The 144179-nt window shown below is 48.5% G+C and overlaps 1 protein-coding gene across 1 annotated transcript; it reads right to left on the bottom strand.

Moving 5' to 3' along the window:
• Nucleotides 1-56621: 56621 nt before the first annotated feature.
• On the bottom strand, nt 56622-121890 carry Nuak1 (NUAK family kinase 1). Its single transcript, XM_026396732.2, has 7 exons — nt 120787-121890; nt 92428-92548; nt 75940-76091; nt 74479-74544; nt 63373-63492; nt 60995-61127; nt 56622-58479 (listed from the first exon to the last, which is right to left on the bottom strand). The coding sequence occupies exons 1-7, from the start codon at nt 121042-121044 to the stop codon at nt 57338-57340; spliced, it is 1992 nt and encodes a 663-aa protein (XP_026252517.1). The 5' UTR covers nt 121045-121890; the 3' UTR covers nt 56622-57337.
• Nucleotides 121891-144179: the final 22289 nt, after the last annotated feature.

Raw genomic sequence — 144179 nt, 5'->3', positions numbered from 1 at the left:
GTTTAGATGGAAAGGCACATCACCTTCCTCAAGCCGTGCAGATGATTAGATGAATATACAGAGAAAAGGATCAAGTAGGCATGGTAGAACACCAGCCTTGGGAAATCTAGGGGAAGGCTATTTGAGGAATTCTTTGAATGAGTCTGGAAACTCTTCTATAGATCTAGAACTACCTCAAAATAAAAAAGCATTGGAAAAAGGAAACCCAGGCCCCAGTCTTCACCGTCAGCCACGGGCTATGTGCAGTAGAACTGCTCTCTGACTTCCCCGTGAGACACCACGCCATTCCAGAGAAGGTCCCTCATGGATGTCAACGCAGCAGAATTTGCCTTTTCCAAGAGACAAAACCCTCCCGAACCATCAATTGGGCCTTTTATAGAAAAAAGAGACAGTTGAAAATTGGAAGACACTCTACTCTCTTGTCCAAGAGGACATAGCAAGTCCTCACCCCTTCCCCGACTCCTAAAAAAATGTCCATCCATGGTCACATTCCGTCATTCGACACCCACTCACAAGACTCCTTTGTGTCTGCCAGATTGTCACAGGCTTCTAAAGAATGCCGTGAATTGGCTGTTGCTGAATGTGGTTCATTTGCACAGAATTCCTCACCGGCTTTTCCCATCCACAGAGTCATCATCCCTGCCCTTTCCTCCCATAGGGCCACCTAACAACAGACCCCAGATTGACGGAAGGGGCGGGAAGGGTGAGGGGAGGCCTCCATTCCACCAGGAAGCATTCACTTAGTAAGCATTTACTGTGTGCCCCCACTGGGCCATAACACCAGCAGGGAAGGGGCCAAGCCTAGCTCAGCCCCACAGCCTTGGTGCATTGGGACACAGGTGGGATCCGTTAACTGAAGCTCGGAGAGTGTTACCGAAAGAAAGTTGTGCAGGGTACAGGGGACCATGTGGAGGGACAGCCAGCTTACTCTGCAGGAGTCAAGGAAATCTTGACCTGCAGAATGACCTCCTGTTAGTTAGGTCAAAGGAAGTTGGAGAGGAGGAAGGAAAATGAATGCTTTCCAGTCATCAAAATAAACACCCATATTTCCTTTCAAAAGAATCAAACAAAAAAAATTAGCACCATTCATGGGATTCGTAAAACTGTTATGGAAAACAGTACCAAAGTTCCTCAAAACATCAAAAATAGAACTGCCCTACAATCCAGCGAATCCACTCCTGGGTCTGTATGCAGAACAATGGACAGCAGGCTCTTGATGAGATTTTTTTCATACTTGTGTTCACAGTGGCATTACCCCCAACAACGCAAAGGTAGACGGAATCCAATGTCCACGGACAGGTAACTAGATACATAAAACGTGGTTTGTGCATGCAACGGAATAGCGTTCAGCTTTAAAAAGGAGGGAAATGCTGTCATATGCCACATCGTGGATAAACCTTGAGTAAATCATGCTTCCTGAAGTAAGTCAGCCACAAAAGGGCAAATATTATATATCCCACTTATGTGAGGCACCTAGAACAAACTCATGGGGGCAGAAAGTAGAACGGTGGTTGCCGTGGGCTGGGGGGAGGGAGAAATAGGGAGCATTGTTGAATAGGTAGAGCTTCAGTCATGCGAGATGGGAAGGTCCCAGAGATGTGTTCCATGATAATTGTATAAACTGAACTTAACACGCCTGAACGGCACCCCTAAAAACTGTAGGATAGTAAACTTCCCGTTATGTGTTAACTATGTAAAAAAAGGGGGGGGACTGAATTCCATGAACACTGATTTCCTCCTCACATCTAAATAATCACTGTCAAGCAAAATATTCAGAGTCAATGGACAGTATGACGGTCACACTAGTAGGTGCCCTGTTGTTCTTCTGACTTAGCCACAAATAACAGAAATGTGGTTTCAGCAATAAGGACCTGAGACACATTTATGTAACTGACTCATCCAACCTGTTGGATTCACAGGGTGCTCAGCAGGAGACACCTTCCGAACAGCTTGCTGCTCCCCACTCCAAGGCATGCAGCCCTAGGTTAGGATTGGGCAAACAATAGTCCATAAGACAGATGTGACCAGATGCCTGCTTTTGTAAATATAACTGCACTGGACCACAGCCACACGGGTCCATTTCCACATTGCAGGTGGTGCACATTACAACGGTAGAATTTTAGATCGTGCAACAAAAGACCTAGGGCCCCCGCAGCCTAAAATGTCTACTCTTTGCCCCTTTGCAGAACATCTAGGCTGACTGTGCATAGCCAAAAGCTCCTAGCTTTACTGATTACTGTTACGTCGTAATCGTTCCTTTTTTTCGGGTCATGAAAGTCCAGCCCAGTCTAATATTCAAGTCCCATCCAAGTTGAGGATTCCTCCTCATACCTTGGTCCCTCCTTCCAGTTCAAGCCACAGTCTAGCCAGGGAGCCTCCGGGGCAGAGGGAGCTTGGGGGCATCCTCCCATCCCTCGCTCCCACCTGGCTCAGGTAGTTTCTGGTCCCTCTGGGGCAGAGGTGGAGCAACGACACTGCTAAACACTTTTCGATGCACAAGTAGCTGCTGAGGCTTTAATTCGAGTGCTGAAGACCGAATCCTTAATGCAACAGCACTCAGAGATGGAACATTGAAGAGGCACTTAGGTCACAAGGACTCTGCCACACGAATGGATTCCTGCTGTTATCTCAGAAATGGGTTTACTCTCTTGAGAGCAGATTTTTCAGCCCCTATTATGCTCTCCCTCTCTTTGCTCTTCTGCCTTCTCCCATAGAATGATGTACCAAGAAGGCCCCTTCCGGTGCTAGCACTTTCATATTGGACTTCCGGGTTTTCAGAACTGAGAAAATGCATTGATTTTCTTTGTGAATCACCCAGCCTGTGGTCTTCTGTTACAGCAGCACAAAACAGACGAAGACAGTCTTCACGAAGAATATCTAGTCCAAAATGTCAACGGTGCCAAGTTGGAGAAGCCCTGACCTAGTACTCCCTTATAAATGATGTTGGGGAGAGAAAAGAGGTGTCTAGAAGACTAAGGTCTAGGACCTTCATCAAAATTTTTAAAAAATATCCCATTAGTAACTCCATGATGTGCACTAAGAGCTCCTGGAGAGGAGGACTCAAGGCAGAACCAATCATTAGTTCCACACTCTTCAAGGACCCTGTTTGGGCCGCTTCCACGGTGCTGGCCCATGTGATTTGCCGACTCCTTTTGTGTTCCCAAGATGGTCATGGCACCTCCAGCCATCATCTGTCAACTACAGAACTAGAGGAAGAAAAGGGAGGGACTCCTTCCTACATTTTTAATGTAGTCAACGAGGACAGCCATTCCCCACCCTCCAGGCCTCCCCTCCTGTCTCCACGCCAACGTTGTATCACCTGGTCACACCCAAAACGGATGGTGGCAAGAGAAACAAGAGCACCTTGACTGGCTTTCACTAACCACCACTCAGCCCTGGTCACACCCGACCCTTCCCAGCCTTTCCAGAACAGCACACTCAGCCATTCCCTAAGACAAACTGCTGCCCCAGTAGCAAGCACGTGAGAGTAGGAAACCAAGAGCGTCGGCGCCGTCCTGGTCGGGTTTCCCCAGCCTTCTCTCCCAGCTCAGACACACGACTCTCTCATAGAAGCTGGGGGCAGTGGTTCTCCACCTTAAGCATGGATCATTGTCATCGGGACAACTAGTAAAAGAAAATAACTTAGAGGTGCGCCGTGCTCATCCTGGCCCTGCCCGTCAGATGACCTGATGGACCCAGGAATCCATTTTTTACAAGCTCCACCAGTTCTGCTGGTGCACACCAAAGCCTGAAGACAGAGTCCTGGGACCACACTCAGCCCTCACCTGATGCCCTTGGATGCTGGACGTCAGGCACTTCCAGCACGGGTCCAGCACTGCGTTTCAAACCTGTTAAGTACATGGATCCCAAATCTGTGCGCCATGTATGCTGCAGAGCCAGCAACTCACTCCTGCCTGAGTACTACTGTTACTGCTATTATTACTATTATCATTTCATTTATTTATCACTACATTCACTATTTATTAAACTCTTGCCAAATACTAGGTACTGTGCTAATCATTTTACATTATTAGCTCATTGTGGTACAATAAGATATATATAGAGAGATATGGACACCATTGTATCAAGTTCCTGGCACAGAACTTTAAAAAAAAAAAAAACCTCTTGGAATTTCCCATTTCTGAAGGGATAAGCGTGCTTTTGTATGCTAATGAGGGTGGTTGGCAGTTTGCTTGATAGCTCCAGGATGGATGTTAGTCACCAAAAAAAAAAAAAAACCAATCACGTGATGTGAGTGACCAGAGGGCTGGAACTTCCATCACCCTTTCCCCGGACCTGTGCAGAGTGGAAAGAGGTAGGGGACGGAGGTCAGTCCCGGGCCAGCGATTGACTCCATCGTGCCTCTCTATCGACCCCTCCATAAAAGCCTTCAACAGTGAGGCTGGAGGAGCTTCCTGGTTGTGAACATGCGTCCTGACTCCACGGAGCAGAGGTTTCTGGGCTGGGGACCCTTCCTTGTGCCATATACCAATGCACCTGGCTGCTCATTTGCATCCTTATAAAACGGTGATCGTAAGAACCGTGCTTTCGGAGTTCTGTGAGTCACGCTCATGAATTATCAGACCTGATATCTGATAATATATCAGATATCAGCTGATATCTGAGGTAACGGCAATCTCACTGGGGACCTTGCCCTTTCATGGTGAAATCGGAGGCTGACTCCGAGTGATGGTGTCAGAATTGAAATGAAATGCTGGGCAGTCGGTTGTTTCGGGAGAACTGGTTTTGAAAGGCACCCATGCAATCACGCAGCAGCTCCATCATGGGGCTCATTATCTCCATTTTACAGAGTAAAACTGAGCAACTGAGCCTGAGAGAGGGTGCACATTCCCATGACAACGTAGAACGAAGCCGCAGAGCCCAAATTCACATGCAGGTGTGTTCAACTCCAGCGCAGGGCTCTTGATCCAGGAGGACAGTTCAGAGCACGGTGGGGGTGGGGAGGTGTCTTTCACCTTCTGGGTATGGGAACGAGGCTCCCACAGAGTCTCATCGTGGCCTCCTCAGTGTCTGCCAAACTTAAAACCTGATCGTCAGGCTCACCTGAGGCATTTATTAAAAACAGGGATTCTGCTGCCCCTCCCTTGAAGATTCTGATCTGGTACATTCAGGGTGGGGCCTGGGCGTTCCCCTGTCTAACAAGTGCTCCAGCTGACTGGCAATCAGGTGAGCTTGGCGAACACTGCCCTGGGTGGCAGGTGTCCACCTGCCCTACAGCTCAGTCCTCCTGCTGCCCCGGCTCTCTGAGCACCCAACACATCCCCAGGCAGAGGTGCTGCAGAGCTGGACGTAGGCTCTCCCAGTCTCTTGCTCATTGCTCTGTCCTACGCTTGGAAGAATTTTCATGCATCCTTCAATGTGAAGCCAACCCAGATGTCCAAAACCAAACCCAGCAACAGACTCATCCCTGCCTCTGGCCCTTCCTCCTACCTTCTCTAACTCAGTGAATAACCCACCAGCCTCCCAGACACCCACAGGAATCTCCATTTTCTGCTCTCTCCTCATTTCCTGATCATCATTTCCTAGTGATTCCTACCCTCAAAATACCACAGAGCAGCCTCTCAGCTACTTTCCCACTGTTTAAATTAGAAGACCAGCTTGCTAATAAAGCCTTCTGCCTTCCTTCTTTGTCCCCTCAGCCCATATATGCCAACCCATAGGAGGCAGATCCTATCACATACCTTCTACCTCAGGTGCTTTTCTAGGATCTTGCAACTACCCACCATCTATTTCCCCTTTCCTTGAATGTGGGTGCACTCTGATAGCTATTTCAACTGGTGGGGTATACAGGAGTGGTACTCCCTGACTCCTAAGGTGAGTCCCTAAAGGAAATGCAGATGTTCCTTGCCCAGTGGGACACTCACTCCAGTTACCTATACCTCCATATCAGGTGCCCTGAGACTTCCCTGTTGGAGGAAGCCCATGCTCATCAGTTGCCCTGAGACCACATGAAGAAAGAGAGAGATGCCCAGCTGGCCCTTAACTACGTCAGCCCTTCATATTCCGATTCCAGCTACTCTCTGGGTGCAACCACAGAGAGACCGCAAACCAGAATTGACCAGCTGAACCCCTTCCAAATTCCTGACCCAAAGAAATCATGGGTATGCAAATGAGCCACCTGCCACTTTCCATCTAGCTCACGCTGCTTAGAGAGAAAGCAAAATTGTTTTAAGCTTGGAAGTTGTCAAAGTAATTCTACGTTTTACGCAATAGCCTATGTGAAAAGAAAAACTTATAGTTAAAATAAATTAGACAGAGTTTGTTTATTCAAAGAATGATGCATGAATTGGGCAGCATTCAGAATCAGAAGAGGTTCAGACAGCTCTCTCCACGGTGTGGGCAGTCAGCGTTGATAGCCAGCGGAGCATGGAAATAAAGTCCAGAAATAACTTGGTCACAGTGAAGCATTTGTCTTTGGGGGTCTGATGAGTTGGCTGCCTGGGACTGGCTGAAGCTTTGCTATTTGGGATTGACTGAAATCCAGATATATGGTACCCAAAACATGCCCCTAAACTTGGTTCTGACATGTTGGCCTACTAAATTAGGCTGCAGTTTATTAAATAGGAACAAAGTAAGGAGACACACTCAGGCTAATGGCCTCCTACTTATTCTGCTTTAACATGAGCCAACATGGAAACTGAGAGTATTTTGAAGCTTTTAGTGGGGTCATTGAATGCTTGTGGAATCTCATCATTTAAACAAGAGACTATTTTATCTGGATTTGGGCAAACCTGGGTTAGAAGAGGGGAGGCCACATTTGATGGGTCAGATGAAGCCACTCTCAGAAAGTGCCCAGCACTGAAGGCTGAAGGGGGGCCCTGGGAGGGAAGGGAACACCAGGCAGAGGCTGTAGTGTAAGAAGGTCCCCACCTAGTGAAAGAAAAGTGTGACATGTCCATTGGGCTGAGGGAAGTTGAGATATGAGAATCCCTCCGGCTGCAAAAAACAATTCCAGTGGCTGAAGCAAACTGTGGCTTAACTGAGCACCAGGGCACACACCTGTGATCCCAATGGTTCAGGAGGCTGAGGCAGGAGGTTCGAGAGTTCAAAGCCAGCCTCAGCAAAAGTGAGGCTCTAAACAACTCAGTGAGGCCCTGTCTCTAAATAAAATATGAAGTTGGGCTGGGATGTGGCTTAGTGGTTGAGTGCTCCTGAGTTCAATCCTTGGTATCAAAACCAAACAAACAAAAACTGTGGCTCATTTTTTCTCATGGTATCAGATTATCACCGGTGACAGTCCCAGGTCCCCTTGTCACTTGACTGGTCACCAGCCCAGTCCTCCAACTGCCCAAACTTGAAACTCTGAGTGCCTTCTCCAAAGTCACAGAAAGACAGTCACTTTGCCTTTGGGGTGGGATCCCTGGTCTCCCCTGGGTCCCGGAGTCCTGTGCAGCATGAAGCACTGGTTCCCAGGAGGCTCAGACTCGGTCATTTCACCCTCTGTTGGCTTTCTTCCCTCCTTGTATCATGTCCCCCTCTTTTGCATTCCCTGGGATCCATTTCCAAATAAACGACTTGCATTTTGTGTAGCTAAGCAGTCTGAGCTAGACAGAAACTGGCAGGTGATAATGTTGGGAAGGCTGGCAGGGACCTGAGCATGGAGAGACAGGGCCTTGTCTAAGGGACACGAACAAGTGGGTGCAAAGCCGGAATTAGACCCTGTTCCCAGGAGAGCGGACGATCCCTCTTCTGAGGCTGCGTGGTGCTAAGAAGTCAGAAAGTGAACTCGCTGCTGTGGATTGAGTGCGTCTCTCTCCGTTCAGGAGGTGTCTGGGCCAGACGGCTCCATTCCTGTGGATCACTGCTGTCTCTCGGGAGCGAGGGAGCCCTCAGTCTTGCGAATCAGTTACTGCACACCCATTGAAGTTGCTCTAGAACAAGGCCACCTCTTTCACCAGCCAATGCACTTTCCTCCATCAGTTGAAGCAGGTCAGGGTTCTTCAGCAAGCTTATAGGATGCTAGTACCATACTCTTGGACTTCCCAGCTTTCAGAACCATGAACCTAAATCAACCTCTTTCCTTAACAAACCATCCAGCCTCAGGTGGTGGGCTATAGCAACAGAAACGGACTAAGACAATCACAAACTTAAAGTTACCTCCAAAACAGTCTTACTAATTCTTCCAATAAATGACATCCCCTGAATTCTTGCCTCTCTGGACTTTCTCCCATTGAGCAGCATCAACCTGAGAACAGTTCTCATATCCAGAGTATCCTCAAAAAAAAAAAAAAACATAGGAATTGGAGGTGCTTGTCTAAATGCATCCTTTCCATCAGTTTAAAGTAAGAAAAGAGCACTTGAAGTCAAACAGACGGCCGGCAGCTACTACCTCCATCGGCTTGCTGTGTGGCTCATGGCAATTTGTTTCGTCTCTGTGCCTCCTCTGTAAATACAGGTGGACTAATAATACCACCTTATCAGATCACTTCAGAACAAAATGCATGACATGAGAAAGTGCCTGGGTCACGCCCGATACACGATAAGGGCTGGGGACCAGCCCGTCTCCCTGCCTCTCTTCCCACACACACTCTCTATTTCACAACAAGGCGAAGCACCGGACTCCGTTTGTCTGGCGTCTCTCAGCCCACTTGCTTCACATGATTATTTCTATGAGGCTAATACCTCATTACAATAACACTGCACTCTAATACCAGTGGGCCCATAAACAGAGGCCCCACTAAAATAAAACCATTACAATCATGGCCCAGATTTAATCACCGGCTAGTGGGCTCCCCAGTGGTTTGACCGAGAGCCAGGCAATAGTCAAATAATCAAACTGCAGATGCTGGGATAGCAAATCGGCTTAAATTTAAACAGTGGCAGGAACCCAAACTACAGTGAGGGGAAGCGAGAGATGAGGAGGGGGACAGGGAGACTCTCACAAGGTTGGAATTTCCCCTCCGCGGCCTCCAGAGTTAACGGGCCCATAAAATAACCAGGCTTGTTAATGAATAACGGGCTCGTTCCCGAGAGGCACCTAGGTCATGCTCCACTTTGGGGCCTGCTGGCTCCACTCTCAGAGGTGAAAGGGATCCCCGGGGTGACGTGAAGCCAGGGGAGCCATGGTCCCCGTCCGACGGGTTGCTCAGAGGCACTTGGCTACTTAGAGTCACAGAAATGAGAGCCAATGAAAGGCAGGTTCCGTTGGGGAGTGGACCCCTAGGAGGGATCCTCTCTGGGAAATAAAGAAGAAAAAACAAGGTGCTCACCAAGTAGGCTTGGCCCTCCAGCACCATCTTGTCAACCAAGGATCAGACTCTCAGGGAGGACCCTGCCCCAGCTGACAGGCAGAAGACCCAGGGAGACCATGCCCAGGTTTCTGATCCCCCATACTGCAAATACCAACTGAGTGTCGAACTCACCGTTCGTGGCAATTTATTACCAGACCTTAGATAGTCGGTAAAAAAGGAAAAATGACTACCAAGGTGTCTGGCAGTCAGGTGGGGCAAACAGAAGTGTCATTGGATTTTGCACACTCTAGTTTTCAGAGAATCACTGAATATTAAGGTGCTTTGGAGGTCTTTATCCAAATTCCTCAACTTTTAACTAAAGAAGATGCTTAGGGGGACCTGCTTTGATTGATCAATGAGGGTAGTTTTCTATGGGGTCCATCAATCTCTTTTTTTTTTAATTAGATGACGACTTGAGCTGTGTTTGAAACAGGGTTTTCTCCCAAAATGTTAATCATCCTACTAGATCCTCATTTACATTTTGTTTAATAACCCTTTCTCCGTATAGAGGGAAAATGCGAAGTTCCTCTCCTCCGAGGCCTAAGATGCTCACCAGTTTAGAGTCGGTGAGGCTAAAACATGTGTGTCCTGGGTCTACATTCAGGATCCCTAGATGAGCTCTCCAATCACTCTCTAGAGCAGCATAGAAACATCGACTTGGAGACACCCTGGAAGTCATTTAATCCAAACTGGCTCAGCCCTGCTGCAGTCTGGCTGGGCACAAAATCACGAGCCACTCACAGCCTTGTAAATTCAAACAGCAATTCTTTATTCCCGAACTCACACCGGCCCTCTACAAACATGTTCTGGGGAAATTCACGTTCTGGGCCAAATCCACACTCCACCAGGCTCTAATCAGCAGGATACGCCCTATTCCCGGCAGGGTACACCTTAAACCTGGAACCGCCCTAAACCCAAGGAGCGGGATACTCCCTAAAACCTGATCCGCCCTAAACCCCCGGATCCCCCCTGGTCCTTGAGCAAGGTCACCTTACTCAAACATACATGCAATGTCACTGCAAATGTCCAAGGCAAGTCCATTTCCACGAGTCCTTCCTCTAAGCAACATGGGGTACGCTGGCAAGGAAATTGTCATACCCACTTGGCTAATGGCTCTCAGCAAGCCCCAGCCAAGAAGATTAAAGGAAACAGCATGAGTAGCCTACAGAAAGCATGAGTGTCCTTCTCCATCCTTTTCCTCTTTCTTGATGACTGGAATGTCAAGCGAATGGCTGGAGCTCAAACTGCTATCTAGGCTCATGTGGTACAAGTCATGTTCCTCAGGAACTAGAGTTCCTGAGGATCATGGCATTGCCCAACCAGCCCGATTGCTCCCTTCTAGATTAATTAATATTAGGGAGAATTAAACTGCTATCTTTTAACTAATGATTACTTTGGATATGAATGTTGGGTCCCTCAAAGTTGAGCTGACCCTAGTTAATATATTTCACTCCCATTGAAAGGTAAGAGAACTCAGATTCATGAAGTAAGAATAAATCTACTGTGGACCAAAAGGGGACTGACTCCCCATGTGACTGTGTTTGGAGACAGGATCTTGAAGGAGATAATTAAGGTCAAATGGGTCAGAAGGGCAGGGAGGGGCTGTCCACCAGTGGGGACAGTGAGAAGGCCACTGTCTGCAAGCCAGGAAGCGGACCCCACCAGAGGACAGCTCTGCCAGACGAGAACCTGGGCTTGGACTCCTAGCCTCCAGGACTGGGAGGAAATTTGGTGCTGGCAGCCTCAGCCGGCTACTGCATTTCCACAGGTCCTTCCCCCCCAAAATAAGATTTCTGAGCATTACCCCCTGTATGTCTTCTGTTTTTCAAGATAAAAAAACATCTCCAACTTCTTTTGTGATTCCTCATAAAAATAAAGTGCCCAGAACCTTTGCCAGCTGGGTAGGTCTGTTGAGAGGCGCTCTGCTCCAAAGACTAACTTCCCCATGCCCCAAGAAGAGCCGTCCAATGGTGAGCCCTGCTGGCTCACATGATCCTTACCCACCAATCAGACTAGCCCTGCTGGCTCACAAGATCCTTACCCACCAATCAGACTAGCCCTGCTGGCTCACATGATCCTTACCCACCAATCAGACTAGCCCTGCTGGCTCACAAGATCCTTACCCACCAATCAGACTAGCCCTGCTGGCTCACAAGATCCTTACCCACCAATCAGCTAGCCCTGCTGGCTCACAAGATCCTTACCCACCAATCAGCTAGCCCTGCTGGCTCACAAGATCCTTACCCACCAATCAGACTAGCCCTGCTGGCTCACAAGATCCTTACCCACCAATCAGACTAGCCCTGCTGGCTCACAAGATCCTTACCCACCAATCAGCTAGCCCTGCTGGCTCACAAGATCCTTACCCACCAATCAGACTAGCCCTGCTGGCTCACATGATCCTTACCCACCAATCAGACTAGCCCTGCTGGCTCACAAGATCCTTACCCACCAATCAGCTAGCCCTGCTGGCTCACAAGATCCTTACCCACCAATCAGACTAGCCCTGCTGGCTCACATGATCCTTACCCACCAATCAGACTAGCTCTGTTGGCTCACATGATCCTTACCCACCAATCAGAAAGCACCCCAGCCAACTGTCAAACCGTTCAACCATTAAACTGTCATAACAGTCAAACTACCCCCGGCTCTATAAATATGCAGAGCTGTTCCTCATTAAACGGGCATTTTCTCTGACAGCAAGCCCTGATCGTTCTTTCAAGGTCTCTCCTGAATCCAGCCAAACAGACCTACAGAGGGATCTAGTCGTTGATGAACTTGGTCAGTGGTTCATTGGAACATTGGCATCAACATTGAACTTCCTCTTCCCAAGTGAGACTGGAAGGAAGACAACAGCCAGAATATTCTGGGCCGTTCTTTCCAGGTTGGGCTCTCAGGGTCTCAAGAAAGAGACGGACACACACAAACAGCTCCCTGTGATGACCGCATCGCTGCGCCCCTGGGAATCAGCATATTTAACATCAACAGTACAATAACCCCTCCTTATTCCTTCAGTAAGACTCTGCAGTAGAAAAGGTTGCCTACCAAGGATCAAAGAGCCACTTAAGGTGATGAGCTCATTTTCTCTAAATATCTTCCCTGTAGGAAACACATATTTTGATTGTCCGGGATCACTTCCATTTGGGGAGACACTCACTCCATCTCGACTCCAGGTGCCTTCAGGGAAATGCTAATCCCCTACTCCAGCCGCAGCGTTGGGCCAGGGGCCTGTGACTGACAGTCAGAGCAATATGTCTCTTTAGCCAAGTGATTGGACAAGGTGGTCACATGACCTGAACCAACCAAATCAGTCTTCACTGAGACTTTTCTGTTACAACAATCTGAGAAGATGACTTCCTGTTTAGGAGGATCTTGGGAGTATGTGAAGTCAGAGCTGGTGGCCGCCTTTCTCCAACAGAGTAAACCACTGTAGAAGGAAGGAATGCAACCAATGTACAGAGGGGAAAAGAACAAAGAGATGAAGAAAAAGAGGGATCACTGAAGATGGTTGAAGCCTAGATCCAGCTATGCCTGAAACCCACCTTCGATTTCCCAGTTATCTAAGCCAACAAATTTTACTTTTTCCTTAAACTAATCTGGCTTGGGTATTTTGTTTTGTTTCTGTCATTTGTATTAAAGAGTCCTAGTATAATCCCTATGAGAAATGATCTGGTGGACCATTTTGGTAGCAGTGGTCACTGCTGGGCGGTGTTCTCCTACATTTTCTTAGACTCAAAAGCTGCAGGTCTTCCCTGCTGCCCTCACCTTATGACTGCCCAGGCCTCGGTTGCCAAGCAGCATGAGCTGCCCCACTCCTACAGATCCTGCACAGCACACTGGCCACACCCCCACACTTAAAACACAGAGTCAGGGCCACTTCGTGACCATGCATTCCAAGCACCTGTCCACCCACAGACACCATTAACTGAGGGAGAGTCAGTGGACCCTACTGCACAGGGTCTGCAAGCTTCAGCCGAGAGAATGATGAAGTTTTCCTGAGTCTGGGCTGCGTCTCTTCCGTGACCTTATTTATTTCTTATTATACATGAAGAGATTAAGAGAAATGAAGTCACTTTCTCAAAGCCACACTCTCAGATCCGGGCCTCACGTTCCCTCACCTTGGCCTGCTGACCCTCCCACCCCAAAGCCCTTGAAGCTGAAGCAATCCCTGCAGTGGCCTGAGCAGCCCTGGAATGAGGCAGGAATTTCTTTGACCCAGCACATATACCCATAGGTGTGTACGTAGACTCGAGGCCTATATACAGATTCAAACATTCACATGTGCGTGTGTGTGTGTGTGTGAGTGTGAGTGTGCGTGCTCTTCTCTTGTGCATTTCACAAACATATACACAAACACCAAGCAGATACATCGCACAAAGACACCCACCCCCATTCACATACCAGGGAGTTTAGCGCCTGGCACCTCAAGTTCACAGTACGGGCTCTAGAACCAACATCTATCTTCCTCCAATGGGCTGAGCCATCCAGTCTGCCGCTCTCTCTCTTAACAATACCCAACACCCAGATTCCAGAAAGTTCTGCCACAACCGAGATCTGACTTCTTGTTATGGCTGCTGCTGTTACAGTCTCTGACTGATACTGCGGGGCTATGTGCTGTCCTGAGAGCCAGAATAAAATCTGCCACTAACACATGTGGAAATCAATAGAGGGGAGGTGTGAGCCAGGAGAAAGGCCAGGGCACATGTTCACTGTTACCAAAGCCAGACACAGGGAGTGTGCCAGCAGAGCATCCTCCATCCTCACCCCCACGAGATGCAATGTCCCAAATCGACGTCCACAGATCGGATTTGCAGCATAATAAAAGAAATACCAGAATTATGAAGTAAGGCACCCATTACTGTAATTCACTACACTAACTCATTCAAAAGTATTTATTATATTATTTGAACAGTTACTCTCTGCCAGTATAATACTGGCTCAAGTACAGGGCAGCGCAACAGAAAGATGAATGGTACAATTAAGCCTACAAATATATTAATGGAAAAGTAGACTTCAGACACAGACCCATAAATAGAGATGCACTTCAGTGATAACAGCGGCCGTTTTAAATGAGAAGGGGAAAGGAAAGATCAGCCAATACGTGGTATTGACAAAACTGCTCATTTACAAGGGAGAAAATAAAATTAGAACCTGCTTCATGCTCTTCCAAACAATAAGTCCTGAATGAATTAGAGTTCAACATAAAAACCCAAACCAGGGAGCGCACTCCACAACAGATGGAGTCAGACACAGACGGCAGAGCCAGCGACTGAGACCCAATTGTCATCTTCTACAGCTCAGTAACATCAACCCCGCCTTCTAAGTGACAGTATGTATTTTGGACTCCATTTGTTGAATCGTGGTAGGATTTGTAGCACGCTCAAAGAAAAAGCAGCGAAAATTTTCTACCCCCTTGAAATAGGAAGAAAGGCTTCCTAAGCAAGGTGCGAAACTCAGGACAGGTGTGACTACATCAGAATTTGACGTCCTGTCTAACACCAACAAATAACATTAAGAGGTGAAACACTACAAACGTTCCAAGTATTTTTCAGTAAGTGGGGAAATTACTAATAGTCTTGATTACGTCATTTATCATGCAGCCATTTGATGGAATTTTAAGTGGTGGTTACAAAGAATCAAACACAGTGACATGGACAGGTGTGGAAAATCTTTAAGACAGAGGTGGGTATCAAAAATGAGTCACAGCACTACCTAAGATAGGTAGGTAGATTCATTCTATTAGTTTTTTTAAAAATGGAAGTTATTATGAGCTATCATAGAACATGGACTGGACTCACACATAAGGAACTCTTCTGTAAAGAAGAGAATAAGGTGTGTCCGTCAGGTTTCCATCACTACAACAAAATAACTGAGATAATCAACTTAAAAAGAGGAAAGGTTTATTCTGGAGGTGCATGGTCAGTCAATCCCATTGCTTTGAGGCCTGTGGCAAAGCAGTACACCATGACAGGAGTACATGGCAAAACCATGTACCCTGAGACTGGGACATAAAAGAGAGAAAGGAAGAAGAATGAACTGGCTGGGGTCCCAATGTCCCCTTAAAAAGCATGCCCCAGTGACCAGAAACTTCCCACCATCCACCCAGCAGTTCCATGACCTGGACCAAGCCTTCAACACATGGGCCTTGGAGGGACAGTTACCCAAACCACAGCGACAGGAGAAGGCGGACGCTGATGTTTCACTCTGTGCACTTCTCGTTGTTAACGGTGTCTACGAGGAAAACACATTCCCAGGTTTCCTCTGCGTGGAGCATAGAAGAAAATCAGAGCACGTGGGCTGCCGTCCTGCGTTGGTGTTCATGAGCTTCGTGACCTGCAGCAATTTGATGATCGTATCAGAAGCACTGAATAAAGTCAGTTGTAACTACTGCTTATTGAGCACCCACTGTATACCAGGCTTTTTAAATACTTGGATGCCTTTTAAATACACAGCCACATAGCACAGCCATAGCCAGGTAGGCGCCTTGCCTCAGGTAGTGCCCTGTGGGTAAGGAAAAGACCCACTCCGAGTGTGTGCCGGGCTGGCACCCTCTGGTCACAGAGCTGGTAAGCGGCAGCATTGGCTGAAACCTGGGTCTTTTCCACCTTCAGGTCAAGGTCAGCTCCTCCCATACTGGCCGTTCAAGGTCCTTCCATTTTCTCTGAGAGGTGGGGCTTACACAGGGCTCAGGCAACCCCCAGAACAAGCCTTAGACCAGCCCCAGGGCAGCCCCCCACCTAGACTGCAGGAAAGATCCAGGAATGGCTGACTCAAGCCGCAGACCCCGCTCAGGGCAGCGTCTAGGTCTCCCACGTCCTCTGAAAGGGATCCCAGCCGCTCTCTTAGCTGGAAGGCCAGGGGCGTCCCTGCAGGAAGAGGACTGGACCTGGAATGAGAAACCCTCCTGGGAACCAGCAGAGAGGGGTGTGCTCTATAGACCCCTGGAGCAGCAGGGACCCCCACCCTGGAGACTGCAGTCAAAGGGAGGAAAGGAGAGGAGACGGAAGGCAGAGGGGGCCACCTGCCGCAGGGGCCCCTCAGAACTCCCAGGGCCTGCGGCTGCCCAGACCTGTGAGACCGGGAACGGCTCACGGGATGTTCTGGGTTACTTCCAACAGTCGGATTTCTCTTTACGAACCCCAGATTTTTAGTAAAGTCTAAAGTACATAGATACATACAAGGTCGGATATGACGATTAGCTAACACTTGTAAGGACTCCTGATATGCCAGGAGCTGCTCTGGGAATTTCCACAAATTAACCCATGACGTGCTAAGAAGCAGTCTTGAAGGTCGTCAGGTTAACACATTTGCATCCTCCCAAGTGAATCCCGATCCCCATTTCCCAACTGAGGCATAGCAAAGCGAGATAACTGCCCCAGGTCCAAAGCTGCTAGGTGACAGGCTTAGGCTGCCTGAGTCCAGGGTCCCGGTTGTCCCCAGGGCTCCGGGTTGCCTCCCAGATGCTTGGCGTAGAAGTAGGTGTGCACGGAAATCAAAGGAGCTGAAAGTCGGGTTCTTGGAGCACAGCGAGGTTAGCCTCCTGCTGAGTGTGACCTTGAAGGTGGAGAAGACTCAGGTGTCTGGGGCTGGGGGTGTGGCTCAGCAGTAGAGCTTACCAGGCTGGGGGTGCTTAAGGCCCTGGGTTCAATCCCCAGCCCTGCAAATAAGTAAATAAATACAGACAGGAAGACAGACAGAGCCCTCAGAAATCTGGAGAGCTGGACTGCTCAGGGCGTGGAATGAGTTTCAAGCCACACTCACCCGGCCACCCGTGTTCTGGAGCTGGATGTCTGGGATACCTTTCTGCTGGCCTGGACCACCTCCCTAGTCCGCGTGCACGCTGGGCTTGCGTGCTCTGATCCCTCGCTAGCCCCCTCCTTCCCAGCCCCCCTTTCCAGGACCCATTCTACTACACACCTGTCCTGCTTGGCGTGGGCTGGGATTTAAAGAGACTCATCTCACTCTGCCCCGCTGCCCCCAGGACAAGCCCACCTAGAACTACAAATACAGAAGCCCGTGGAGGGCAGACTGTCGGCCACCACGTGGGCATTGCCCAACTGGAGACCGGGGCTGGGATTTCCTGGCTTGCTGGTTCCTGAGACTTTCCCTGGGTTTAGCCCAGAGCTGTCCTGCATGTGAGGATGGGAGCGGACTCTATCAGAAGCTCGCATGGAGCTTCTGAGCCATGGACATGCAGCTGGTGGAGCTGAGGAAGGGAGTCTTAAATTTTTATTTAATTTATTTGAGATGTAATGTATTAAAATTTAGTGCGTTTTGATTTAAATACCTCCATAAGGCCAGTGGCCACTAGACTGGACAATCCTAGACCTTGGCACACACCCCATGCAGAAGAGCCGGCGTGGGAACTGCTGTCTCTGTGTCTGTGTTAGTTTCCTGTCGTCAGTCACGACCTTGGTGGTCTAAGGAAACCCAGATTATCACCTTCCAGTCCTGGGTGTCAGAAATCCAACATGAAGCCAGGCACGGTGGCCCACACCTATAATCCCAGCCACTTGGGAGGCTGAGGCAGGAGGATCACAAGTTCAGAGCCAGTCTCAGCAACAGTGTGAGGCGCTAAGCAACTCAGTGAGAGCCTGTCTCTAAATAAAATACAAAATAGGGTCCAGTGACCAAGTGCCCCTGAGTTCAATCCCTAGTACCCACCCCCCAAAAAATAAAAAATAAAAAAATAATTCCGCTGGGCTAGGATCCTGGCATCACAGGGCTGGGCTCCCCCAGGGGCTCCAGGAGGGAGGCACTCCTGCATTCCTTGGCTCACGGCCCTTCCTCCATCTTCAAAGCCATCAGCACGGCGGTCCCTTCTGAAGTCTCACCACGCACCGTTCCTCTCTTAAGGACCCTGTGATTACATGGATCCCGCCAACATAATCCAAGAAAAGCTTCCCATCTCAAGACACTTCATCACACCTGCACAGTCCCTTTAGTCATATAAAGTGACATATTCAGAAGGTACAGGGATTGGGACATGGACACGTTGGGGGGAGGGATATCAATATTCCACCTAGCACAGAGACAACGAGAGATCGATTTTGAGATATGCCTCCAAAACCTCCCTCTGGACCTTGATCCCAAGGTGTTTACCCCAGGGGGGTTGGAACTGGAGGGTAATTCAGGGCCTGTGTCTGCTCAACCCTAAGGGGTACCACTTGCTTTCTGTATTCATATGGAACTCAATGGAATTTTGCAGTGCACAACCTGAGCAGCTATCCATGGGGGCTCCGGGGAAAAGCCTGTATCATGCAGACAGGGCATCATGAAAGGAGAGAGAAGCGTGAGCACACATAGTCAGTTCCTTCTCCCAGTTTGACCAATCATCCCTCAAGGGATGATTCAGTGAACAGAACACAGAGAGTGGATTACTCCCAAATACCATCACCTCCTGGAACATGAAGTAAAGTTTCCTCATGGAAACATGAAAACAAGGGAAGAAATGTCTCCTGCAGGACTGTCTGGGAGAAAGCACACAAGGGCTCGCTGGCTGGAGTGAAGATTCTCCCCACACCACCACACGTGTCCCGCACACCAGGTGCTCTCAGGACTCACGCAGCCGGAGGCCTGATAAGATCAGAAGCCCCTCCCAGATGAGATCCCCTTACTGCAGCCCCCAAAATGTCCTGTGGGCCTGGCCGGGGGACCAGCAAGTCAGCATTCTACGCCTTCTCTCTGCCTGAGTCCCGTTCGCTAGACCCGCTTTCTTTGAGTAAGAGGAGTCGTGATTTTCGCCCCAAGTTTCCCCACTTTCCAGGTCCAGTGACGACAGTTTCTCTGGCTCCGTCCCCCAGGGTCTGGGAAGCCCAACCCCCACCAGGTTCCTCTCCAGGATGGAGTGCCCAGGGTCCAGGTGTCTCCCCCAATTCCCCGCCCAGCCACCAGGTGGCAGTGGCTCACTCCTCCGGCCCCTCCCCCCCCCTGGGAGCCTCACATGCCACCCACTTCCCTGGTCCTTAGGGGTTGGGTCTGCATTCCAGCCCCTCTCAAGGCTACGGGGCTGCACTGTCCTGAGGCACCAGGTCCCCAGGGTGGCTGCATCTACATTTCCTCAGGAAGTGAGGGGTGTCCAGCAGACAGGAAGACACCAAGGTGACCCAGGTGGAACTTGAGGGCAAGAGGAAGGCCACTGTCGTGGGTAGCGGCGATGTCTTCCCATGGAATCTGAAGGAGAAGAAGAAGTGATCGTGCAAAGGGGCTGGGGCAAGAGTGTTTCAGGCAGGAGGAAAAAGTCATGCAAAGACCCAGAGGCCCCGACAGGTCGGCCTTTGTCTGAGAGGGAGAAAGGAGACTGGTGTGACCGGAGCCAAGTGAGCCCGGAAAACACTGTGGAGGTCAAAGTGGAAATGTAGGAGAGCAGAAAGGGGCAGGCTCTCCGGGGGCCTGGTCCACATGACGGGACCCTGAATGACTCCGTCTCAGGGCCTCATGTGGGGAACCATTTACTGAGACGGAGCAGGGACAGAGGCAAAGAACAGGGAAAGTCATTCACCCTCACCCACCGGCTGCCCGACACCGGAGATATGCTGCCTGACATTTTGACTGCAGAATGTGACGTGCACAGAGGAGCTGACAGATGAAACCCTCATCAGCTCCATCCACCCCACCCCATTGCTAAGTCCACCAACAAATACATCAGAAGCGTTCAATTGGCCACGACTTCAGCTGGATGCTCCTCTGCTCCTACTTCCCATCCTACCCCCGAGTCGGGTGTTAAGGGAGCACCGGCAGCTCCATGAAGCACATGCCCAAACCTCAGTGGCCACATGCAATACCACTTTTCTTCTTGAGCATCTGAACCCAAACAAGTGATCCTGGTTGAGGAGCAGCTGGCCTCCAAGTAGGGACACAGAGGTTCATCTTCGTTCCTGAGTCTTCTGGCTCCATCATCTCAAGCACGCAGCGTCTAATGGCACCATATTGGAGAAAAGCACAGAGTATGGAGCTCGGGAGGTGCCAATGGTCAGAACTTGATCCTGCAGCCTTGCAGGGCTGCAAGGAAAGCTGGGAAATGTGGTTGTGTGTCCAGAGGGTGAGGAGGACAGTCCCACAGGCTCTGCCCTTGTGCTATGGATCTCCCAGGGTGGTCCTGGTCCACCTCGCCCATCCTGTCTGCTGCCGGTCTGCCCTTCACTCCCAGCTTGCTGAGCCTCAGCTTCTTTCTGCTTCTTGAGCACCCAAACCCTCCTGCCTGAGAACCTCGGCCCCGGCGGCTCCTGTGCCTAGGAGGCTCTTCCTCTGACCTCTCAGAGGCTGAATTCTTTTCAAACAAGCGACCCCACCAGACCCCAGCCTCCCATCAGTTCCTGCCCCTTTGTCTGACTTTTTCTTTAAACCAGTTGGTATCCTCCAGAATTAAATGATTGATTAGCTCCTTGATCGTCTCTCTTCCCTGCTAAAAGGCAAACATGAAGAGCAGGAAACTTGGCTGGCCCTGATCTCCCTACCAGAACCCGGCAGGGGCCCCGTGAAGAAGAGCCAGAGAACGACGATCCCAGGAATGGTCTCCGCTCCAGGCTTCTGTTCGCCTGGGGACCTGGGGACTTCCAGGGCACCTGGAGCAGGAGTCAGGGTTTTGCAACAAAGCAGCCTGCAGTGGAGATCCATTTCCACGTGGCCTGGGCCGGAAATTTACTCAACTCCTCAGTCTCCATCTGATGGCCTTGACCTTGGGTGCTGTAAAGTCAAGAACAAGGTCTCTGGAGATGCCTGGGACCTGGCAAGTGCTCCAAGGAATGGCAGCTGCCTGCGATCTCAACTGTAGAGGGGAACCAGTGGTTCTATTTTAAGTTACTTGGCCTACTCTGTGCCAGCTCTGGGCTAGTGACTGTCCTGAGCCATCCTGGTGATCATGCTGAAGTCATGAGAGACAGATGACTATTCTCCCCCAGGTACAAGGGAGAGGGGTCGCCACGCTGAGCAGATGAAAACACAGGCTGCCTACCTAACTCTCAACTTCAGACCAAAAAAAAAAGGAATTTTCTTCAGTTGAAGTCTATCCCATGCAATATTTGGCACTCAGTTATACTATTGGAAGAAACTGTGTTTTACACTGAAATGTGTATCGCACACCTAGGAGGTGGCAGCCAGCCACAGTCAACCAAGATGATGACACCCTCCCAGCCCCTGAGGGGTGCTGCTGTGGCCCTCAGGGAGAACTTCACAGTCAGTCTTTCTTGGAGGAAATTTGTCAACGAATACCAAAGACCTTAAACATATCCTTTTACCTACAACTTCCTGTACCTGTGTCATTCTGGTACATCAGCTAATCTTAAAAGTCCTGAGCATGTATTATGGTGGTGGTGGTTATTTTGCACAACAGGCTACAATTGAAAACATCGGTACTTCCATTGAGACAGATAAAAAAGTCCTATGCACCAAGACCCTCATCGTGGCGATTTAAACTGTTATGGGTTGAATCATGCCCCTACCCCGACCCCACCACCACCAGAAAAGTAACCACGTTGGAAGCCGAAGTCCCCAGTACATACAATGTGGTATTATGTGCAGAGAAGGGCCTTTACGGAAATCATCAGGTTAAAATGTGGTCACCCAGGATGGGCTCAAATCTGAAATGACCATTTATTTTTGTTTATGCTTGATGATACTTAATTGGAACCCTGATTACCGTCTTGAGTTAAAGGGATTGTGGTGGAGTAGAAAACTTTCCAGAAACAGCTACAGGAACATATTCCTTTGGCTCTCTGACCTATTTTTTAAACAAGAAAGTTTTGGAGTCCAAGTTCCAGTACCCATCCCACCACTTGCTGCAATGCTGCCTTGTTTACCGTGTCCATCAGTTTCCTCATCTCTAAATTGGGGATAATAATAACTCCCACCTTATTGGGTTATTATGAGGATGAAGGTGGCTAGAACATTAAAAAGATACTAAGATCATACCTGTACCTAAAAGGCCCTCTATAAATATTAGCAATTACAATGAGTAATTAGTTGTCCCAAGTTTGTATGTACATATGCACATATATAAATACTTAATAATATATAATGATATTATATTGTGTAAATATACATTTTCTTCATCCATAATTTTGGATGATAGGATTATAAGTGATTTTTATTTTTTGTTTATACTGATGAACTCTCCTACTTTTGGGGTGCACTTTTTAAAGATGTTTTTATTTTAGGAAGATCATCCTATCTTCTGGCATTCCAACAATTGTTGCCACAACAGTGATATACCAGGGATGGGTTGGCAGCCAGATAACAAATGAGCATTATCATCCCAGGGACCCGGGCTTAGGTTTTTGATGTCAAGGGAAGAGTGGGACATGCAAGTTTACCACTGGTAAGGCCTGGCTCTCTTTCCTGTCCCTGGTCTGGCTTTCACAGGGAGGAGGGATATAGATAAAAAGAGAAACAACCCATGAACAAAGGGAAGAACTAACCCCCGTCCCTTCCCATGTGGTGTGTGCCTACATGGGGGGGTGGGGGGGATTCTCAATCATTTATTTGCTTATGTTCATTCTATTTATGCTTTCAAGAAACTTTTTTTTTTTTGCAGTGCTGGGAATTCAAGAAACATCTAAGTACAGTTGTTTCTTGGCATCTGTGGAGATTTGCTCTAGAATCCCTGAGGATACTGAAATTCATGAATTCCCAAGACCTTTACATAAAATATAAATACACAAAATGGCATAGTATTTTCACATAACCTACTCACAGCCTTCTACATAGTCTAATCTCTAAATTACTTATAAATACCTAAGACAATGTAAAAGCTATGTAAATAGTCATTACCCTGTATCGCTTAAAGAACAATGATAAGAAAATAAAGTCTGGACATGTTCAGTACAAAATGCAAATTTTTTTCAAATATTTTTGATCCACCATTGGCCGAATCCAGGAACTGCAGACAAGAAGGGCAAGGAGAACTCGCTACATCAGGTACTGGGTTAAGGATAAAAAGATGCTTCGGGTAGACATTTTTGTTATGAAGGAGAGCCTGGTGCCGGTCTGTGTCTGGCTTGTTTCACTTAACATTATGTCTTCAGTGCCAACCATTTTTGGCAGTGACAGAATTTCATTCTTCCTATGGGTGGATAATAGTATGTTGTGTATAAAGACCACATTTCCTTTACCCATGGTCCACCTGGAGGCCTAAGAGTATTATCAAAAATGTTAAAAGGATGATGCAGAGGTGGCCCCTGCCACCAAAAGTTCCTAGTGCAAAGACGAAGTCGTTGCTAGATGCAAGGTCGGGAATGGTGACAATACCAAGAGTTCAAGCAAGGACGTTCTCTGGGTATCAGGGGCAGATCTCTTCTCCAGATCGCCTTCAGAGCCTGGTTGGTTGTGAGCTGTGACCAAAAGAACAACAGGGGGAACAAAATTTATTTGGGATTCAGGGTTCTCAGTCCACAGAGGGCCGACCCCATTGTTCTGGGACTGAGGAGAGGCCGAACCTCAGGGTGGAAGAGCGTGGAGGAGGAAAGCAGCTCAGGACGTGGCCATCAGGAAGCAGAGAGAGCCCCACTCACCAGGGACAAAATATAAACCCCAAAGGCACACCCCCAGAGACCCACCTCCTGCAGCCCACCCTGTCTGCCCACAGTCACCACCCACTAATCCGCATCCGTGGATTGATGCACTGACGAGGCCAAGGCTCTCCTAGCCCAGTCCTCTCACCTCTGAACATTCTTGCCTTGTCTCATCCAGGAGCTTTGGGGGATTCCTCATATCCAAACCATGGCGGCCTCACATCTAGCCCTCTCCACCCCAGTCCAGGGGCAGGATCAAAAGTTGCCATGACAGTCTGTCTTCTGATATTAATAACAGCCAGCAGAGGAGACGAGCCCAGCATGGGAGAATGAAAAGCATTCCAGTCCCACAAATGCACACGTTCCCTTTCTGTGACGCAGGTGTACCCACCACCAGGCTAATAACAAACAGTCAATTAAAAAAAAAAATTGTAAAGCTGTTTGCAAATTTGATAAAAACCACCATGAAGAACGTCAGACAACATTGAGCAATCAGTAAATGTTCAGTAACAAGCATAATAACTGGATGGCAGACTATGAACTCACCCAGATTCACGGCCCCCGGCCAAGGAAACGCCACTACTTCACATCCTGTCTCCCACGGGCCCTGCCTTTCTCCCAGAGGCTGAGCCTCTAAGAGTCCAACTTGTGGGCTGTTCTTTAAAACCTTCCCTGCTTGTTATATAAAACCCCTGGGAGACATGGGGAACAGTGCTGAAACCCAGGAAAATGATTTCTGAACTCTAGGAGAAGGAGGAGACTAACAAGTCCTTGTCACCACCATCATTGCCAGCATCACCATCATCGCCACCATCACCATCATCATTGTCTCCTCCCAGAAATTTTATTGAGCACCTACCATGGGCCAGACACTGAGAACACAGAGGGGGTTTCTGCCCACATGGTACTTCAAGAGAGGCTACCAAAACACTTCAGATCCTTTCAGATCCTGATAGGTGTTACACAATAGATAAAACAGGGTCGTGGTGTCTTATCCAAGGAATCTGGGTGAATTAAGATGAGAGCCACATGACACAGGGGTTATAGCATGTTTTGTACCCCACAGAAAATGGCAGGCTACAGAATAGCCAAAGCAATCCTTAGCAAGAAAAGTGAAGCAAGAGGCATCATAATACGAGACCTTAAATTATACTACAGAGCTATAGTAACAAAAAAATGGCATGGTAGTGACACCAAAATAGACATGAAGACCAATGGTACAGAATAGAGGACACAGAGACAAACCCACATAACTACAGTCACCTCACACTAGACTAAGGCACCATAGACATACATTGGAGAAAAGATAGCCTTTTCAACAAATGCTGCTAGGAAAACTGTAAATCCACATGCAGCAGAAAGAAATTGAACCCCTATTTCTCATCCTGCACAAAACTCCACTCGAAGTGGATCAAGGACCTAGGAATTAGACCAGAGACCCTGTGCCCAATAGAAGAAAATGTAGGCCCAACTCCCCATCATGTCAACTCAGGAACCAGCTTCTTCAACAAGACTCCTAAAGCACAAGAAGTAAAATCAAGAGTCAATATTTGGGATGGTATCAAACTGATGAGCTTCTTCACAGCAAAGGAAACAATCAAGAATGTGAAGAGAGAGGCATCAGAATGGGAGAAAACCTTTACCACCTGCACTTCAGATAGAATATTAATCTCCAGGATACATAAAGATCTCAAAAAACTTAACACCAAAAAAACCAAATGACCCAATCAATAAATGGGCAAAGGAACAAAATAAGCACTTCACAGAAGAAGAAATACAAATGATCAACAAATACATGAAAAAATGTTCAACATCTCTAGCAATTAGAGAAATGCAAATTAAAACCTCACTGAGACTCCATCTTACTCCAGTAAGAATGGCTATTATCAAGAATACAAGTTACAATAAATTTGGTGAGGATGTGGAGGGAAAAGATACACTCATACATTGTTGGTGGGACTGCAAATTGGTGCAACTACTCAGGAAGGCAGCATGGAGATTTCTCAGAAAGCTTAAAATGAAACCTTCATTTGACTCAGTTATCCCACTCCTCAGCATATACCCAAAGGACTTAAAATCAGCTTACTACAGTGACACAGCCACATTCATGTTTATAGCAGCTCAATTCATGTTAGCTAAGCTGTGGAACCAAACTAGGCGCCCTTCAACAGATGAATTGGTAAAGAAAATGTGGTACATATACACAATGGAATATTATTCAGCCATAAAGAAAAATAAAATCATGGCATTTACTGATAAATGGATGAACTGAAGACTACTGTGTTGAGTTCATAAGCCAATCCCCAAAAAACCCAAGGCCAAATGTTCTCTCTGATATGTGAATGCTAGCACAATAAGGGGCGGCAGGGAGGGAAGAATAGAAGCTCTTTGGATTCGACAAAGGGGAATGAAGGGATGGAAGGGGAATCGGAAATAATGGAATAGGAAAGACAGTGGAATGGATCAGACACACTTTCCTGTGTTCCTATATGAATACATGACGAGTGTAACCGTACATCCTGCACAACCACGAGAACAAGGAGTTATACTCCACGTAAGTATAATATGTCAAAAAACACTCTACTGTCGTGTATATCTAAAAAGAACACATTTTAAAAAGAAAAGAAAATGGCAAGCTGGAATGCACATCCGTGTTTTTCAGACTCCGAAGCCCATGCAGCTTACCTTACCGTTGCATCTTGCTTGGTGAGCTCAGGGTTTCGGTGGTCACGGTGTCTCTGGGCTCCCACCCCTTGCTCCCCAGCACAGCCCCAACTGCCTGTCCCTTCTCATTCCTCCTGTGCCTTCCCTCAAGCAGCCACCGCAGGTGACGAGTTGGACGGCCAGGGCCAGGCGGCCTCCTGAGAACCTGGACCTCAGAGCCCAGGGCTGTGTCCACACACCTTCTCCCCCCAACGGTGCCTTCTGTCCAGTGGCAGGACATCCCTGAAGCGACACTCTCGGCCACTCTCTGCCCGCTCTCACTGGCACAGAAAGAAGGGCCAGCGAGGTGGAGCGGAAGTCCTTTCCCCTTCCCGTCCCTCCTGGTGGAACCACAGGGTCCACACCAAACTGCTCTGCTCTCCCACCGCATGCTGACAGTGCCCCAGGCAGGATCTGGCCACCCGGGGAGAGGTGGCCCAGAGCTGCCGAGGGCTGGTGGGTCTGTGGATTCCAGGGTTCACCCGGGGACACCCACCTGCTTCCAATGCCATCCAGAGCTAACTCATTCTCGCTGCTCTCTGAGGATACTTTGTAGGGGGACAATTCGTGTTCTAGGATGAGATGATTCTATTAGGTACCCACTGCATCCAGCATGAACCGCGGGCCTCTGCCTGGTCCCCTGAGCTGAGGGCTTTGAACCCTGGTGACCACTGAATCACTGATCTTAGCCTTTCGACTCCTCCCCAGGGCACTGTGGGAACCAGCTAAAACAAGATGAATGACAAGGGGGACCCTGGGCCACACAGCCCTGGGAATCAGGGTGGAGGGAGGAGAAGGTGATCAACACGCAGAGACAGACCCTCAGGGTAGGAGAGTAGGAGTAGCCAGTGGTGGATGAGGACAGGGCACAGAAAGGGTCAGAGACCCCGCGGCCTCAGCCCTGCTTAGCACGAGTGGGGGCTTTGGGGTGAGGGGGCCTGGATCTGAATCCTGGCTGCAGTTTACTAGCTGTGACTTGGGGAAGTGGCTAATTTTTTGGCCTGAGAAACGAGAGAGGCGTCCTCTCTTGGGCATCCAGGCCACAACCTTCCTGATTGTCCTTGAGGAGCCACCGGCACTGCCCCCATCCTCGGGCCTCTGCCCAAGTCCAAGGTGGGTATGTGCCACCGATGGGTGAAGTGGGAGCGCCCAACTCGTACAACCACCGCGGGTCACTCAGAAACAAACAGGTGAGACGAGACGATCTTATCCTGATTTTACTGAAACCCTCAGGAAGAGAGAATCCCTTCCCTTCCGTTTGCAAAGTCAATAAGTCATAAAACTGAAGCCGATGGAAGAAACGCCGTCACAGCAGGCAGCCTGATGGAGGAGCAGACACGAGGGACGCGATGACAAGACGGGGACTTGACACTGGCGGATCCCTGGACCCAGCCAGACCTAAAGCCCCAGAAATGTTCAGCTACAAATCAATTACTTTTATTCTGCTAAAGCCAGTGTACGACGTAACTTATCATCAAAAGAACTAACAGAGCATTTAATTTAATGTAGAATCTAAGGACTTAGAGTCATGCCTGGCTCACAGTAGCCACCGGATACCTGAAGGCCAGAGGCCTGTCTGGGATTCAAACATAGACAGTCTGACTTCGCAGTCCAGGCTTCTCACCAGGAGGCATGCTAAGGTTCTGCCTAAGATTCAATTAACTGGGTGATGAATTTATTGGATCACGATCATAGGTGATATCCAAGGAATTCCTGAAATACAAGTCTGTGTGTGTGCGCACACATGTACATACAGATACATAACCAGCCCTCCATATCTGCAGGGTTCTGCATCTATGCATTCAAACCACCACAGAGCAAGAATGTTCAAAAAAATCACATCTGTCCTGATAACATACAGGCCCTTTGTCTTGTCATTATTTCCAAAATAATATAGTAGAGCAACTAATTACATTGTGTTCTAAGTCATCTAGCAATAAATTTGAAGCCTACGGGGGGAAATACATAGGTTAAGTGCAAATACTATTCTACTTTATGAGATGAGCATACATTTTGGTGTTCTCAAGGGAACTGGTAACCAGCACAACTCTATAAACATAGAAATCAGAGATACAGGGCCCTAAATGGCCTTAAATATTGTTAAGGTCCTGGAAACCAAGTATCCCAAAACTGCTTAACAGGTACTATTTGGAATCTCTGATTGACAGTCAGGGCCATCATAAGAATTTCTAAATATCATTGTATTATGTAATCAAAAATATGGATATATCAGAGTCATCGGTAGCAGGGAAAGAACATTGGTTATTATTTAATAAATTGTTCAAAGACAGTGTCTCAAAACATATCTAGGAAAGGCTTAAAAAAGAAGGCCCCAAGAATTGAAAAGTGGGAGACTTTCTCCAGTTCCATCTCGTCGTTTCCAATGGAAGCAGGAAATTATGGGAGCCATGTTGGACAAAATTATACAAGGAAAAACTCGATTTTCCCAAATTCTCATCAGAAATTCATACTCCTGAGGAAGATGCGCCCATACTCATGTATTGCTTTTTTTTTTCTAATTATATGTGGACTGAACTTTCCAAAGAACAATTTAACAAGGCAGAGTTTTGGCCAGCGTTTCTAGATATGAGATGTTCCTAACAAGCCTCTTTAAATGAGCTGTGGCTAGCAGGGGAACATGGAGGAGGCCAAAGAGCAAAACCACCAGTTTCCATCCTGCTCAGACTTGGCCAAGAGTGAGAAGAAAGGCAGGAGGGGCCAGCTGTCATGGCCCATGCACCTGACGTGTGTGTGTGTGTGTGTGTGTGTGTGTGTGTGTGTGTGTGCAAACGGAAAATAAGCAAATCCTTGCTTATTACCGACTTCCCCCAGCCCACGCCTCAGGACTGCTAGCCTCCCCCTGGTACCTCCCATGCCCATCTTGCCACACAGTGAGCACACCACAGATTCATATGGAGTGCATCCATTTTAAGAGGATCAGGCTCTGGCCAACCAATGGACCCCCAGGAAGGGACCTAAAGGAGCAGCGTGAATCCTAGCTCCCATGGCTAAGTCTGTGACCCCATCAAGCTTCACTGTAGAGTAAGTCGATTCAGAGCAAAAACTCCTACAACCATGCTGGTAGAAAGAGAAATGATCACAGATATTTTCAAAAACACCCGTCACCCCTGAGTGAAGGTGCATATGTCCTCTCATACATAGCCGAGGGGTACTGTCTCACCCCATGGATTATGGCAATGGTTTATGATAATGGGAGATGTGGAGAGAAATAGCAAGGTTAAACGTGCTGAGTGCAGTCTCTGGGGTGCATGCAGCAAAAATAAGCACCAAACTCTACCAATGCAGATAGATTCTAAAGGGGTGGCACTGACGTGCCAAACAAGCACGCAGTCCAGACACCCGTGAAGAGATGCGCCACCCCACTCACAATAAGAGAAATGTGCAAATTGAATCCAAGCTGAGATATTCTTCTCACCTATTGGGTTGTTAAAAATATCAGTGTTCACTCAGTTTCACTCCAGGGCAGGACCGTGGGTACGCGGCATCTCATACATCGCCAGGAATGGAAATGCCACAATCGCTGAAGAGGAGGCATTGAAGATAACTTCAAAACATGACGTTGCATTTGTCCTTTGACCCTGCAAGTCCATTCCTGGGAATCCACCCTGAAAATACACCCCCAAAAACATAACAAGAGACCAGGGTTAGGTTCATAATAGATACGCATTAAATATTTACTGAATAGACACATATCACATATGATTGCATTTGCTACTACCGTGTCAAACTTATTTCTTTCATGAACAAAAGGTATCTAGAAGCAGGCAGACCAGGGAAAGAAGGCTGGATTCTGGTAACTAGGGATGTAGGCATCTGGCTTTCTGTTCTACTCACTTGTCCTTTGGCTTCTGTCCTCACCATCATCTTGTGGTCAAGATAGCTGCCAGTCATTTTATCTATATTACAAGCCAGAGAAAGCAGGAACATGAGAAATGAAAGGAAAAGAATACTTCGTCTCTTTAAAAGTAAAGATACTTTCCACAAACATCAAAGGACACTTGTGATTACATTTCATTTGATATAAATTAGTTACTTGGTGACATCTAGTAATGAGGGCAGCAAGGGAACCCTGGGAGCACAGCTGAATGGTGTGCCCAGTTCAAAGGTGGGATTTATTACCTAGGAGAGAGCGAGCGGGAGTTGCCTGGGCAGCAGGAGAACACTGGTCTTTGGGGGCACCAGCTATGTGCCAGGTGTTTATCAAACTCTTTACATGAATTGGCCCATGGTCACAGCTCATGGGACACACTGATACTAAAAAAAAAAAAAATTATTTGTCATTTATCTGAAATTCAAATGGAATTGGAGATCCTGTATTTTGTATTCTGCAAAATCTGCCCATCTTAAATCCTCAGGATGTGCCCAAGGCTGAATGTCAAGCAGGCTTACTGGTACAGCAAATGAGACAGGTTTAGAGTCTAACTGTCAGGCTGCAAATACCCACTGATTGCAGGAACTTGAGAGAGTGCTTAGCCTCTTGCTAGGCATCCATTTTTCCCATCGGATCATAATAGTCTCTCATCTCTCAAGTCCAGAAGAATCCTGTTAGGAAAATACCCAGGATCGAGGGCATCGAAAAAGGTACAGGAAGTGAATTTTGGACAAAGGACCCTGTGCTTCATCTTGTAGTCCCTCCTGACACCCCCACAGGCTGTGGCCCAGATAACATGAGTTATCATGAATCCTCTGTATTTCAGTCATCACTAATCCTAATGACGATGATTACTCATAATAGCAGTAATTATGTTCATCTATCCCACTGTGCTTTACAATGTATGAAAACAATCTCCCTCCTATTATCTCTGCTCTCCATCTCCATTTATCAACTGCAAAATATCAGAAATATTCACACTGAGGCCCGCCTCAGAGGCCACTGAGCACACTGAATAAGACCATGTGTGTCAGATCCCGGCACAGAGTAGGGATTGGACAATCCATTTGTTTAATTCCTGTACTCCGCTTCACAGCCCTAAGTGGGTGCAACATGTATCAAATATTTATCTCTTGAACATTTACTTTCTATATTTGAATATTGAGTGTCTGTGTTAAACGTGCATGTTGCATATTTATCATGAATAATGCCTGAATGAACCACGTCTCATCAGCATTACTAAGTCACACTCACAGACGGTTTTGATGGAGGGTCATCCAGAGGCAGTTTTGAGTGGGACTTCCCTGCTCTGGGGTCTGTGCCTGGCTATTTCCACTGAGCCTGACCTTCAGGCTAATTTGGCTCCAAGCAGGAAAGACATGGGGCAGGAGAAGGGAAGTGCACCTGGGATGCTAGGTGGGGTGCACCAGGTGGACCCCCACCCACTGGGAACACAGCTGGCGATGATTTGAGTCCAGCATGTGCAGCAGTGGCCGGGGTGAGTGGGACCCCTTGCCATTTTCCTTTGCGATGCTTGGTGGAGTGGGGCAGCTGTCAGGGGAGCAGGGGGAGGGTGGGGAGAAGGGGTGAGGCTCCCCGAGAGCAGGCTCATCAGCAGGTCCTCAACATCCCTTGTCTATGCTTCATCCTGACACGGTGGAGACCATGTCTCATGTTGTACAGTCACAAAAGTGACCACTCAGAACAGATGCTGGAAGGCATACTGCACCAAAAAATAAAGGCTTAAGGTTTGGCTGGGCCCAGGCCTCACAAGTAACTAGATCAGAACTGGACCTGGCCATTGCCCCATTCAACCATCTCCCCAGAGCCAAGGACCAGAGGCGATCCAGATGCCTCTTCTTTCCTCAGAAGGATTTAACCTTGAACTTTCACCCTGCTGAAGTCACTGCAAGGACAGACGATGTGATATGCTCAGACTCAGACCACCCCGGCTCACGTCGGAGTTCTGCTCCGGAGAAACCCAGGACCTTGGGAAAGTAGCTTTGTCTCCCTGGGCCCTCGGGGTCCTCACCTGTGAAATGAAGCTGATGGGAGCCTCTCTTCGGGTTGTTCTGTGGTTTAGATGAGATGATGGAGGATGATTTGTCATTTGTGGTGAGCGATTTGTGGTGGGAACCCAGCATCGGAACCCTCTGGCCAGCTGGGAGAGATGCACCTCCTCAGGTTGTTAAATCTCAAAGTCATGAACCACAGAAGCAGAGTGTTCAAGTCAGCTTTTTAGCCCCATCAGCACAATTATAGAGGAGGAAAAGCTTATGTGGAAGCTCACAGTTTCAGAGGTCTCAATCCATAGACGGCAGGCTCCATTGCTTGGGGCTCGAGGTGAGGCAGGACATCATGGCGGAGGAGTGTGGCCGGGGAAGCAGCTCACGTGAGGATCAGAGAACAGAGAGAGGCTCCATTGGCCACATACAAATATATACCCCCAAGCCACACCCCCAGTGCCCCACCTCCCCCAGCCACACCCCACCTGCCTCCAGTTACCACTCAGCTAATCCCTATCAGTGGGTTAACACTCTCACAACCCAATCATTTCTCCTCTGAACCTTCTCACACGTGAGCTTTTGGGGGACACCTGACATCCAGACCATAACAACGGACAAGGGTGAATTGTTCTGGCAATCCTGAGCAGGACCATCCTATTTTCTATGGCAGCAGGTCCCCAGTAGAGTCAGGTGGCCAGACCTGTCGTAGCAGCCCCTGCCTGTGCTGTGTCATGGCCGCTGTGGTCAACACAGTAAGCTGCCTCTCGGGTCCAATTCCAGCCAAGTTCTGGCCACCTTGTTCCCTTCATGTTCCCAACTATTCCCAAGCCTTGTTTTCCAGGCTTCCTGGGGGTTCTGGGATCTCCCCATATTCTTTCATAAATTTCTTTTCTACTTTAATCAGCCAGAGTTCCTTTCTGGGGTGTGTGCCTCAGAGCCCTGTCTGGCCTGGCCATCAAAGGCACTTTCCCCAGTGCCCGGGCAGCAGCAGGTGTGCAGTGCGTGGAGTGTCCCCCTGTATCCATTTCCTATTTGTATTGGTTTGCATTGGGGCTGTCACAAGTTTAGGGGCTGAAAAATAACACCTATTGGTTATCTCACTGTTCTGTAGCTCAGAAATCTGATCTAACACAACTGAATTCTCTGCTCAGAGCCTCCCAAGACCCAAATCAAGGCTGCATTCCCTGTCGCAGGCTCTGGGGCAGAACCCACTTCCAAGTTCACGGGTGTCATTGACAGAATTCAGTCCCCTGAAGCTGTAGGACTGAGGTTCCCATTTCCCTGACTTGTGGCCCCTGCTACCTTCAAGCCATGAAGGGAACCTTGAATTCTCGTACTGCAGCTCTCTCTGCCTTTCCCTTCTGCCCTCTTCTCCTGCATTTAAGGGCTCATGTGATTACACGGGGCCCAGCCAAGTAATCCAGGATAATCTCTCCACCTTAGAGTCAACTGATACCAGCCTAAACTACATCTGCAAAGTCCCTTGAGCCACGGAAATAACATTCAGATCCCTGGGGATTAGGCCTGGAAACTCAGGGGAGCTGTCAATCTGCCCACCAGCCCCTCCTTCCCAGAAGGGCCCCAAATCCCTCCATCTCCTCTCCTTGTGACCACAGTTGGTGTTGACTAGAAAAGGACTCCAAGTGAGCTCCCACCCGGGTGCGGAGTACACATTCAGGGACTCAGCTCGGAAAGCCTTGGAGGATCTCAGAGACAGATGAGGAGGGTGGAACCAGGCAGAGGACCGGGACAGGTGGAGAGGGGTCGGAGCCAGCTGGAGTCTGGCGGGGTGGGGGTGGGGGGCGAGGCGGGCTCTTCCCAGCTGGCCATCCCGGGCATCTGGGCCAGTGAGCAAAATGCAAAACCAGTGAGGAGAGGAGGGGAAACCGGTTTGCTGGGGGGGAGGAGGGAGAAAATGATTTTGATTTGAACAGAAAATGATTTTGATTTGAACACGATGAACCCGAGAAGCCTGGAGAGCGCCTGAGCCCAATCCGCGGCTTCCAGTTTCCACCTGCTGCAAAAATCCTCCCCGAGGCCAGCTGCTGCCTCCGGAGCACGGGACTGAGCACCCACCGCTCCCCGCGTGAGGCTGCAGCCCAGCACAGGCTGCTCTCCGAAGTTTGCAAAAATAAAGTCTGCTCAGGGGTGTTAGGAGACTCCAGATGGCACCCTGAGCTTCCTGCCCATACGCCTTATGCTCTTCAGGCCCAAAAAGGGCACTGCCATCTGAATTCTCCTCCATTCGTGCCTGCCATCTTGGAACGTGCCCACCACAGCTCTTCCTTAGCTCCCGCTCACCCCTTCCACTCCTTCTTTGGTTTCCTGCTCAGAAATACAGTGAAAAGATGATGATGGGCACTGGAATCTGAAACACCTAGGCTAGTTTCCTCACCAGCTGTGTGGCCTTGAGCAAATTACTTGACCTCTCTGAAGCTCAGATTATTCCCATACGGAATGGAAGCAGGGATAACTATCACAGTCCTGCTGTGGGTAAAATTCCTAGTACAAGGCCTGGCACAAAGTAAGAAGCCCCATCAACGTGGGTCTCCCTACTGCAGCTGGACACAAAAGTCTGTGGAACTCTTTCCGGAAACAAACAAGCTCAGCCAAAGTCCCCAGGGCCAGAGCTTTATAAAGTCAGAGGGCTGTCGTGTGACTTTGCCACCTATTGACAAAATGTGCCCTCTCAGAGCCCTGTTTTCCTCATCCATAAGATAGGAATACATGTTGAATATTCCTTATCTGAAATGCTTGGGACCAGACCTGTTTTGAATTTCAGATTTTCTCATTGGAATATCTGCAGATATATAATGAGATATCTTGGGGATGAGACCCAAGTCCAAACACAGAATCCATTCATGTTTCATAAACACCTTATCCACAGCCTGAAGGTAATTTTATACAGTATTTTTTTAGTGAACCTATGTTCCAACTGACCCATGAGTCAGATGTGGAATTTTCCACTTGCAGCATCGAGGTGCTCAAAAAGCTTTGGATTCGGGAGCATTTGGAATTGTGGGCTTCAGGCTGGGCTCGCTCTGCCTGCACAGGAGCCAGCTCCTCTGCTGTGCGTCTCCCCGGCTCCTGTAGCAGGGCTCCCACCCTTCCTCTTGCCATGGGGCTTGGAAGCTGACCCATGTCAACTACATCCACAGGTTGCCCCCCACCCCACTCTCTTCTGGAGGCTTAGCGGGTCGGGGACACTGGCAGATCAGAGGGAGGGAAGCTGGAGACCCAGGAAGTCATTTCCTAGGTTCCCTCCCTGCCTGCAGGGTGGCCTCTGCCTGGCGGCTTCTCTTGGGGACAGCTCTGGTCTTGGAGGTCCTGTGGACGCAGCTGACTTCTAGAGTCCAGTGGCTGCTCCTTCCTCACAGCTTTGTCGCTGTTCCTGGGGACTGAAGATCCCCCACAGCTGCCCTGCTCCCTGCCCACAACTTCCTCACGGTCCTAATGGTCCTATTAAAACCCTATCCTGCTTCATGCCAGATCTAGGCGAAAGCTGGTAAGGAATGAATGAAAACATACAGGCCAAGAGCTTAGGAATGTTCTGGCCATGAGTGGACACTACAGAAGTTCTGCTTCCTAGGATATTTCATGGGATCGTCATGAGGATTACACAGGATCATCTGTGTGAGTGCTTTGCAACCTGTCAGACCCAGACTAAAACCTCAGTGAGTGACACGAGCAGAAGAGGGTTTGTTTCACCTGCTGTGACCAAGGCTGGTCAGGGGTGTTAGGAGACTCCTCCTTTCCCCACCTGGCAGGAGGGAAGGTTGGTGTGAAGGTCACAGCTCCTCCTGACTTTAGCTCCCCCCATGAACAGAGCAATTATCTGTCTAGGGAGACCAGGAAGGGTGCCCAGAGCCAGCCCACCCAAGACCATCTCGGGCTGCTCTCCAGTTCACCACCCTCTGCAGGAATTCTGGCTTCTTCCTGGGGCCCAGGTGCGGTGCCTCGTGTGGGGAGAATAGGATTACCCTCCTTCTCTGCCTGTTACTGGAGTTCACCAGAAGGGAGGAGCCAAAAGGCTGCTGCACCTGAGTCTGAGCCATACTCTCTAATTTTGCTTTATTAGCAATTAAGTGAATAACAAGGCTGACTCCTGGATTGGCCGCTCCAGAGAGTCAGAACTGGGGCGAAGTGAGATTATTAGGAATCTCAGATTAGAAGCTTATTTTGTATCATTTTTATTATTATTATTATTCTACTAAAAGGTAACTTTCAAACAAAAGAGAAGCAGCCCCAGTTGCGTGGAGTGTCCTGAGTAATGTGTCACATGAGCCTTCTTGGTAAAGCCTGTCCAGTCTGGACCACTCCGTAGTTCTGGAACTTGAAGCCCCCTGAGGCTGTAGGTTCAAACCTGTCCTTCTCTAATAGGGTCAACACCGTGGATACTTGTCATCCTTCCTGTGTCTGAAGAAGTCCCTATCCCGTGACACATTCACAAGGTAGAGATTACTATAGAAACGAGATATTCCCAGCCCTTGCCACTAGGGTTCAGCCACGTTACCCAGTGTCCTCCAATTAGCCACACCCATGTCACACTCAGACCCTGAGGCAGATCTCACATGAAGTCCATTTGGGAAAGACAATGGCTATGTCTCCAATCTTCAGAGGCAGCCATGACAGATGTTGCGTCATTACTGTCCTGTGCTCAAAATCACCCTGTCATGTGGGCAATGAATGGGACAATACCTATGGCCACTTGGGCTGCCCGTGAGGTCTCCCTGTCCGTACTCAGTTCTGCAACAGAATTTTGTTTCGGCCCACATGGTCTCTAGGTCTATGGCCCTCCTAAAAGTTCTGTGTTTACTAGATAGCCTTCTATGACTTCTATCTCTGCTTGAAAGAACCAGAATTTGCCTCCAGTGTTTGGAGCTAAGAACTCGGTAGGAGACAGCCGTGGTGAGCACGTCCCCCTGGGGCCACAAACAACGTGAAGGCAGAGGCCAAATCAAGCAAATGAAGTCCCCCGAAGGGGTCGCTTTCAGCAGGACAAAGTCTTGGGTCTTTGCTGTAAGGACTCTAGACTCAGAGATCCAGCCATGCTACAGTACACACAGCACTCACATAGTTGGTTCTCTCTCCACACACACACACACACACACACGCACACGAGGGAAGACGGTTTCCCATGGTCTCTGGGCTGTAACACGGGAAGATGGCCACAAGCATTAATCCCAGCATGACCCCCCCAGGAAAAGAGCTAAGGTCTCTTGTTACATCAAGAGGAAAAGAGAGACCATTAACTGAGGCGAACGCTTCCTAGCTGTGAAGACAAGGATCAGTGGGCCCTGAAACCCCAGTGGTCTCCCACAGAACTTCGGGTGCAGGAAGCCTTCAGGAAATGACCTGTGATACTGACATGAATGAAGTGCAGCAGCAGCGGGCTGTGCGAGGTGGAAGAGGCCGACAGAGAAAACAGGGCTTCTGATGGCCCTTCATCTCTCACCCTCAAACCAGCACTGAAATGGAACCTCCACAAGGAGCCAAGGAGCTTATTTAAAAAAAAATCTCAGACATTCCTGCCATTTCAGCTTTATTGAATTACTACATAGTGTAGCCGTGGAAACAGAAATCGTGGGGAGACAGGAAATGCATTCATTGCATTTACCCATCTACTTCCACCACTCCTCTCCTAAGGACAGCCTTAAAACCTCTCCCTGCAGCACAGTCTACTTGATGTTCCGGCAGCCGTCAACCCAACGATCCACTATCCTTGACTTCCTGCTTCCCCAAAAAGCCCTTCCTTTAAAGTTCAGTTGCCCAGATGTTGTGCAGAGTTTTCAGCAAACATCTTTGTGTCCTTTTGTTTGTCATCTCTGCATCTTCCAGGCAGTAGTTGGCCCCACTGGCTTTTTCGCTTCTATTCCAATCAACCAACCACAAAGGGGAGGAAATCATTCCCAAAGTTGGCACCAAACATCTGGATGACATGCAAAGAGTACAAATGACCCCGGAACCCAGACCTGGTGCTTTGCAGAAAGGTTGCATGTGCAAGAGGCTTAACTGAGGGCAGCAGACATGAGGACAGAAAGTATTTGGCCGGAGCTAGCAACTTGGCGTGCTTGGATGACAGAATAGAATTGAGACCAGAACCTCTGGATCTGGACGGCCTGAGTTCAAACTCAGACCATACAAGTACCAGCTGGATGACTTGAGCCCGTAATCTTCCTTCTCAAACCTTCTTTTTCATTGGCAGTATTAATGCTGACCTCGGAGTCTATTGGCAGGGAAGCCTCCAGGGACAAAATGAGTGCAAAGGTCACCTAGAAAGTGTCACTTAGTTTTATTAGTTGACTCCCTGACCGAGGAATGCCAGAAAGGGACACACACTGTAATGGCTGAGCCAGAGGCAAAATGATGAATCGGTCTCTTGCTTCCTGTCCATTGAGAATTCCTTTGTTTTCTCACCCTCTCCTATTTCCCACAAGGTCTCTGTGCTCTCTCATTCTCAGTTCATGTTTGTAGGGATCCACAGAAACCCCAGGTCCACAGCCATCTTGGTTGTAAGGATCTTGACCACCAGGTAACCCTGCTGTGCATCCCAAGCCTTACAGGGGAAATTCATTAAGATGGTCAGCTGCACGTGTTGTGCTCGGTTACTGATGCTCAGACTGTGTCTTAACTGATATTAAACCTGTTCATGGTTTTTGAAGAAGGCCAGATACATTCCAGTTGCCCAAGGTCCATCTTTGACTAACTTAGCACAGACCCCTCTTCCACCAGCCTTGGGGTGCAGGGATCCCCTTGTCTTGCTGCTGCCCAGGCCATGCTTCTGTCCATGAATCCCTCAGGAACTGCACTCCGAGCAGTCCTGGATCCATCCACCTTCCCTTGATCTCTCAGCACCTTCCATCTCTGGCAATCAGTTCCTACAACCAGGGTTTTTCCAAACAACACTGAGCAGGGTCTCTCCTGAAACATGAATGACTAATTGAGGTTTATCTTGACATTGACTTCACTGTGATTCCTCCCAGGGGTATTAGGATTTTATTTCAATAGAAAAAGAGAAACTAACTGCTCTTCTGGCCTGCAATGTCACTGCGCAGGTCTTGCCCACAGGATCACATTGAAGGTTTGGAATAGAGAAAAGAAAGAAGAAGAAAGTGAAAGAAAAACTAATACCTGGAACACAGTAGGTGTTCCATAAATATTAAAAAACAAACAATAGAAAATTGCTGCACAGAACCAGAGACCTGTTGTAAGCAGAGAACAAAGAGAAAAGATAACGGCAGCCTAATCTCATCAGAAACCACACAAACCGGAGATACAGAATGATTTGGGGGGACACAAAACTGTCATCTAAAATTTAATAGTCACTGAAAATGTCCTTCAAACATGAAGTTGAAATAAAAATTTTTAAAGGCAAACAAAAGCAAAAAAAAAAAAAAGCTTTCCAGTGTCTGGAAAGGAAAAAGACAAAAAGCTCACTGCCTGAGGCTCAGTGTGTAATAAGAGTTGTAATGCTTCTGCTGTCACATATAAATAAAAAATGATCATTAAAAAAGAACATCTCAGAAAAAAATCTTACATGAATGAATAAATGATAAAATTAATGAATGAGTGAGCAAATAAACTAAGAGATTCACCCAGCTTTCTCTACTCACTCACAAGGAAGAAAGAGGTACATTAGCAGGGTACCTCTGAGAAGAGGCCCACTGTAACTGCCAACTCCCCAGCTAGTCCTTTTTACCATAATCTCCAACAAGAATACCAACTGGTTTTTCACTGACTTAATCCCTATCTGCCTTCTTTCTAGAATGTGACTCAAAAAGGGGGAGACCTTGATAATGACGGAGGACACGGTTAATTACAAAGTGTCACTTTACCTTACAAATATCATACCTTGGTTCCTGACATCAGAGATAGATAGATAGATAGATAGATAGATAGATAGATAGATATAGATAGATAGATATAGATAGATAGATATAGATATAGATAAAATAGAGAGAGAGAGAGAGAGATACATTTTTTTGGGGGGGGGTGAAGGGTGGTATCAGTTATTGTACCCAGGGGCACTTAACCACTGAGCCACATCCCCAGTCCTTTTTAAAATATTTTATTTAGAGACAGGGTCTCCATGAGTGGCTGAGTCTGGCTTTGAACTTTCAATCCTTCTGCCTCAGCCTCCTGAGTCACTGGTATGACAGATATGCACCGTGACCACGCCCAGCCTGTCATCAGCTATTTCTATGAGTAGACAAAGGAACCTCAACTTTTGCCTCTATCTGTGAAATACCCCATGCACTCTAAAAAAAATCAAACCATGAAACAGAAAAAAAATATATTATACAACTGTTTCCCAACATTCCGGACAACACCCACATGGGACCATGATCCCCAATATTTAGGGGTGGGGAGAATTAGGTAAATCCTACAATTTCCCCAGCTTAACCTCCAATCAGTTTCTGGGTGGACGGATCAGGAGGATGAATCCAACCAGGTCAGGTGACAGAGGTCAAAGAGGCCAGAGTAGCTGGATTTGGAGGCACAGGGTACTAAAGAAAGAGCTTCAAAAATCTGCATAGGGCCATTCTGGTTTTTGGTGAATACTAACCTGTGCAAGTATAAGGCTGGACAAAAATACAACAGAAGACAAATCACCAGGCACTTGAACCAAACAATTCCAGAGCTGATCTACGAGGAGAAGTAGTCAACTTTTCACCAACCAGAGTAAAGAGTTATTGCTGAATGGACTGGGAATTTAGTAACACCTTAATAGTGGGGCTAACTTAACACTGAGTGGAGAGGTTAACTATTAAAAAATGTCAAAATTAGTGGGGTGAAGTGGTGCATACCATCCCAGTGGCTCAGGAGGCTGAGGCAGAAGGATTGTAAGTTCAAAGCCATCCTCAACAACTTAATAAGGCCCTAAGCAACTTAGCAAGACCCTGTCTCAAAATAAAAAATAAAAAAAAAAAACTTAAGGATATGGTTCAGTGGTTAAGCACCCCCCTGGGTTCAATGGCTGGTACCAAAAAAAAAAAATCAAAATTGAGTATCAAAATAATTAAACTGAACAGCAAATAACTTATTATTTGTAAACATAAAACTTAAGACTTGAAATGATATAACAAGATACAATAGGAACGACTCCAAAATGCACAATGCCCAGCACACAACGAAAAAATTAGTAGATACAACAAGAACATCTGAATCACAAAAGAGGGAAATCAATCATCAGAAAAATATACAAATTAGGGGCTGGGGATGTGGCTCAAGCGGTAGTGCGCTCGCCTGGCTCGATCCTCAGCACCACATACCAACAAAGATGTTGTGTCCGCCGAGAACTAAAAAATAAATATTAAAAAATTCTCTCTCTCTCTCTCTCTCTCTCTCTCTCTCTCTCTCTCTCTCTCTCTCTCTCCCTCTTTAAAAAAAAAGAAAAGAAAAATAAAAATATACAAATTATAAACAGGAATGAATTGTCTGTCAATGACTCAAAACATCAATGTATATAAAATAAACAAAGATTGAAATAGAAAAGTGACCATAATGAAGAAATACATATGCACATATACCACATGGAACTTTTAGGGATAAAAACACACAATGCCTAAAATAAAATTTGAGACTATGAATTAAGAAAAGGAGAAACACTAGGAAAAAAGAATAGCACAACATACTTATACCAAGTGATCTATAAGGAGGGGAGGGAGGAAGGAGAAAATAATTTTAAAATGTGAATTCATAATGGCAAATTTTGAATCCAAATTTTGAAAATCCAAATTTTGATGAAAACTATAAACTTCAGAGTTGTCAAAAGTTTGATGCAGAAAAACAGGAAAAAAATTAAAACCTGATCAAGAGAAATTCCGATCAAATTGCTGCATAGAACCAGAGGCCTGTTATAAACAGAGAACCCAGAGAAAAGTGATGGCAGGCTTCTCATCAGAAACCACGCAAACTGGAGGTACAGAATGATTTTGGGGGGGGACAAAACTGTCATCTAAAATTTAATAGTCACTGAAAATGTCCTTTAAACTTGAAGCTGAAATAAAAATTTTCAAAGGCACACAAAAGCTGAAAATAAGAAGAAATATCAGCAGGTCTTCAAGAAGAAGAAAAATGGTACAAGGGAAATCCAGATCACAAAGGAGTGAAAACACAGCAAATGTAAGATTGCAGACAGTATAGAAGATACTGCCTCCATCTATATATTTTTTTTAGTTGTAGATGGGTACAATATCTTTTAGTTATTTAATTTTCTGTGGTGCTGAGGATCAAACTCAGTGCCTCACACTTGCTAAGCAAGTGCTCTAGCACTGAGCTACAACCCCAGCCCCTCCTCTATCTATTTTCAAGATAATTCTATTTATTTAAAAGATCATTTAAAAAGTAATAATTTAAAATAAATAGCAGTCACAATGTATTGTGGGGTCTAAAACATAAGCAAAATGTATGATAAGAATAAAAGGGGAAATGAAAGTATACCAAACATGATGTTCCTCATTATGCATGAGGTAGCATAGTATTATTTGACAGTGGATAGTGATTAGTTAAAGATGGGTATTGTGAATTCTGGGGCGAAGCACTGAGGAATAGTTAATACCCAAAATAGTAGAGAAAGAGTAGAATACTTTAAAACTCTCAACTACACCAAAATAAGAGAAAGCAAATGGGGTAAAGGAACCAAAACACAAAGTGAAAGATGGTAGATTTAAATGCAGATTTTTAAATGGTAGATTTAAATTAATATACCAGTAATAACATTAAGTGGTCTTAATAGCCCCATTAAAAGGAGGAAATTTTAAGACTGGAAGAAAAGCAATACCCAACTATATTCCATCTCTTGGAAGCCCACATTAAAATAAAAACATGGACTAGACACAAATGAAAGAATAAAAGCAGGCCACAGTGACAGACACCTGTAATCCCCAGGAACTAGGGAGGCTGAGGAAGGAGGATCACAAGTTTGAGGCCAGCTTTAGCTGATAGCAAGATCTTGTCTCAAAATAAAAAATAAAGGGGTTGAGGATATGGGATAGGGAACCTAGGGTACCCCTAGGTTTAATCCATAGTTCTGTGGGGGTGGGGGTGGTGCAAAAGGCTATAACTGTGCAAATACTAGTCATATACATGCTAGAATGGCCATGTTATCTTCCAACTTCATTGAAAGTAGTATAATTTGATTTATAATGTTGAAGCATTAGTTTAACAAGGATACTGTGACTATCATAAAAATCTGCACCTTATAGCTCAGCTTCAAGCCGAATAAACCATGTGTAAAGTGGTGCATGCCTGTAATCCTAGCAACTTTGGAGGCTGAAATAGGAGGATCATAAGATTGTGGCCAGCCTCAATAATTTAGTGAGGCCCTAAGCAACTTAGCAAGACCCTGTCTGAGAATAAAAAATAAAAGGTCTGGGGATGTAATTCAGTAGTAAAGTACCCTAGGTTCAATCCTCAGTATCCCTCAAAAAAATAAAATTAAAATTAAAAGAATAAAGGCAGTAGATAATTCCATAATAATAGATAGATGCTTCGAGAGGTTTTTCTTTGTTGCCAGAAGAAAAGCACCAAAATTCAGTAACCATCTGTACTTAATTGACACTTGCTAGATCAATAGTACGACAGCTGAATATTCTTCAACTGAACCTGGAACATTCACTAAGTTAGACCAGATATTGGGAATAAAACTAGTTTCCATGAAGTCAGAAGGATTAAAACTAAACAGTGTTACTCTATCATGGAATTAACTTAAAAATCAGTAATAGAAAGTAATCTGGAGGGAAAAAAAAACAAATATTTTGAAATCAGACCACACCATTTTAAATAACCCATAGAGAAAAGGAAAAAAAATCAACAAGGGAATCAGAAAATATTTTAACCAAATGAAAATTGAAACACAACATGTCAAGACCTGTGGGAGGCGCCTTGAGCAGTTATTAGACAAAAACATGCAGCTTTCAACATTGATATTTGGAAAGAATGATCAAAATTAATGACCTCAACTTTTTAAAGGCTGCAAAAAAGAAAAGAAACACCAAATTAAACCCCAAGTGGAAGGGTAAGATGTTGTTTTAAACAATATTTTTAAAACAGATTAATCCAAAATTTTATTCTTTGAGAAAAAAAAATCAATAGAATTGATAAAGTTCTAAGAAAACAGGGAGAAGGAGAGAGGGAAAGAGACAGGAAGAAAGAGAGTGAAAAATTATTAAGAATCAAAGAAGGATGATCACTAGAAATCCAATAAAAATTAAAAAAGGAAAATAATAAAGTCTTAAGGAAAAAAAAATCATGCCAAAATGCCACAGACTAATTCCTTGACAGGCATGTGTCATCAAAAGCAACTCAAGAAAAAAATAGAAACCTAAATAGCTCTAGAGCAAGCAGAGGAATTCAACTCATAATTTAAAACTTTTCCACGTGAAGGAAATTCCAGGTCCCAACAGCTTAACTGGAAACAAAACCCAGTATTTTCTGAAGAAATAACACCAGGCGAGGGGAGCTGCAGCTCAGATACGGCGTTGTCCTCGCCTGCACAAGGCCCTAGGTTCAATCCCCTGCACCAGAGAAGGTAGGAAGAGAGACGTAACAACACCAGTCCTACATAAAGGTTCTGGTCAATAGAAGGAAGAGCACAAAACCCAACCCATTTTAAGGTCAGCATTATGCTGATAACAAAACCAGACAAAGATGTTACAAAAAGGAGAGAGACAGAAAGAGATCTACAAACCAATATCTCACATTTAAAAAAATCCTTTAAAAATATTAGCAAATCAAACTCTAATGATACATAAGAAGAACAACACAACATTGATAAAGTGGAAATTATCCTAGGAATGCAAGGCTGGTTTAATCTTCAAAAATCAATCAATACCATCACCATATTAACCTAGTACAAGGAGAAAAAAATCATATAGTCATTTTAATACATTCAAGGAAAGTACTTGACACGCTTCTGCAAGTACTTATAACAACCACAACAAAACACTTCTCAGCCAACTTGGAATAGAGAGGAACTTCTTCCACCTGGTAAAGGGCATCCATAGCCACCATGCTTAAGGGTGAAAGACGAGTGTTGTCCTTCAAGTGCAGGAACAAGGCAAAGATATTCACCCACTCTGTATTGATTCAACACCATATTGGAAGTTCCAGCACTAAATGTGTTTTGTTATAATGAGGCAAGGAAAGAAAGAAAAGGTTAATAGATGAGAAAGAAAGACGTAGAACACACTTTATATGTAGAAAACCCAGCCATATTAAAAAAAAAAAATTCTAAAAGTTCAAAAACTACTAAGGACTCTTAAGTGAATTTAACATCGTCATAAAATTAAACCATATTTTTCCATTTTTTGGTGCATTGTAGTAATAAATAATGGTGTGATTTACTGTTACATATTTGTAGAGGCACACAACAGTAAAACAATATAATCTGGCCAATATCATCTCCTGGTATTTCCCCTCTCCCTCCCCTCTTGCCTCCCCCTTCCTCTACCTCCTCTCCTTATCTCCCTTAGATTTTCATGAGGTCCCCCGGAAGGAACTTTTTCTTCCTTTTTCCTCTCCAGTTTCCACCTATCAGAGAAAACGTGGGACCCTTGACTTCCTGAATTTGAATTTGTCTTATTTCACTTAACATAATGGTCTCCAGTTCCATTTTCCTGCAAATGACAGGATTTCATTATTCGTTAGGATCAAATACACCTCCACTGTGTATGTCTATCACATTGACTTTATCCATTCAGCCACCGACAAACACCTAGGCTAGCCGCACAGACTTTGGCTGTTGTGAATTGTGCGGCTACAAACACGGGTACGCACGTATGACCACCATAAGGATGTCTTTAATTCTTTGGGATAGATACCCGGGAGTATTATAGCTCCATCACACGGTGGTTCCATTCTTAGTGTTTTGAAGAAGCTCCATACTGATTTCCATAGTGGAAAATGCTGAGGGAAATTAAAGACACAAATAAGTAGCCTACAAATTGCGTGACTGAATACTGTCAGCATGTCATGTCATTGCTCCACAGATGATGCATAGATTCATTTTAACCGCAGTCAAAACCTTAGGCTGGTTTGTAGAAATGAACAAGTGAATTCTGAAATTTATTCGGCAATACAAAAGAACTGAAAGATCCAAAATAATTTTTAAAAGAGGAAAAAATTATATGACTTCAAGATTTGCCATAAAGCTCCAGTCACCAATCCAGTGTGATTTTGGCAAAATGAATGCTAAATTACTGACAAAGAACAAAGGGTCTAAAATAGACCCCACACATCCAGGCTTAAGTTTCTGACAAGTGCTACGTCAGTCTAATAGAAAAAGTGGTGTGGTGTCACTCCTGCGATGGGGAACCCCACGGCGGCCAGAGGCAGTGAACTACGGACACTTAACAGTAACACAGAGGAATCTCAAAAATACTGTGCTGAAATGAAGAAGGGAGACGGGCAGGACTAGAGAGGACATGCTTCCATGCACATGAAATGGATCTTCTAGCCCGAAGTGACCGAAAGCAAGTTAGCCTTTTGCTGCAGCCAAAAAAAAAAAAAAAATTGCATTAACTGCAAAGCGGCATTAGAAGAACTTGGTGTGTGATGCAAATTTCCTATATAATGATTGTGGTGGCAGTCACACTGGTGTCTATATTTTCAAAACTCCTCAAAACTGAACACTTTAAAAAGGGGCGTGTTTTAAATGGTAGGTAACTTCCGCTTCCTGAAAGGCACACATACATAACCTCCTCGTAGTTACATGCAGACTGGGAATAATAATACTATTTTTTGTACTAGGGATTGAACCAGGGGTGCTTAACCACAGAGTCACATTCCCAGATTTTTTTTTTTTTTTTTTTTAGCTATTCTATTTGTTTTGTTTCGTTTTTTTTTTAAAAGGCTGTTGCTGAGGGCCTTGCTAAGTTGCAAATTTGACCTTGCAATCCTCCTGTCTCAGCCTCCAGAGCCACTGGGATTACAGGCGCACACCACGGTGCCTGGCATACTATCATTGATAGTAGTAGTCTAGTAGTAGTGCTAGCAGTCGTATGGGTTGTTGTGATAAAGAAAAAGAAGAAAATGCAGGCCAAGTCCAGTCAAATCCAGAATAAAAGAGGACCACTCCATGACAAGTGCCCACCTGCTCCAAGCTGCTTTAGGCGTTCATCACATCACCATCCGACACGGTGCAGGATTTGTGTGTTGTCTGCCACCTTTGCTCACCCCTAGAGTGGTCTTCTGGAGGGCCAGGACCACCTCTAGTCCCCACTGAATTACCCTACACCTCCAACTTGTAGCAAATAGTGTTTGAGTGGCTCAATTCATAAAGCGGGGCAAAAAGCATTTCTTATCAAGGGGCAGAGCGCTTCTGATCCTAAGAGCAATAGGGAGGAGGACTGTCAAAATGAGCCGAAAGACACCTGCTACCCATGCAGCGAAAATCCCAGGGCCTTGGAGAAGCTATCTCCACTTGCACAGCGTTTGGGAAGAACAGCAGGGGGCTGGGCCTCACCAGAGCCAAATTTGATATTTCCAGAAACTTCTCTAGCTGGTTGGTACCACATGAGTATCTTGAAATTGGCCATAATGGGTGTATCTACGTCACAGAAACCGGCACATCCTACAGGTATCAGTGCTGTCTCCTCACCTCCTGGCCCTGCCACCCAGCTGCTATGACCCCAGGGAGCTAGGTGGTAAGCATCGGCCAGCACACCCCTCGCAAGGGCTCAGGACTCTCTTAAAGGGGTTTCCGTGACTTACTCTTCCCACGGAGACTTCTTAAGAGGCCCAGCACGCACATCAAGTGGAACTGACCAGCTTGACTCGTTTCTTTTCTCCTCTCCACTTGGTCACATGTGATTATTCCCTTAGGAGGATTCCAAGAACCGTGTTCGAACATCACTGACCCAATCCACCCCTCCCTTGGCAGACGAGGGGGAAAATAAATGGATTAAAATCCCAAACAGCAGAACCGAGAGCCCCTGACTCCGCTCAGTGTGGGCTTCTATGCTGGACCAAGCCTGCCAGCTTCTAATGGCTTGAAAGGATGGTTCTCAAGCCTGTGTTTGGCACCAGGCCAGACAAGGAGACCATCCAGGTGGGCAGAGGGTGGGGGCTGATCCAGGGGTGCATGCCAGAAGATGCCAAGGAAGGAGCATGAGGCTGAAAATGAAGGCAGAGCAAGAGAAGGCAGAGACGCCTTGGCAGGGAGGAGACGGAGAAAGGAAGCTGCAAGGTCCAGGCTGTGGGCTGCCAGCAACCTGGCGGGCACCGAGTGCATCCCTGGGATCACAGGGAGGCCGCCCAGTGTGGAAGACACAGGACTGGCAGACCCTTGTGGAAGCACTGAGGGCAACTGCACCGGAACCTCGGGGAGCACTCGCCTCTTCTGATCTCCACTCCATTGGAAATCCTCTTCCAATCGGAAGCCAACATGGCCTCACGTTCCACCATTCCAAACCCCGAAGGTACCTGAGCGAGAGGCTACGGGTTGTTCCTCAGATCCCCAGCCTTCCGTGTCCCTTCACTCCATCATGATGGCACCCCGCTCTATGTGTTTATGAGCAGCCAGTCCAGGCAGGGCCCCCGGCCAGGGACCATCTGCACTTCCCAGGGATGGAACCCACAGCCAGGGCTCCTCTGGAGCAGACCAGCGGGGCTAGTTCTGAGGTCTGCATCGGGCTTTCTGCTTTGCACACAGGCTTTTGTCTGGGCTCCAAAGCCCGATGGCTGAAGCTTCTGGAATGCCCTCGGCACTGCTGAATCAGATGTTTTTCCGCTTCAGTGATTCACAAATTCCAGTTTGCAGAACTTTCTCGGGCTAGCTGTTCTTTGGAGCCCTTTTCTCCAGCTGCCTCTGAAACGGACTGCCCCCAACCCTGGGTTTCGCAGGACTGCGAGGTGTTCCTCTGGAGGACCCCAATGCCTGGGGCATCCCCCGGTTCTGGGCTGGGAAGACCAGGTGCTGTGCTGCTTCCTGTGTGATGGATATGGCCGGGTGCCTGACCCCAGGCCCGTCTGCACAGCCCAGCCCGGCATCCTGTCTCCACGTGGCTCTGAGCAGATTGCTGTGAGCTGGGGCACAGGAAAGAGCCCATGGAGCCTTGTGGGGCTGTATGAATACACAGCTTTGAGCGCAAGGCTCCTGACCCTGAAGGCCCCAGGTCCCCTCTAGTGAGTTCTGAGCCATTACAGAGGCTCATAGAGAAAGATGAGCCCTTTCACCTTACGCCACCCCAGAGTGGCTACAAAACTCAAATCATTCCACTAATCCACCCGTTAGAGCTGGGTCTTCTAGAAGGTGACATCCGTGGGAGTAAGGGGCAGTTGTTCTGCTCTCCATTTTTCTTTGGAGAATGTACTCACCTGGGCCAGTGTCTTCCTTCCCGATCTGCTCAGATCCTGCAGGAAAATGCTTTTTCTACGAACAGGGATGGTGACAGGCTGGGGCTCGTGGTCAAGGAGACTGAGTCGCAGCAGGATCATCACAGATGCTCAACAGAGCAATTAACAGCCTGAGCTCAGAAGGAGGTCAGCCAGGCCCATATTTGAATCCAGCTCCATATTTGGGTGATTTGGGCAAGTTACTGCACTTTCTCAAAGCTGTTTCCACCTCTGTACAAATGGAGATAAGGGAACCTTAAAAGAGATGAGATAGTCACAGAGTCACACATGTAGAACCCTGTGATGGCAGAGACGAAGCTGGGAGAAGTTCAGGTACCCGTGGGCCTACTTGAAAGCCACATGAAAAGAGAGCCACCCGACATGTACTGACTTAGTGAAAGGAAGAGACGATTGCTTTCTGTAATAGACCACTGACATTTGGGGGATTATTTGTTACTTCAGCATAACAGAGCCTAACCAGACTAATTCACCAACAAAAACTAGCACAGAGCGTAGGCCAAAGAACGTAGGCCAAGATGTAATGAATATTCATTCATTCCCCAGTCAGATAGAGGTGAGCACTATGAACTTTTCCTCAGGAGAAAAATAATTGCCACGATTTTAAAGTACATTTCATTGCTATTCTCCCCTACAATCTCATAATGGAATCAGACCATGGTACTCTTACGGGCAGATCTAGTGACACCAAAACATTATTCTGAACTTTGTGTGTCTTCATATAATATCACTGCTGCTCCATTTCCATGCCTCCAGCTTTGCATGATTGTGTTGTGGATTAAAAACATCCTTTCCATAAATTTCAATAAATTGGCAGTGAATTTTTGCAATGGAAACATTCTCATTTAAAATTGCACATCACAGCATATGTCTCGTCTGGGGACCACCTGTTGAAGGAAGCAGCCATTTGTAATTAAGGATCCAAAGTCATAAATGATCACAGTCAGACCATACTAGACTGTGGCCACACATGTTTAACAAAACACCATGCTCCCTGGACTGTGATTTTCCTATGCCAACAAACCAGAAATTAACCCTGCAAAACTGTGTTTTGAAGACCCCAGGACCTTGGCACATACAATTTCCTTCATAGCACTTATTTCTACATGTAATTTGGGATATTTTATTCATTTACTTGTTTATTGTGCACTTCTCCCACCAGACCTTAGTAACCATGAAATCTATCCCACCTTTAGGATTCCAGGTAGATGCGCTTTATTTTATTTTTTTTTTTAAGAGACAGGGAGAGAGAGAGAGAGAGAGAGAGAGAGAGAGAGAGAGAGAGAGAGAGAGAGAGAATTCTAATATTTATTTTTTAGTTATCGGCGGACACAACATCTTTGTTTTGTATGTGGTGCTGAGGATCAAACCCCAGAGCCGCACGCATGCCAGGCGAGCGTGCCACCGCTCGAGCCACATCCCCAGCCCAAGACGAGCTTTATTAATAAAGCCTAGGTAGTGTTTTAACCAATTTCAGTTGAATTTTATGATTTTATAGATGACCTTCTGACAAATATATCTACTTTATGTAGTATTACTACTGCTGTCTTCATTGGGGTCAGCCATATGAATTTAAAATCTTATATGTACCAGGCACTGCTCTGTACTTTACTTAATGTAATCATTGTAGTAACTCTAAAAGTTAGGGATTGCTTAATGCTGTTTTATAGTTGAGTATATTAATGCTAAAAACTTGTAATTAACGTGGGTTATTCCTTGTCCGTTCTGCATCCCTTTGATGGATCTGCATTCCCCGTGTGTGATTCTAAAGGAGATGTCATTCAAGTACACCACAAAATGGTAGGCACATGATCCACACTGGCCAATCAGAGTGCCTCTTCCCCTGGACTCTGACTGGGCCAGAAGGAGCCATGTGACCCAAGGAAAGCCAATCATAGTCCTTCCTTGTTCCATAACAATTAGGACAGTAAGAACCCCCTGACTCCGGATGACATTCTAAAAGGATCTCATAAACTTACTATGGCTAAGAACTGTCTTGCTACCCCATGGAGAGATCCTAAGAAGGAAGTTCACAGTGAGAGTGAGTGATGCAGCCAATGACTTCCCTTGAGCCCCTGGATCCAGCTGTGCCTGAGACATAATTCTTGGAGTTCTCAGTTCTATGAAGCAGAAATTCCTCTTGGTACTTAACATGGTCTGAGTGAGTTCCTGCCAATTGTCACCACAGATGCAGTGAGTATCAAGTTCAGTAAATGTTCTCTCGATTTTCCTCCTTTAAGTAACCACGGTCCATTAACTCCACCAACAGTTGACAACATGTCAACCTCCTCCACTGTGGTCACCCCCATTCCCTTATTAACCTTCATACCTCCCATTTGGTCCAGCCCCTGAGCTGAGCCCAAGCAGTTCCCTTGGTCTGGATGCAGAATTATGTCTTTCCAAAGGGTCTCATTTTTAAGCCCCTTCCTCCGCAAATGACTGCCCAGGTAATCATGGCAGCGAGAATTAAGAGTCTGCAGATCAGACACGTTGCCTTTAAGTAAATGTCAAAAAGTCAATGCATATTGCCCTGAAATCAAGAGGATTACTATTTCCCATTCATAATGAGTTTTAGACTCAAGATCTAATAGGTGACTTCACAGAAACTCTCTCATTCCTTAGGAGCCCTGTTCGAAATCGGCAAGAGAACAATTTAATCGGACAGTTGAGAAAACTGAGGCCCAAGGAGTTGCAGCAATTCAACTCAGTAAGGTCAAGTCCAGCCTGGAATTGGAACCTTCCCATTGCAGCCCACCATGAGAGGCACCAACACGTTCTGATCCAGTGGGCCACCATCATCAGCATCCTCTCCCCAGTCCTTGATGATACCCAGCACCTGGTCAACTTCGCCAATGAAGTTCCATCAGATTAGCTTGCCATATAAAATATGGGGTACCCTGTAAAATCTGAATTTCAGGTAATGAATTTTTTCAGTATAAACATGGCCCAAATATTGGATGAGGTACACTTATACTAAAAAATCACTCATGATTAAATAGGAGACCAGTGGATTAGAAGAAGGAAATGAAAGAGAGGAAGGAGGGATGGGAAAAGGGAAGAATAGTGGCATGACCTGACCCAGCTTTCCTACGTACATACACGAATACATCACGGTGAATCTCGCCTTTTTGCATATCCGTAATGCAGTGATTTTAAACAACTATAACTGAATGGAAGAAAGGTCAGCAGAAAGGGAACGAAGGGAGAAGAGCAGAGAAATGGGAAGTTCTGGGGACTGAATGAGAGCAAATGATATTCGAGGTAGAATTATGTCTAAATGAACCCTAATATCATGTTTAACTAAAATGCGCTAATTAAAAAAAACCCTCAAAAATCATTCATGATTTACCTGGAGTTCAGATGTCACTGGGCATCCTGTAGTTTTGTTTGCTGTGACTGAGGTTCTTCCAGAAGATGAGCTGTCATTTCTTTGCAAAGTCCGAGTTTGCTTGCACAGACCTGGAAACACCACCCCTGGGTGCAGAGCACGACCCTCACGTCGGGTACAGGGTAGAGTTTGGTTCCATTTGATAGGATGGCCAGGACCCAGGGACTCCTCAGTCTCACCCTACTGCTCATTCTTTCCAAGAACTTTCTAGGGGGGGTCTGTTCATGTAAGAAATGGTGGCCAAATGAGACTGGTGGCCGCTTCTAAGAAGACATAGCCATTGCTCTTGACCCTGATCCATCAAGTTAACAATCCGTCTGCCTTGGGAGAAGAGGACAGTGCTTGGGAGGGGGTGGGCAGGGAAGCTCGGGAGCACGCTGGCTAAGTGGTTAGCTTTCGATGACACCGAAGGAACCCGGCCATTCCTCCCTCTTGGAAACTCTAACCAAGAAGATGTCAATTGGGAAGTTACTGGGCAGGTCAAGGTGGTCCCACAACCAGGGAGGAGAAACGTGAAATGTGTGACCACGCTCATCTGATGCTCCTCCAGGAGACCAGAAAAGGACACATGTGCTGTCATTTCTTTGGCCAGACTTTTCTTACATGGACCCAGCAGAGCATAACTCTCTCTGGCTGGTGCTAGGGTAGGGTTGGATGTCGTCTGACATTAAGGAGAATAAAGCTGGTGAGAGAGGATCGAGCAGGAGAGAGAGGATCGAGTCCTCCAGGCTCCCACTGCTCTCCAGCTTTGGTTCCGGCACGTGGTGGGCTGCGGCCCCTTCTGAGGACTCTGAATACAAACTCCCCCTTGGTAACTGAGCCCGCCTGGGTAGATTTCCAGGACTTCCACCCGCTGTGTCATGTCCTTGACTGAGAAAGACGAGTAAATAAAGAAGCAAGTCTCAGTTCAGTTCGTTGCCATTTATTTAATTTAAAAATAAAAACAGAAACAACCAAAAAAAAATAACAAAGCAAAAAAATCAGTTTCCAATGAAAAATACAAACACTTTGGGTGGTTATCCAGCTTTTTTTTTTTTTTTCCTCCCCGAAGGCTGTTCTCAAACCAATCAAACGAGTGAAAACCAATTTTGACTGGAGCCGTAAAGCACGTTGCACCAATTAAATTACACCAATATATTATTATAATACCTTTGAAATGCCTTTCAGACCAATAAATAAAAAAAAGACAAATTCAAATTAAAAAGTCAACTTTTTATTACCAAAAAAAAATAGAAATTAAATAAAAAGTCACAACACGGATTCTTTTTTTTTTTTTTTTAATGTGCAGTCAAGTTTCTCCTTCTCTCTCTCCCTTTTTTTTTTTTTTTTTTTCCTTTTTCTCCTAGGAATGATACCATGCCAGTAAATCCCTACAGAACATTTCCAGTTTGGCAATAAGCAGTCAGTCGATCATTCACATTTGTATTCAAGACAGCAGGCCTGGGCAAAACGCCTGAATTTCACCCTGGAAAGTGCTCCTCGAAGAAGCACCACCTGGTAACAGGGATGGAAATTCAGAGGGTACTTAGTATTTTCCTGTTGCCTGGGGTCTTGAAGCACTTCCTGAAAACTGATCTTGCCTTGAAATTTACCTGTAAAAAGAAGTATAATTCTACCCCTTTGGCAGATGTGTAAACGAAGACGCCAAAAAAAAACCAACCCCACAGAGGCAAGGAAGGACCAGGAGAGCGGACGTCCCATCCCCTGCTTCCAAAGCAGGTCATCAAATTGTCCTCGCCTGTGACTCCATGGAAATGGACCAAGCACAACTTCTTTGGCTGGGGACTGGCTGGTGGGGTGGACAGAGCTTGGTCAGGAAGCAGAGCTTTCAAAGTTTTTCCTTGAAAGGAGAGTTGACATCACGTCCAGAAACCAGAGGATGTCAGAAGAATGTTGGAACTGGACAGAGCCTGAGAGGCCAACCAACCCCACCCACCCTGCAGCCCTGCTGGAGAGGAGAACAGCCCCCATCCTGCAGTGCCCAAGGCCACCAGCCATCTAGCGGCAGACCAGGTCTGGACTCTGAGTCTCTGCCTCTGAAGGGAGGATGTCCTTTGCCACGATGCACCAAGTTTATTGACAAAAGAGAACATGCAGGTGTTTGGGAGGCAGGAGCGGAATGATTTTCCTTAATAGTGTCATTTTCACTTAAAGATTAGAGCCATGGAAAATGCTAAGCAGATGCAACCACTTGGCAAAAGGGAAAAACACATTGGCCGGTAAGCAGGTGGGTGTTAACACCTAAGTCACACGCCAGCTGTCAGCAAGGCCGGGTGTGATCTGGGGCCAGCAGTGCGGCAGGAGAGGCTGGTCAGAAAAGATTATAGATCAGAGAGAGAGAGAGACAGAGAGAGAGAGAGAGAGAGAGAGAGAGAGAGAGAGAGAGAGAGCGCTCAGAGGCTGCAGGGTGCCCTTCACGCACCCCCATGCTCCCAAACACAACTTGCTCTCTATAGATCTTTGTCCCTTTTAAACTCTACTGGAGTTGAGCAAGGAGTGGAATTGAATGAAAGGAAACTAAGCAGCTTCTCATAGCACATGGCTCAGCCCGACCTGAAGGAAAGCACAAGCCAGAACCATCTCCGGAAGGCAAGGGCGATGTCATCCTAATGCATGTTCTTAATGAATTCTGGTTTTTTTAACGGTATCCCAAGATCAGTCCTCCCGGCTGTAAGTGGCTATGAAACCGACCACCTTGAAATAAGGATTCTGATTTTCCTAAGCCTCTAGAAACTAGAGTCAACCCAGAGAGACGGGTAATTTCAGAGACTGTACCCCCGAGATGTCCCCTGTGGGAGTGCTTGTCAGCTACGATCTGGCTTCCCAGTGCGCTCAGGGAGTCCTGCCACCTCTCTTCTGCCTCCTCCAGAACCATCTGGATGACTCCTAAAGAAATATTCTTCTCCTCTCTGCTTCCTTCTCACCCACTCGGCTCTTCTGACACCTTATTCGTTTAAATGGATCAAACTTTCTTTCTCCCTAAAGCCCAGGAGTTGGTGTCAACGTTCAAAACCGTGACAGAATCCTTAGATTTGGGGAATAAAGCACCTCCTGTCTGACTTTCCTTTCTTCATCCAAATATTCCACCTACGGTCTAATTCCCAGAAGCAAACTCTTCCACCTCGGAGGGCGCTCTACTGGGTGCATGGGAGACCACTTGCTCTCTGTGGACAGAGCCAGTAACTGAGCCAGGCAGTCATCCTTTAGAGACTGTGGGCAATGTCACCTCCAGTCCAAAGCAAAAGGCAGCGTTCCAGTTACTATTAAGACATGAGAGAAGAGACAAGCTGCCCCTTGCAAGTGAACTTCCTCTTCCGTTCAACTGTGCAAAGGCCACAGAAGGCCTTTTGCGCTAGAATACACGAGAGTTCCGGCCTCTGACACTGTCTTCTTTCTCTCTGTCCACTCTCTTGCTGAAGAGCAAGACACACAGCAAGGAGACACGATCACCATGGGCTGACTGTGTCCCTAGCAGAGTTCAGAGCAGTCTCTGCCCAAAGCCCTGTTTTCCATTCAAGGTAGATTAGCCAATTAACAAATGCCACAGTGGTGGCAGGAAGAGTTAATGTAGATCCCACAGAATGCTTTAACCTGATTCCCAGGGCTCAGCCAGGTCAGAGATGACAAGTACGTCGCAGCATGAATGCTATTGCCTCCCTTTCCCTTCCCGTGGCAGCCATCACTATTCAATCACAGCTCTCTGCTGCTACGGAAACCAACACACCCAATAGACATTATCAATCGATCACCAATTCAAGCCCGGGTTGCTGAAATCTTGCCAGCCCCATGCAGTCAGATCAAGCTTGCTAATGTTAGAAGCAAAGGAGCAAGCTCTTTGGGCTCATCCAAAGCAGATGGTCCTGGTTTCTCTTGCCCTCCTCCAAAGCATCCGCATGACTTCTAGGGAAATGCCTCCTTCCCCGTCTGCTCCCCACTCCCACCAAGCGCCAGCCAACACCACCCTCCCTGGGCAGCTGGTCCTCTAGGAGGTGCCGTATGCAAATACCAATTAGGACCCAAATTCTGACTAGCAGTTGGCAGAACTGGCTGGGCGCCTGCTTCTCCCTTTTAGGTGCTGGCTCAAGGCTGTCAACTTGGCCAAGCCAGACGGCGCCAATCCTTTTTCAGTCTGTTGTCCAGGCCAGCAGAGAGGTAACCAGCCTGTCAGCACAAGCCCCGCGGCCCTTCCTCCCTCGCTCGCTCCCACCCACCCCATCCCCCGGGGCCCCGGAGGGCTAGTTGAGCTTGCTGCAAATCTCCAGCGCTTTCTTGTAGACCTGAGTCACGTCATCCATGTCCGTGAGGAGGGAGAAGCTGCTGTCTGCCAGCCGGTTCCGGTACCGCTTCAGGTACTGGGGCCGGGGCCGGTTGTGGAGTCCTTCAAAGTCCTGGATCTGGAGGAAGTTTTCAGCAGAGACGCAGCTGCGGATGCGCTGGCGGGCTGGGCGGTTCTCCTGCAAATCTAACAAGTCCAAGGAGTCGCTGGACAGGACACTGTCGTCACTGATGACGCTGGAGGGACGGCTGTAGCTTCGGGAGAGGCCCTCAGCGGGGACACCGGGCTCTGTCAAGGATTCCAGTGTGGGCACTTCGGGGCTGGCGAGGGCCCGGTCGGTGGCGCCTGCTGAGTATTTGCTGCTGTGTTTCAAGATGCCCTTCCTCCGGCAGGACAGGCTGTGAGAAGCCACCCTGGCCAGGTCCGGGGGGCTGGGGGAGGGGAGGCCACTGCCCAGGGCCTCGGTACTGTCCAGCAGCTCTGAAGATTCGCTGCGCTCTGGGGACGAGTAGTAGCCCGATTCCCTCTGCTGGGTCTTTTTCAAGATGCCTTTCTTGGGCATGGTGGCCGACTGCTTGGGACTCAGTTTCCCTGGCACATCTGCTTCGGGGGAGCTGGGGAGGGGCACACCAGTCCGGCACAAGTCCTGCTCCATCTTAAAGGAGGGCAAGGTGGGACCCACGACCCCCTCGATGAAGCCCGTGCTGTGGGAGCGGTGCTCACTGTTGCATCTCTTCTTCAGGATGCTCTTGGGCCTCTTGGAACTCAGCTTGGAAGGGCTTTCGGGCACCGAGTCCTGGCCAGACTGGGCAAAGTCATTCTCTTTCTTGGATTTCTTCAGCGACCGCTGTCGCTCCAGCATGACCTCGGGTTTGGCCAAGCCCTTCACCTTGGCTTCCGCCTCAGCCTGCAGCCCCGTGGATCGGTGGTGCCAGTCAATGATCCGCGCCAAGAGCGGGGACTCGGAGTCGTGAAGGGCGTCGCAGTCGCAGACGCTGCTCTTGTAGCCCCAGTTCACCCACCAGTGGTTGGCAATGTCCTCAATGGTGGCCCGGCGATCGGGGTTCACCATCAGCATCCACCGAATGAGTCCTCGAGCATCTAGGGGACGAGAGACAGAAAAAGTCAGGCCATGGCACGGGGGCTTTGGAGTTTACCAGGAAAAAAAAAAAGCCATTTGCAGGTCTGGTCCAGCTACACGTTGGAGCGAGAAGCCCAAGCCTTTCAGACTGCCCATCAGAAGCACGGGCCATGACATCCCGGCCTGTTCTTCCATGAGTGAAGGAATGTCATGGAACGACTGAACTTCTGTCATCTCAGGTCTTCCAAGTTCCAAAGAATTCAAACCCCACCCAAGCAGGGACCCCTACTCTTTTGGTGAAGATCATTTCACTCCAAGGAAAAGGTGTCCATCACCATGGCTTTTGTCACTCCTCTGAAGGTGGACGCACCCAGACACAGCACTTGTGGCCACTGGGAAAAAGGAATTGGAGGCAGAGCACAGAGAGGAGCCCCTCTGTGCCAGGAGTGGCTCTTACCTGACACACCTGGGCAGGGAGAGCCGCTGTCCCCCAAACTGGCCTCACCCTGAGGACTTGGCTAGCTTCTGAGAGCCACACCCAGCGAGCTCACCTCTTTCCCTGTCTGACATAAGTGGGCATCTGTGTCCACCGAGCTGTCGGTTAGACAGCAGCTATCTGTCTCTGCTACCAGGTGTTCACAGCCAATTTGGGGGAAAAAAAAAAACAAAACCAAACCCTTGCAAATTTCTGCTGCCAGAAAACTGGGGGAAAGGCCCAGAGAGATGTTCAGGAGGCTACAGAACAAAATCAGTGACTTCTACAGCTAATAAGTTGACTTTTAGGGTCAAACCATTCAGCCCCCACAGGAGATGAATTCTATCTTGGGAAGCGGTCGCCTCCCTGAGCCACTCGTACAGCAATGAGCAGCTGGCAAAGACCCTGCAGTGGGGTTGGGGTGAGAGGCACCCCTGAAAAGCAATAGGGTGATCCTTCAGTCATTCAAAAAGCCTTTCCTAAACCCCTACCACATGCCAGAGATTTCACTGGCACCAGTTAGCTAGTGAGGTAAATAAGAACCGCCACAGAAGTCACCCTGAAATTCCCCCAAAAAGAACAGACTGGTTTATTGAAAAAACACACAGACAGATAGACATGTGCATATCGATAGAGACAACAGTCAGTCCTCATTATCCACGGATTCCATATTTGCCAATTCTCCTACTCACGAAAACGTATCTATCATCCCACAATCAAACCTCGAAGCTCCATGGCCATTGTTTTTGCACACACACGGAGCGTGAGGCATTTGTCACCCGTGCACACATGTGCCAGCTTTTGGACCATAAACGACTGTCCCTTTCTCAGCCTACTTGTGCCATGGTTTTCACATTTTTGCACTTTCTGCTGTGATTCTGCCACTTAAAATGGACCCAAACAAATTACTGAAGTGTTTTCTAATGTCCCCAGGTGCAAGTGTCCCCAAGTGCAAAAAAGATTGTCCTGTGCCCCAAGGGGGGAAAAAAAACATACATTACACGCTTTGCTCAGACAGGAGCAAAAGTGCCGTTGGCCAGGGAGTTTGAGGTTAAAGAATCAATCATACATATTAAATTAGGGACTTTAAAAATAAATATACAAAAGATAAGATAAGCACTGATCAACAGACAAATACATTGTGGTTGGAAGTTCACGGACATCTCACTGTATTTTCCCTAGAAGCAGTGGTTCAGTGACTGCAGCAACTTTACAGGACATAACTATTGGGGATAATGAGGATCGACTGTGTGTACGTTACGAACATAACTGAAATGCTTGTGTTAACTACATTCCACGGTGGCCGCCCGTACGTTCTCACTGTCCACACATGTTGTTTTCCCATGAAGAGATGGAGCTTATGACCTGGGTTGCTTTAACCAGTAGAGCCTGCTGGCTTCCTAGCCAAGTCAGTAAGAACACTGGCAGCTCCTTCTCCCTCCTTGGGAAGCTCCCTCCTTCTTAGAGCCCGGAGCTGCCATGTCCAGGCTCTGTCCTGGAACGACAGGCCGTGGGGAGACACCACGGGGACAAGCACTGAGGGGTGCAATAGCCCCAGCAGCAGCCCCAAGCAAGGCCAGAGAGCCCTGCCTAACCCAGAGATGAGGGGGGGAATGATAAGATCACATAGCAGTTGTTTTGAGTTTGTTTTGGGGAACAGGAGAGTCGTGATGCAACCAGAGATAGTGAAACAGAGCCCTAAGCCAACCTGGGCAGAGGCACAGCAGTCAGGTGACGGGCACCCTTGTGGCACTAACAGTCCAGGGAGGGTGGCTTCTATGTCTACATGGCTGGAAGGGACTTCGTATATCGTAGAGAAACTGAATCCAAGAGGCTGACTTGCCCAAGTTCACACAGTGAGACCAGCCCCCGGGCTGCTATGCGGAACATCTGCTCAGCAGAGTTCACCTGGGAAAGTCTGATAAAGCAGCCCCATGAGCCAGCTGTGCCAAAGACAGCCCTCCAGAAAGATGAAGGAGGAAGGCGGGCGACTCACGACACACAGATAAAGCAGAGTGTGAGCCGGGCAGGTGAGCTGACCCCTTCCACAGGGCACGCACCTGAGGGCTGCGTCGGCTCCCGGTACTCTCCGCTGCTGATCTGCCGGATGAGGTTTTTGTGATCGAAACCATCGAAGGGCATCGTTCCGTAAACCAGGGTGTAAAGCAACACGCCCAGGGCCCAGCTGTCCACCTGGAGCAGAGAAACAGGACACAGAGGAGCTGAGAAATCGTTTCCTGGGATGCGTTCCAGACCATCAGCATCACAGCATGAGAGAAGTCACCCCCAATGCCCCCAGGAACTGAATGTAGCCCCTGGCAGACAGGATCCCACCACAGCCTGACAACTGATCCTAATGCAGGCCTGACCTATTGAAGTTTCCTAAGTGGGTTATCTTCTTTGATCCTCACTGTAGTGAGGCGAGTAGGGCTTGGATTATTCTCAGCCCCATTTGACAGATGAGAACACAGAGGCACAAGGCAGCTACAAGGTTTCTCCAGGGGGTAAAACTGGGTCATGTGACTCTTCATTCCTAATATGGGAATCAATTCCTTCCTGTTTCTTCTTCCAATGGATTGGGGAGGCTTCCAGTGGACATTTTTACAAGAGTCAGGCACACAACCCACATGAACAGAGGAAGAAAGAATTTGGGGTACAATGCACAGTGCTGTAGAGGGCACCCACCCATCTCGGATAGGCCACCTCTCCTTGGATCACTGCTGCCATGTAGAAATGAGGGCCCACCACCACCACCACCTTTTGTTTTCAAAGAGAAGTCAGAAACCACACTTCTCTATGAAATCTCCCAATTATTAAATGTCTGTTCAATTTTTTATCAGGACAAATGTGGCCAAATAAAGCCAGATGAGAGATCGCCAGCTTGTAACCTCGGATACCGATCATCACCAAAGCAGCATTCATTGCCTAAGATAAATTTACAGCATTGAGTTCCTGCAATTTTGTAAACTAAACCCAATGCTCCTCCCTTACAGTCTAGTTTTAAAAGACTTTCTCTTCGGGAATTGGTGGAGACACTGGTATCCTTCTCTTCACCCCCACCCCCAGCCCTGCCCCAAACACTCTGGAATAGATAAATATTTAGAAAAAAACATTTCCACACACTGAGCAGCTGCTATTTAAAGGATATTAAGTGGATGAACCTCTCTGTAAAGAGAACCATCTTAAAAGAGAATCATCACCCACAACTAACCTACTTTCAAAATAACCATTTTATACGTATACATCTTGCAGCAGCCCTGAAAGCTTTAGGCATACAGAGGAATACATTCTCTCCTGAAATAGAAGATGCCATTAAAACATATTTCCTAAGTGAAATACATGTCCTGCTGTTGGCGGGACTGTAAATTAGTACAACCGCTATAGAAATCAGTGTGGAGGCTCCTGAAAGACAGGCATGGAATCACCATAGGACCCATCTGTCCTACTTCTCAGTATTTATCCTGAAGGAAAGTCATCTTACTACAGTGACATCCACAATTCACAATAGCCAAACTATGGAACCTGTCTAGGTGTCCATCAACAGGTGAACGTATAAAGAAAATGTGGTGCATATACACAATGGAGTCTTATTCAGCCACAAAGAAAAATGGAATTACGACATTTGCAAGAAAATGGATGGTATTAGAGACCATCATGTTAAGCAAAATAAGTCAAACTCAGAAGGTGAAGGGTTCCTGTTTTCTCTGATATGCAGAAGCTAGAGAGGAAAAAGGAAAACAAACGTGGAGGTGGATCTCCAATAAATCAAAGGGGAGATCAACAGAGGAAAGAAACCAAGAATGGGTGGCGGAGGGTGGGGAGCGCTGGGGAGGGATACTGGTCACATTACTTTGTCATATTGTGTGCACGTGTGAATATGTAACAACAAATCCCCAAAATATGTAGAAGTGTAATGCACCAATAAAAAAAATGTGGAAAAAAAGAAAAAAGAAAGAAATACTTATGCTATTAAAAATATGTGCAAAATAATATTCACTTGAAGAGTCAGGAGTTTCTTCTTTCTTTGCTCATTTGTTCTATTTGTTTTGATACAATATGGAAAAGCTGAATATCCAAATCAAGGGGAGATTATTAAATATAATATGTCATATTCATACTATATGACATTATGTTGTACAAATCATTTTTTAATGATAATATATTTGGAAGATGTCACAATACAATTTTAAATTAATAAAGGGTAAGATAGATAGATTTTATATATATGTATATGTCACATTATGGACATCTTGCCCTTTATTAACTTGATCTCAACTATTTTTAGATGGTCCCAATTATTTCTGTGATCTTAATTATTCTTGAAGTGCAAAGGTCTACACTGTAAAACTCTATTTTCTCTGCTTCTCTTCTGGGTTTTTAAAGAATTTCCCAGATCCAGTTCTTGCCTCACCCCCTGTACACCAGGCAGCCTGCTTACCTCTGGCCCTCGGTAAGGCCTCCCATTGACGATTTCAGGGGATGCATAGAGGGGGCTCCCACAAAATGTTTGCAAGAACTTGTCCTTCTGGTACAGGTTGGAAAGCCCAAAGTCAGCAATCTATAAAGAGAAGAAGACCCAACAAGACTTGTTAGCATTGGCCATCAGTTCAAACCAGTTTCAACCAGTTCAAAAGAGAGCAGATGAGGGCACCTGGGCCATTTCCTCTCTAGTCCTGAGTCTCCATCCAAGGACAATTGGGCCAAGGTTTCCCAGGCCACAGCACCCATTACCAGCTCCACCACATCTGCAGACCACATGCTCTGTTACTTACAATTACTCTTTTTTAAAAAATATTTTTTATTTTGTTTATCTAACTTTATGTTGTGCTGAGGATCGAACCCAGTGTCTCACATGTGCGAGGCAAGCGCTCTGCCACTGAGCCACAACCCCAGCCCTACAATTACTCTTCATATGGATTCTCCATTGAACTTGAGACTTGCTCTGAGAAATAACTCCCACAAAGTCACCTACTTAATATTTCTTATGAACATTAAAGCATTTATAGCTCCCCCACCATCTGTGAAGAACATGTTCCAAGACCCCCAATGAATGCTAAAACCTGAGACAGCACCAATATATAAATATATTTACCCCATAAATATATACCTATGGTAAAGTTTAATTTATAAACAGGCACAAAAAGACTTTAACAATAATATCTAACAATAAAATAGAACAATTATAAAAATATACTGTAATAAGATTAATTGCCAGCATCATATTCTTATATTCTGGGGCCATGATTAAGTAAAGTAAGGGTCATTTGACACAGACATTTCAACACTACAATAGTCACTGTGATAAATAAGATGGCTACGTGACTGATGGATGGGTAGCATATACAGTGTGGATCCACTGGACAAAGGCATGATTCACTTCGCAGACAGGATACAAATGGACGGCAGAGGATTTCAACACAATACTCAGAATGGCACATAATTTTAAATACACAAAATTGTTTATTTCTGTAATTTTCAATGTAATGATTTTCGACCCTGATTCACTGTAGGTAACTAAAACCATAGTAATTGAAACCCTGAATGAGGGGAGATTATTGTATGACTATTAATTTAAAAATTGTTTCTCTGTGGTCTATCCCAAATTACACTGCATCCGTGGTGGTATGGGCATCACACTGTGGGAAATTCTGACCTACACAACTGAGAGCACTACTTATCCACCCGCACTCGGATCAGAGCTCTATTTGACCCAATATAAAGTGCACACAGAGCATCAGGCTTTGAGTCCTCATATTTCAGCCTAAACTCTGTCACTGAGCAGGTCACTCAGCAACTCTGAACCTCTGCCGAGCCACCAGAAAATAGGAATCCATGATCCTACCCTGTTCTAGCTCATGGAATTAATGTGAGAATAAGAAAGCAAGTCAAGACCTTGAGAACAAAAGTGCTTCATAAGCCGCAAGTTTTGTGCACGTGTCTTACTTCACCTCACATCAGTTGTACCGCACGCTTCTTGGGGTCATTCTCTTCTCTGGTTTCTGGGAGTGTTTTATTATCTTTACAGTTGCACTTCCACATGTAATTATGTACATATAGAGCATGTGGACACATATATACACACGTACACATCTGTACACTATACACACATATATACACCTACATACACATATTTGCCTTTCCCACCAGACTCTGAGTCCCCTGGGGCACTTGGCAGGTGCCACATCTTCCCCTCATCTCTGTAATCACCCAGTGCTTAGCACCTGTCCCTACCCAAGAAACACTTGCCACCAAGCATTATATTTTGAACAGTATGCATTCCATTTTGAAAATCACAAGCTAATTAACAGATAATGCAAAAAGATAGTAATAATAATAATAATAATAATAAAATTAACTGCTTATTGAACAAATCATGATTCACAGTCACTGTTGTATTCTCTAATCCTATAAAGACCACATTCATACAACAATGTGAATGTCCTCATGCTGCTGAACTGTACAGAAAAAAAAACTTTAAAATGGTCAGTTTTACATTATGTGTGGGGAGCCATCCTGACACGTGACTGGGTGACTCCCGGTTAGGGTCTGAGGCGCTCTGGCTGTGTCAGAACTTTCCCGGCCCTCTCCTGATGAGAGAACCCATCTGTGTGGGGGTATGACTGACCACTGACCCCAGGGGCCCAATCACTGACCCTGACCTTGGAGTGCGGCCCCCCCTCAACCTTCATTGGATGGAATTCTTCCCTGAATCTCTTGTTCCCCAATAAAAGGCTACTCCCTGGCGTGCCCACCCTCTCTCTCTCCTGCTAGCCCTGAGTAAGCCTTGCTGCTGCCCTGCTGGGCGGTTAGAGGTGGGAACCAGAGAGGGGAGCCGTCTCGGACCTGGCAATAGAAATAAGGTAACTGAGTCTGTGTGTTTTATTTCGATCTCTTCTAACTAACTTTTATGCCAAGAACCTCATTAATGAAACCATTGTGCTGGCCACATGGTGGAATTATGGATATTGTGCCACAATTTAAAAGAAGGAGATGAGGTTCTCCTTCTAAGAGGTAACTAGTAAGCTGCAATGTAAACACCCGTGTCTCTGGGCCACGCTGCCCTGGGGCCACCTGCACATTTCAAGTCAGACTTGCACACAGAGTCCCTGTGGGTTTCTACCATTCCCCAGGCTGGTTTCCACTGGAGGCTTATAAGTAAGATGAGTGACTCCCGTGCCCAGAGAACAGCCCAGCCTGAACACCACTGAGGCTCTGTTCTGAAAGAAGCCCCTAGAATACGCCTATTTTGTAAAAAAAAAAAAAAAAAGCCATCCTTGAATGAATGGAATGCCATTGAAAGCAGCTGGTGTACAGCCACCCTCAGAAAACACATTCTCGGGGCTCAGATTGCACTTAATTGCCCCGAATTCCACTTTCTTATCAAGGCCCCTGACTCGCTCGCAGGAAGTAGGTTGGGAGCTTTATGAAGTGTGCCCTGTCAATCAGAAGAGGAATGGAATGAGTGCAGTCCTGGGGATCCCAAGAGGTCCCTAGGCTTCAGCCTCGCTCTGGCTGCAGCCACAGCGGAGCTCACGGGGCCCGGGGCACGTAGGCGCTTCCAAACACACGTGTGTTTGAGAGGCTCCTGCAGCACACGTGCACACTGGCACGGAACCGGGAGGTTCCGGCGGGTCTGGGCACCCTTGTTGCTGGGCCGGAGAATGTGTTTACGTTGTGGCCCACTCCCATCCTCACAGACTGATGTTTATCAGCCTCTCCTGTAAAACTGTCATGACTGCTGACACAAGATTAATAGAAATCTAGATTAGCCCATGTTCTTGGCACTTGAACGGAAAAGCAGTATTAATCAACACACACACAGAGTTCTCAAACCCTGAGCCAGTCAAACGTGGGCTTTAGCTCCAAGATTTAACGTCACATGGAGCTTACAGCACCCATGTACAGAGGGGATGCGGCCACTGGTTATGAAACCTCTAGAAGCCTCAGTTTCCTCATCTGTAACATGAGGGCAGGAAAATTATCCACCCCGACAGTGACGTGGTGAAGCTGACACAAAGTTCATAAAATGTTTACAGTAGTAACTGGCACAGAATTGGAACTAAATGAACATTTGCCTCCCACCTTTAAATCCAGAAAGTTGGTGTTTTTGACGCAGAGCTTATCCCAATATCAGAATAGCCACAGAATAGAGAAGGTTAGGTGCCAAACCATCACAGAATTAAGCAGCTTTGAATTGCAAGATGATACATTAATCATTGCTGGGTTCTCTTTCTGTCCTTTGGCCTGAGTCAAAGACAAGGCCTCAGGTGGGCCACAGAGGGTCTGGAGCCCCTCCAGAGAGGTGTCAGAGAGAGCAGGCCTCCGCCGCACAGCAACCGGATCAAGCTGGAATTTAATGATGCTCTTTGGTTTCTGTTATATTTATTTTTGAACTTGTCTTCTATTCCTAACAGGTGATACTGGTTTTTCCATCACAAGTAATTAATTAGGGTTTTTCTCAATAAATATCACTTGAAAGCACCACCTGAACTCAGTGAAAACACTAAGTCAAATTGCAAAAAGGATATTAGAAAAGGCAGAGGGAAGGGAGAGCTGAAGTCCCGGAAACATTAAATGTCAACGGAATAAGACAGAAACAATCATCCCAGAACTGGTTTCCACCTGAAAGGGCCCTCATGATGCTCATCCTGACTTTTGCTCTGGAAATGAAGCAGCAGAAGGTTCAGGGTCCTAAGACGCTTTGCTGAAGGTCACAAAGAAGAAAACCAAGCACAAGAACATGGGGGTCGCTGCTTTCCAGGTTCTCTGTGACAGAACATGAGCTGTGTGTTGAGGGGACTCCCAGCAGGGAAGCCACCAGGCTCTGCTTGAGAGCAGCGCCTTGCCGCACCCTGGCGAGGTCTGCAGAGAGGTACCAGCTGTGCCCGCACTTGTGTGGCCTGTTCCCTGCCTGGTCCTGCTTCAGAGCCTCCTGGATCTATGAGTGGCGCTGCCCATCCACCTCTCACTCTGCAGACGAATGGGAAAGTCAAGGCCCCTGGCCCGAATTTTAGCAGCTTTAGTTACTACCAATCCTCGCTAGAGGGGTGCCCAGCTCATGAAGCTTGGAGTTTAAAAGACAAATTAGGGAGTGATTTGTCACATTTCAAAAGGATTAACCTCGCTAGAACCTAGGGGCACCCTGCAGTCAGGGCACAAGTGAAACAAGCCAGATGCAAAGAGACACATATTGTCTGATCCCATTGATATGAGGTCCCTCGAGCAGACGAATTCAGAGAGGGAGAAAGCACAATGGTGGCTGGCCGGCCTCGGGGAGCAGAAGGCTCAGTGCTCGATGTGCATAGAGACTCAGCCGTGCAGATGGACCACCGGGCAGCGAAGGTCACACAAGGGTGTGAACCTGCTTCATGCCCTGTGCCGTGCACCTACAGACAGTAAGTTTTATGCTACCTGATGTATATTTTACCACCATAAAAAAAGGATTAACTGCAGATCACTGCGAATAACGAGCTCACCTGGTAAGAAAGGGAGCATCAGCTTGTTAATACTGACAGCAGATAAAGGGAGGTGCTCACAACAGACGCAACAGCCTGACAGCCACTTGTAGTGTCTAAGAGGAAGTGTTGTGGCACTTGACCTACCAGAACCAGGGGACCCTGGGGCTAGCCTCGGCCTCATCATTCCTAGGTAATCGGTAGGACCTGCTAGGCCACTTGATTTCCCCTTCTGCAAAATGGGACTCATGACAGAACTCGGTTAGTAAAGGTGTTGAGTGGGCTGCAGAATATGCGGGTAAGGCCTGTGGCACAATCTTGGCACCGGCTGACTGTGAATTATAGACATCGCAATAATACCGATGGTTGTGCTGACTTAGCCATTGTTTGCTGAGCAGGGCAAACTCTGTACTGAAAGCACTAGAGCCACAGAATATTATCATCACCCATGTGTGAAACAGGCGTGTCCGTCGGGACACGCCCGTGTAGTAGGTCGGGAGACGTAAGGGATGGAGAGCTTTAGGACCTGGGTTCAGATCCCAGCCTCACCTCTTACCAAAGCTAACCTGCAGCACGTCAGTCAATCTGCCCTGCTCCAATCAGGTCCCTGGACCAGCAGCATCAGCATCAGCTAGGAGCATCCGGGAAAGGGGCACTGAGGGCCCTGCCCAAGCCCACTGAATGGGAACCTGCATTTCAACACAAGCTCCAGGGGACTCACTTGCCCACCAGCCCTTCTGAGCCTGGGTTTCTCCATCTGTACAATGGGTTCATGATGATCGTGTAACCCACCCGGGAGGACTGGTAGGAAGCCAAGTGAAAGAGTTTACACCATGCCCAGCACACAGCAGGCCTTCAGTAACTGGGGGCTGCTACCACTTTAACCTCTCGCAGCCTCCGTTTCCTTTGCTGGGAAGTGGAACTGCAGTAGCACTAACCACAGTGTTGTGACAACCAAAGTCAGGTTAAACGAGGTAAGAAGAATAGTGTCAGCTCTTCAGAGAGCCGCGTGCTCATCTGTGAGCGCCACATACTCCGGTGCACTCAGTTCTCACAACTAACCTACGAGAAGGTCTTCCTCATTTTGCAGATGAGGAAACCGAGGCACTCAGGGGTCGAATGCTCGCCTGAAGGTAGGGAGTGGAGCAATGAGCAGAGGCGAGGGGCTTTCATCTTCAGAAGGTCTCCGCTCACACCCACACCGCCTCTCCAGAGAGACAAGCGACCAGCAACAGGGAGCAACCTGGAGAAGCTGCTGCCCAAGGGCACATCCGGGAGGCCGCCTCCCAGGGGAGCGGAGGAACAGTCCTGCAGCTCAGTGCACACAGGACTCTGGCACCCTCCACCTGCTCCAGCCACTGCGACTCAGGACGCCTGGCCCCCCGCCACAACAAGCCCTCGGAGATTCTCTCCCAGAGACAGCTGTCGGCAAGCCTCCTGGTAAGGCGGACTACAGCAAGTACTAAAAGGTGCCTTCCTACCAAGGGCTCTCTTGGACCCGCAGCAAATTGGGGCGTTGGCAGTAAAGGGTAGAACTTAGAGGCAGGTGCTGGCTACACGGCTGTGGCCAGTCCCACTAGTATTCACTGCAGGAGGCTCCTCACCTGCAAGATGCGGGTGATCAGAGCATCCTGGTGGGGATGTCCTGGGGATCAGAGGAGTAAGCAACTGGGAGCAACCTGGCTTCTGAATTTCCTTTCCACTCTCTTCGCCTTATTCTTGAGCTTGTGGTTTCTTCCCTTGAAGGGCCACTGTCACATGCCTTTCTGTTGAACTCCTATCCATCCTTCAAAACCCACCTCTGTTACCACCTCCTTGACAAAGGCTTTCTGGCCCTTCCCCTGGACAGACCCACTAGCTCCGTCAGCTCTTCACACCCCATGGCACCAGGGATCAGATTCGGAAAATGCTTCCCGGAAGCAGAGCCTTCCAGACAGAAGCATGTGTGCCAGGGTCAGGAAGCCAGAGAAAGCTCGGTGGACGGAGGAGCTCTAGTCCCACCTAAGGGGCCTTCCTTGACCTGCCCAGCTAAATCAGCACCTGCACGCTCCACCTCACCTGAGTGGGTTTTCTGCACCAATGACGTCATTTACTTATTGGTTTGCACCCCCGACTGGAAACCCTAAATCCACGAGGGGAAGCACCTAAGCTTCTTCATTTACCTCTGTGTCCTTCTTGTGGCAGCACGACTGCCAGTTTAACAACTGCCAGATTCTGAGTTCCAAGAGGACAGGGACCTGGTCATCTGATTCACTATTAAATCCCCAGCATCCAGCACAGGGCCAAAAACCAGGGCGAACTCGCTAAGTACTTATGATCCAATATCACCCAGATGTTCAACTGCTCAATGAGTAAGTGCAGAACTACGTGAGTGAATGCATGAATGCATGGATGCACACTCGTGGACACACACACACACACACACACACAGTGGGGAGATGAATGAACAAATGAATTGATTAGTGCAGGAATGCAAAGTTCTCACATTCAAATAATCAAAGCCCAGAGGCCCGTGATCCCAGTGATCCCAAGCCTCAGTCTTGTTAAAACCCGGAGGTTTCTATCTCATCTTGTCCCCGGCCATTCAAAGCCTCTTTTCTTAGCCACAGCAGCGCTTCCATTGTCACCAGGGGCAGCAGGCCATCTCCCTTATGCCCCTCTACCCCGAGCCCTGGGAGCTCACCAGATTCCCAGCCCTCTCTGAGGAGGTTAGCTGACCCTGGTGCCGGGCCCTCTTCTCACTGGGAGGCGTCTGTACAGGAGTCTTCTCTGGGAATTGTCAGCATTCCATTCTCCCAGAGAGTGGGATGTGAATCTGGCCCGTTTTTATTAATTGCAAATTAATGCTACGCCGGGTGCTATTTTAGTCCATGCTTCCACAGAGCACGGAATGCGACCCAAAGCAGCACATTGCTCTCATTCTTTCTGCCGACCGACTGTGTGAGTATTTTTAGAAACCACACCCTCTCGCAGTGGCCAGATAAATAATTTCCAAGGCCAGATGTGCTCTGGGCAAATCAACATCAGGCAGGGAAGAGGAGAGGCGCAAGCTACACGGCCCACACCAAGATGGCAACGACGTGTCACAAGTTGAAAACCAGTGGCTTCCTTAGAGGGCCAAGCCCTCCACCCTCTGGACACAGAAGGTGGACCCGCATTTAGAGAGGCACCCTCAGAGCCTTGAGGCAGGACCTTGCCACTCCTACCCCGGGGGGTAGCCCATCTGTGCCTTGGGCCCCCGGTCCAGCGGGGATGGACACGAGAGGCCAGCTTGTGGCCATGTGTCTGGCTGCTTTTGTCAGCAAGTGCCCTTTCTAAATATGCTTGGCCAAAACGCTGAGTCAGGAAGTGCTGAGGGTATACAGCCGGAAGACAAATCAACACCAGCTGAAGTCCATTTTCAAAAACCTTGGAAGTGGGTGTGAGAGGAAGAAAAAGAGAATTTGCCTGGAAGTCAAACATGTGAGTTCTAATCCCGGCCCATTATTCCTTCACTCCCTGATCCAGACAGTTCCTCAGTACCTACTGTGCGCTGAGCACTGTTTGACACACCAGGGAAACAGAGACGGCTACCTCGGGCTCACAGCGTGATCAGTAACACATCACCGAGACTCAGACTGATCACTAAAACAAGGGGTTGGAAAGTGATTCTCAACAACCTTTCAAGCTCTGGGATTCTCAGGATTCCTTGAATAAGCAGAGAAAGAACCAAAAAAAAAAAAAAAAAAAAAGCAGAGATTTGATTCTATATGGGATGTGTGTGTGTGTGTGTTTGTGTGTGCTCACATGCAGGCACACGCACACACACACTCTACCTTGGGAAATGCCAGGAGTAGAAATTTCTAAGGAAAAGACAAAGACATGTCCAAACTTCAATGTTATTGTTCTTCTTTGTGTGTGCTGTTTGCCTACCTGATACGAAGGAAGGTCGAGGGAGCTGGTCCCTGGGAGCTGGTCCCCTGTCACTGCCATCTTGCTTACTACGGACATAAGCCATCCTTCCAGGCTCCTACCCCATTGTCCCCTGCGCAATTGCTGTCAGAATTCTAACCATTCTTCTCCTCCACTGGGGAATTCTATGACTCTGCAGGAAGCTATGTGCCTTATCACTTCTGGGACTACATCATAGGACAAAGAGGTCACAGTGCAGCACAGAACACAATCCCCAGGCAGAGGATCACATTCCAGGCCTTGTAAAGACTGGATTTAGTTCTGAGGGCTCTGGGGGCAGGTGGCAGGAAGAAGCTGAAGAGAAAGTCACCAAGGTCGATGACACAAACCTTTAGAAGGCCGGGACCCAACTTTGCAGCAGGACCTGACCCCCACTCCCCAGGACCCAGCACCTTCAGCCAGATGGCTTCCTCTCGGTTCCCTCTCCAGGGCCCAGACACTTGGTGGCTCTCATCTAGCATCGGTAAGCGCCAACACTTTCACTATAGTATTGTCTAAATTTTCCATGTTGTTACTGATGCCCCAGGACTGGGCACAGGGCGCTGTACACAGTAACTACACAGATAATGCACATGAACAAAATGAATGAACAATAATCCCCAGAGATAGGAAGAGGCATCCCTGCTTGACAGATAAGAAAACAAAGACTTAGACCCATGAATAACTGACCTAAAACCCTCCATTAGTAAGGGGCAGGGTTGCAATGCAAACCCGGGCTATCCATCCCCAAAGCCACTACTCTTCACCTTGACTCATTTGTACACCGTTCTTAGCAGTTAAGAGAACTGAACAGAGAGGATATCTCGTTCACAGCCACAGCAAACACGCTGGGCATTACTGTTGCCCATTGTATAGTGGAGGAAACAGGTTTGTGTGGCTTTCCCCACGTTACACAGCTAATAAGTCACACGGCCCAGAATTTTCTAACACCACATCTAGTGCTCCTTCTAGAATAATCCAGTCACTTTGCCCAAAATGGAAAGATCCTGAGCATTCACTTCCTGTTCCTAGGGAAACTGACCAGTGGTTCCTCTGAACTCTACGGACGATATGGAAATGTACATCTGAGGTCGGCTACTCTGGGAGAACAAGAGGTCACCGGGATGTGGCTTCCAGGGGCTCTCAAAGGGTGGTGGTGACCAGAGGTTGCCACCATGATCTACAAAAGCAACTCCATCCTTCCAAGCCGGGAACTGTCTCGCTGCGCACCCCACCACTGACACCAAGAACAACAAAAGAGACAAGGGTGCAAACCCGTTCCCATGCTTTGTCCGGGGACCAGGGATAAGGCACTAACGTCACAAGTGGCCAATTGGAGGGCTCCTGCTGGTGCTGGGAACACTGAGGCCATGTCATAATGAAACCCATGCAGCGAGCTCCGTTTATTTTGAAACCGTATTTGCTTATTTTGCAGACGAGATCAAAAGGACATTCACAGTGCTCCCCAGGAGGCGCTTGAACCCTGCTGGCCAGGAGAGCTTTCTCCAGCTCCGACGGCAGCCAGCAATAATACTCCCCATAAAAGTAAACTCCATCCTTTGCAATTTCCCAACAGCCAACACCACCATCAATTTGGTCAGCCTCCCAGTTCTGTGGCTGGTGTCAGGGGCGAGAGGGTTGGAGGGAGAAGTAAGAGAGGTGGGGCCCTGCTAGCAAAACCAACTTGGTGACATGAACTCCAGTACTTACCACTGTGTTACTGTGCCTCAGTTTCCCTATCTGCAAAATGATGTAAATAGCAGTTCCTATCTTGTATGGGTGTCATGAAGACTGAATTTAAGGGAATATCAGTCAAACAGGATGTGAAATACATATGAAATATGTGTTAGTTGGTGCGAAGTACTTTTGGGGGGGATGACTTTAGACTAGGAGCTTCCTGAGGGCAGGAACTGTATCTCGGTCATCTCTTTACACCCCAGCAGCAAGCACAGTCTGGCATCTAGTAGAAGATCAATAAATGATGGTCGGATAAAACTGCACTAAACTGAGAGCTCCAGCCAAGCTCTTCCGGAATCTGCCTGCAGCAAGGGAAGTGAGTGGCTGCCTCATTCATTCCAGGCTGCAGCCCAGAGGGGGTTCCACCCCCAGCCCCATGCAACCCAGACTCTGCCTATCAATCAGCGAGGCCAGAGCCTTACCTTAATATTGCAGTTGTCATCGAGCAGTATATTTTCCAACTTCAAGTCCCGGTGGACCACACCGTTCTGAAATGAGAAGACAGGAGGGGAACTGAATAGGAGCAGCCGGATGAGAGAGAGAGAGAGAGGAAGGAGGAGGCCGAGCTAGTGGGAACGTCTGACAGATGAAAGAAGGGCGCCCGCCCGGTGGTCTGCACCTCCATCTTTCAAGGCTGCTCTTGCTGTCATGACGCTCCCCCGCCAGCGACAGGGACAGGAGAGCATTAGTCACTTGCTGTGTGGTTAAGGGAAAAATGACTGGAATCCATTCTCCCCCAGCGCCTGTAAACCAGCAGGGGGATTCTGTGTCGGAATGTAATTCCGCCATGTGAAAGCCTCACGTCCCAGGCAGCACAGACCGCGTCTGTCTGAGACGGGATTCCCAGGGAAGGCGCGTCTGCCCGCAGCTCCGAGTGCGGGGCTCCAGGGCCGCGCCTGTCTGTGTGCATCCCCCGCTAGAAAGGCGCTTGGGCCAAGGTCCTCTGACCCATGAAAGTGATGGAGACCTGCCCTGAGGACCACGGGTACTTCCTAGAGAGCTGGGAGGGTGGAGGGAGGCAGTCCCTCGGGGTTTAGCAGGACTTGGGGCAGGTGAAAGGTGAACCACAGAGCAGACCCATGGAGACACTGGCCTCACCTAAGCGGGTCACACTGCCACACTGTGTGAGCTTCCCGTCGGGCACACTGGCAAGGCTGGAAGCTGAACGGCAGTGACACAGAACCAGCCGAAAGATGCGAATGGGCCATTTGGCAATAGATCCAACTGTCCTCTAGGGAGCTGTGTGGATAAAGCTCAGGGAGCAGGATCTGAGCATCATTCCGCAGGAGGAGGGACGTGTGCAGCCGAAGCCGTGCTCAGGAGCACACCGGCTGCCCTGTTTATAGTAGGACCTGGGCTGCTTGTTTTCTTTTCCTTGTGACATTATCTAATATCTCCAAAAGCACTGACTGGAGAGGAATGACAACCTGTATTTCTGCTACTCTTGTCCTGATCCAAGCCTTCAGGAAGGCATTCTGAACTCAGAAATGCTCAAAACCACGTCTCCGGGAGGAGGACGATGGAATACAAGGTGCCTGCTTTTGTTTGGTTCTGAACCCTGGGAGCTGTTTGGTTTACATTGTAACATTCTTGGCTTTCCTAATGAGACATAAGAAAGCCCCATTCATACAGAATCCAAGTGTTCACACACTTCAAATAATGAAAACAGCGTCAGCGGTGCTTCCCAACAGCACCTAAGAATAAAACACAGAGCTCGGAAAGACCGGATCGTGAGTGCCAAGAGAGGTCTAGAGTGGGGAGTGTGAATAGCCATGATTTTCTTCTTATATCACAATGAACAGGTATCACCTGTATCATCTGGTAAGAATCACACATCCACGGGGCCCTGCGTGGCCCTAGCTGACGGTCAGGCTGGGCCGTACCTTGTGACAATAGTGCACAGCTGAGACGATCTGCCGGAAGAAGTGTCTGGTCTCCCTCTCGCTCAGGCGTCTCCGCTCGCTGATGTAATCGTACAGCTCCCCTTTGCTGGCATATTCCATGATGATCACAATCTTATCTTTGTTCTCAAACACTGCGGTGGGGGGGGGGGAAAGCGATAAATAAATACCCCGTTTATCCAGCAAGCCCGCTTGTGACCGCAGAGTGTGAGAGAGGACGGCGGAGATGTCGCCGATGGGGGTGAAGCCAGCCAAACAGCGATCAAGGGGTCAGGACAGAAACCAGCGCACCCCACGCCCCGAGGACTCGGGCAAGTTTCCCAGCCGGGTGGACAAGGGACTTCTCTGCGTCAGCGGACACGCCTTCGCAGTATCCATCGAGGGAAAGGTGGTTCTTTTCTGAGGACACCAACACCACCGTGGCCAAGATCATTCCTCACAACCCCCTCCCACCAGAGGAGCTCTGCTGTGTGCAGAGGGGGGCAATAAACACACAGCTGTCACCTACCAGCCCCTCCACAAGATCTGACACCTACCCTCACCCCTAAACAGGTGCCCAATCTTGTCCTCTCTTTGCTCAAAACCGTCTGGATTTCCCTTCTCATTCAAAATAAAACCCAAAGTTGCTCAATGGGGACGTCACTGAGTCCTGTGTTACCCGATGGGCCCCTCTGACCCCTATTTCACCTCCTTTCTGTGTATTTCTCCCACCTGAACGTAACGAGGGTTGGTCTATCTTTCGGCCATACTATAGGGCCAAGTCACTTTTTTTTTTTTAAGAATTGAACCTTTATTTTATTTGATTTGATATGGTGCTGAGGATCAAACCTGGGGCCTCGCCTCATGCTAGGTAAGTGCTACACTGAGCTACAACTTCCTAATTGGTCTTTGAACAACAGAAAATAATCACGTTGTGCTCACTGTGCACCGGGCTCGTGGAAGTTTTGAGGACCTGCCCAAACTCATTGGAACCTCATGGTGAGCTCTTGGGAAGTATCTGTCATTTTGCCATTTGAAAAACGAGGAAACTGAGGCCCGTGGAGGTTATGATGCTTGACGGCGCTGGTGGAATCAGGCTGGCTCTGGCTCCTGGCAAGGACGGGAGCCATAGAGCCACAATCTGGGATGCCCCTGAGCCGGGTCCCTGCCTCTAGCTCTGGCCCTTCTCTCCCAACCTCCTCACCACCACAGTCAGCACCTCCCCCAATGTCTATAAACGCTGCTGTCCTCAGCTCTGGGGCTCTCCAGCAGTCACATTCAAACTGAGGGTTCCAGGCAGACCTCCAAGGCCAATGCAGGGGGGCAGAGGGAAGGCCAGGCTCTAGGTCCTCAGTACCACCTCCACCTTGCTACCTGCTCTGTGCTCTGGGTTCCACCCAAGATGTCCTCGGAGCCACGGCAAGAGAAATAACAATGGTTTTGAAATCCATCACTCACGAGGGATGTGGTATAATATTGTGGGGTACCCAAGACCCTCCCTGAAGGACCTCAGCCTATGTTCCTCCACCTCATCAACTTCTGCTATTCCCATCAGGCCCCCCACACATGCCAATGCATAACCAATTGCTCAGACACACAGACGTGCACACACACACACACACACACACACACACACACACTCTCTCTCTCTCTCTGAACTATTTCCCACTCTGCCCTTGGCCTTCCCTCTACCTGTCTTCCCTGCAGGTAAACTCCAACTCATCCATCAAGACTGCACTCAAATGTGCCTTCCTCCAGGCCTCCTTCCGCCTCTTACTCTGCCTAGCAGACACCCACCCCCTAGCACTCTCAAAGCACGCTCAATTATTTTCTGGGAAATGCCTCCCCCTAGACTGTGAACCTGGCCTGAGAGAGCTAAAACCTATAGTTTGGGAATCGGATACTCCTAAGAAGGATTCTGGCTCTGCCTCTGACTGGCTGTGGGACTCTGAGCAAGTTGCTTCTCCTCTCTGAGCCTCAGGCTAGGCCACTATAAAATAGGAATAACATTAGTCAGCACTTCTTAGAACTGTTGGGAGGATCCTATTGAGACCAGCTGTGTTCGATGCTCAGAGCAAAGCCTGAGCCTACAGGAGGCTCTCAGTAATGTGAGCTATTATTGTTGGTATTAGTGCTATTGCATCCCCAGCACCTGGCACTGAGACAGACAGACACACACACACACACACACACACACACATGCACACACCCAATGAACAACTGACTTGAACTGGATTGTGTCCCAGGCCTGGGTCTCCTTCCACCCACACTTGTCACTGGTTGCTAGAAGCTCAGGCCCCTGCGGTTCCTTTTTGGCTCCTCTAAGTCCAGCCACCTCTATGATAAAATGAAGGGGGGAGAGGCAGGCAGGAGGAGGAGGAGTGCGCAGCCAGATACAACCGGCTGCTCTGGCGACTGCTGGCCCCGCTGTACCCTGCAGCTTCGGCTCCTGCCAGGCTTTCAGCCTAGTGTGCACTTTCCATTAACAATAAACTCTGGAAACTGGAAAGGCTGCCTCGGACGTGTGCATCGGGCTCTAAAAATGACGGAGTGATGTGCCCCAGAGAAAGCAGCCGGTTTTCCCATTCTAAAAAGGCAGGAAATGTAGAAAGAGGGAAAGACTTTGACCGGAAAATAAACAAGGGCCTCACACCCCAACGAGTCTGCGCATCCTTAAAGGGGCCAAAGTCATCATTGGCCCCTTGGTGACTGTCACCGGGAGGTGGAGGCCACAGCCTAGTGTAGACCCTGGGGCTGTTTTGGGGACTGGGCTCCTTCCTATCCAGCAGGCTGGCTAGGCATCAAGCAGACATAAGCACAGTCCAGTTCAGGACAGCTCGATAGGATGGTCACCCCCTAGAAAACAGGTTCCATCAAGTCCCGTGGTCCCACCTGTACAAGAGTCCTGCTCACCACCCCAGCCCATCCTCACTGGTCTCCAGCCTCTCTCTCTACTGGCTGCAGGGTGAGGAAGCTGAGGAATAGCTCCACGTGCACAAGCCCTGGAGCACGGCTTCTGTAAGATCTCCTGGGCAAAGAAGATTCCGGGGTCAAACACAAATAAAATGCTGATCCTTGGCTGCCCTCTCCCAGTCTGGTTTCCTTAACTGAACCTCCGCTGGTCAACTGGGCCACTCGGTATTCCTACTGACACCCTGAAAACCTTGTCAGGAGCCACTGTGGGAAGCAGGTGGCATCTGAGTGATAAAATTAGCCCCTCAATGTCATGCGCTGGCAACCCCGTCAGAGAACTCCCCACCAGGTCCGGCCAGGCTCTGGGACAGCATCTCTCACCCCTCACCCGGGCTCATAGGAAGCAATCCAAGTCTCAAGGCCACGGTCCTGAAGGCAACCTCCATGAGCTAAATGCAAGTAAGAATTCTAGACTTGGAGGTGTGTGGCGTCAGAGGTGAAGCTTCTTGAGTTCCTTCTTGATAACAGCAACATGTGTTGTAGCCCTACTATGCACAGGCCCCATGCTAATAAACGTTTTACATGAGTTCTGCCATATAGATGTGGTCCTCTGAGTCTCCTTGTAGTATGAATCGCCACCCTTGGGGGCAGTTAGGCTAATGACTGATGGGCACAGCTCCAGAGAGCACAGCCAGCACCAGGACTGGGCCCCAGCAGTCTGACTGCAGACTCCAAGCTCTTGGCCTCTATATTATTATTCATACACACTAATTCCTCTGACTTCTCCTCGTCAGATCAATGAGGTTAATGATTTCCAAATACGGTCCTAGGGGGACTCAATGAGTCTGTCTTCAGCATGGCGCCTCCCAAACTGGTGCTCCGTCAATGGAAGCCATCCCCATCATACTTCACCTGCCTCTTGGGCAGCTACGGCAGAACAAAATCCCTAAGGGCTTCCTCTCCCCGACCGCAAGGCTCTTTAAAATGGGTTATGGCTGCCACAGAAAAACAAGGTTTTTCAAGCAGGAGGGAACGTCGCGATCACCTATTATTTTTCCAGAAGTCTAGGATATATAATTTATAAGAGCAAGGCCTTGGGAATTCGCCCTGAAGAATGACCAGCTTCCGCACCCTCAGCCCAGGGCTCCTTGCCCATGGTTAAGGTCACTATCGGCGAGGTGGTAGGAACACTCTCGGCCATTCTTCTGGAGAAATGGGCTGCTTCCCTTGGGCGCTTTTACAACTGGTTATTTATAAGCCCAGAAATCTTGTCTGTGTTTATGTTATTAGTCACTAAGCAAAAGCTTATTTTCCACCAGTTGGGAAGGGTTTCCTTTCTAAAAAATGAAAGCCTGTGTCTCTTGGCCAGACAGTTTTACCCAGAAGCCCAGTGGCTCCAGAATGGTAAGGAAAACTGTGGCCCTCGACACACCAGGCCTACCAGGAGACTCAGGGCCCTGAATAGAAACTTGGCCCAGCCAGAATTAGCCACGGCACCAGGCCAGGTCCATGTGGGGCGCTGCCTGGGCTTGGGTAAAGCAACGAAGTTTTGCAAAGCACCTACTATGTGGATGGCATTGGGGATAATAAGAGAAGGCTTTGCCAGGTTGAGAGAGGGAGGGAAGACCAGTCAGGGGGAAGGGGCGGCAAGAGGAAGGGAACAAGCGGAAGCGCTCCCAGCCGCTGGCAGGTGCCAGAGAAGAAGGGGAAGAAGGGTCTATGAATGGAACAGGGAGGCCTCAATGCCCACCAGGGGCCCCAGGGCAGTCAGACGACCAAACACTGCCCAGAATGATCAGAGAGATGAGGCGAGAGCCAGGAAGCATCCAGGATCCTGGACCTATGAAACAGTCCAAGGGTCACTTCTTCCCAGATTCCCAGACGGTGAACCTCCTTCCCTAAACACACAATCAACTGTTAGTGAACAAGGACTGCAAGCCATGGTCTCAAGTGTTCAGCCCTCACAATGACCCCTATGAAACAGGTCCAGGCTGAGTTTCTCTTACCTGAAATGCCTGGGACCGAAAGCATTTCAGATTTTTTTCAGATTTTAGAATATTTGCATATACATAATTGGATGGGACCCAAGTCTAAACATGAAATTTATTTGTGTTTCATACACACTTTATAAATAAAGCCTGAAGGTAATTTTAGGCAATATTTTTAATAATTATGTGCATGAAACAAAGTTTCATGGTATAGAATTTTCTATGTATGGAGTTATGTTGGTGCTTAGAAAGTTTTGGATTCTGGGGCAGTTTGGATTTTAGATTGTTGGATACTCAATTTATATCAATACTATCCCTACTTTATAAACACAGAACCAGCACTCACACCAAGAAACAACAGTGCCAGAACCCTACCAAACCCCGACTATGTCCTCTTTCTGTCACTAACCATCTCCCCTCCCCAGGGATGAAAATAAGCCAACAGTCTAGATATGCTGAATATAAGCCAATATCATGGATGTTTTGCTACGTTTGAAGTTTTAAAAAAATGCAACGTGTTTATATATATATATATATATATATATATATATATATATATATATATCTTCGCGTCTGGCTTCAATAGCTCAACATAACGTTTGAGAGAATGATCCATGTTGTCCTGAAGCTGAAGATGGTCTATTCTCACTGAGATAGAGAACGCCATTGTGAGCTAAACTCGGGTTTATTTATCCATTCTACTGCTGGCAGACTTTTGGGCTGATTCCAGTTGACCTAGAACTTACAAAAAATCATCCAAAAGCTAACCTGTGGGGCTCAGACTTTTAGCACCTCGATGACCAGAGAGAAATATCAGCGAAATGAGCCCAAAGATGCCTTGAAAAAGCGGGCATGGAACCGAGCCATCCGAGATGACCCGGGTTTTGCTCTAACGAGATAATCTGACCATTGCTGCAGCAGATCCTGAAATACCCAAACGCTCGCCCTTTTCTTCTATAGAAAGGCCTTCCTTCTTCCCAGACACCAACTTGAACTACTTTTCATGTTTTCTGTTTATTTTCCATTTCAAGGGAGAGTGGGGCTTGGTTGCTACAGCGACAGCTGCCTCTCCAAATTAACTCTGAATTTCATCAGATGTTCCCTCTGACAGTCCAGTTCTGCCTTCTGATTGCCTGGCTTTCACAACCACGCTAATTACCCGACTCCTAACGATTCCCGACTGCTGCCCTCGGGGTTAATAACACAACTTGTATAACTGGAGAAAAATGGGTATTATAAAAACAACAACCTGGCCCGGGAGACAGGCTGATGAGTGAGGAGATCTTGGGATTTTTAACCATCCACTGGCTACCCGAGAGCAAAGCACGTCAGGCCTTTTGGCAGGGAAGGAGGGGACAGTGGGGACCAAGGTATGCGATGCTCGAGAAGAGTAGGTTCTGGAAAATGGAGGATTTCTTTCTGTGGAAACGGAGGACAGCGGTCTGGTATACATGGAACCTCAAGGGAGGAAGATTCGTTTGTTGGTTTTAAACAAAAACACCAGAGACCTAAGAGAGAACCAGTCAGAATTTTCCTCACGGCTTCCCTTTCTATCTCCTAAATTAGTTCCGAGATGCTATTTCAGCCACGGGGCAGCAGTGTTGTTCTTGCTGCCCTAATTCTTGGACAGAACTTCTCTCTAAAGGCAAGGAAGATCCTCACTGAACGAAGCTGATTTTCATCTCGGAAACAGAGGGACCATTCCTAGAGAGAGCTGTCTGCCACCTCATTAAGTCAATCACACAATGCAGAAGCTAATCCTCCAATGTCTCCTCGCCACAACTCAGTTTCAAACATCTCAGGAACTCAAGGTTTCATACGATGGTCCTCTGACTTCTGGAGCCAGGAAGCCTACCAAGCCCACGGCAGCCTACCAAGAAAATTCATCTAGACTACAAGTTCCGCCATGGTCAACGAGGTGGTCAGAATTGGGTCACTGGGATTCCTGGTTTGCACAATGGAGGGCTTTTTTGTTCACTTGTCTTTTCTTAAACTCTTCCTGGATGTTGTCGGGCATGCCCAAGAAGAACCACGGCCAACAGGGCCACACACCACCAACAACAGACTCCATGGAAGACGGAAGGAAGGGAAAGCGAGGGTAGAGGCTCCCACGGAAGAGGAGAAGCCGAAGAGTGGCTAAGGTCATTCATTCCTGCTAAGACTGTCCACGCTGTGCGGGTTCCCCATCACAAATCCTAGGAAGGAGGGGACCTGGCCAGCATACAGACAGGCTTTGAAGGAAGAGGGGACTCAAGGGCACCACACTGGCCTGGCCACTGGACTCCACAGTCCTTCCACAACCATCCAGATATCATTCCCTGACTTTCTCTGTCCCCCTCTAGAGCTCTTCTCTCCTTCCCCCAATCTCTTGCAAGCACCCACGCTCACTGGCACAATCCTGAACCCAGAGGGTCTCCGCAAATTAATCAGAACCTCCCACGTCTACCCCAGGCTGGAGCAAGGGCTCTCGAACCCGATGAAGGGAACTTCTGAAAACAGTACGCGTCCCCAATTCCAACAGCCACAAGGTCAAAATCCCTAGGTGCGGACAGCCTCAGTTTCCCCCCTGGAAGCCCCAGCAGAGGACTTTGCGTGGGGGGAGGAGGGTGGTCTTACCCCCAACCACCTGGCCAAGGTGGAAAAGCCAGGCCTATCTTCATCGTGGCCTCCGGATTTGGCCACCGCTTGACCCATCACCTCCAGCTCAGCCATTCTGAGGACAGTCTTGTCAACTCTAAATTCTAGCCCTCCTCACTGAGTTAGGGGCCTGGTCATGGAGCTGGGCTATGTGGGGTCAAAACCAGCTCTGCCACTCACCCACCGGGTCCCGTGGGCATCTGACTTGGCGTTTTCTGTGCTTTTGTGTCTTCATTGGCTAAAACAAAGACTCTGTTTCGTGTCGTCCTTGTGAGGATGGCGGCGGCACAGAGCAGGCAGCAAGAATCCAAAGTATTGCCACCGTCAGGCAGCACGTCTTAGTTTGAGCAAGCGAACAAATGAGGACGTGCTGGACCAGAGCCAGGAGCACGGATCTGCAGGGGCAGAATCCACACCTGAGACTGCACTGGGGCCCTCGAGGTGGATGGGCGCCCACAGAAGGAAGGGGGAAATGGCAAAGATGGTGAGCCAGGGTGCACAGATGTCAAAGGACTGGCGTGGCCCACCCCAGAGGCCGAGGTAAAGGCAGGCCTAGCTCCTTAACCAGGAACCTGCTTCAATCCCCAGTCCTGTCCAAACCACAGGTGTCCATCCCAGGGCCTCAGTGCCGTCTACAGCACAGATATCAACCCGTCAGATAAGCCCACTGTCAGGAATCAGGGAGGCCCGGGGGAAGCACAAATCCCCCTAATCAAGAATCTCAGACTTTCTAATGAAGTGATAGGTCATCAGATCCCATCTCCCCTTTTAATTCCCAAATCCCTGTTGTGCCTGGTCCCTGTGGAGGCCCCTCTCAGGTATTCTGTGAACCTCCTAAATACATGCTTGTCCTCTTCCTAAGCAAATCAGGCCTGCCACCCAGTCCATTTCAGAATACCCTTTATTAAATGCAATCTTTTTTTTTTTTTTTTTTTTGCTTTAAAAATGAGCTTCAAGTACAAGTGGTATTATTTAAGGCACTAGAAAATATTGAATTCCAGGAAACCCAGGAGGGTGAGGCTGGACAGCCAGGGAGTAGCATTAGTTTGGGGTTATTTTATTTCTAATCTCCGGCCCCTAGAAAAATGACTTGGGTGTAATCAAATGAAAACAATGAAAATAATACACTGGAAGGTCAAATAGCTAACTTAATAGGAAACTCATTAGAGACGTGGCTGGACAGACTCAGAGCTGCTGAAGAGCTGGTTCCTACGACGAGAAGTGAAGAGAGCTCTGTGGGGCTAACAGGGGCGAGTCTTTAACGTGGGTCCAGTTGCAGGACGTCATGTGGGACTTGGGAATCTGGCAGCAGAGCTTGAGAGTGCTCCAATGCTCAGCCATTCGCCATGGGTTCCAAAGAGTAAACATAATAAGCACGATACACCACCTTGCCAAGTTCAACAAACTGTTTCATGGGGCTCTGGGTCCCTGATGAGGGCAGCAACCCAATGGCCAAGTGAACCCAGGCCCAGAGGTATCACTCCCTGCTCCTTGGTGGCCGCTGCCAGACATGTGTGCTTCTCTGGAATTCGCTCATGACAAATGATCAGACCAAGACAAGTTTCTAGAACAGGGCTCCTCCTTTCCCCTAGCTCTCGGGATTAAGTCCATATTTCTTGGTCGGGCCAATTAAGTTGAAATCCACAGGGATGAGGCCCAGGCATCAGCATCTCTTACAAACTCCTCATGAAATTCCCAAGTTCATCCGGCACCCGAGAATCACAAATCTGGATGATCTGGCCCCAGCCTTCTCTCCTGCCACCTCCCAAGGGAACTTTCGGCTCTAGCCAGAAAGGACGACTCATGGACCCCAAAACATTTCATCAGGATTAACTGATACCATTTACTAATAATCCCAGCATTGTGCTTAGCAATTTTATTAGCTAGTTCATTTAATCCTGGAGTAGCCAGATAATGGCCCATTTTATAGACAAAGAGACAAAGCCTCAGAGGGCTTAGTTAAGCCTAAGCCTATTTGACTGGTAACTTATCTACTTGCCCTACTAGGTCAGTGCTTAAACACGAGTGCTCAATATAATATTTGCAAAACAAATGACTGAGTGAATGAATGAATGACTAAATAAGTGAATGAGCGAATGAGAGCGGTGGAGAGTATTCCTGACCACTGATCTTGTTCGAGCAACTTGACCATCCCCTGCCTTCCAAAGAGCCCACATCAGGACCTGCTTGCAAGTCTTTGCAAGGACCTGAACACCCCAGATTGCACAACGAAGCCTGCTTCCATTGTCAGCATTTCCAAATAACTGATGCAAGCAAAAGCCGCCTTGCTTTGCTCTCTGACTTTCTAAGGAGGGGTTTCTCTCTATGAGTGCATCAGAATGCTCTCCAAGGGCTGGGCCCACCCCTTGGGCTCCCACACCCAGAGATTCTGATTCAGGACATCGAGACCAGGCGCAGCTGATGTTGATGCTGCAGGACCTCTGTCCTTTGAGAATACTGTCCAAATGCAACCCCAGGCAGTTTACCAGGGTCCTGCCATTCTCAGGGGTGACTTTCCAAGAGCAGGGCCTGGCACAGCAGCACCTTCTGACTCCTAGACCTCTGCTGGATCCTGAGGACCTATCTTACACAAGCACCTTAACAAGCACAGGTTAGGGGGCCTGTGGCACACAGTAGGTGCTATGGCTCCTCGACAGAGCCTGTCTCTTGATTTCTCCTCTGCTCTTATGGATTTTTAGAGCAGAAATTTTCAACAGGAAACAAGAGTGATCTCTATCTCCTTCCAGAAGAATCTACCACAATCAAAGGAGGCACAGAGAACTGGAAAGAGCATATTTTAATTGCATTTCTACAAAGATAGAAGAAACTTTTCACTGATAGTAAATGCATCCAAAGTGCCTAGGAATTCCGAGACTCCTTCAGAATACAGACTCACACCTTCTCACGGGCAGCATGTGTAAGGCTCCCAGGGCAGGTGGGCGAGGGCATGAAGTTGACCAAAGGAGGCATATCTGTTTGTCTGCTTCATTTTTTTTTTTTCTCAGTTTGAGAAACTCTTCCAACAAAGAGAGTGAGCACAGCTAATAAATGCCAAATAGGCTTCCTACCGGGTCCCGGAAGCCAGGACCACCCTTACTTCAGATAGGAGAAGTGAGGAAAGGATCACCCAGTTGCAGCCTATCACAAAGCAAACAGTCAATTAGAGACATAATCTCTCAGGGCCAGGAAGAGATTTCCAGAAACCAAGACCACGGGTAGACAAGTGAAGCCGCCGCCCCTCCCCTCCCCGCTTTGCTCTTATATGCAGGGCTGTTAGCGGATGGGATTCGCAGTGTCCCTAAAGCGCTGGGCAGCAGAGATGTTCCCTTGGATCTTCTAAGGTTTCAAAGGGGAAATGTGTGAGACAATGTGTCTTTGATGTTTAAACTCTGTCCTGAAATCAGAACCTCAGGCAAAACCATTTTTATCTCTTCCATCCCAGGCAACCAAGTCGAAGGCTCTGGAGGGCACTTCCTTTGCGCTGTTTTTTTTTTCATATTGTCAATTACCTCCCTGCTGAGGGAGCGGAATTTCTTTGAAGGGAACCAGGGTCCACCCCAGAGACGATGCTGAGACTTCTTTTTTTCCTCCTGATGAGGGTACCCTAGCACACCGCAGAGGGTGTATGTCTACCCTCTCCTGTTTACTTAGCATTATGAGCCGGTTACGGTTGGTGTCCACCCCGAGTTGACAAATCGGAGGGTTAATCACCTTCACCCCTGGGTCTGCTTTGACAAAGACACAGTTTTTGAGATCCAGTGAGTGAGCAGAGTTGAATCAGTCAAGTCACGGGTTTGTTGAGCCTGCGGGTAATGAGAATGATACAGACAGAACTTACATGTTCTTGATGTTCCGCACTTTAGAAAACACTGAACCGATGAGTTTACGGGATGTAGACCACAAGGTTCTTCCTGAGATATCGGCAGAAATGTTTTCTAAAATACTTACAAAGCTAGGCTTAATGCTCCAGATACATGAGACAGCAACCTCTGTGCAGATCAGGGCTCTCTGCATCACAGGCTCTAGGACAATACTTTTCTCTGATGGGGAATCACTGTTAATATCAGGGGCACAGGCTTCAGACCATCGCTCCCCAGATTCAACAACCCGATCCACCACTTATTAATTGGTTAACTTTGGAAAACGAATTTGCCTTTAAGCCTAACTTTCCCTAAGACAGGAGTGTCAATAGTTCAAAGAGAAAAATATTAAACGTGACAACACATGCCACCTCCTAGCCCGCTCAATAGCTCTTCACTATTATTATTATTGTTTTTAAAGTGTAAATTTTTAAAAATGACACTTCCTTCTCAGAACCTTCTCAAAACCTTCTCGTAGCTTCCTATCATTCCTGGGGTTAAACCCACACACTTCTTTAGTTCCTGTGGCCAGGATCTGGCCCTCCCCAACCTCCTCTCTCCTGCACCCCTCCTCACCCTCTGCCTCCCCTCACAGGTCCTGTGTCCTTTCTACCAACCCAATCTCCTTCCCTCCTCTGAGCATCTGCACCATGCCTTTCCCTTTGAGGGGAAGGACCAGCTCTCCCAAGGCTTAGACCCTGCTTCACTCAGGACTCAGCTCACATCAGATGCTCAAAAATCACTTGGTTCAAAAATCAATCCGAAAGACCTCTCCTCACCACCTTATCCATTCACCTCGAAGACTTCCTGTCTCCCCTCCCTGAATATCAGCTCCAAGAAAGATGGGAATTTGTTTTACTTGCCTTTATATCCCCAATGCCTAGACTAGGGCCTGGCACACAGTAGGCATTTTTGAATAATGGATTACTTTCTTCTCTGGAGCTCATATTCTAACATCACTGGTTGGTACCGCCTTTCCCTCATGAAAACCCACAGTTCTTAACTATAAGGGTTAGGCGTGCCAATGTTGTGTGTGTGTGTGTGTGTGTGTTAATTATAAAGGTCCTTACTGAAGAGAAACTGTAAAGTTCTTTAATAGCTTCTATTCACTTGGCTAATGTTCAAACAGCCACTTAGGTGCTTGGCATGGATTTCCACTAAGCAAATTAATGCATTACTGCGCTCAGCTTGGGCTCTTGAGGGACCTGTCACCAAGCAGGCTCCGAGTGAAGGTTCCCTCGGCTCTATGAGTGACGGGGAGACCAGCACACAAGCTCATAGACTCGGGTCCCAGCACCACTGTGGCTACCACCCTTGCCCCTGCCACACCCAGGTCTGCACAAAGGGCCGGGAGGCAGGACGGAAAAGGCCAGGCAGGACTGGCGGCAGAGCCAGCAGGGCAAGGCCAAGGTCGGCTGGGAGTCAGGCAACAGGCTGCCGGGGACTCCCAGTGTGATGGGCTGACCTGGTCCCCCCTCCAAATACCTCAGTCTTCAGGACCTCCAGTCCTCAGAAGGGGACTCTGCTTGAAGGCAGAGTCTGCACAGGGATGATTCAGTCAGAATGAGGTCCTCAGAGGCAGGGGCCCAAGCACACAACCTGTGACAATCTACCAGTGTCCTTGACAAGAGGGAGATGCTGTGAAGATAGGAGAAGGCAGACATCTACCAGCCAAGCACAGCCGAGCAGCAGCTCTCCTCTCGGGCCGATCTTGGGACCCAGGCAGCCGAGCAGCTCAAGTCACGGGGCTGGGGGTGTGGGGTCACAGGCAGAGGTGTGAGAGCTGGATCGCGGCCTTGGCGAGCGCCTGCTCCTAACCCCCAGGGAAGGGAGGGGAGCTGCCCTCCTCCACAATTATTTAGTGGATGTGGGAGAAACAGAACTTGCGTGGGAGAAGGGAAAGGGAACAGAACAGAAACCAGAAATCTCTAAGAAACTAACATTTAAATCCCTGGGAGTTTTCTGAACAACGACAAAAAAAAAAAAAAAAAAAAAAACACACACCTTTTATTCGGATGGTCCTTGCAGGTCATGGAAGACTTGAAAGCTATGAGTTCTTTTTAACCAGTTTGAGACCAGGAATCCCTTTAGGACTCTGGGTAAAAGCTCTGTGCCTCCTGCCCAGGAAAAAGGTGAACCCACGCACATAACACACAAAACATCATATGCTAGCACCATCCAAAGAACTTTCTGCAATGATGGAATGTTCTAGATCTACACTGTCCAACATGGTTGCCACTAGTCACAGGAGGCTACTGAGCTCTTGAAATGTGATGATCGTAGGGCCTCAGGATGATCTTCCTTTAGCTTAGCAGTGTCTGTGTCATGCTATTTAACGCTATCAACAGCTCTACGACAGGGATAGAGGGGTCGTTCCCATTTTATGGGTGTGGTTGCTGAGGACCACCATCTTGCCCAAGGCCTTACATCTGGTCCACGGTGCAGGATCTGAACCTGAAACCCGAGCCCGACCAAAGTGCAAACCCCAGCTCTTCTGATTCCCTGAAACCTGCTTGAAGGGTTTTACAAAACCAGACCCACCCTCCTTCCTGAGGCCTCAAAAGAAATTATTTCAAGTCACCAAAATGACTTCAATTCACACGGGGGCCCATCTTTATAAAGTTATAAAGCAAGGGCTTCTCAAAGTTTCCAGCAGGGAGAGGGAGGGGCTGGACTGAGGCCAATCCAGCCTTGGTAATAGAATGTTCTTCTACTAAGGTTCCTCTGTGGCCTTCCCTTTGGCAAGGGGATGGTTTCCTGTTCTCCATTCATCCTGTCTGGTTCCCAAGGAGGGCACAGGGCTGCTCCAGAAGTCAGGCTTCCCCACGCCAGGCCTCCAGTACCACAGCCGGCCTCCATACCACTGCTGGCCTCCCCAACAAAGAACCTGGAGGCTTCGCGCTGCAAGAAGGCTACCTCTGCCCTCCTGATACAGGGGTTCCTGCATTAAGCCAAGAAGTCTCAAAACACACAGAGCTCACAGAGTGCAGGACCCACCCGGGCCCCAGGCTTCTGTGGTAACCAGGCCACACAGAGCAAAAACCCTCAGAATGTATACACCCGCGCTCATTTTCTATCTCCACTCACTTCTAACTGCACTCATTCACCAGGCATATGCTACCCAGGCAAAGCTACTCAAGTTGGCTTTGCAAATTCTTCAGCAAAAATCTCTCTTTCAGGACCCAGTAGAGATGCCACACAGCTCCACCAAAACTTGTCACATGACACTTTTTTCTGTCCTGCCTGATTGCTTCTTGAGTAGGAGATCCATATCAAATTCATCTTTAAATCTGCAACCTCACCCACAGGGAGCGTAACAGGAAGTAGACACTCGAAAGACCAATGGTTCTCAAACTTGTTAAAGCAGAGACTGCCTGGTCCCACCCCCCACTGTTTCCCCTTCAGCAGGTCTCAGGTAAGGCCTGAGAATATGCATTTCTCATCATCTCAAGCGATGCTGACGCAGCTGGCCCAGGGAACACACTTTGAGAATCACTGCAAGAGATGTTTGTGGAATGAATATATGATTGAATGAAAATCTCCCTAAAAAATGCTATCACTCGGGGCTCCAAAAAATGAGCTATTGAAAGATCAGGATAAAACATATTATCAACATTGACTTCTAGATAAAAAACATAAATAGAAGCAGCAGAAAAAAATAATGGCAAAAAAAGATCAAGGAACCAGATGAAAATTTTAAGGTTACCATCTAGTTTTTAGCCCTACCTGATAACTACTTATCATCAAACCAGAAATTAAAAATATGTTCTTTTTCTGTCTCCACCACAAAATAAAAAACATTCTGAGGAAACACTTTGACTCAATATGTTCAAGATTAGGAATTTTTCATAAGAAAATAATCACAAGTGAAAGTGAAAATAATGCACAGCAGGGACAATAAAACTCTGTCCATAACATTCAGAAATTTGGAACAACTTAAATGGTTGGCAAAAGGAATCAGATTCAATAAATTGTGGTATGTCCCTAAATGGAATATTATAAAGCCTTTTAAAATGTCCTTACAGGGAATATTTATTGACATAGGAAGAAACGTGATATAACAAATGAAAAAAAGGTAAGCTAAAAAATGGTATAAACAATATAACTTTGGATAAAAACTACATACAGTTGATACACAGAAAAACAGATTTAAAATGTAGACACAGAGTTATTTACTAAACTGGAAGTTAGAACAAAATTATTATTATTATTATTATTTTGTTTTTGGTTTTGTTTTTTTTTTACATTTTACTTGTAGCAAGGATTACAATCAAACTCCACTCATTGGGTCAGAACGGAGTGTTCGTGAAAAACTTGCCCCTCACGTAGCACACTACCTACACGTACGAGTTTAGAATAAAATTATTTTTAAAATTTTAACATTTATCCTTTGAGCATTTCTGTAATAAACACATGTTGCTTGTGTAATTTCTTTACCGGATATTAAAAAAAAAAAAATGATAGGCTGTGGGAGGTTTATACTTTCCATTTCTTCCCGGAAAGGACCACAGGGTCGAACTGAAGCTCGGGCTTTTTACAGGCCTTCCCCCAGCCTGCTCTTGTGTAAACACCAACCACAATCTGGACTCCACTTCTGCAGCATCTGGGACACCGATCCTCTTCCCCGGTGCTTCCTGGACCGGCTCTAGGTTCATTCGTAACTCCAACAGCCCAACTTGGGAAAAAACTCTTCATGCCACCAGCAAAACCATCGGCTCTGGAGAAGGACAGTGCAGATGTGTCCGCCTTTCCTGGTCACCCAGCAAACTGCCATTTTTCAGAAACCGTGGCCCTCTTACAGACCGGTTTTCAAATAAGGTGGGTTGCCTAGCAACAGCCAAAGAACTGGGAAGATGGAAAAAAGGTGCCTGCCAGGGATGTTTTATGACCAAAATGAGCTGCCCTGCGTGTGTCTGGTTGCGTTCAAGGTAACCAAATAAAAGATAACAGCCGACTATTTTTGCATCATGAAATACTTGGCTCCGGCCCAGAAGGGCAATTACCTAAAAGTCTTGGCGGCCCCCATGGTATGAGAAATGGTAACTGATACGGGAGTGAAAAAAAAAAAAAAAAGAAAGGAAGAAACCACTGACCTTCATAAATACTGATGATATGAGGATGGTTGAGGGATGACATTATCTCAATCTCCCGTCTGATGTGAACCATGTCTTGTTCATCCTTAATTTTGTCCTTACGAATGGATTTTATAGCAACCTATAAAGTCAGGAAATGAAATGTTATTCAGAGAACTAAACAGATGCAAATCAGCCATTGGGGGAGTTTGGAAAATAAATACAGATGTTACTTGTTGGCAGAACTGACAATCACCAAAACAAAGCTTCGAAATACCCCCCTATCAGGTTTTCCATTTCTAGAAGAAACACCCTTCTCCAGGCAACAGAAAACATCAGGTTTGAACTGCCTAGGGTCTGGGATCAGGAGTTTTTTTGTTGTTGTTGTTGTTTGTTTTGTTTTTGTTTTTTTCATAAAGCAGACGCTGCTTAACGTGGACCCATGCATTTGGTGTAGGAATCCGGGTTCTTTGAAAAGAGAAGAAAGGCAAGCTTGGTTTACAGGGTACTGATTCAAAAAAATCACTATTCCAAGGCCAATCTGGAGGTCAGTCCTGCCTCAAACTTTGGGGTCTCAACACTCCAGCCTGTGCTGTGTTTATGCACTTGCTCAGAAGCAAGATCCTTCCTATGTCCCTCCTCTAGCCCAAGCATCTCCAGTTGCACGTGGTGTGACAAATGGGCTCCTCAAGGGACAAATCAGGATGAGACAAAGAGAGTGACAGCTAGTCTCCCTGCCCAGCCCCAGTCCATTCCAAAAGCCTTCTGCCAATGTAGTCTGCAAATCCAAACTGCAGAGAGCTGCCAAGGGCCAAGGCACAGAATGATCACTCAAAAGAAGCAAATAAATCAAAAGGCATTAAAAACAGGAATCTAGTAAGGGAAAAATACATTTACCAATGGATTCATCTCTGCTCATACACATGCTGGTTGGTCATGTAATCCACCATGGCTCTAAGGGAGCAAAAATACACAGCAGAGGGGACCCATGGGGAACAAGGAAGCCCGCCACCAATCTACTACCCCATCCCAAAGCCTCCTTAGCTCCCTCTTGTGACCTCAAAGCTCACCTGTAGCACCCATCCCTCTGATTTACAAAGGGATGGAGCTATTGGAAGGAAAGAAGGAAGGAAGGAAGGAAGGAAGGAAGGAAGGAAGGAAGGAAGGAAGGAAGGAAGGAAGGAAGGAAGGACCCCTTTCTATGAGCAGCTGCAGCTAAACCTTGACTATCCCAGGGTTGAGACCACAGGTCCAGCACAGCAGGAATGGATTCATATCTGGGAACATCTGTAACTTTCGACAGGGGCTAGCTCTCCACCAAGCGCTTGAAACCAAACACTCCTCAACTGTAGTCTGTCCATCCGTGACTCCACGAGAACTGGGAAGCTGCAAGTCCGACCTGCAGCTCCCTGCACTGTGTGCGAACCGTCCCTTCCCTGTAACTAAGGCAGGGTCTGGGTCTCTTCTGGACCCTGGAGTAGCAGAGATCTTATTCACCACTTGCTTTATCGCCAGTCCTTACCCTGTGAACTTGGGACGTAGTAGACCTGAGAAAACCCTTAGTGCAGGCAGAGAGCAAGGGAAGGAGAGGAGAGGAGAAAGGAGGAAGTGGGGTTCATGTGGATAGTGAAATTGGGGCAAAAAGAGAAGGGACCCCCCCCCCGTAAACTACTACTGCCAAGACAGGCATGCCAGCAAGATGATTTCGGATTCCTCTGCCGTCCTAGCTACAAGGGCAATCAAGGCATGGAAAAAGCACACATGAAGCCCAGGACACCCTGCTGGGACCCAGGGGAGGCACCATCCTGGCTGGACCCCGTGGCTGGCTCAGGGAGCTGCAGAGACATGAATGAGCCGTCGGGCTTAAAGGTCCCTTTTCACGACGGTGCCAGGCTCAGCGCTACCCCAGGCCCTCATCAGAGCCCCATTCAGCATGCAGCAAGAAAAGCCGCCTCTGCTGACGTCAAACGTGAAGACATGACTGGAAGGCTTTATTTTGTCTGAGTGAGGCCTGCATCCTGGGAGTTTGCTCTTGGAGGAAGCAGACAGTGAACACACACAGGCTGGGGAGGATGTGGGTGGCTGCTGGACCAACTCCGACATTCCTCCATAAACTAAAGATGGGCCAAGGGTAGAAACCACCCCCTTTGATTATGCAGCAAGCTGAACTTGGCCTCCAGGAGGCCCTATTGTCAAATTACAATAAGAATAAATTCTTTCACCATCCAGGGTCAGGGGAGGGTAGCGACATTCTAGCGGTAAGAAAATGAGCCCACTGTCAATTCCCCGCTGACGGTGGAGAGCGAGGGGTGATGGTCTCACGGTGCAATTACCCGGGAGATGCTTCTAGCTGGGTATGAAAAGGAAAGTGCCCACATTCTAATCAAATCCCACTCAGCACTGCGGTCACTAAAAGGGCTCCATAAATGTTAATAACCACAGCGGCCGACCCGCCACAAAAGCTGCCCTCTCCCTACAACGAAAACGTCAGAGGGCTCATTCTGCTCCCCTTTCAAAGGGGTAGTTGTAGCCTAGGAAGAGACCAATGGTAGAAAGCCACTTAGAACCCTGCCACGGCCAAGGCTGGAGGGAAAAGACTTGGTTCACTCCCAAGAGCCATGCATGACCCACCTGAGGGCAGCCAGCCAGGAGTGGCAAACCAAGGACACAGTGACAAATCCTAACAGCCAGCCTGACATTAAGCACCTGACCTGTGACAGGCGTTGCAAACACTGTGATCTTTGCATCCTTTGTCATTCAAGGTTCATCCTCCTGCCACCTCCCCACGGCCCCTCCTGACCCCTCTCACCCCACGGCCCTCTAACTGCATCCTTCCCATTCTATCTTCTTTAGAGCATTTGACACCAGTTAAAATTACCTTTCTTCTCTGTGTGTTTGCAGCATATGGAGCCTGTTTCTGCGGGACCAGAGAGCTAACAAAGGTTCAGACACGTTCAGAGGGTTGGAAGGCGATCTGCAAATGTAGCTCCTGCTTCACAGAACCGAGGGATAAACCGAGCCAGCACACTGAGAGGCAGTACAGCCTAATGGCTAGGACTATGGCTCTGAGTGCTGGCTAACTAAAACCATTCTCTAGCTCTAGGACCTTGGGCAGGTTACACAACCTCTCCGTGCACCCGTTTTCCTCATTCATCAAGTAAACAGCAACAGGGCCTGCCTCACTGATCCCTGTGGGGACTGCAGGCCAGGTGCTTAAGAACAAGCCTGGGCCAGGGTTCATTTTTTGACCTAGGGGGGAGTGTCCCTTCCTTTCTTCCTTTCCTCCTCCTCATTCCTCAAGGGACAGCAAGTGGAAGTCTTAGGCACAGAGACCACATTCATTCCCCAAGTTCATAAAGGACAAGCCGATCTCGGTCCTCTGTCTTTAAACAGCACCCTCCTCGGAAACAGCAGGAAGCTCTGAACGGCTGGACCACGACGGGCACCATGACCCATGAGGCCCAGGCCAGGCTGGAGGGAGAGCAGCCCCAGGACCATCTCCCCCCATCCCCTTCTGACTGCTGCCCCTTCAGGTAAACGGGGAAACAGAGGGTCAAGAGCCTGTCCCAAGACACCCACTCAGCCTCGACAGTCAGGGACGGGGCACCACTTGCTCCCTGTGAGCACCCGCCTTGTGCCAGACACACCCTCCATGGAGGGAGCAGTTTGTCTCAGCCCCAGCCCTCCAGGTGGGAGACGGGGGAGAGGCCAGGGCCCTTTTGTGCAATAAGCACAAATGGCCGGGGGCTACCACAGAAAGGTGCAGACGCCCGCACAGTGGAGGAAACCCCGCTCCCGTTTTCCCACTCTCACATCTACAAAGAAAAACGGAAGTAAGGAAAGGGCTCAGCAGGAAGAGATTACCAAATGTCTGAAATCCCGCCCCACCCCAAAACCATCCACCTCGTTCCCACACACAGCCAGGCTGCGGCAGGGAGGCAGGTGTTGGAGCCCGAGCGGCGCGGCGGCCACTTCCATAAATGTTCCCAAGTCTAGACGGCACCGTGTGCCTTATAAAAGGGTCTGCTTTTAAATAAGGCCACCCTATAGTTTAATGTTTCAACCTTACGCAGCGGCAGGGCTGGCTGCGGCCCTGTGAATCAGCCCCTGGTGCCGCCGGCTTCAGAGGCACACTTGGCCCGGCCAGTGCCCACCTCTTGTTAACCGAAACCAGCCCAGCCTCCTCTGCGGGGTTGGCAGACTTTCCCTTTGTGAATGATCCCCCAAACCCACCTGCTCGGCAGCCTCCAGGGCACTCTCTCCCACAGTGGCTGCTGTGCACGTGGGGCAGGGGCAGGGGAAGCAGGGGCCAGGGTCAAGGCTCAGACTTGTCCTGGCTGGTGGCTTCTGGCAAGCCCAAACCTCGCAGGCCTCAGTTTCCCACAAAACCCAGGGTTTACTACTCCCTACGTGGCGACGGCAGCAAACGCAGGTGAGAATGAAAACCCAGCCCACGGCCCTCCCCCACCACCTCCCTCACTGCCACATGGCAGGCAGCGGCAGACAATAATCTAGAACTCTCCGATAGGAGGTCCCTGGGAGGATGGTTAAAATGCAGATCCTGAGGCCAGGGGTGTGCGGTGGGGCCAAGGATCCTACATCTCCAGCAAGCTCCCAGGTGCTGCCAGCCGTGCTGGCCCAGGTCCCACTTTGAGGAACGTGTCAACGGGTAGAGTCCGTGACTATATCCTTAGCATCAGTGATAACTGATACTCAGCATGTGTTCGCTGTAGGCAGATAGACCTCATTCCCTTGAGTCCTAACTACAGCCTCATTTTACAGGTGAGAAAACCGAGGCACGGAGAAAACAACACCGCTGCAAGTCAACTGGGGAGCTGAGAGTTGAGGGCCGGAGGCTAAGCCCAGAGAACACGGCCTCCTGAGGCAACGATACAGGTGGAACGGACAGTAACCACGGCAGGTGACAGGAGTCCCCAGAAGGATCCAAAAGGGCTCCCAAAGCCCAGTGAGACTTGGACTTCCTCCAAGCCCAAGCCCGTGAAGTGGTTTTGTTTTTGTTTTTGTTTTGCAGGGCCTGACGACCCGGAAGGCAGGGCTGGGGACAGGCACCGCCGCAGGAAACACGGTCATAAACACGGCATTAGCCTCACTTAGTGAGAACACGCCTGCGCTCTAATCCCAGCAACACGCACTGGCAGCCTCCCTACCATTCACAAGGTGTGACCTCACTCCCGGCCACATTCCACCACCACGCTGCAGGGCACCGAGTCAGAGGCAGCCGGGGAATCTGTTCTTACCAAGGGCCCAGAGGCCACTTGCAGGGGGTGGCGGGCAGCCATGTCCAGCTGGAGGCTGGGAGTGCGGGGTTCCTGCTCTCCTCTGGGAGCTGGGCAGAGTCTGGGGCGAGGCATCGCTGCACATGGGCCACGCTACGGCTGTTACTCAGAAAGCCTCTGCCTGGATCACCACGGCGATGCCACCCAGAAGGCTGTGTTGCAACCAAAGACCCTAATTAATTCAATGACCCTCCGCTCTCTGGGGAGGAGCCTGGCCAACTCAGGACAACACCGCAGCAACCTGCCAGGACACAACAGGCCCCACGGGGCCCACGCCAGCTCCACCGGGGGGCTCACGGCTCCTCTCTTCCTCCCTGGCCTGTTGATTCACGTTGTTACCTGGATGTTTTTACAGACCGGAGCAGGTTGGAAGCCAAAGTTGTATGAACAGGCTCAGAGGCGAGGCACCCCGGGCCAGGGAGCAGCTCTGCCTTCAAAGAGGGGCACCCACCATCGGCCACCAGCTGCCCTTTCATCTTGTCAGAGGTTCTGATAAACATCCTTCACCATAACCCACTTCTCAATCCTCTGTTTCCCAAAACTCCCATAAAAGAGATGATGGTTCCTCCGATGAGGCAGATTTTTCTCCTGCCATGAAAAATGTGTTCTATTTCCAGATTTAAATAGCAAAGCCGATTTGCATTTGACCGGGGCCAGGGCCTGCTCAGGAGCCAGGACACCTCACTCCCTAGTACTCCCCCCACCCCAGCCTGTCCCCGCCAAGCACTGCACAGAGAGCGTCCTTACTGAGGAAGGGAACTAATGAGGAAGAACTCTGAGGACAGATTTACACTCCCTGTATGGCACCGGGAGATAGTGACCACAGCTGAGCAGGGAGGACCCAGGGAAAAGAAGGCCAGCTGAAAGTTAGTGCCAGGTGAATACCTAAACAGAGCAGCCAGCCAGCCCGAGGACAGTCAGACTCTGGAGAGTGCTCTGTCGAAGTGTGGGCAGCGGGTCACCTGAGTGCAGTGAATGGAGGTGGTGGGGGCTCGGGGAAGACCTGGCATGCTGAGGTTTGAGAACCGCCACCTTAAACCAAAGTCGGCGTGCCCCTGCCAGCTCCTACCATCCTGCAACTTAAATAAGACAGTCACATTGCACACTCAGTGACTAATGCAACTGACGCACTGCCACCGATACAGAGGGCTCAGTGACCAGGATTAACTGACCCCTGTCAAATGGTAAGTTTGCTTCCAATAAATACTTCCCTGGTCGTAGCCCCGAGGCCTGGGAAGCCACTGGGACGGGTTACGTCACAGTCTGCACACCACTGGGAATGTGCAAAGGCCCCCGGTAACACATGAGATGCTAACACGGGCGGCGTCCGACTCCCAGGCTCCAAACCCAAGGCTGCTGAGCTAGGGCTGGGATTGCCAAGCGGCTGTTTATTTTTAGCCTTGCACATTTCCAAAAGCCAAACTCAACACCAGATCAGAATTCCAAGTGCAACTGCTTTTCTTCCAGGTTACAATTGTCCCAAAGAGGGAAGGAAAGGGATGAGCCAGGGGCTGAGGTTACTTCTAAGCTGGCCCCGGATCCCTCTGCTACTGCTCTTCAGCAAGGCAGCACAAGGCAGCGCGACTAGTACTTATGGACCTCGGAACCCAGCAGAGTCCTGGCCAGAACCGCTCTGAACCCTGGTGTCAGCACTTGTCCTATCAGCAATCACAGCAACTTGGAGGAGGGACCTGCTCCAAGGAGACGTCCACAGCTAATCAAGACACAGGCTTAGTTTCCCCATCTGCAAGTGAGGATGACAGCGGCACGCCCTCCGGTTATTATCCTGCGGCACCACACCAGGACTGACCTGGGGGTCCTATCAGACTGTGTATGTGACACTGCAGAAGGCTCACAGGAACCATGGCAGAAGTCATAATCAGCATCGTAATCAGAGCAGACATTAGAGCTGCGTGGATTACAACGCTCCACTCCCACCTCCTCATTGGGCAAATGAGGAAACTGAGTCCCGGGGAGGTTAAAGGATAGGCCCAAGTTCACCAAATTAACAGCCATGCTGCAATTGTAACAAGACAGCCTACAGGAGCCCTGACCGACCCCATGCTAAACCACAGTTCGCAGTGGGACGGAAGCCACCACAAAAGGGTTATTAACATTTATATGTGAGGCAGTCCCCGAACTGCTGCATTATTAATAAACCCAGACGGACAGCGACAGATACTTCTCAGTGTGCTGGCAAATTATGACATGTCTCACAGCATGGCACACGATTTCACCTCCACACAAGACCCCAGGGGCTGTCCCCACACTGCAAGCCACCACGCTGTTTTCAGCCCAGTTCAGTCCAAACCTCGCTCCAGTATCTGAAGCCTGACTTTGCTATCACACATGAATGAGCATACTCGGGAGGGTTCTGTCCCATTATTTCTTAATTTGTTGCAAATACTGCTTTTACATATTAACTTCAGGCTGCAACTGGATCGCTGACCTGGGGAACAATGAGCAAGGGACACAAAAGACCTAAGAAGCCAAATGAGGTTTCCAAAGGGAAAGGTAATAAGTCTGTTGGATTTAGCAGGTCTAGGTGGGAGGAACAAAGAAATCGATTTTTTTTTTTTAATTTCTTAAGCTGGTGAAATATAACAGGTAAAAACAGAGGCAAGGCTTTGCATTTTATTTCGTGTTTTCACCACGGATGATTTTGCAGATGAGTGAAAGGGATTTGTCAGAAGTTATTTTTATCCTGACGGAATTCCTTCTGCTTGGAAAACTGATGAACAGCCACGAGGCATGTCAGAGCGGGGGAGCGGTGGCAGAGCTGCAGTGTCTGTCACCCGGGGCCTCTGGGATCTCAGTCATCTCCCCTGCGCAGCAGCACCTCACTCCTTGCAAGGGAGGCTCTCATTGCTCATTATTCAGAGAGTTAACAGGTTCCCTGCTCCACGGCCCCACTGCCTCGATGCTGGTCAGCAGCCTAATTAGGGTTCCACAAACCTGCCCAGGGTGCCTCTTGCAGGAGTGTCTCTGGCTACAAATGATGACAGCCTGACCCCCAGGGAGGTCCCCAGTCCTGGGTGGGCATTTCTTGCTGCCCCATCAGCCAGGTGATATGCATCCAGTATTCAATACTCGATCCCGACTCCAGAGGAGACTGGGAAGGGATCTGCAGCCCTCACGGGGACCCAAGGCACAGCCAGGGGGGAATGTGTCCATGTCCCTGGACATGCACACGTGCGTGGCATTTCCTCTGCCAGAATCCCTCCACACTCTGTCATCGCAGCTAACTTTTTGAGCTGACGGAATCCTCTGCATCCATCTCCCGGGACAGGGTCCACCCTGTAACAAGTCTCCGGGATGCACGCCTGGGTCCGCTCTCTTTGCCTCGCTTACCTTTATTTGCAGCTTTATTTGCGCAGAGGCGATCGCTGCTTCTCCTTCACCACGGCTCCCCTAGGGCCAAGTGGTGTCTAGAGCACAGCATATGCAAGACTTGGTGCTGAACTTGGGGCGGTTGGGGGAACTCAGGCAAACCATGGCGTACGTGCAGAGGGGGCCTCCTCAGAAGCCCCCATTTCCACCCCTGCGTCTCCTAAAGGAGACTCATTTCTAACCAGAACTGGGTCTCACTTTGCTCCATTGTTAACTCCCCCTCCCACTGTCAAGGCAATGTCGTGTATGTGATGTGTCCCACCCCCGGTCTCCTGCTCCTTTGACATACTTCACACTACTCAGTCCTTCTTGCCAGGAAATGGGCCTGTGACTATTTCACTGGATCAGTACTAATCAAAATGCCATCTTTGGGACTCACTCAGATGCAATTTTTACAACTTCCTCTCCCTCCACAACGGTGCCATATTACCCTCCACAACGGTGCCATATTAAATTATCATGAGGTTTCTGCCTTTTGGGGTAGAGGGGTCATGATGCACCAAAGGAACAGGAAGACGAGCCATGTCCTCTGCCAAATAATGTTCACATCTACAATATATTTACCAGTCACTGTCTGTGCTACTTAAAAGGCAGTCATACATAACCTAGCAAAAGCGAAGGTTACTCATGGTCAGCGTCCCAGAGGTAGCAGGCATCTGTCACCGCCTTGTCCCCTCTGAGTCCTCAATATCTGGGAGAGAATCTGGCACAACAGTGGACTTGCAATCAGCATGGACTGAGTTTAATTGAATTCAGCCTCAAGCACATCATAAGCCTTCATTTTTATAAGCCCTAATCCTTTCTTACACCTCCACCCACTACTAACAGCCTGGCCCAGTAACTACAAATTGCTGAGGTCAGAAAACGCTCCCAGATACTCCTCTGACTCACGTTGCTTCTGCACATGTAGATGCAGTACCGTGTGGTATAAATGATCCCCCCAACATACAGGATGCCATTCCACTTGATTCCACTCCCCCCACCACTCCACAAGACAGGCTACTTATCCTGCAGGAGAGGAAAACGGAACCCAAGTTCCCACAGATTATAAACACAAAGCCCAAGTTTCAACCCAGGCACTTGGAGTCTGTGGCCAAAGCTGCTTCCCTGGGCCACACCTGGTTCCATATTTGGTCAAACCGATGGAATCACTGGGTGACACCTTGGCATGGTGCCTCTTCCTTTCTCTGGAGTGTAAGCCTTGGGAAAACTAGCTCAGATATTGGATCGTTCATGTGCCGTGGAAGAGCCGGTGGAGGAGCTAATCAGAACAATTCGAGCTGGCGGCTAAACGAGGACACTCCTTCCTGGATCACGCATTGCTCGATGGTGATCCTTCATAGGAACCCTTCCCTTACAACAAAACTGTCCAATGCAGCAACCACGGGCCAGAAACATCCCAGGGGAACCCCGCCAAGCTGTTTTCTGATGTACCATACACACAAATACCCATATTCCCCAGATGTTCTCCATGTAAAACATTTGGTTTGAGACATTGCTCTTATTTCCCCCAAAACTCTTAACATTTGTTTAATGGACTCGTACAGTTCAGCTAAAACATCCTGGAGCAGAACTCTGAAGCCAGCCCGTCTCTAATGTGAACATCCCATCTGCAGAAAAGACGAAGAAGTAAATAAGACAGTCCTTCCCAAGATTTATGCTCCCTGCATCTTTAAGCAGGTCATAAAATGAAAGCTATGCACAGATAATAATGCAAGCTGCTTTCAAGTGTGTTTCTGAGTCCATCTCGGTATTAATCTAAGACCGATGTTCCAGCAGATGCTGGGTCTGGAATGCTAAAGAGGGGGCAAAATTTGGCTTCTGACTCCCCATCCCCCACCAAAAAAAAAAAAAAAAAATCTGTCACTTGAGTGACACAGATGATTGAGATAAAGGTAGGTTGGTTTTTTTTTTTTCTGATTTCAGTCCTCAAACCTAGAAATAGCTCCTTTATTTCAAAACCACATACCTATAACCCACAATCCAAAACACAAGGAACAGGTAGGAAAATAGGAAAAGCCCTTGACCTTGAGTCATGAAACCAAGCTCAGCCACATGCTAACTGTCTGACACTGGCCACTCCTGTTCCCCACAAGGAGAGTGATCCTGTTACTCAAGAAAACAGAACTTCTCTGGATTGGCTCTCAGAACCTGTTCAGCTCTCAAGACAGTATAGGAAAAAGTTTAGCCCTAAAAAAGGCACCCAAAAAATGCCACAGAATCCACATACTAAGTCCCTGCAGATGGTCACTCATTGTTTTCCTACCAAAACAATTTGAAAAAGCTTAGTCACAGCAAATCTGTAGAGAAGCTGGAAAAACAGAACAAGAAACAGTCTCACTGACAGAATCAAGGCATGAGCACTAACTTCACCTTTAATCTTACATTTTTCTGTCTCTTGAGTGTCCAGCATGAAGCCTGTGTTAGTTTTGCTATAAGGAAAGGAAAATTTTTACCTTCTAAAAGGATCAAAAAAGAAATACACATTGATGAGGGAGAAGACAGACAAACTATAAATTGCAAACATGCAGATTCCCAAACACAGTACTGAGGACCATTTAGGAGAATTCACCAGAAGACACCAAGAAAAGGGACTTTGTTTTAACAAGGCAAGAAAGAAAGGTTTCCTTAAGAAATGCCTACAGTTTCTTTTTTTTTTGGGGGGGTGGGGTGGGGGTGTCCCAGGGATTGAACTCAGGGGCACTTACCCACTGACCAGATCCCCAGTCCTATTTTGTATTTTATTTAGAGACAGGGTCTCACTGAGTTGCTTAGTGCCTCACTAAGTTGCAGAGGCTGGTTTTGAACTCCCAATCCTCCTGCCTCAGCCTCTGCCCGGAGCTGCTGGGATTACAGGTGTGCACCACTATGCATGGCTACAGTTTCTAAAAGGTTTGGTTCATTGGCTCATTGGTTCATAAATAAACACTCATGAGCTGTGATCACCTGCAAATATATATTTACAGCTTTCTCTTAACTTTTTAGTGTTTCCACTTAACCAAAACATCAGGATGAACCAATATCCTCCATTCCCCTGACTAAAGCTCATGGCAGACCGAACGTGGGGAGACTGTTACGGTACTCTCTGCTTTCCCTGCACCCTTCCCTTCAGTAGTCCAGCCCCCACCCCATCCCAGGCAACCTAACTGCCTCCAATATGGCGGCCACTACGCTCTCAAAACACCTCATCCTCCAACAAGGCCAAAAAGGGTGCCAAAACTGTAAATGTCCCTTGTTAGATAGGATTCAACACCAATGTTAGACTTATGTTTAGGTCCAGTACTGCCAAGAGAAAATAAAGTGCACAAGATGACACAGAAAATGCCCAGAAAGGTGCCCAACATGAGCACTCCACATGGGTCCAAAGTGCTCGCTGTTCTTGTGATTTTTGTTATTACTGTGGAGAAGCAGACCTTCTGCAGAGACATGTGGAAGAACACCCCCAGAAGGCCCTCCAACCACGAGGACGATGTCAGAGGGCAAAGTGAGAAGGGGGTGGGGAGAAAGGAAGCAGCTGTCGCCTCTACCGAGAGGCCATTTCAGGTCACCTCACTAAAAGAAGTCCCTCCAAATGTACTTCTATAGCCCCCAGGGAATCGATTCTGCAGGATGGAATTATTTCCCTGAAATAAACAGAGAGACAAAGGTCACCACAACTGGGGCCTAGAAAGAAAACAAGACAGCTGCTGATTTACGGGCAGCCTCTGATGCAAGAGAGCAAAAGGTCCCAGCCCCGGCCTGCAGGGACGGCTCTGGACAACCAGTCCTCTCTGGAGAAGGCTACTGGGGCCAGAGCAGGGGAGGCTCACCTTCCCAGGAGCGAGGCCCCAGCCCAACCAGAAATGGATGGAGACATGGTCAGCGTGGATGGAGACACGGTCAGCGTGGATGGAGACACGGTCAGCGTGGATGGAGACGTGCCACAGCCAAGGGCTCTCGACTCCAGTGTGCATTACAGGGACCTAGGGGGCTGCTTGAAAATACTGATGCCTGGGCTCCTGCCCCCGATGGCCTCATTGAGTCCTCCCTCTGTCCAAGGTCCCACTCCTATGCTCAGTGAGGACTGAGACCCAGTGATGCCGCTGGAAAAGTCAACCGCAGGGGAGGCGGCCTTGAGGTTTTAAGGCTGGTGCCACCTCGCGGACTCGACACTCTTTCTGAGTGTTAATTTCTTGAACTGTAAAATGAAAACAAACTCAGGATCATCCGGGAGCAGCTTCCTGAAGCGCACCCTGAAAAAGACACGCACTCACGGGTCCACCTACCCCACCCTCCCATCGTCACTCTCTTCAAGTCCTGGCAGCTCCCAAGTCTAAGGGTGGTCCTGTCCTGCCTGTGGTTGAAAAAGGATGGGAAGGGGGCACAGCCCTCCTGCAAAGTGAGCAGGAACAAAAGCCCAACAGAATGGGCCATTGGACCCCTGCCACACACACACACAGAGTGCATGGGTGTGCACGCACACAGACACCTTAATGTGCACGCCCATAGACGCCCTAATGGAGCAAAAGGAGGGAAAATTCAGTCCTTAGGATTTGCTTGGCTTTTCCACTAATAGTGGCACTTTCTCGGGAGGTTCTTGCCTAGGCCTCCTTCCTGTCCACCCAATTCTGGTGTAGCCCACCTGGGAAATGCCCCTGAATGAATTAAGGACATTCCTTGAGACCAGAGATGGACATTTGAAGATCAACATAACTCATGATATGCACATGTGTGAATCCCTCAACAAGCATTTGATAAATACACCTGAACTTGACTCCAAGAAACTGGCAGAAAAGGCACACTGGGCATGCAGGAGGCAGGCAGCTGCTCCAAGTTCAGAGGGTGCGATCCGTCAATCCCAGCAGTTCAGGGTTCTACTCCCCTTTACAAGCGGTGTCCATGTGGACGAATGGTTTCCTCCTCCTTGCCTTACCCACCGGTCAAATGGGGGTAAGAACAGTGTGCAGCTCTCAGTGAGGAGGAACTCAGGTCAGTGACGAACATGCTTCGAACAAGCAGCACCTGGTGCACAAGTGCTCTGTATTCATAGCTGTTGTCGTTACTACGTGACAGGCTACCAGGAAACTGTGACCTGAAGGAAGTGGCTTGGGGTCTCCCAGATGAATGCTGCAGCTAGCTTCCCACTGTGGACCTCCCCCATCACTCACCTGAGCTACTTGGTTAAAATGCAGAAGACGCCAGGTGTCCTGAGTCCCACCCCAGCTCTGCTGAATCAGACTTTCCGGGGCGAGTGCCAAAGAAGATGCATTTTGGTAATAGGTGTACCTCCGAAATTCACTTGTCCCCCCAGATTTACGAGCCCTCGGGCTGGGTAGTCTCCTTGACTAGAGGACCCACGTCTGTCTGCTCCTCACGTATGGATGGAGCCTTGCACAGCAGAGGACACAGGTGCTCGACAATCGAGTTCAGAGTCGCCCAGTCATGGCTACTCTAAGAGTGTTCATTCCATTTTTCTGAAGGCCCACTGTGTGTCAGGCACATACAAAGACTGAATCAAACGACTGAGTTCATTCATTCACTCTAAAAATCACCATCAGGTGTATACAGCACCCATGCACTGCTCTGGACACGGCAACGTAACACCAGATGATGCTTAGAGATGCTTACAAGTAGCAGCGGGTGCTACAGGCTTAATAAAACAGGGTAAGGGGGAACCCCCTGTCTTCATCAAACTCAGCACCAACCGTGGCCACGCCCAACAAACCTTCCTACAATGACAAAAATGACCTGCTCTGCATTATCCAATGGCAGCCACTGCTGCGTAGACTACTGGGCACTTAAAATGTGGCCAATGCAACCACAGAACTGAAGTTTTTCATTTCATTGAATGGTAATTGATTTTAATAGCCCTGTGTGTCCCTCTTAGACAGGTCAAGGGGCAGGAGGAAAGATGAGAACTGGAAACCAAAACACAAGACATTGGTGCCACGAGCTGGACGTCCAGAGCTCCACGCGCTATCAAATGCCTCTCACCCAATTACCAGATGCCCTAACGTCCTCTGGCTCTGAGAATTGGAAGAACAAGGTCAGGTACAAGGCATTGTTCTTGGGCTGGAATTTTTATAGCCCATGATCAGTTGGAAGTGGTATGCAGGCCGGCCAAGCCCCAGGGACTGCAGCCCGAGAACACACCACCATCAGCAGAGCCCGGCCCCAGCTGCCAGAGAGATCTCTTTCTCCCCCCATCACTTGCTGATGGTCATTTTGTCCTTGGCTAGAATGTCCCACTGGGCCCGAGATACCGAGCAGATTTTATGAGATTTCTTCGCTTCAAGCATAAGTACGGATACAAGCCTCCTAAATTCCACCGGAAAATTGGTGGCTAATCCAAACATTTCATAAAATTAGAGCTCATTGTGGGGCTGAAAAGAATTCAGACTGTGCGGCCACCAGAGAAATGCTAAATATTTGTTATAATTTTTTCCTTCATGAGCTGTTTTAAGAAGCAACTGCTTTTTCTGCTTGAAGCAAAGAGGGGGGAAAAAAAAGGAGTTTTTGTTTTTGTTTGGTTTTCTCTGTGGTTTGCAAAAAGCTCCACCAGGCAAAAAAGCGAGGAATCCTGACCGGCTCGCTAATCCTTCTGTAAGCGGGGATCAGAAACCTTCCCTGTCTCAGCTGCATCTTAATTTGTAAAAGTGGTATTTTTTCTAGAAAATGGGCCTTGGCTCCTTAATTTTTCTCCTTGGGCTTTAGCAGTAGAGTATTTATAAGCTGAGATTTCGTGAGCCAAATGGACATGGCAAAAACTCGTGCCTGCAAGTCACCCGTGTTTATTAATCAGGCACCGTTTTAGGTCCTCGGGATGCATCAGTAAGCAGAACTGATAGAACCCCGGCTCAGCCAGAATTCACCTTCTGCAGAGGGAGACAAGTGGAGGAGATTCAGCAAGTACCGTTTTGAAGCAATCTGGGGACAAGACATAAAGACTCCCAAAACCCATTTTGTGGAAGAGGATGTAAAGTAAGCTGCAGGGAGCAGAAACCTGGTCTGTCTCATCTCTCTGTCGCTATTGCCTTGGGGCCAGCATCAGACACAGCAGGCGCTCAATAAATGAAGTCCATTCAACTTCTGATTGTTTTACTTACAATTCTTGGACCTGACAATGGTACAGAAGCAATAGGCGCTGAGTAGAAACCAGACTTTGAATTTGAAATTTGGATCTTTCCCCAGATAGTGATGTACACCGGATCCTCTCTCGTGATGCTGGGCAGTAGCAGCCCCCAGTCAGCCCCATGATCACCAGGGCAGGTGACCGACACTCGTCCACATTCTGTGTTGCTAAACTACGATGTTCAGGAGACTCAGCATATTCAACACATTTGAGTATGATGATTTATTTATGATGATTTCGACTACAATGAGTTTATCATCTTAAGCTGATGAATATCTATACTGTTGAATGAATAATGAATCCTACAACAAGAATCTATCCCAGAGCTGTCATCTAACAGATAAATGAGTTGAAGTCACAAGAGGGACATCTTGACCAAGGTCACACAACTTAGGCTGTGGCAACACTGGGACCGTCTCCTGAGGACATTCTCCGACACACTGCACTCTGTGGCTACTGAACATTTTTTTCATTCTTATGGTGTGCCAGGCGCAGATATAGGCACAGCGAGGTCATAAGCGAGTTTAAGATACAGCATGATTGGGATCTTGAGACTAAGTTCTCAAACTGCTATTTTCAGAAGCACAGAGACCACTTCTCTGAACTTTAACTCTGGGTTCGTCAGATGCCTACCATTCCGAGAGGCCTTGGAGCCAGGGTTATGATCCTGAACTCCCAAGTCAGGCACAGCCTGGCCCTAAATCCTGGCTCTGTAACTTCAGACAAGCTACTGGCTCCCTCAAAACCTCTGCTTCCTCATCTGCAAAATGTCCACAGTAATCACGCAGGTTCAAAGGCGAGACAGCATACGAAAGAGTGAAGGGCTGGAGCTGTGGCTCAGTGGTACAGTGCTTGCCTCGAAAGCTCAAGGCCTGGGGTCCATCCCCAGCCACACACACAGGTCATCTGTGCAGTGCCTGGCACACACTGGGCACTCAATAAATGTCCCCTGCTATTAGGATTGTTAAGGGAAAGCCCCCTGCTCCTTCCTACACATCCAAGGTGGATGCTGTGTAGTAAGTGAGAGTCCCCTTAATTCCTCTCTGCTCTAGGATTCCTGCTCCCAGAGCCTGCAGCATCTCTTCCTCCCCAGCACTCCGCCTGCCTCTCTGCCTGGGAAACAGAGATCCACTAACCAGGACGCAAGCTGCGGCTTTCCCGGAGTGTGCCATGGCAGTCCCCAGAGTGCACCACCACTCTGAGGGCTCTGAGCTCACCAGAGAAACGCTGAGTCTCCTCCCACCCACCACCCCTGCTACCGGAGGCCAGAGTTCACTTTCCAAGCTACCAAGAAGCACACAAGTAATCACGTTGCCTCAAAGACCTCAGGGACCATTTCAAAGTTTGCTGGCATCTCTTTTAACGGACACTGAGGAAGCCAAGGCTGCATGACGGATGTTTGACACCAAGTGATGAAGTTCCGAGAGATTCAAAAAGGAAAAAAAGGAGGGGTGGGAGGGTGGGGATCAGTCTCCTTAAATGGACCGGCAAGGAGAGTTAGTGAGGACCACAAAGACTGAGGGTCGAGAAACAGTGAGGGTTAGATGCACATTTTGGAATCAAGAGTTGGGTGAACTCCTTTGGGGCAGGGGCTGTTTCTTATTCTCAGCTGCCTCCCCCATGCCCAACACAGTACCAGGCACCTGGGAGGAGCTCTATAAATATCTGAATAAATGTTGTTTAACCTGCTACCTGGAAGAGCCAGAAAGAACACTTGTCACAGGAAAAAAGGACAGAGATATTTCTACTCCTTGGTTGGGTTCCACCATCCCGAGTTGCAAACGTTGTGGCCCTGGGCCCAGTTCCCTTTTAGGATCATTCTAAGAGCCTGTGTAATGCTGCAGGCAAAGCACTTAGCAGAGGCCCCAGTAAATACAGAGTGCTCAGTCAAGGAGTGGAAATAAACGAACTAGCCGAGTCTTCCCTATAAGAGAGACGGCCAGGGACACTAAGGGGGCCCCTCCTTCGTCTCTCCCTCATCCCTGGAGACTCACCTCCTGTGTTACCTGTGACCAGGATCAAGGAGCCAAGCCCTGCCTGCATGAAGAATCCCCCCAGAATCACTGCTAAAACCACAGGGAGGATAATGGTTCCTGCCAGGAGATCTGAACGTAAGCCAGAGCACAGGCAGCCACGAGCCCCCGGCCTGACCGAGACCAGCTGCAAAGCCACCCTGAGCTCTAAGTGTCTAGGGACAGAGCAAAGATCCCTCCAGTGACCACAGCTCACTTCATTGAGAACTGGCTCTGCATCAGGCCCGGTCCTCAGCATGATGGGTCATGAGCCCTGGGTCAGCATGGGAGGCAAGGCTACTTCACCAGCCTGTTTCACAGAGGGAAAAGGGAGGTGGTCAGGAGTGCCACCCTTTCCATCTCCCAGGGGCAAGTTGAGAATGACCTCCTGGATGTGTTTAAGCAAGCCTGGGATGTCACCGGACTGAACCAGGGGTCAGGGGAGACGGGACCCTCCCCTCACCTCTGCCATAGCACAGGGACCACAGACAGAGACCCTGGGTACACTGGAAAGCAGCTCTGAGCGCTGAAGTTGCTCCCTTCCACCAGCAAGGAGTCTTTCTGCCAAAAACCAAGCAACAGGAAATGAAGTCTGCATTTCACCCATTCCGTTTTTCGAGTCCTGGGGTTCTCTTCCTGTGAGCTGGCGGGGGCATGTCTCCGAGCATGTTTTGTCTCCGGCCCTCGACTTCCAGGTGAAGCAAGAGCACTGGACACAGGGGCACCCGGATGTGCAGGCTGCCAGAGGCCTGGAGATGGCTGAGACCTGTCCTGCCTAGACCAAGAGGGCTCCTTCCAAGAATAATGCTCACGGGGGGTGGCCACCCACTTTCCTTAGAACACCACACACCTCACTGACCCACACAGTCACTCCCATTTCACAGATAAAGAAACTGAGTCAGGGCTATACCGGAGTACACAGGAGGCTCAAAGTGGGCTCAAATCCAGGCTCCACATGCTCCCTTTCCACTCACAGAGCAGACCATCCACTTCCCCACCACGATCTCATGGAAGAGTAGGACATGACCATCCTTGGGCAGTTTGGGCAAAGCACACAGGAGCTGGACCCAATTCACAGCACAATGACAACATCCATCAGGGATGCATTGTAGCTGGCTGCAGTCGGATGTCTGCGTGGTCCCTGAGCCACTTGAGTAAGGGAAGCTTGACACACAGAGGAGGGCACGGGCTTCGTGAGAGATGCTAAGTCAGAGAAGGGAGCAGCTCCCTTTTGTAACTGGGAAACTACCCTTCAGCCCCAAGATGAAAGTCGAGCCCAGACCACTGGAAGGCCACCGCCACCAGCTCCTGACACGGAACCCACCACAGCCCCTTCTTGGCACCTTCCCACTGGAAACCTCAATGCTTCTCACGAAAGTAACCCAAGTGGAATTATTTGCTCGAGTTTAAAAGGCAAATGGTGATGGTGTTTTTTCCAGACCTACATTAACTCCGCACTCCAGCGGGTTTACAATTCTTAAAGCACTTGATTTACAACCCGGGGAGAAAGGCTGGGGAAAGCCTGCAGATGCCTTTTACATCCAGAGGTTGCACATGCCGCGGAGCTGATCGCTGGGCTTCTCAGATGGGGGCGGAAGGGCTGGAACCTCCAGAGGAAGACAGGCAAGTGTGGGAGCAGCCCAGCCCTGGGGGCTGCAGAGCAGCCACGGAGGGTGGAGGCAGGCTGGGGACGGGCTCGGCCTCCTCCTCCTCTCCAGCCCTGCCTGGCGCAGAGCGTGACTGAGAGGCACCTGGGTGCATGCACGGTGAGCAGAGCCATGACCCAGGGAAAAGAGAACAGGAAGGAGCACCGGGCCTTCCCTGCTGCCTTCCGCCTTCAGGGACTCTCCTTCTCCGGACTGCTGATGCACACTTCCTGCAGGAGTTCATTCACTCACTCTCACTGAGCATCCCCTCTACACCTAGCAGCAGACCAGGCCAGGCTGCAGTGACCTGAGAGCCAGACAGCACCCTGCTTCCTTCCTAATGAGGGGGCATGGGAGAAAAGGTGCACCCAAATAGTCCAGCCCACACTCCCCATGTGCTGGAGGGACACTGATACAGAGCTGGGGCAGAGGAATAAGGAAGGAAGGGTCTGGAAACCCAAGCAGGAGCAAATCCACACTCAGTCCCCATTCAAACCCACGGCAGGATTTTGACAGGGAGAGCCAAGAGCCACAGCGAGGTCATCAGATTCTCCACACTTTCCCCTCAAATAATACTATTAGCTCTCATTTCAATAGCTTCTGTGCACCAGGCTCTGCACTGGAAGATTCCAAATCCTATTTCTGCAAGTGATTCCAATTGGTAGGATACTGGCAGGTGCCTTTTCTAAATGGGAAGATAGAATCTCGGAGAAAACAGTTTGCCCAGGGTTGGCAGTTACTCCGAAGAAAGGTGGACCATCTGTCTATTCTACAGCCAGGATTTCTCCTTCGGCACTTCATTCATCCACTCAAAATATCCATGATGTCTTTGTCACACAGCCCCCAAATAAATTCTAGGTATCTTAATGGCGGGACTTGTCTTAATCCCCTCTCAAGTGTCCACACTCCTAAGCACATTGGTAAGCCTTCGTTAGGGACCCTGGTTAACTGCTAGCTTAGAAGAGAAGGTGCACCAGGCCCCCGAGTGTGATGTCTTTCTTATGATATAGCTTCTGCCATCGGTCTTAGTGACCAGGGTAGCTAAGAAGAGTGGAGAAAAGCTACTATTAGGGCAGCCAGTTCAAGGAGTCCATGCACAAGGCATATAGCTGAGGGGCACAGGAATGGCATCAGCCCACAGGGCGGTCACAGAGCCACAAACCAGCCGTTGGTCTGGAGGGCTGCTTTTTCAGCAGGACAGAGACTTTACAAATATACCCTCTTGCTAATTCAGACAATGGTGCCTTTTAGACTGGCCATGGTCCCAACAGCCTTTGTTGTGTACCTACCATGTAGCAGAAGCTGGACAACAGGCTTAGCCATACAGCCTCGCTGAATCCTCCCAATAATCCATACAATAAGAGATGGATGAGAAAACAGAGGTAAAATATGGCCCAAGGTCACCCAGCTGTCAAGGGGTGGGATGAGGGGTTGATTCAGGTGCTTTGTTCCTGGCTCGCTCGCTCTCTCTCTCTCTCTCTCTCTCTCTCTCTCTCTCTCTCTCTCTCAACCAGGGCAAGCAAGATACTGCTTCTCGAACAAAATGAGAGCTCTGTAGTCCACAGGATGGCATCTGGGGGGCTGATGGTACTGTCTTCTACTCTCACTCTTACCCCCTCCCTCACCACCACTTTTTAAAAACTATCAGCTTCACTGAGGTGTAATCCATATATCATGCAAGTCACCTGATAAACTGTAGAATTCAGGTGTTATTAGTCTATTCACAGGAGTGTGCGACCATTACCACACTCTTAAAATATTGTCATCACCCCAAAATGAAAGGCATGCCCATTAGCAGCTAATCTCCATTTATTACCAAGTCCACCCCCAGGCCTGACAACCACTAATCTTATTTTCTGTCTCTATGGATTTTCCCATTTTAAACATTTAACAGAAATGGAATCGTATTATACGTTCTTTTGTGACTGATCTCTTTCACTTAGCATAAGGTTTTCAAGGTTCATCTGTGTTGTAGCATGTATTAAGTACTTCATTTCTTTTCATTGCTAAATAACATTCCATAAATATTCCACAAGCAAATTATGCAATAGGTCATAAATAATATTCCCTAAGTAAAATGGACATACCACATTTTATGTATCCATTCATCGTTGATGGGCATTTGAGTAGCTCCTCCTTTGGGGCTTTTATGAATAACGACGGTCTAAACATGGTGCACGGGTTTCTATGCAGACACATGTTTGCATTCTCCTGGGCAGACCTAGGAGCGGAGCTGCCCAGCCCTGGTTTTAACATGCAGTTAAAAGTTTATCGAAGAGTCTCGCCATGAAGCCCACATCTGGCTGCTCTTGGGCCGTTTCCAGGGAATTTTATCAATTCAACCAGACTCCACTTGCGGTGGGTCATCTGGCCCAGCCCCTCCCATTCTGGGGCCTGGGATCTTCTCATTCCTGCACTCGCCAATGTCGTCTGGGCCAGGACGATGATAAATGCATTCTGCTTTAAAGCAGATACTTCACAAATCATAACTTACAGATGCTCCAGGACTTTCATGTGGGAAAGACAAATGAGACTTCTGCTGTCTGATTCCGGAGCCACTGAGGACAGGAAGCTATGGCCAGAAATCCTACAAGCCCAGGATATACATCTCTCCCTAATGAATGCATGAGCAAGTGTAACAGAAAAGGAATTGGTGCAGGAAGGGTCTGCCTGTCTCTGCAGACCTTACCACGTAGCCCACCGTTCACTTCTGGCCTTGAGCCTTCTTACCAACAAACCCTCCCAGAGGTCAGGGATGATAACCTGCAGCCCTACACCTCCCACCACCTTCCTTGCTCAATTTCTTCCCGTTAGTTCCATCCTACAAGGCTTTGTTGAGGACCTACTTTGTGCTTGGCACTGGGCAAGGCATTCATGGGAGGTGGTAATGTAGAAGGAGTTCAAGACAGCTAGACCTGGACTAACAAGGGAGATACCCTGCTCACCATCCCCTGCCTCCAGCTGCTTCCTAGCGGGTAGATGAAGACATCTCAGGGTAGTGGGTACATTTCTGTCTGCAGGCAAGGAGTGGACCCGTTCACCCCTGAAGCCCCCAAGGGATCCAAGGGTCAGAGGCTACCTGGGGAACAAAGAATGTAGTGTGAACCCGGGTGCAGCGCACCCTGGCCCGATTCATGAAATCACGCTCGGGGTCCAACTAGCAGTCAGCTTGCCAGAGCCAGACTGTCTCTCTCCTCTAATTTGCTCCTGATCCTTATCTTCTCACACCTCAACTATTGTGAAAACCTCTTTGCTCCCAGCCAGCACCCCAAACCAACCAACGGGCACGGAGCCCTGCTGTGATCAGAACCCGGCTCAGTACACCTCCAGAGGGGTCAAGTCTCTGTGTTTACATGCCCGGGTCCCAGCCCTGGCTCTGCTGCTGCATGGAATCTTGGGCAAGCTAGTTAACCTCTCTGGAGCTCAGTTGTTCATCTGAAAAAGGGGATGAAAACAGAATCGCTACAAGGACTCCATTAGTTCATATATACCCCCAGGCCATAAGCTCTTGAGGAGTGTTAGCTGTTATCATCATCATCACCATCATCACCATCATCATATTGCCTCCATCCTACCTCACCAAACTGGCCTCCCACTGCCTCCAGCGCTGCACACCCATGGGCCTCCTCCCCTTTCCCACACACATGCATGAACCTGACCTCTGCCTAAAGCACCCCACATTGCAGTCTCCTGAAACCCAAACCAAGGGTTGTCTTCAACCCCTTCTCAGCTGGTGGGGAAATCCCCTCCCTATTCATCCGTCTGTCATCCTCTACATCCTCTTCCTGAGCACCAACAAAAACCCACCCCAGAAAAGAATCGCCCTTGGCCGCTCTTCAGGCATCACTGGCAAAGTTCCTGCCCGACTTTAGAGGTCACCAGCTGGGCGGCACAAGGAGGGTCTCCATTTCTCTAGCAGCAATGGCTTTCCCAAAATACAGGCCTGCTGGGCACCATCCAGTTGTGTGACACTCAGCAAATCCACTAGCCTCCCGATGGGTCATATCTCCCATCTGTAAAATGGACCTAACCGGAGTGCACACCTCAAGGGCGAGGGCTCAATGAGGGGAAATGTCTGTAAGGCATTTCGCACAGCGTGACACACCGGAGCTAAAAGTATCAGCTGGTAGAAACCACAGAAGCTTAAAGCCTGGGAAGGCCCAGGGTCAACTCAATCCCGGGAACTAAGCTTCAAGGCATCACACTCCAACCTGAAAACCACCTGGAATGATCGCATCCTTCACGGAAGAGTCATTCCCAGCCTGGTGACCATTACTCTTTCTCTCCCACTGGACAGGAAGCTCCTTGGGTCCTATGCGTATCTACGTCTCCACCTTTAACAAGGTGATTGGCATTGGCACCTGGCAGACGGACATAAATCTTTGTCGGATGAATAAAAATCCGTCCAGTTATTTGTAGGTCCATCTATCTTTGCTACTAGATTATAATTATTTAGGAGCGAGGTCCTAAAGTCTTGCTTTAGTAAAGATTTATTAAATGAATGACAGAAAAATTCCAATCCATGAATCAAGTTAACTTCAACCCAGCTCAGTCACTTACCAGCTGTGCAACCTTGGAAAAGTCGATTAACACTTCTGTGCCTCGTGTTTCCCACCTTGAGGATGAGAAGTTTGGATGACACATTTGCCAAGGTCCCTAACACTCTGAAATTGGGTTTGGTCCTTAGCTGCCAAATGGTACCTCAACCACCGTGCATATGATGGCCACACACCCATGGCTCAGCAGGTCAACTTTGCTTCTCTGATCTCCAGTTTTCTATCACCAGGCTATGAATAGCTTTGGGTCAATGCTTAAAATACTCACTTTTGGTCAACTCACCTGGCTTGCTAGGTGAGGATGCCCTATTATCCTAAGCTAGTTCTCTGGTGGCTGGAAGCACTCTGGTAGACAAGGACACCCTCTGCCGACCAGCGCTGCCCCTCCCATCCCAGAGACCATGCCTCCAGCTCAGGCACACCTTGTACTGCCACACATCAGGTAAACTGGCGCGGGGGGGGGGGGTTGACCTTGACCTTGGGCACTGAGGCAACCCCATGACACCTCTCCCCAAAGGGGTTTGGGTTTGGAGTTTGGGGCAGTGCTTTGTGCAGCCTGAAGGTCCAAGAAATTTGGCTCAAAGAAAGCACATGCCGCAAGATGACACCGAGGTTCACCCATAGCCCTGACCAAAACTCTATCAAAGCTTGTGCAATAGTTGAGGCCCAAATTCAAGACTTCAGGAACACATTCAGATCCTATCCAAATCTCGCTGTTTCACCTTCCTTTGTGTGCACCTCCCTAATTAATCTAACCTGTTAGTTTAAAACCCTGAGAAGGTGATTATCTCCCCTCCCCCTCCCCATGACATAAGGCTAATTGTCCAAAGCATCCTGTCTCTCTGATGACCTTGAAATCTTGAGGGTGGGGGGAACCCTACTAGAAAGAGGAACTAAAATGGTTAATTTCCCCCCTTTTGAGACTTTATATAGATTATTTTATTCAACTCTCATAAGTCCAAGAAGTTGGTACTATTAGCGGCCCACTTAATGGATGAGGAAGCTGAGGTTTCAAAGACACACAGCTTGCCTAAAGTCACAAAGCTAGAAAGGATCAAGTGAAGGCTTGAATGCAAGCCAGGGCTTTTAGCTTCTTTGCAAGAGTGCCTTGATGTTGGACTCAATAATCACAAGCCACTCTGAGTCCTTGTCTCGTGAATGTGGCTGCGAGACCGCATCTGGGGACGTGAAGGGGTGCTGCTTGGACCACGGGGAGGGCTGAACCAGTCGACTCCAAGCTCTGACTCTGCAACTCTCTTCAGAACTGCATTTCAGAGAACATGGAAAGTGATGCCGGGTCTTGGTGTGCTTTATTCAGAAGGCCCTTCCAGATGTACCATCAAAGCAACTACATTCTAGCCTGGCGCGGTGGTGCACGCCTGTAATCCCAGTGGCTCAGGAGGCTGAGGCAGGAGGATGGCAAGTTCAAAGCCAGCCTCGGCAAAAGCAAGGCTCTAAGCAACTCAGTGAGACCCTGACTCTAAGTAAAATACAAAATAGGGCTGGGGATGCAGCTCAGTGGTTGAGTGCCTCTGAGTTCAATCCCTGGTACCCCCCCCCCAAAAAAAAAAAAGGCAACAATATTCTCATGTTAAAAAAAAAAAAGTCTCTCCTTTCTGAGCAGGGGCCCTGCTCTCAATAGGAATGCTGGCGATCCCCAGCACCTGACTCATTGGCAAGACAGGTTAGAACCACTGCCCCTTCTGAGAAAGGTTTTAAAAGACATTACATCAGCATCGTGCCCAGAGATGGAATAGGCAGAATTAAGACCACACTCTCTCAAGGCTCTTCGACTGAACCTTAAGAGCCAGTTGTGATATGTCATGCATCCCTAGAACCAGAAGAAAACTCCATGTTCATACATTGGACAAAATTTCTTGCTGCTCCTGACAGATTTTGCATCACTGGGTACTGAATGAGCAGAACAACTTAATAACTGATGTTCTTTGTTTGTTTGTGTGTTTCGTATTATTTTCTGTTCAGCCAAGCACAGAAAATTTTCCACCTGACAATTCCTGTTTCTCACTTCAGTTCTTGCACCATCTGTGAGGAGTGTGCTCAGGAGGGGGGAGGACTTGGGTCCAAGGTTTTCCCTTCTCCAAACCTCAGTCTTCCCATCTGTTAAATGCAAGGTGTTCACCAGAGAATCTTGCTCAGCTATCCAGAAAAAAAAAAACAGTCCCATGGATAAATGAAGCAGTTTGGGGACTGCCAGTTTCTGGGACTGGATCTGCTGCCAGCTTCAAAATCTTTACATAATTTTTGAGTAAAACAAGAGATTTAGCTGAAATTAATAGCAGGATGGAAAAGTCAACTAGGGCTGCGCAGTAAGGGCTCGCTCATCTTCCAACTGAGAAAAGAGCCTCGATCGTTCTCAGGGCTCCCCCTAGTGGCCTTGAGACAAAAATCCTGGAGGAATGCTCACAGTTTCTGCAAACAAAAAGCAAGACACCCACCAAAAGAGAAAGACAGGCTCCTGCCTACTGATGCAAATCCTTTTGCTCTTACTTAGTCTGTGGATCAGATAGCTAGAAGAACGCGTGACAGGAAGCGCCAGGGAAGCTCGGGAAGGCGTCTGCCATAAGACAGGGTTGCATTCTTTCAAAGAGTGCAGACTCCCTAGCTCTTAGGTGTTGGGGTCTCTTCACAGATCCCAGACACGCCCTTCCCAACCAACCCCTCACATTCTCACATCCTCAACCTGCACCTCGAACTGCATCTGTTTTTCATTATCATGCTTTCCAACTTCCTAGTGCGATTCTTCAACAGCTATTAAGACAACACAAGCAAAGAACTAAGCTTAGTTTTTGCTTATTCAACATCCAGCCTGGGGAATATCACCTCAGAAGAAAAGCATGAATGAAGTACACATTTCTCAGTCTCTTCTACAAACCCAAAAGCCCGTTCTTCAAAGGACATCTTCCCAACCATATCCTCTTTAGGATTTTCAACCTGCAAAAATGGTACCTGGGCAGAGTAAAGTTTCAACTTGCATGCCACAATTCATTTATTAAAGAGGAACCTTTTTTTTAAAAAAGGACACCATCCTGAATTTCCAATTAATCAATAATAGACTTTGTTTTAAGTTATAAGATTAAGTTGTATTGACACAAATAGCAAATCTGAGAAATGAAGGAATTATCCAGGCATCCAGATATTTGAAAATTTAAGGGCTGGACCTTGCTGATTAGTAGCCTTTTTTTTTTCCATCAGAACTGTCCCTACACAAATGCAAAAGGAAAATGTCAACACTGGCACTTCAGTTGATAGCTCATTTTGCTTTCCCTGTGACCATCTGTTAGATTTATTAGCGACCCTGGGCCTTGAAACACCCCCAAAAGTGCACATAAGGAGCCTCATAATTAGTTTCTGACTTTGGCCCTAAATCGATTAAAATTACATCTGATCTGCTTTAAATCAAAGAACCATGTTAATGTTCTGCCACACACCACACAAAATCTTTCTGCAACAGTCAGTCACTTTGAACCCAACTCTCTAGCCACAAGCCGTGTGGATTTCAAGGGCCTGTTCTGCAGAAAGGAAAAATGACAACAAACCAAGACAGGAACAAAACTAAGGCACTCAAAGCACTTCTTGGAGCTGTGCAAATCATGCTGGCACCCTGGCAAGGTTTCAGCTGTCACAGGGCAGCTGGCCAGACACCTTAAGCAATTTAGTAGTCCTGAGGTCAGGACCTGAAACACAACGGAGCCCCGGCACTACTCAGAGCTGCATCTGAATGGCTACCATGCCGGGGGCATTTCAGTCTTCCCAGAAGTCACGGTGCAAACTGTCACAATCCTCAGGCATGCAGTAGCAGCCTTCACTTCTGCTTCCTAACCTTCTCTCTTAAAAAACAGGCAGGAGTTTGCCCTCCTTCGCAGGGTCAGCATCGGGTGATGGGGAATCAGTGGAGGGATGCAGAGTCTGTGGGTAAACGGGGCAGGGGGGCGGGAGACAGGGAGACAACTATAGGACATAGACTTGAGGGACCAGCTCTGGGCTGCGGAGGATAAGTCTTTCTGAGTAATAAGACATTCGGGGGCATGATCTGATGTGTCCGGTGGGGCAGACCCTACTGTCCCAAAACTGCAAACTGTTCACATATCCTAGCCACTACTTTGCTGTTTGGATAAAAGGGGAGAACACCCCAAAATATGTGCAGACAGGATGTAACAAGTGTTTCAAGAGACACACGCCTGAGTCACAGGGTCCCGGGAGGAAAATGAAGAGTCTGTCTGCGGGACCCTCAAGAAGCCCCCTCTTGGCAGGAGAGCCCCAGCGCCCACAGATTCCCGCCCTGCAAGCCCTTGGTCTGCAGCTGCAAGGAGCCACCCCCCCCCTCGCTCCGGGAACATCCCCACTCACCACTCGGCCCGAAAATCTCTCGGTGGCCCTCTTGACTTTGCCGTAGGTGCCTTTGCCCAGGGTCTCCTGAAGCTCATAGCGGTGCTTTAAGTTGTGCTTGTGATGATGCCGCTTCACCCCGTGCGGTTTCCTGGGCTCCGGGGCCGCAGCCACAGCCGGAGCTGCAGTCGCCCCGGCCGCCGCCTCGGGCGGAGAACCCGGCGCCCCCAGCCCCAGGTCGGGGCCGTCCCCAGCCGCGGGCGCAGCGGCCCCTTCCATGTCCAAAAGCCGGGCTGCAGAGGGCAGGACCCGGCACAACGCTCGGGGTGTCGGGGTCCCCGCAGTGGGAAGCCGGGGGTGCGCTCAAGGTCGCCCCCGCAGCATTGGCGAGGCGGCCCGCTCCCGCTAAGGCTGCGGCTGGGTCACTGGCGGCGGCAGGGACTGCACATCTGGCGCCCCCGGCGCGCACGGTCGGCGCACCGCCCCCCGGCCGCGGCGAGCTGCGGAGCGTCGAGCGAGGTGGCGGCGGTGGCAGGGAGGCGGTGGTGTTTGCAGGAGGGAGGGGAGAGGGGTGGCTCCGAGCGCAGGAGGGGGAGTGTTATGTGGGGCGCCGCGCCCCCCCAACTCCTCCCAGGGCGGACGCGCAGACGGGGCGGGGGCGGGGGCGGCGCGCTCCGCGGCCCCGGGGGAGGGGAGCGAGGGGCGGCGCGGCCCGGGCTTCCCCACCTCCCCGCCGCCACCGGCCCGGCCACCCCGGGCTGGGAGGGGGTTGGGTGCCTGTCGCGACTCGCCCTTTGTGCTGCGCGGCGCAGGCCACGGCGGCAGCCGGGAGTCTTTGTCCTCGGCCGGCCGGGGGGACCGGGGGATCCCAGCCGGGGCGCCCCCTCCCCGGGCGCTCCCGGGCTCACCCACTGCAGCTACCGCGGGCCCTCCGGCCCGGCCGCCGCCACTGCAGCCTCCGGCTCGGGCCGCTCGGCCTCCGCTCCTGTAGGCGCCGGGGCGGCGGCGGCTCGCGGAGCCCGGGACCCGGGAGGCTAGCGCGCACCCAGCCGGGGGCCGCCGGCGCCCGCTCGCGGTCCGGCCAGGGGCTCCACGGGCCCGGGCGCCTCTTCATTTTCCTTTTGGTGTCGCGGTGGCCGCCAGGCCGGAGCTGGGCTGGGGGAGGGGCGCGGCGGTGTTGGGTTTCAGGCGGTGAGTCAGCCCCCCCCCCGCCGCCCGGGCTGGCACCCCCGCCCGCTGGCCCCCACCTCCGTCCTCCGGGGGCCACTGCGCGCCCTGGAAAACCCCAGGAGGGTCGCTTCGGCCCAAAGAAAGGCGGAGTCGGGACGAAGGGAGGCTACGAGGCTGCACCCGGGGCCCTCCAACACCGTCCAGGACTCCGGCGGGCACAGCCGCTTGGGAGGGTCGCAGAGTTGGGGGTGTGGAAGAAATGGGGCGCTCAAGGCACGGAGACGAAGCTGGATCCGCGGAGAGGCCCACCCTGCCGCGAAGCAGCCATCAGCAGTGGACTCATCGGGGACCTGGGATGGATCAGGGGCCCGGGCCTGCAGAGCATCCCCTTTGCCTCGCAAAAGGCGACTTGCAGGCCTCTTGATCTTGGCCCCCAAGGAGCCTTGGGAGTTTTCCTTTAACTGGAAGAGCCACATCCAGGTGATGGCGACAGCAACCGTACCCCACCAGGTGAGGGTCAATCAGGAACCCTCCAACCATGGGAGCTGACCCGGTTCTCCAAAGAGGAGGCAAGGGAAAAATCAGGAAGAAGGCAAGGGGGAAAAAAGGCGTGGGGATTTTTTTTTTTTTTTAAATAAATGGTGCAAGAGCGGTGCGTTCTGCAAATCGCCTGGCAATTCTTTACTTTTCCACCAGTGAACGCCCTGGAGCTTCCTCTTCAGCTCCCAGGTTCATCCCTTCCTCCGCATTCCTGCTGTCTTCACTCCTGTCTACCCCTTATCACCTTACACTGGACTCCCCTGGGCTGTGGCAACAGCCTGCCCTCCCCGGAACCTCCTCCCCGGAAACTCCTCCCTGCAGCCCTAGTAATGGCCCAAAACACCCCAGTCATATCTCCACACACGTGCCTCTGCTGCATTCTAGCAATCTGTCCAAACTTTATTTCCACTGATGCTTGACGTTAAACCCGTCTGCCCCTTCCTGTCTTCCCTAAGAGCTACCACATAATACATAGGCAAAGTTAATGTTTATTCAAATCTATTCTGTCCACCACACTTGCAGGGCCTCTCTGCCCCCATCCTAAACTGTTTCTGCCTTTTTTCCCAGTGCCGGGATGAAATATTTTACCACTGAATTATACTCTCACCCCTGTGTTCTGGTTTTATACAAATAACTGTGCATGTAAATTCAAGAATCAAGTAAGTGATATTCAGAGTGAGTCCTGGTTCCCAGTGAATTGACTGCATGACCTTGGTCAAATGACTTAACCTCTCGAAGCTTCAGTTTCCTCTTCTTAAAACGGAAATTACCTGATAGGTTTTTCAGGTAAACACATTGCTTCTGCAGTAGTAATTAAAATTGTTCACCAAGTATCTTCTGTTCTTTTCCTTCCCCTGGGATATGGTAGAAATCTACTATCCCAACCCACTTGAGATTAGATGTGGCCATATGACTTGCGGAGGTCAGTAGAATGAAGGCACAAGTAATTGTGCTTTTTCCACATGGAGACTTCAGAGTTAGGTTGTATACAACCAGAGATATGAAAAATTGTGCTCTGTATGTGTAATAAGAATTGTAATGCATTCTGCTGTCATATATAAAATATTTAAAAAGGAAGGAAAAAAGCTTCTTTTCTCTTTTCTGATCTTGACTATCAGGGGAGTGCAGAGTTAGAGAGCCTGGGTGTCTAGGTAAAGGTGGTAGAACACTACCAGGTAGTTTGTATTAGAAAAGTCGGGTGAGTAAAAATTAACCTTTTCTCGTATTAAACCAGTGAATTTAATGGGTGTTTGTTATAGCGGCATAACCTAACTGATACTTCCAAGTGCAAAGGACTTAATCCATGTCTGTTGATGGACTGCACCTATCATATGCTGGTACCATTTTATGACAATCCCTCCTCTGTTAGGTAGCTGTTATAATTCCTATATTCTGTTGAGGAAATCATATCAGAAAGGCCTAGTACTTTGCAGCACCAGGATCAAAACCCTACCTATCCAGTTCCAAAATTCTTGCTCACCCTGACTTCCATACATGCCAGGCCACCTCTCCTTAAATGGGAAGGATGAAAAACACCCAGTACAATGGCTGGCATGCAGTCATGCCCAAGCCCTGAGACTTCCTCTCCAGCCAGAATTCCTACAGCATTGATAATTTGAACCACTCTCCTCCAGCATGATGTTATCATGCATTGTGTGAGTGTTTTCACACAGAGAAAGCATTTCCTCCAACCAGGGCCCAGGCTCCTAAGTTAAAAGTGGAGTTTCAGAGTCACACGAAGTGGATTTAAATCCCTGTTCCACCACTTTCTCTGATGATCTTGGACAATTATTTTTTCCACTCTGTCTCAGTTTTTTCATTTGTAGATGATGATAACAATATATGTGTCATTGGCCAGGGTCACCATATGTTTCACAGGGTTGGTGTGGAGTTTAAGGGGTCTAACACACTTGATGAATCACAGTTGTTAATATTATTTCTTTTCTTCCACAGCTCCTAGAATTCTGAGCAATTACAAGCAATTTAATCATGCTGCTTGGATAGACTCTGATTTCTGGTTTTGTGGTGAATACAGGAAAGAAGTTGTAACATCTGCACTTGGAAGCATAACATCCACACTGTCCTACATCTTATATTTTACATAAGGCTCATGACCTGTCCTTGATTACATTTGATATTTCAGATCGATTTAAAAGAAAGGTGTGTTTGCTTTCTTGAGAAATCTTTGTTCGGGAAACATATTAATGCCATTTATCCACCTATACATACTACCTCTAACCATCATGAAACTGCAAGGTGGGTGTTACAATTCCCATTTCATTCTTGAGAAAACTGAGTTTCAAAAAGGTTAAGTAAGTTGCCATGGTCAGACAGTACCTGCCTGCATCAGGATTTGAACTCGTGTCTCTGATCCTAAAGCTTTGCTCTGACCTCTATTCCAAGCTGCCTACCATCTCAAGGCTTGTGCAGTAATGCCCATGCTTTGCTTGATATTGTTCTTCCATCTTTCTAGATGAGGTTTGGAACGCTACCCTAGATGATGACATTTCTAACTTGATGTCGTGTGGTGGGCAAGGTCACGTTAAACAACAATCAGACCACGCATATTCTTCACTGTGGCAAAAGAAAGCTAATGGTCCACCTAAGACTCATGTTCCTCCATCAACAGGGAGCTAACAGCTCCTCAGCCAGGAATATAGTTCCCAGCCTCTCTTGTGGGCAAATGGGCCATGTCACTGGTGCCGGCTAGAGGAACATGAGCATAAGTGAGACCAGGCTGTTTAAAAAGTTCTATGCCTTCTCCACCTTCCTCAGCTGGAAACAGAGGACTCCAAGTCCCCAGGGGATGGTGAAGCTAAAGGTAGAAGAAACGTGGGTCCTTACATCACCTTGAAGAATAACACCATTCTCTGACTGGGACATGGTACTGGTACATGAGCAGAAATCAACTTCTGTTTCCTTAAGTCTCTGAAATTAGAGGTTCTATGTGTTCTTGCACAAGCGCTGCCATAACTAACACACACAGCTTACACTAAGTCTGTACCACACATGACATGGGAAGTGGAAAACTGTAGCGATCCCATGAACCATGAGAACCAAAAATGATGTTTTTATATATTTTCGATCCTCTTGTTTCAAGGGAAAGTCGATTACAGAGGACAGGGTCAGGTTTTCCTTGAATTTTTCCAGTGTTTCGTGTACCAAAGACCAAATGAGAGGAATATCCAACACTCTTATTGAAACAGTACAAATCAAATTTACTCGTTCCATAATATTTTCCTATTCTGTGCCAGGCATTGGAGACCAAGGGTGTGCTGGAACTGCCATTGTACTAAGCCCAGCCCATAGCATTCAACTGGCCTCCAGCCTCCAAACTTGGGAGAAACCAGGCTACTTGAATATGGACTCCTACAGTTTGGATTTTAAGTACTGCCCAAGGCCCAGGTGTTAAAGGTCCAGCACCCAGTGCAGTACTCTTAGGAGGAGGTGGGACCTTTAAGAGGTGAGGCCTAGTGGGAAGTCAGTCTTTGGGGCGGGGGTGGGGGGGGTGGGGGGGTGGGGGGGGTGGGGGGGTGGGGGGGGTGGGGGGGGTGGGGGGGTGGGGGGGGTGGGGGGGTGTCCTCGAAGGGGATTGTGGGAGCCCAGTCTCTTCCTCACCCCTTCCCATCCAGGGCCTGAAATGAGCAGCTTTGTGTTCCACCAGGAACTCCTCACCTTGATGTGCTGCCTCATCCCAGGCCCAGAAGCAACAGGGCTGATCAGTCATTGTCCGAAACCTCCAAAACTGAGCCAAGATAAAGGTTTTCCCTTGATAACTTTACTATGATCTCACATATATTTTTCCTGTAATGAAAACCTAACACAAGGACTACATTAGTTAATACCCTCCCTGGAAAAAAAAAAAAAAAAAAAAAAAAGTACTTAGAACAGCAAGAGATGCAACAGCACCCAACAATGGCAGCTGTCAAGACCTTTTACCACCTCTCCACTGGAAATGATTTCGTGTATGAAGGATAAAAGAAAAAGTCTTCACGGGGTTTGATAGGTGACATCGGAAACAGAAGAACAGGTTGAGAAATACAGAATCTAAAAGGCTCCAAAATCTGACACTCTGTGAGGACCAACACGATGCTACAAAGGGAAACTCTGTTCCATGCACAGAATTATTTAAAATACTACGTACAATGACCGTCAGCCTCTGTGTAGAACACATACGCGAAATGTGAAGGAACTGCATGCTTCTACGTAAGCTATCTCAAGATAGCTTCTTATGTACAAAATATTCCAAAATCTAAAAAAGTTGGAAACCGGAAATACTTCTCGTTCCAAGAATTTTATTAATAGAATTGGTGTCACCTACCAGGATTCCACTGAAATCACCCAGACTAAGTTTTCCTGCCACTTATGTCCTTCATTTACTAATTGTGATGGCAGAGGGGTCCCCTTGGGAAGAGCATCCATGGGGGTATCCACCATAGTAGGGGGGCAACCCATGGGACAGGAGATGATCTATACGAGGCTCCAACACTGACATTCTTGATTCCTTTTGGAGATTTCAGCTCTAAGTTCCTTGCACATCCCTTCTTTTCCTCCTTCCTTTGTGTCCAGGTGAAGGGGGCGGGGCAACGGGATGACTGGCAGCCCTTCCATCCACCTGGTTTTCTCTGCCCTGAACTTCAAACTGAAAAACAAGGTAGCTTCCTCCTAAGGGAAGGAACCACAAGGGTTCATGAGGAGACTTCATTATTCAAAAAAGAAACTGAAATGTGATAAATTCCCATCAACCGGGAAAGCACTGGCAGGACTCCAGAACAGAAAACAACAACACGGTGCCACCCTGGGAAGAGTGGCTGCCAGAAAGTCCCCAGAGTGGATAGATCACTCGCAGGATGTTCTGGCCACGTGGGAGGAGACCTCCAATCGGCTGCAAGGAAGAAAGGAGACCTCCGGCTGCAAGGAAGCGGCTGGGGGCTTCACGGAGCTAAACAGAGGGTAGGAAGAAATATAAAAAAATTCTTTCCTACCTCCTCCAGGAGGCTAATGCACTCAACAATATTAACGAAGGGCTTACCTTGGCCCATTATGATTCTAGGTACTGAGGATAAAGAAGTGAACTTTCCTCATTAGGGTCGCAGACAAACAATGAACCATGGATACACAAATGCTTGGCCTGTCAGATGATGATAAGAGTCAGCAAGAAAAATTGGGTAGTTTAGGAGAATAGAGAATAATGGAGGTGGGGAGGGAAGGCTTTCTGATAAGGTTGATGTTAGAACAGACACCTCAAAAAAGACAGCAAGGGGTATGTAATCTTGATATCTGGGGAATCATCTTCAAGACAGAGGGACTAGTACATGCAAAGGCCCTGAGGCAGGAATATCCTTGACGTGTTCAAAAGAAAAAAGCCAAACTTCTGTGGTTGAGCAAAATGGGAGGAGAGTGACAGGAGTTCAGTCCATGGAGGACAGAGTCAGACTTGATCTAATAAGTCTGATTAGATCAGTGTCGTAAACTCTTTCTCTGGTCACTGCATTGAAAATAAACCTGGACAAGGAGGGACGTGATTTGAGGGGGAGGAGGAGGTAGCTGTGACAAATCTAAGAAGCATCTATACTTAGGCCATCTCCCCAGTATCATCCCTCCTCCACCATCATCCATTCCTAAAGTGCACATCTGATCCTGTGACCCCTCCTCCACCACTCTGCTGATACCTGTGACTTTCGGACAAAGTCCAAACTCCTTAGCCAGACCCAGGGCAGCATGGCAGGGCAATCAGAGCACTGCTATTAGCAGCAGAAACAGGATTAGAATCCAGGAGGCTGAGGCAGGAGGATCTCAAGTTCAAGGCCAGCCTCTGCAACTCAATGAGACCCTGTCTCAAAAATAAAAAATAAAAAGGGCTGGAGACATAGCTTAGTGGTAGAGCCCCTCTGGCTTCAATCCTCAGGACTAAATAAGAAGGAATCCTGGCCGTACTATTCACCAGAGTGTGACTTCACCCAAGATACTCAACCTCTCCGACCGTGATTTGTTCTCTCTCTTCCTTGTCCTGAGCAATGTCACCTGCAAGTCAGCTCTGTGAGAACAGGGCTTGTCCATCTTGTTCCCTGGTGTATAATTCTGGAGCAGAACCTGTAACAATGCCTAGCAGATAGTAGGCATTCAACAAAGAGGCATGGAGTCAATGAATAGGCTAATTTGGGAGCAAGCACGGTGGCCAGCGTGAAGGGGTCCCCATGGCACTCCTGTCCTTTGTTGAGTGTTGCTCCTTTTCTTTCTCTCCCTGGTCTGACCCCACCAGGACTCTTCTGGTTCACACCCACACCACCCCCTTCCTCCAAGCACCCTGCATCCCAGGGGCACTTCTTGCCAGTGTATGCCTCTTGGCCTTTGCACATGCTCTGCCCAACGCCTGAGACTCCTCCTTTCCTGTCCTGTAAAGAGGAGACCTGGCGGAAGATGTCACCTCCCCTCTGACCCTGCGCTGGACAGAACTGAAGGCTCAATCCTCATTCCCCAGTGCATTCTGTTCCTGGGTCTATTGTAGCACCTACCTCATGGTACTACAATCACTCCATTGTGTGCCCTGCTCCCCGAGTCGCCTGGGAGCTCTGGGATGGCCAGGGCCAGGACAAAAACACTATGTGAGCCACATGTATAATTCCAACTCTTCTGTTAATAGTCATAATTCCAACTATTCTGTTAAAAAACAAAAAGAAGAAACAAGAGAAATTGTATCTAATAATAAATGTAATTTAACCAGATATGTCAGCAACAGCATCATTTCACTATGTGTTCAATATAAACAACTCATTGAGGAGATACTTCACAGTCTCTTTTTGTACTAAATCTTCCAAATCTGTAGTGTATTTTACACTAATCTCAAGGCAGAGCTAAATTTTCAGTGGTTAAACTGAAATGTAATCCCAGCAAAACAATAAAGTTGTATTTAGCAGAAGAACATTTGACACTGCTTCAAGTTTTGTATAATTTGAATTTAAATCTTACTTAATTGCATAGAATTTTTAGTTCTCAAGTCCCATAGCCACATGTCAAGAGCTCAGTAGCCACATGTAGTTAGGGGCTACTATACCCTAAAGTACAGTCTAGATCTGAACTCTTCTTCATAATGGTAGTAGAGATCTGGCTTATAATGGGTGCCTTACAAACACTGGATGGATGGATGGATGGATGGATGGATGGATGGATGGATGGATGGATGGATGGACTCATTTAACTTCTTCCCTAGTTTTCTATTTCCCAACCTGGAAATGCATATCCTAGGAAAGAGACAGAAAACGAGCTTAGGGAAATGGTGAATCCCTGGAAACCTTCCTTGGGCCCCCATTTGCTAGTTTTCCCCATTAGCAGTAAAATTCTCTCTGATCCACATGGTTCAGTGACCCAGCACCTCCATGTCTTTACTCAGCCATCACCTTTTCTGTGGGGCCTTTCTGACTTTCCTGTTGAAAATCACAGTCCCCTCTCTTCCCACCCTTCCCACCACTTTCCTCCGGTTGATGTTTTATTCTTCATTATTGCATTTACCTCCACGTAATGCAGGATGTAATTTGCCTTTTTGTTGTGTTTGTCTCCACAGAGCAGGGACTCTTATCTTTATTATTCTCACATGAATCCCTAGTAGCCAGCGGGTAGTAGGTGTTCAATTAGTATTTGTGGGATGGATGGATGGATGGATGGATGGACGGACGGACGGACAGACAGATGCTTGAGTTCTAGCTCTTCCGCCTGCTTGCTCTATGACCTCAGGAAGTGATGGATCTTCAGCTCCCTCATCTGTAAAACAGGTTTAGCAGTGAGTGACACTTGCCAGGGAACACTTCTTGTGGTAAAATCCTGCAGGGTTCGTACCTACCTTACAGGACTTAGACAGTGTTCATGAATGCTCAGCACATGCCTTTATCAGCCCGTGGTGAGCCCCGACAAAATGGAAACTGCCATCATTACTGCTTCAATAAGGATACTATTGTTAGATTTATTCTACCAGGTCTATAACAACTATGTAATCAATTATAATTTTCTAAGTAACTTGATTCTAAACAAACAAAAAACAAAAACTAGGTCAGGAAAACATAGGTCAGGGACCTGGATCCCTACGGAACTGCCTGTATCTGTCTGTTCTGTTTTTATTTGTATTTTTTATCCATGGGAGATAGGACCTTGGGTCCCGCTTTGCCAGGACCTGGGGCAGCTCAGTGTCAGGCCACATCCGTTATGTTTACTGTCACCAGGGACTAAGGCTTTAAAAGCAAGAATGAGAACATTCCAGGCAGGTCACCAGAGCGCCCGTGACGGCAGAAGCTCGGTGTCCACCTGCTCTGGAGCAGTCACAGAGCCCTAAGACAGCCTGGGGCCTGGCAGATGGGCTGGGGTGGAGCCAGGCAGCCCAGGCGGCCAGCTGGCCAGGGACGCGTTAGCTGCTTCCTGGCTGATGAGGCGTGTGCCCCCGGATTCCTCTCAAGGGCCTCTGCTTCTCCAGCTCCCTCTCCCAGTCTCCTGCCTGGAAGCCCCTCGCCCACCGGGTACCTTTTGGATCTTCCTCCCTTCATGGTGCTCCACCCCCAGCTGCTCATTCCTGCTTTCAGCACTGAATGAACTGAGCATCCCCGATGACCCTGTCCTGCTGCCAGGGTGGGGATCAAAGGTGACGTAAGCCAGTCCTCTGTCCTGAGTCCTACCACCTCCCCTCAGCGTTCACAAAACACTCCCGAGTGGTCTCTCTGCATCCTTGGAAGGACATTTTATCTGGACTTAGATACTTTAATCTTCCCCACTTTTCACATGATATGCCAAGAGATTAAGATTCGGACCTGACGTCTTGCAGCTTTTAGTGACGCCTTAGCTATGTCACATCTCACACAAACACCATGAAAAGTCAGTTCACTGAAAGATAAAGGCCACTGGATTGTATCTAATGGCTCCAGAAGAAAGCTGCATGTCACACACGATGTGGTCCAGGACAGACAGGACAACCGGGAAACTTCTGGGGATGCAGGTGAATTGGTCTTGCGGGACCTGTCTTCTCCTGGTCCCTGTCAAACAGCCGTCCTCCTCAGGATTCCTGAAACATCTGAACTCAGAGCACCCACCACCCACATGAACAGGGCGTGGGCACACAGGTGTGGACGACAGCCCGCCCTCCCAACACACCTTCTGTCTTCTCTGTCTTTAAACCCTCCGGGAGGCGCGTTGAGGGCCTTTACCAGGAAAAACATCTTACCACAGCGCCACCCAGTGGCTGAGTCTCTGCCCTCTAAAAACTTCTCCAACAGAAGAAACCGAGTTTGCTTCTGGGCGAGTCAAAGCACAAAACTTCTCTAACAACCAGGACTGAGAAAAAGAAGTTGGCCAAAGGCAGCGAGTGGGTGTTCAGGGGAGACCCAGCAGGCATGATGCCCTCAGGGCAGGGCAGGGAAGTTCTTGATGAAGAAGATGTTGGCAGAAATTCATTGTATCAGATTCTTAGGCCTGAAGTGACCAACTCTTCATTTTAGAGATGGGGAAACTGAGACCCAGAGAAGTTCACGCTCTTACAGTCTGAAGGAGGGCGATGGTGGATCTGTGGGATGCCCTCAGATTCATGTATGTCTAACACAGAGGTGTTACGGCTCCCCGGGGTTCCAGATCAACGCAGATGGGGGGGGGGGCAAACCACTATGGCCCACCACCTATTTTTGTGACTTCTACAAACTAAGAATAGTGTTTCCATTTTTGAGTGGCTGGGGGGAGGGGGAGTCAAATAAGAAGAATATTTCATGACACTGAGAAATCATATGAAATTCGGAACTGAGTGGCATAAGGAAAGATTGACTGGACTAAAGCCGTGCCATTTATCTGTGTCCTTCTGTGCCTGCTCCGGAGCCCTGAGGCACAGGGTGCAGTGTCCACAGAAATTGTGTGGACGGCTTCCAAAGCTGCTAGTATTTATTTACTATCTGGCCCTTGAGAAAAACAAAAACAAAAACTTACAAACTCCTAGAATAAAGCCAAAGACTTTGGGGTGGAGGGGGTGATATGATGGAAGAAAACAGATACGAAGCAAGAAGGAGGCCATCTGTGGCTACCTATGATCTGAAAGACCAGAGTAAGAGTAGAACTCCCCAACAGGTGTGTGAGGTCAATGCGTTGAAAAGTCAGATGCAGAAACTCTTGGCCCACTCTGAAGGACTAACCGCGTTGCAGTCATTCTGATTTATTAGATTAGTGATCTCCCGATACTTCCCGCCACATCACACAACTGCTCTTAGGGAAAAAAAAAAAAAAAGAACCTCAGGGCCTTCCTCATGTTGGAAGGGAACTTAGGGAACTGAATGTGTCCCTGGGGTGTGTCCCTACAGCTCAATCCCTCAGCCTTGTGCCTAGCTCTCACTCCTGGGCTTCGGGATGCACACAGCCCTCCCTTCCAGGCAGCACCAGCAACTCCTAGGGGGCCGAGGACAAGTGATGATAGACTCTGGCCCCGGGGATCGGGTCCCTGCACTGAGAAAGAGGAGGCCGTGGGCAGTTCCCCAGGAAGTTCATGCAGACGGTTGAGGACCTACTGCAGAGGCCGGTCGGTGAGCAGTCCCCTTGGCACAAACGGCCCCAGCACAGATGCAGCAAGCACAGCGTTCGGCCTCCACTGTCTTTACCTAAGTATTCCTGCAGGTCTCACCGAAATACAATGTAAACGCTATGCAAAAAAAAATCACTAGACTGTATTGTTTAAAGGATAATAACAAGAGTCTGTACATATTCTGTAGAGATGAATTTTTATTTTTTATTTATTTTTTAATTTTTTTTATTATTGGTTGTTCACAACATTACAAAGCTATTGACATATCATATTTCATACATTTGATTCAAGTGGGTTATGAACTCCCATTTTTACCCCCTATACAGATTGCAGAATCACATTGGTTACACATCCACGTTTTTACATACTGCCATACTAGTGACTGTTGTATTCTGCTGCCTTTCCTATCCTCTACTATCCCCCCTCCCCTCCCCTCCCCTCCCCTCCCCTCCCCTCCCTTCCCCTCCCATCTTCTCTCTCTACCCCATCCACTGTAATTCATTTCTCTCCCTTGTTTTTTTTTTTTCCCTTTCCCCTCACTTTCTCTTATATGTAATTTTGTATAACAATGAGGGTCTCCTTCCATTTCCATGCAATTTCCCTTCTCTCTCCCTTTCCCTCCCACCTCTCCTCCCTGTTTAATGTTAATCTTTTTCTCATGCTCTTCCTCCCCACATCCCCAGCCCTAAGATAAATTTTTTTTAAAATATTTATGTATTTATTAGTTATTGGCGGACACAACATCTTTGTTGGTATGTGGTGCTGAGGATCGAACCCGGGCCGCACGCATGCCAGGCGAGCGCGCTACCGCTTGAGCCACATCCCCAGCCCCCTAAGATAAATTTTTAAAAAATGTTTTCAATTCACGTCTGGTTGAATCCATAGACGTACAACCCAGGGATGCAGAGACCCAGTTTATTTTGCTTTGGGGTAAAAGGCCGTAGCCATGCCTTCATGTCCAGGAAGGTTTCTAGAATCACAGCAGGAATGGACGCTCTCTTGCCTCCGTTACAGACTGAATCTAGTAATAAGGATGAGTTCTTACCGCAGTGTGACCCAGAGTCTCTAGCCAAAGATCTTCAAGGGTTACCTAGGAAAACAGTGCAGGGGTGGGTCAGCACAGCCCCTGCTCCGGAGCCATCTGCCATCAGGGCTTCTGTAGAGACGAATCTCTTTCCTGTAATTGGCTTCCTAGAATTGGCTTCCTGGGGCACTGCTGTTCACACTCCTGCTCTGATTGATGATATGCAAATAAGAAAAGCCTAATATGTTGATCCTAGATCAATCATTTGATTGGTGCCCTTGCTGGCCCTGTTCCCGCATCCCTCTGTCTGTCCCCATCTGTCTGTCTCTTTCTCACTTATGGATGTGTGAATCAGGCTACCTTAAGAGGCTGAAGCTGATCAAACAGGAGGCAGGCAGCCCACCTGTTGATATTGGTCTTAGAGCTGGGACTTCAAGTTAAATGTCACAGACACAATCTACACACCCAAACGTGATGCTCAATAGCTGTTCTCTCTCCTGGGTTGATTTGCTCCCTCGCTTCCTGCCTTGTGGCGGGATCCCCTCCTTTGAATTTTGACACCATGTTCTGTTGGCATTGTCTGCTTCTCTGCCTGGACTAGACTCTGAGCTCTTTAAAGACGGTGGCTGGGTCTCTTGTTCATTGTGTACTCCGAGTGCTATTGCCGTTTTGATGCAGTGGGTGCTAAATAAATGTTGAACCAAGCTGAACTGAAGCCCAAAAGTAGGATTCTAAACTGTTGTTAAGTACCCCAGAAAGCATAGATCCAAACCTTTGGTGTCCATTTTGAAGCAGTCACCAGAAAAGGGGGTGCACTTGGTGGGTCCTTTGAGGAAAGAGCCTTTTTAATGTATGGCACCTCTTCTGAGCAGCCTGAGGGAAAGTTCACCTTCCTCCTGGACCCCAGAATTCTTTTAGCAACCAGGCCCAGCGGGATCCAGGAAAAGTTCCTGAAACCAAGAGGCATGCCCTTGTCTCCCAGGACAAGGAGCCTGGAGGTGAATTGTTTCCTTGGAGGTGGCTCAGCAGCTCCACAAAGAGGTCAAGGACACTGGGCTCTTTCTATTCTTCTTCTCTACTATTCTTAGCTTTTCTTAATCCCTGGGGACATTATCTCATGGCTACAGATAGCTGCCATAGTTTCTCGGATGTCACATTCTCCTACTAAGAAGGGGTAGGGCTGAGGGTCATCCAGGACAGAGGGGATCTCCCTTCCTGGGTCATTCTGTCCTTCTAGGAGCCATAGAAACATTTCCCAGCGTTCCCCACCAGCGGAACCCGAGCACAGAGCCACCCTGACTGCCAAGCAGGCTGGGTACCTGCATATCCAGGCCCCACAGTGGGAGGCAGGAAAGAGGAAAGGAGTTGGGGATGGGAAGGCAGCCGAGAAAGGTTCTCCGAGATTTGGTTTCCACTCGAAGAAGTTAAAATTCAGCCAGGGTCTGACTGGGGAATCAGGCGCTGAAGGCCATCAGGGAGTGGGGACCACAGATAATGACAATATGTGGAACGCTGATTCACGCAGCCAGACTGGAGTCAGATTGTCTTAACTGATTTTCTCCACAGCGTGAGGTAGCCACTATTATGAGCTCCATTTTATCTGAAGAAACGGAGGCCCCAAGAGGTTAAATGATTCACCCCAGGGCACATGAAGAATCAGTGGTGAGATTTGGACTCCGAAGTGAGGCTTCTTAACCCCAGCCTTAGAATTAAAAACACTACCAAGAAGGCTTTTCGTGACTCATAAAACCCAGACCGAGGGGTGCACCGATTTTGTGCTTGCCTGGTTTCTATGCACCCCGACACCGGCTCCTCGGAACAACTTGTAGGAATTATTATGCTGTAGCAGGAGTTTCATGGTTCCCTCAGGCTTCCCCTTCTCCTCTCCTCCAGGTGGGAGAATGCCAGACTTTTAAGTTTTATTCTGGGTAGATGGTCACCCAGAATAAAGCCTGTGTCCCCCAGTCTCCCCTGCTGCCCAGCCAGCCAGGTAACTAGGTTCGAAACAATGTAGCAAAAGAGATAAGGGCAGCTTCTGAGTCATGCCCTTAAAGGGAATGATATTCCTTCTCTCTTAGCCGTCCCCAACCTTGTGACTGGAAGGTGATGCTGCGGTAGACCCTAATGCTCCATGGGAAGAAGGTAAAATCCTAAGGATGGTGGATGTCAAGACACCAGCCCACCAAGGTTTTATCCAGGTACTGGTACTGTGGCTTTACTCTCTCAAGTCTATGCCTCCTATAACTGGACCGTTACAGGGAATCTAAAGTCTTCTTTAAGGTCCCTGTTAAACCAGTGGACCTCTGCTCTAGGATACCACACAGATAAGTGTTGGGGTAACTGCCCGCTGTTCTTGACCTCCCATCTCACACACATGTATGAGGTCCCCTGTAAGTCTGTACTCCGTGACCTTGACCTGATGGCCACAAGTAACCCAAAATGGTTCAATCTTGCAGCCAGTCCTTGGGTCATACTGCAGGTGTGTGAGCCCAGATAAGAAAAACAATCAATCAATACATTGTCTCATGATTTAAATGAATGGCTGCTTCTTTTTTTTTTTTTTTCTCTTTTTTTTAAATTTTATTTCAATTATTTTTTTTTGAAAATTTTTATTTGGAATTAAAGAGTATTATTATTTTTTTTTATCTGTACATAATTTTATTTTTTATTTTTTTTTATTGGTCGTTCATAACATTACATAGTTCTTAATACATCATATTACACGGTTTGATTCAAGTGGATTATGAACTCCCGCTTTTACCCCGTATACAGATTGCTGTATCACATCAGTTTCCCTTCCATTGATTGACATATTGCCTTTCTAGTGTCTGATGTATTCTGCTGTCTGTCCTATTCTCTACTATCCCCCCACCCCTCCCCTCCCCTCCCCTTTTCTCTCTCTACTCCTTCTACTGTAAATCATTTCTTCCATTTGTATTAACTTGTCTTACCCCTCCTTTCCTCTTATATGACATTTTGTAAAACCCTGAGGATCGCCTTCCATTTCCATGCAATTTCCCTTCTCACTCCCTTTCCCTCCCACCTCTCATCCCTGTTTAATGTAAATCTTCTTCTCAAGCTCTTCGTCCCTACCCTGTCCTTGTTTCCTCCCCTTATATCAAAGGAGTCATTTGGTATTTGTTTTTTAAAGATTGACTAGCTTCACTTAGCATAATCTGCTCTAATGCCATCCATTTCCCTCCAAATTCTATGATTTTGTCATTTTTTAATGCAGAATAATACTCCATAGTATATAAATGGAATGGCTGCTTCTTTAAGCCACTAAGTTTCAGAGTCCTTTGTTAGCAAAGGATAACTTTGGTTTGCATAAGGATGGCGTGAAAGTTGCTATGAGACTCTCTTAAGGATGAAGAAGTGAGGTGGCCAAAGTCACTTGGTCAGCAAGATGCAAAAGGACCCCAGAAGGCTCCAAATAGGCACAGGGGTCTCTCTTTCCATCTCCAAGGGTTTTAATGCAGCAGCCCTCAAACCTGTGACAAATCTTGCTTTACCAGGAAGTGACTATTGTGTATCCCAGAAATAGAACCTTTCAAAGGAATGTTCAATGGAGGAAGCAAAGAACCAGGAAAGCCTCTTAGGTGATTCAAGCGGAACGAAGCTGGTCCCTTTGGAAGCAACATGGCTCCCGGAGAGGACACCTGTCTGGATTTTATTCATGGTCAAGGACTCGGCATTTCCAGAAGAACCTTGCTTTCTCAAGCCCAGCTCCTCCACCTGAGTGGCTCCCCGACAGGATATCTCAATAAACTGGGGGTGGCTTCCCATGCTCCAGGAAAGAGGGGCTGGTTATTTTATTAGCTTCTGCCTTGCCGCACTGTTTTTATATACCCCGAGTCAATAACCTCAAGGTGCATTATTTTTCTCCTTCAAGTAGCTCTTAAGAAGAGCCCTTTGTTGTTTATGCATTTTAAAAATTCTGGTAAGCTGCCCAAGGCTAGGCCCAGGAAATCATATGATGAGAAGACACAGGACCTGCATTCTAGAAGAAGGATGCAGAAAAGGATGTGAACAAGGGGAAGAGAAAACCCACATAACTACCCTGCACCTCTGCTTCTTGGCCAGATGGAGTTCGTTTTAAGCTTTTATGTACTGACAGCCTGGCACCGGGCGGGGAAGAACAGAATGTTAAACAGGATCAGGCCAGGGGTGGCACACATGCCTGTCATCCCTGCAGCTCAGGAGGTTCACAAGTTCAAAGCCAGCCTCAGCAACTTAGCAAGGTGCTAAGCCACTCAGTGAGACCCTGTCCCTTAAATAAAATACAAAATAGGGCTGGGGATGTGCCTCAGTGGTCGAGTGCCCCTGAGCTCAATCCCCAGTACCACCTCTCACCCCACAAAAAAATAAAACAGGATCTGCTTTTCAAAGAGGTCACAATTGTTGTTAGTAACATCATCATTATAATTTCCTGGTTTTGTTTTGTGCTTGCTTTTTGGTGGTAAAACATTCACAACATAAAGTTTGCCACGTTTACGGACATCTTTAAGGTTCAGCCTCAGTGAGTTCATTCATATTGGTGGGCAAACATATCACTGTCCACCTCCAGAGTTTGTTCATCTTCTTCAGGTGAAACTCAGTATCCATCAGGCAATAACCCTCCCAGCCCCTCCTCTGATCCCCCGATAACTGCCATCTACTGCTTGTCCCTGTGGATTCACCTGCACTAGGTGGAGTCACACCATATTGTGCTTTGGTGTATATCAACTGGCGTCATATCTTTGACTTTCCTCCATTTGTCAGAACGTCCTTCCTTTTCGAGGATGGACCACGTTCCATTGCGCGTCAGCCACATCTTGTTTATGCATCATCCATCTCGGACACGTGAGATGCTTCTGCCTTTTGACTATTGTGAGCAATCTCTCCAGGTTCCCGCTCTCATTTCTTCGGGGTACCTGCGAAGTACCAAAAGTCAAAATGCTGAATCATATGGTAATCCCATATTTCTCTTTTTTTGAGGAAACAGCAGACCGTTTTCCACAGTGGCTACACCATTTTACATTTCCACTAATAGTGCACAGAGTTCCAATTTCTCCATGTCTTTATCAACACTTGTTATTTTCTGTGTTTTTGTGGAGGGTTTTGTTTTTGGTTTATTTTATTTTATTTTATTTTTTTACCATCCTAGCGGGTATGAAGTGACAGCTCATTATGGTTTTGACTTTCATTTCCCAAATGATGAATGATGTTGGGCAGATTGTCACATGCTCATAGGCCATTTTTTTTTTTTTTTTTTTTTTAGAAATGTCGTTCAAGTCACTTGGCTTTATTTCTCATGGCCCTGTACTGTTTTTACATTTTTTTTTAATCAGGCACTCTAGCAACTACATAGATGCATCATCCATTTAATCTTGCTGGAAGCAAATGAAGGGTTGTTATTCCCATTTTACAGGTAAGGAAACTGAGGCTTTTAAAAATAACTTTCCCCAGGGCATACCCAGGAGGGGGAGAGAAGGATTTGAGGCAAGGATGGCTGGTCCCCTAAGCCACACGGCGGTTTGGAGAGTGGGGCTGGTGGGAAGGGAGCCAGGGGGCCAACTGAGTGCACAGCGCCCCCCTCCCCCCCCCCCCCCCCCCCCCGCAAGCTGGCCCTTCCGTCTCAAACACCATCCTCCCTCCCTCAGTACCTTTTACTGTAATTTCCTCCTCCCCTTTCTTCCTTCCTCCCCTTTTCTCTCCTTTCAGGCTCTGAGCTAAGTAAATATCTCCTTCCTGCCAAGATCTGGCAAATTCCTAGCACCTGTGTGAGAATCCCTCCCTCCCTAGGAGGACTTTCCAAGGCTGACCTGGAAGGAAAAGTCCACAGAAAGACCCTCGGAAGGGTCACCCCTGGGGCCGTGGAGGAGGTGAAGGGGGCAGCATCTAGCCTGGGGGGAGACCTGAGAAGAGAGAGAGAAGCAGAAAGTAGTATTCAACCACTGGCTGGTTCTGAACAAGACGAATTGTTGATAGAGCTACCTACCGTGTGTCCGTGTGTCCGTGTGTCCGGTGCTCTTCTTCGCGGTGTTCACTCATCTTGTCCTCACGCCTGCACTGGTCCCATAGCAAGTCGAAGAAACTGAGCCACAGAGAGGTAGATAACTGGCTCAAACTCACACAGCCAGGAGCTGGTCCAGCCAGGGCTGAAGGACTCACCAGCTCTGGTTCCAAAGGCTGCACTTAGCGGCTACCTGTGCTGCCTGAGTTTCTCCTAGAAGGATTTATAGACAGACAGACATGATCAATAGAGAGAGAGGGACAGACGGAGGCGGGTGGGGAGGGGCCTCCTCTCCATCCTTGACTTGTACTCAGTGTGGGTAGCCCCACCGAGGCACTGTCCCCTTTGGCCCCTCACGCGCTCCTCCCAGGAGAGAAAGAAGATGCTGACTCTTCATTTGTCAATCCTTGTCCTCTCTTTCCTCCAGCCAGAGAGGCTGGTCCCCATGGACTGCACAGCCAATGGGAGGCTCCAGTGAGGAGCAGGGGCTGGCAGCTTCCTTCCATGGCCATGGAGCCTTCCTTGTGGCCTGCTGTGTGACCACAGCCTGTCCACATGGAACCTCTCCACCTTCCTCACATCCTCAGGCAAGGTGAGTTCTTGGACTGTCGCTAGCCCAGGGGTGCTGCCATTGCACCTCCATTGCGCCTGTATCCCTTGAAGCTCTGCACTGGGATCCGTCCTGCCAGGGCTCTCCAGGGACCAGACCTGCACAGGAAAAAAGGCAGTTTTTGTCAGACTCAAGCCCACCAACCAAACACTAGGAGGAACAAACCAAAATGCGTACAGTGGTTTTCTATGGGCAACAGGATTCTAGGAGATTGCTTTCTGATTGGGTTTTTTCCTTAGCAAATTTCTAAATTTTTTATGTTATACATGAGTTTAAATTTTTATTAATGTTCTTTTTCTAAAACATGCCTCTCCCTTGGCAAGAAGGCAGAGCCCATGGTAGCGGCAGGATTATTTAGAGGCCAAGAGGCACTTACTTCTCTTTCCCCCTGCAATCACCTGAGAGGCAGGGGCCTCCCCCACCTCTGTAAGGACCCTCCCCCACACCCTTCTGGCCTTCTCTGCAGCTGAGCCCCACCTCTGCTCTCTGCCAATGCCACCTTGAGGCCTCGTGCCTGGGAAGGGCCCTGAAGACCTATTCCATGCCCCTGAAAAGGCCAGATGGTCAGCTGACCCCCTGTCTGGGCAGGTCTCTCTGCTCCGAGATGCGCTGATGCCCAGAAGCCCTGCCCCACATCTGTGGAAGGAGTCGGAAGCAGGTCTAAGGAGCACCTGGTCTCCCCGGGCTCCTAGACCAAGTGAGAAGTCAGGCCAAGGTCACCAGGAAAGAGGGGTAAATGCCTCTCACCCAGGCGGGACCACCCCACAGAGCTGCCCGCCATCACGGGAGAAGTGTGATCCCCACGACCCAGTTCTTCACACCTGCACCCTTCCCCTCCCCCACCCTCTCCCACAGGTGCTCAGGCTGATTCCCGCAGGACCTGCTCCGTGACCCTGAGGTACAGAGACAGGGGCGGGGGGAGTTGCTGCTCCCAGAGGGATTTGAATTTTCTCCTTCTCCTCCTCCTCCTCCTCCTTCTCCTTTGTATCTATTTATTTTTTTTTAATTTTTCTTGTTCTTTTGAGTTATCCAGGACAGCAGAATGTGTGTGGACATATCCTACCTACATGGAGCATTACTTCCCATCCTCGTGGATGTGCAGTGTCCCTGGTCGAGCCTTCACATATGAGCACAGGAGAATTCTGTGTTTGCACTTTCAACAGATGAATCTTAGAAAGGCAGCGCCAAACAGGTCAGCATCGGGGCATCTGCGGAAGGCAGTGACCTCAGACCATCATCAACTCTCTATTTTACTTCACAGCAGGTTCGGCCAGGTGACTGCTCATGGCCACTTCCGGGGATCAGCTCATCTAACAAGGATCTACCGCACCAGAGGGAGGTGCCAGTCCCAGTCCTGCCCTCCCCCGTTCTTCAAGAGCTCTGGGTACCTGCCATCAACAGCCTCTGTAGGGTGATCAACAGCCCCGGGCCTGGAAGAAATGCCTCTTCTTTTGCAAATTCTCTGTGTGATGTTAGACAAGATCCTAAACCTCTCTGGTCCAGGTGTCATGCTTACTGACATGAAAAAGCTGGGTAAGATAGCTAAGTAGCTAAAAGTCCCCTCTTGGTCCAATACGCTGTCATCCCGCCCTCCTTCCTCCCTCCACCCCTGACACCTGCCCCAAAGAAAATATATCAAGACAAAGAATCGAGCTCCATTCAGCCCAGAAACTTCTGGGAACTTCAGTAAGCCTGCAGCTCACATGTGGCCAACTGTGGCCAGCTGTCTTAGGGACTGAAAGACCATCTCTCCCCAGGTCAACCAAAGGCTCTGTTCTGAATCAAAGGCTACCCCCACTCAGCCAGTTGAGTTGCTCAGCCCGCATCCAGGATTAACCCAGGCTCCTCGCTGGCTCTCTGGTTTCAAAACAAAACAGAACTTTGAAAGAGAACTGCATTCAGTGGAAAATCCCCCAGTAACCAGGCCCCCGGGAGCGCTTGGGAGCACCATCTGTCAAGCATCAGTTCGCACAACCTGTGACCAAAACAGCCTTTTAACGTCAAAACCAATCATGATAATGGCACCTTGTGTATTTAGACAGGGCTACTGACCTTTCCGAGGCCCTCATCTGGGCTCAATTTGGCCTCATGGAACTTTCTGAAGCCGGCAGAGCGAGGCACTTTCAAATAGCTCGGTCCTGTTTTAGAGACGAGGAAACTGAAGCCCAGAGAAACAAGGAGGTGGGAAGAGGTGCCCTCAGAGTGGACCGAGGCCAGAACCAAGGGTCAATGAGTCTCCCCTGCACAGTGTGTCCCAAATGCCTGCTGCAGATGGGGGCCCCCGCTAGCTGCAGGGTCCCCTCCTGGGGTTAAGATGTCTTCGATAAAACCCCAAAAGGAGAATTTTTTAGTGATGCCCAGAGGGACTTGGGGGACACCTCTGTCCACTGTGCTGCATTCACAGAATATGAAAAGCTGGAAAACCCAGGTCAGGAAGACTGTCAGAGTCTTTGCAATCTGCTGATTGCAGTTGACCGTCTGCAGATTCCAGCAAGTCCCCATGGCCCCTGCTGGCCTTCAGGGACAGACGGAGAAGAGCAACCACTGAACAAAGGAGCCGTCTTCCTTCCCCACACCACAGCCCGGGTGTGATCGGCACAGGGCTGACCTGATGTTCCATGGTGTCAGGGACATGGGATGCGTCTCAGCTTTGGGTTCTTCGTGGTATGTCACAGTTTGAGCTCCAAGAAGTGGACCCCAAGTGGACGGAGAGCCGCCTGCAGGACGTGTGTTAACGGCCGTGCTCAGGATGCACACCTGTGCAAGAGGGTGCTCGGCCAGACTGAGGAGAGGGAGGAGCGGGGCTGATGTGGTCCAGGTCCCAGCCAACACCTAAGGAGCCAGGAAGCCAGGATGCCCAGGACGTCCAAAATCAGGTGAGACCTCGAACCCACGGAGATGAGTCCTTGGACAGGGGTTCGACCTCGGATCCAAAGACTGCCTTCAACCTTGAGCTATCCTCAGCCCAGGCAGCTCCCAGAGCTAGCGGAATAAGACCTTGGTCCCCACCTAACTTCTGTCCATCGCACAGTGAGGTCACTCGGCCACACTAGCTGCAGAGGAGGTTGAAGAAAGAAGTCTTTACCCTGGAGGGAATGGAGAGCCGTTATCTCATTCCATCCTCAGGACACATCTGTAAAGTGTCCTTCGTTATATCCGTTTCAGAGGAGGAACCAGAGAGGTCACACAACTAGCAAGAGTCACAGAGGCCCAAACTAGGTCTTCCCATTCCAGGCAGAGGCTGTGTTTCCAACCCAGAGGTAAAACAGGCCTCCCCAGCCCTTGGGGTCCTGGTAGGGTTGCTTCACACAGGCACGAGCCCAGCCACAGGATGCTAATGCTGTCCCTGTGTGCACATTTCCAGGGACTTATTTATTCATTCATGGTCTCTGTCTCTGCCTCAAGGGTCCAGGAAACTTCAGGAGCTGTCTCGGCGCCCCCTACTGTCAGAATGGATATAACACACTTCACCTGTTTCCTAGATAAGCAAGTAAAAAGCCAAGCTCTAGGAACAGGGGGTAGGATCCTATGCCCTGTG

The sequence above is a fragment of the Urocitellus parryii genome, chromosome 5, assembly GCF_045843805.1.
Source record: "Urocitellus parryii isolate mUroPar1 chromosome 5, mUroPar1.hap1, whole genome shotgun sequence".
NCBI classification, from domain to species: domain Eukaryota; kingdom Metazoa; phylum Chordata; class Mammalia; order Rodentia; family Sciuridae; genus Urocitellus; species Urocitellus parryii.
This window is presented reverse-complemented; position numbering and strand designations above follow the sequence as displayed.

Bases quoted from the DNA above. Each gene is read 5' to 3' on its own strand.
- Nuak1 (XM_026396732.2), bottom strand. From the start codon at position 121,044: ATGGAAGGGGCCGCTGCGCCCGCGGCTGGGGACGGCCCCGACCTGGGG. The intron at 76,092-92,427 runs GTCAGTGGTTTC...CCCCCACCGCAG, and splicing joins TATCATCAGTATTTATGAAG to TGTTTGAGAACAAAGATAAG. The intron at 63,493-74,478 runs GTAAGGCTCTGG...TTCTCTTTATAG, and splicing joins ATGACAACTGCAATATTAAG to ATTGCTGACTTTGGGCTTTC.